This window comes from Mus caroli, unplaced genomic scaffold (genome assembly GCF_978045245.1).
Source record: "Mus caroli unplaced genomic scaffold, Mus_caroli_1 scaffold_14, whole genome shotgun sequence".
Taxonomy (NCBI): domain Eukaryota; kingdom Metazoa; phylum Chordata; class Mammalia; order Rodentia; family Muridae; genus Mus; species Mus caroli.
Genome location: NW_028227269.1, coordinates 115,805,707 through 115,949,885, shown reverse-complemented (window position 1 = coordinate 115,949,885; position 144,179 = coordinate 115,805,707). Strand labels below are relative to the sequence as shown.

Here is a 144,179-nt window from a genome sequence, read left to right as displayed (position 1 = left end):
GCCACATACGGTAATGCTTTGGTGCCCGTTGCTCACTGTTCTTGAGAACTCCAACAGCAGCCATTCTTTATCATCTGAGCGCAGAAGTCATCATGGTGAGTGTTCCAGGATTAAATCTTAGCTAATCTAAGCCATGCTTAGGATTCTCCTCCCACCTTTGAAGTACTGGGAATTGAGTTCAGGGCCTCATGATACTCAGGCAAATACTCTACCATTTAACCACACCCTCAGGACTTGATAAGTTATTCATGCTGGTGTTGAATTCATTTTGTAGCCCACACAGACCTCAAACTCATGATTTTCCTGCCTCAGCCTTCTGAGTATTAAAGACACAGGACGTATAGACAAATGGCATTTTGCATCCTAAGCCTGGGTTAAGAACAGCTAAGATTTAACCATTGAATAGTCATGATCTGATGACTTCTGTGCTCAGATGACAATGACTGCGCTGAAGTCCCCCAGACAGTGGATATTGGGCATCAGAGCACTGGTATATTTGGAGTATGGAAGAACTAAGTACTGACTCCTAAATTCAGTGGCTTGAGCAATGTCAATACGTTAGCTCCTTGCTCCAAGTCAGAGTGAGTGTGGTGTGGTGTGACCTGGTTCATCGTGTCTCAACATGGCTGGAGTCTCTGCTCAGAGGGCAAATTGAGATGGATGTCAGGCGTGGAGCTTAGCACAGGGTCTGAGGGCAAATTCTCTTCAGGTTCATCTAGGTTCTTGTCAGAAGCCAGACCTCGAAGCTGGACACCAAGTCCTGATTTTCTGGAAGTTTATTATGTAGAGCCACCTTGGATGCCTTCGGGATACACAGACTCTATTTAAGGATTTTTCGGGAAATCTCCAACCCAAATATGCCCAGCAATGAAAACACAACTCAATTAATATGAATACATGCTGTGCACCTAGATTGGGCAGATCTACCACTACACTCTCATCTTCACCATCTGTGAGACCCCATATAACTTGTGGTTTCTTCAGGCCATGTGCTTCTGCTCAGCTTTTCTTCTGCCTTCTCCTCTGTCTTCTGTTGTCCTCTCTCCTTTTCTCTCCCAAAACCTTCAACTCCACCTTCTTCTCTTTTCTCTGCCTAGTCACCAGCTCTAGCCTTTATTATATACATTAAGGTGGGAAGAAGGTTTACAGGAAATCACCTGAGTGCTGACTCATTCCTTGTTCACAACCCCTCACCGGAGAATGGAATTAACATCAAATGTAATTAGCCCCAGGGCTATCCTCAACAGAACTCTACTGTTCAGATATCTCTAACAGCCTCTTTTGGTCTCAGCCAGAAAGACCCTAGTATTTAGGATATATGTTCTTATGTTGCTCCAATCAAGGCTACCCTCCCTATGTCACAGTATTTATTCCAGACCTAGAGTGTGGGATGTAATGTTTTAAAAGACTTTATTTTTTGACAACTGACATAAAGGGATTCCAGCCAGTGAGGGTATGGAACATAACCCTGTAATCGCAGACCTCCATAAGGAGTGTAAACAGCACATGGTATGACTGTATGAGAGAATAATATTCACTCATTAAAAAGAAGAGAATCCTAATGCATACCACAATGTGAATGAAGTTAGATAATATGTAAATGAAATAAACCTAATTCCACTTTTACTAGTTACCAGTCATAGGCAAATCCATAGTAAGAGAAAGTAGAATAGGGGTTACCAGGTACAGTGAGGAAAGGGAAATAAAGATAGTTATCATTTCATTTCTGAAACATTTCTGTTTGGGATGATGAAAATATTCTGGGGACTGATTCTGGAGGCTGCTGCAGAGGAGTGTGAACATATCTATCAGTGGCATTAAATTACACACCTAAAATGGTTTGAATAGTAAACTTCATTTTGTGTGTGCGTATGTATGATACTTCTTATCACAATAACAAAAAATTAAATGTTGAAATAAAGGAGAGCTTAAGAAATCCCTAGGAAGGATTACAGCCTGAAAGAAGCAGTTTGGGAAGGAGATCATATGAGGGTGGGTGGGAGAAAGATAAGGACTGGGTGGAGGAGGGTCTGTCATATTTTGGTTCTTTCTGGTTCTGAAGCCAGGAGTGACCTGCCCTTTGTTATGTCATGACTCTTGCTCACACAGGCTGCCTGGAGAGCAAAGCTCATCTGTTTTCATTGGCATCTCAGGACCTCAAGGGCTGGTGGTACAGGTGTGAATTAAGTAGTTGATAGTTAATAAATGTCACAATGTTCAAATTCTGGGAAACAAAAGAAAGAAGGCAACACAGTGACTGAGCACTGCTTTCTTCTTTTTAAAGCAGAAAGGTGCACAGTAAGTCTACAAGTTGATGGCTGAGATCCTCAGGTTGATTACAATAATGCAGATGGTTGCCCATATGACTGTGGGCATTTTCCTTGGTAAGGGAATATACTTTCCACTTTAAGGTCTTGTGTTGTCTCCTCTCCCTGGAATGTCTGCCTTCTGTCTCAACACAGTCACACCCTCCACCTCCTCTACTCATTCAATGTAAAAGCTGCCCTTAGAGATGAGCGTGTTCCACTTACTCAGATATACTTGGAAAATCCCTGTGAAGGTTTAGCACTGCTTCCCCAGGCCTGGTTCACCTCCAATCATCCCATCTGCCTTCTTTCAAACATGCACATGTGACTTTCTTGCTAAAATGCAGATTTAAATTCAGTACAGTGGGGAGATCACATCTGCTTGGATGAGACAAACGGATGAGATAGAACCAAGTGGGTGTGAAACACTCACTAACATGTCTCTGCCTAAAACATAAACCACAAAGAACAGAGGGTAGGGTTAGGGTTACCGTTTCCTTTTGATGTTCTGTGTGCCTTTGTTATATCTAAAGAGACACTTGGAGGAGCCACATTTTGTAGTCTTTCTGCAGTATTAAGTTTCCTGGTTCTTTTTGTTGCTACTGTTCTTAGACAAGGCCTTACAATGTAGCTGGTGCTAGCCTAGTACTGGCTATGTAGACCAGGCTGACCTCCAACCCAGAGAAAGCCTCCTGCACCTGAAATGGTGAGGTTAAAGGTGTGTGCCACCATACCCATCCATTTTCTCAGCTCTTTGTTCTCATATCCGAGATACTCCCAGGTTTGCTGATGATTTAACCACAGCAAAACAATAGAGGTAACCATGTAAGGAAAAGGTGGGCATACAAATAGTTACTAATTCTAACTCAAATCCAAAATTCTGACCCCAGATTCTATCTTCAGTTTAAAGGGAAATGAAAAGAGTGAGCTCTCTATTTGAGACGAGGTCATGTGGTCTGAACCCATTACCTAGAGCATGGTTCTCTTGCCTGTAATCCTAGCACTTAGGAAACTGGAACAGGAAGATTGGTATGAAGTCAAAGCCACCCTCAACTACTTAGTAGGCTAGCCTGAGATACCATGTGAAACTGTACTGTCCACATTGACCATTTAACATGACGAACTTTATGGGGTTGTACAGTGACATTTCTCCATTTGTAAAGAACTCAGTCATGCCTAGTGTAGTAATGCACACCTGCAAACCCGGCACTGGTACCAGCCCAAGGCAGTGGAATCAGCAACTGAGAGCATGTGAGGTTGTCTCAGTTAAAGATTAAAAACTGAGGCTGGAGATAGCTAAATTGATAGAGTGCTTACCTAGCACTTATAATTAGGTTGGGAAACAAACCCAGCGCCTAGACTGATTCCCAGCACTGCATAAACCAGGCATGCACACCATGCCTGAGATACCAGGAAGATCGCTACATAGTAACATTGCAGCTAGCCTGGGGCCCGGGATACCTTGTCTATGAATTGAAACTATCAGCTGAACTTTCAGTTCTACCAAGCTCTGTATCTCCTGTGTGGAGGACTGGTGTGGGAAGAAGCAAAGGTCTCTCTCTACAGGCAGCCTACTAGGGATCTGGTGCAACGATGCTCTTCAGCACTAAGCCTCATCAGATGAGCCATAGTTTTCTGCTCGATCTTCTAGCAGCAGCACCTCAGCCACAGCTAGTTAGCACTTAGTCATTAACCACCACTGTGAGAGACTGCAGCTTACAGCTACTCTCCCACAGGCTAAACTGTCCAAGTTACTAGATGTCAAACCCATTCTGTGCTCTTCTGTGAGATTGCTCTAAGCAAACTGAAGTTACTGGGGCCCGGGAGGCACAATAAATTGACTCCTAGAGAAATACCTTCAAGACTCAGGCACCAGGGAATGTGTGATCTGAAATAACAGATAAAGAGGCGTACAAAATGCTATAAATCAAGGCAGTTTTTGCCTGGATAGAGTCTGCTTAAGGGTCTGCTCTTCTGCCTGCAGCTCTGTTCCTTTGCCTACGCCTGGAAGTGGCACCTTATGAGGGTACATAGTTCCAAGAGAAAGCAATCTTCTATGCTCTCTCGTGAGTGTCAAGAGCTGGTCCCTAGGGAAAGGAGAGTTTTATGGTTCTTCCAATGCCTTTTAAAAAAATACTTCCCAAGTGAATTATTGCAATCTGCATGAGGCACTCAAAATAACTACTCTTTCTAAACTCTAACCACCACTCAATCACTAAAGTAAAGGACTATGAAATACGGCCACTGTCGAGTGGCAGTTCTTTTCTTGAGGCCAGAAAAGGAGGAAATTCATATAACCATTAAGTTCTGTCACAGACACTATATTGGATGAAGTAAAGTTCTGGAGTTGGGCTGTGGTTGTGATTCAGTTGGCAGAGTTAGCCTAACATGTTTGAAGCTGAGGCTTCCATGCTGGTCCTACATAACTGGGCATGGTGGCACACACCTGTCTGTAATTCTGACACTCTGGAAGTTAAGGCGGAAGGATCATAACTTCAAGGCCATCCTGGGCTACACTGCAAGTTTGAAGCTAACCTGAGCAACATAAAACTGTATTAAATGAGGGATGTATGTTTGGCCTGCATCTTTTCTACCAGCAGACTGACATTTTAGTGGCATTACATGGTTGAGATTTATTATAGCTGAAGGTAGTACATCCACAATAAATGGTCTTGAAAACCTCAGTTATGCTCACTGAAGAAAGAATATGAATGATGACAATTTTCCCCGTTGTCTCCTAGGAAGACGTAAAATAGCACACTCAGACCCAGGAACAAGCTATATTAGTGGACGCTATATGGTTTGAGTATGGTCACGTGCTCCCAATGTCATCCTTAGGCTGGATTGCCACTGTGACAACACCTGAGGCCTTTAAGGGGAGATTGGCTGGGAGGGATTAATACCTTTCTCAGGGGACCAGGCTAAATCTCCGAGTAGTCAGTAAGTTGTCCTCTCACCTGTATGCAACCTGGAGAGAGAACTATACGCTCTTCTGGAGGAGTTCCCAAGCAGTTTAATTAAAAACCCACACATTATACTTTTTATGTTCCCAGGCTTGGTCCAAAGCCATTCCTGGAATAACCCCTGACCATTAGTTATCACACTGGTTTTCCGGATGGACACCTTCCTGTACAAGGTCCTGAACAGATGAAAACTTCAGCAGTCTGTCTCTCAATATTCTCTCCTCCTCTTCTTAAGTTATGCGTCGCTGGAGTCTCTGCTGCTAAGGAGCTGAGAGAAACTATTTAAGGGGAGTGAAGGTTTACTTGGGTTCCAGGTTTCAGTCCTTAATCTGATGCTTCAGGCCTGAAACAAGAAAGGGAGGGTGTGGTGGAACAAAGATGCTCCCTCCCTGTACCCAGGAAGCAGGAGGAAAGACAGGAAGGGGCTGGAAAAGGTAAATCTTTCCTATTCTCACAAGGTGTAGATAGTTATTATCTACATTATTGGCCCCTTTCGCTTTGGTCTGGTTAGCTTTGGAGACAAAGCTTCAGTATGTGGTTCAGACTGGCCTGGAAGTCATGGTCCTTGTGCCTTACCTTACCAAGTGCGAGGATTACAGGCATGAGCCAGCACGCATGCCAGTCATTGAGAGTCCTTTAAAAATGAACATCTCCTGAGCTTATTTTCTTCATATAAGAAGTTTACATCAGATGTCCACTTCATTAGAATGGATCACATAGTCGGCCACTCTCAGTGGCTGCCTCATGTCCACATTATGACTTGAGTGCATTCATTTCTTATGTACAAACAAACCTACCATATATCATCACCCTAGTTAACTACAACTCATCTAATAGTAATTAAGGGTAATGGGGCCTAACACTATGCTAGGTTGACAGGTAAGACCCAAAAAGGGGAGGGGGGCACCAAATCTGCTAAGTACAACAGAAGTGCTAAACTCAGGAAGTAAAAGAAGATATCTAATACAACCTCAGGATAGGCTCAGGACTTTGGCTAACAGAGCATCTCGGGAGGTAAAGACCAAAGGTCACGGTGACTGAGCAGAAGTTTTCCTTGGAAGTGGAAAGAGGAAGGAATAACAGTTAACACAGTGCCTGGATTGGGTCAGGAACTATTGTACTATTCTCTCCTCCCCTTCCCTCTTCTCCCCCTCCCCCTCCCTCTTCCTTTCCCTCTCTCGCCTTTCTCTCCCCCTCCCTCTCCTTCTCCCCTTCCCTCTCCTTCTCCCCCTCCCTCCTGCCCTTTCTCCCACTCCATATGTATGTGTCTGTTCCTATGTCTGTACACACATGTGAATATTCATGTAGAGGCTGGAGGTTGATATCAGGTGTCTTCCAATTGCTTCCCACCTTATTTTTTGGGACAGAATCTCTCACAGACTCTGTGACTCATGAATTCAACTAGACTGGCTGGCTAGCAAGCCCTAGGGATCCTCCTATCCTGCCCTCCAGTGCTGGGATTACAAGTATATCACTATACCTTACATTTTTATAGAGTTCAAATCAAATCCTCATGTTTGTGCAAACACTTCGCCAACTGAGCCACCTCCCTGGCCTCAGGATTGGTTCATTACACATACCAACCGTATACTTTTGGAAACAACCCTTCTCTATAGGTACTGTTATAACCTGCTGTAAACAGGGAACCTGGCCACGTGGGAGTTAAGTAACGTGATGAGGTCACACTGCCAGCAGATGCAGCAAGACACGCAGGATTCCCAGGATTCTTTATGCTACCTTGTGGACCAAGCACCACCTTTTGCTTCTTTATCACAAGTACAGCCTCAGGGTTCCAAAGACTGAGTAATTACTGTGTCACTTAACAGTCACTAACTGGGATGGTAACAATTTTTAAAGTGTGAGATCATAAGATTGGATCAGTCACTGTTGTGTAGTGATGATGATAGGGATGTGAAATGCTGCAGTTGCTGTATAAACTGTTGGGCATTCTCTCAATAAGTTATACAAAAAAATAAAATAATAACTGGTGCCATTTAGGAGGCAGTAGAACCTTCTGAGGGAGGACATAGGTAGGTTACTGGAGACACACCTTTGAAGGCATACTGGGGACTAGCCCTTCCTCTTTCTTGGATTTCTGGTTGAGATTAAATGAGCAGCTTCCCATGCCAAACATTCCTGCCATGAGTAAAAATGCCTCAAGGGAGACTCAAAATCAAGGAGGCCATCTAGCCGTGCATGAAGGCCTTCAGAACCATGAGACTCCACAAAGTTTTCTTCTCTTGAAGTTGATTATCTTTGATGTTTACAGCATTGGACAGCTAAAGACCGTATATGTGAAATATCTAGAACTATTAAATTCATGGAGGCTAAAAATAGAATATTGGCTGCCAAGGTCTTGGAGGAGAGGGGATAAAACCTGTTTAATAGGTGTGGGGCTTCCTCAAAGGTTACCTTGCTGTTCTGGAGCTAGACAGTGGTGATGAGCACGCAGCTTTGTGGTTATACTGTTATTAATGTTGTGCTAGTTGTGTGTCAGCATGGCTTCTAAGAGTTTTAAAAGTGGGAAAAAAAAAGTTGAGTAATTTTCTTAAAGTGGGTTTAAAATCATATGGAGGAGAACCCATTCCAAGCACTGCAAGGTGTCTGATGTTACCATAATAAATTGTGCGTGCAGATGGATGAGGAGCAGAATAAATGGGAGAAGTTAAGACAGGGAAGGGAAGCCGGGCGTGGTGGCGTACTCCTTTAATCCCAGCACTCGGGAGGCAGAGGCAGGTGGATTTCTGAATTTGAGGCCAGTCTGGTCTACAAAGTGAGTTCTAGGATAGCCAGGGCTATAAAGAGAAACCCTGTCTCGAAAAAAAAAAAAAAAAAAAAAAAAAAAAAAAGGACGGGAAAGGGAATTCATCTCCATTATGAAGGCGTCGGGTCAGGTAGATGGAGACAACTTTAGAGGGACTGACTCAAGTAGGAGTCAGAGTCTGAGTAAGAGAAGGTGCCCTGACATCTCTTGGCGTTGGGAATGTTTCCTGTCATATGCACCTCTCTGGATTAGCCAATTCTTGTGTACATTAGTCAAGAGAAAGTGATGGCCAAAGCAGAATGAAGACCAAAGTTGCTAGTTACCACTCCAAACCCTAACCTGACACTGGAAATAGGAATACTTGTTTTAATAGAGATAACCATACACTTCCTAGAACGTGTATTTGCCATGAGTATCAAGCAGGCAGATGCGTGCAACATCTCCGAACCTTGGCACAAATTCAACGCTACACAATTGTTTGGTTGTTATTACATTGCTGGTCTCCAGCAAGTGTTCTTTGGCTCTACTCATTACATCAGATGTGACGAAACAGGAGCTGTCTTATCTGCACTGTTTACTCAGGCGCACTGTGTTTGTTAACTGGGGAAAAAAAAGTCATTGAAACTTGACCTCATGGGAACCCAAGTTATCTACTATGGCATCTGCATTTTACAAGTACTACATAAAATTTCCTTCCTGGTTGCTTTGATAACTGTGTGGGGAGGGGATGTTCTCAATTCAGTCTGTACTTGCCAACATATAATTTAGTGCCACTAATAAAGAGAGTCCCATCCATTAACACAACAAAATGAACTACTCTGCTTCTATCCATTTAAGTAAAAAGTTGTATGGTGCACTTTTCTAGCTCCATGCTACATGAGCATTGTTCTCTTCCCAGCAAATGGGTGATAAAAAGGACAAAGGCAGGGGGAAACCGGGTACTTCAGCATCTATAAGTGTCTGTTATGCTTTGGAACTTTCTGCACCAAGACTCACTAATCAGATCTCACACATCCTCATTATGTAAAATGTGTACCAGTAAGATGTGAAAATGAGCCCTCTTTCACTGTAACCAGGCCTAAGGAAAGAAAACTTAAATCCTGGGATTTCAAACTGTTTATTAATGACAGCAGTGTGATAAACAGTTCATTAATCCTATTTCTCAGGCTGTGAAATAAGCCAAGATTGCCATAGGCGAGTAATAATTTAAAGAGGCTTTTAAAATATTAATCTAAACTAGAGTTTTAGACGTTCAAAAAGGGTCAGAGGAGATGTATCTTGGGCTTCACTGGCCATAAACCCTTGATCACAATTACACACCTCTGTCATTTAAATGAGAAAGCAGCCCTGGGTGACATGTAAATGAATGGACCTAGTTCTGTCTCAATAAAACTTTATTTATAAATGCTACAATGTGGTTCGATCTCAAAACATTATTCTAAGTTAAGCAAGCTAGACACAAAAGATGTCTGACTCCATTCATATGAAGTATCCCACAGGTCTGGGAGGTGCGGAGTTCTGGTCTGTAAGGATTAGAAAGTTCTAAAAATTATGCTGGAGCCACACATCTGTGAATGTCCTCAATGCCACTGAAATGTGAGTCTAAAAATTGTTTTAAAAAATTAAAATTGTTAATTCTATGTGATGTATTTTTAAATACCGTTTTTCTTCCTTACTTGTAAGGACAGGCATCTTACTTGCCAGTCAAGGTTTGCTTCATGCTGTGGATTCTAGCCTTCCCCTTCCTCATCTGCCCTGGTTACTGTATACTGTCTATGCTCCACTGCATTCCTCTGTTAAACACATTGCTTTGTGTGCAGAGGAACAGAAATGAGTATTCATGGAGTTTGCAATGTTTCCAGGGTTCATCCTTGAGGAAGCCAACAATTTTAGTAAATATGGATTCAGGAGATAAATACAAGAGTCTGCTGTTCCGGTAGTGTGGCAGGATCCGGCAGCTATAGGTTTCCTTTCCCAATAGCTAATAGGACAGGTTTAGGGAAAGTTTGAGGATGTACCTACGGGCAATGCTATCAACAGGCTCGTTTCTTTCTGAGAGTGATTAGCTCGCTCACATACTGAGCCCATGGCTTTGACTCCTGTCTCCTCTCTAAACAAGTAATTAGGTCAATTGGCCTTGCCCTAACAAGGATCTCCTGACTGCAGTTGGTAAATGTTTAACCTTTCATAACAAACCTCATCTCTTGTCATTGAAACTGTGGAGGGCAGAAATCTTTATGTTTTAAAAGAAAACCATTTTTAAATGTTGTAAAAATATGCATGATTATCAGGAAATATCATTAAGTCAACTAACACAATCCATTAAGACTGCTTAATGATTAGAGTCCCTCATCTTCTTGAGTTTCCTCTCCCAAGAATAATGACCTGAGAATTGGTCCAGGCAAACAACTTACAGGGTTATGAATTCTATATCTTTAATACAGTGAAGCTCATTTTTCATTGATCTGAGAAAACAAAGCTATTGATTTCAAATAAACAAAAATAATCTGTTTTTTTCTTTTTTTTAAATTTTTAATATTTTATTACATATTTTCCTCAATTACATTTCCAATGCTATCCCAAAAGTCCCCCATAGCGCCCCCCACTTCCCTACCCACCCATTCCCATTCTTTTGGCCCTGGCATTCCCCTATATTGGGGCATATAAAGTTTGCAAGTCCAATGGGCCTCTCTTTCCAGTGATGGCCGACTAGGCCATCTTTCGATACATATGCAGCTAGAGACAAGAGCTCCGGGGTTCTGGTTAGTACATCATGTTGTTCCAACAATAGGGTTGCAGATCCCTTTAGCTCCTTGGGTACTTTCTCTAGCTTCTCCATTGGGAGCCCTGTGATACATCCAGTAGCTGACTGTGAGCATCCACTCCTGTGTTTGCTAGGCCCCGGCATCGTCTCACAAGAGACAGCTATATTTGGGTCCTTTCAGCAAAATCTTGCTAGTGTATGCAATGGTGTCAGCGTTTAGAAACTGATTATGGGATGGATCCCTGGATACGGCAGTCTCTAAATGGTCCATCCTTTCATCACAGCTACGAACTTTGTCTCTGTAACTCCTTCCCTGGGTGTTTTGTTCCCAATTGTTTTTTTCTTATTAATATTAATCCAACATTTTAAAAACACCAATGCAATTAAATATTGCTCTCTTAAAAGTCACAAATTGTATGGCTTAGAACATAGGCATAGAAATGGTATGGGTGTATGTGTTTGTGTGTGTATTTTTTTTCTTTTTTAATATTTTTTATTAGGTATTTTCCTCATTTACATTTCCAATGCTATCCCAAAAGCCCCCCATACCCCCCCACTCCCCTACCCACCCACTCCCACTTTTTGGCCCTGGCGTTCCCCTGTACTGGGGCATATTATTAAATATAACCTGTTCTGTCCACATAGTATTATATATATTTGTATATATGTATAGCATATATGTGTGTAAATAGATATGTATACACACACACACACACACACATATGCTTTCAAGACTCACTGTTTGTCACTGGACAACTAATTAGTAGGCTCTTCCCTGGGGAAGAGCACCCCCCCCATTTCCAGCGTGCCTCATTGCCTACAGTTCTTTGTGTAGGGTTGAGTCCTCCTGGCCTCTTCTTGCCCACTTTGGCATGTCCATTGGTGCTGTTCTTGTTCAGCTCACAATTGGGCAGTCGTATTAGTGAGATTTTTATAGGTGTGGCTTCTGACATTGACATCTGAGATTGACAGTCTTGCAGAAAATTATCTGATCCTCTGGCTCTTACGACCTCTCTGCCTCCTCTTCCTCGATGTTCCCTGAGCCTTAGGTGCAGAAGTGTTTTGTAGGTATGTTCACTGGTGCCATGCTTTAAAACTTTGCATGGTTGGTTGTTGTTTTCTATGGTGGTCTTCATCTGTTGCAAGGAGAAGTTTCCTTGATGAGAGGTCTGTGGGTATAAGGACAAATACTTATTGAGTGTTGTAAAGGATTATGACAGGGACTGTTGGAAGGGATTAGATATTGGAGATTCTCCTTCAGTAACCCTGACTTCACTTGAGTCACTGAGTATTGATTGAGTAGTTAGCTGGGTTTCCAGTACCAGGCATGGTTTCCTTCCTGCTGTGTAGGCCTTAAGTCCAAGTAGAGAGCTATTAGTTATAGCCAAGGTGTGTATGCCACTGCTGTACCCTTAGGGTGACTGTGCCATGCTGGTTGTTGGTGTGGTTCATAGGTATCAAAGCTGGCTAGGATTGTTGGTTGCTTCCTTCCTTTCAAAGTGCACATGGTGCCTTCCAGTACCATGAAAACGTGTCCTGAGGGAAAGCCTTTCAAGTCAGTTTAAACTGAGGGGTCTCTAGGCCATGTCTGGAATGCATGATGTCTTCAACAACGGACCTTACGTCTGACAGGCAACTAAGGGTGATGGGAAGTAGGCTGTATGTTTTGGAAGTCTCTTGGCTAGACCTGGCCAGCAGCTCAAAAGAGGGCTTCTAATGCCTGCTGTTGGGGTTTTTGTTAGGTAATTTTTGGCTCCTGGAGAAAAGACTGTCGCTTAGATGAGAAAAGTTCATTAATCACCCTCCTACACACACACACACACACACATACACGAGCGCGCGCTCGCACATGCACACACACACACAGGGTGCATATATTTTAGTTTTGTTTGTTTGCTTGTTTGTTTTTGCTTTTGGTAATTAGCTAAAATACTATGATTTCTTGTGGAGTTTTCTGAGTTTCTTATTTTACCCATTTCCCTCCTTCTTCTGTATTTGCATCCCTCCTCACTCCTTAAAGCACCCCCCATTAGGTCACTAATTTTTTTAAAATTGGGGATACGGAACCTGAAGAGGCCACCTCCTGTAGCCAGGCAGGAACCCCAGTGGAATGATAGAGACACTAACCCACCTACAAAACTTTGGACCCAAAATTTATCCTTTCTACAAGAAATGCAGGCATGGGGGTGATGAAGCAGAGAGTGAAGGAATGGCCAACCAAAAACTGGTCTAACTTGAGACCCATCCCATGGACAAGCATCAATCACTAACACTATTAATGATACTCTGTTATGCTTGCAGACAGGAGCATGTTGTCCTCTGAAAAGCTCCACCAAGCAGCTGACTCAGACAGATACAGACACCCACATCCAAACACTGGATGTAGCTTGGAGACTCTTTTTTTTTTTTTCCAATTTTTTATTAGGTATTTTCTTCATTTACATTTCAAATGCTATCCTGAAAGTCCCCTATTACCCCCACCCCCACCCTGCTTCCCTACTCACCCACTCCCACTTCTTGGCCCTGGTGTTCCCCTATATTGGGGGCATATAAAGTTTGCAAGACCAAGGGGCCTCTCTTCCCAATGATGGCCAACTGGGCCATCTTCTTTTACATATGCAGCTAGAGACATGAGCTCTAGGAGTACTAGTTAGTTCATATTGTTGTTCCACCTATAGGGTTGCAGACCCCTTCAGCTTCTTGGGTACTTTCTCTAGCTCCTCCATCCCATAATCAGCCACCAAACACAGACACTATTGCATACGCCAGCAAGATTTTGCTGAAAGGACCCTGATATAGATGTCTCTTGTGAGGCTATGCCAGTGCCTGGCAGACACAGAAGTGGATGCTCACAGTCAGCTATTGGATGGAAAACAGGGCCCCCAATGGAGGAACTTGGGGATTCTTACAGAAGAACAGGAGAAAGGTTTGCAGGCCCTGAAAGAGATAGGAACTCCACAGGAAAACAGAAAGACCAACAGAGTCAACTAACCTGGGCTCTCAGAGTCTGAACCACTAACCAAAGAACATACACAGGCTGGAACTAGGCCTCCCTGCACATATGTAGCAGATGTGCCCCTTGGTCTTCATGTGGGTCCCGAACAACTGGAACGGGGCTGTCCCAAAAGCTGTTGCTTGTATGTGAGATATGTTCTTCAAGCTGAGCTGCTTTGTCTGGCCTCAGGGGGAGAGGAAGTGCTTAGCCTCGAAGAGGTGGGGAATACCCACAGGGGGCCCCACCCACTCAGAGAAGAAGGGGATGGGGGAATGGAGGGATAAGAGAAGGATTGTGGAAGAGGGTGACTAGGAGGTGGGCAGTGAGAGCAGGATGTAAAGTGAGTAAGTAAAAAATTAAAATTCAATACAAAAAGATTTTCTTAATTTTTATGAAAAATCTTTTTATGACTATGTAAAGAAGACATTGATTTTTTTTAGAAATTTCCAAACAGCAGATACCAAAGAATTTCAACTATTTAATTTGACACCAAGATAGATTGCTTACATTTTTAATATCATTCTTAATCTTTTCTTTCAGTGATTGATCTTGCTACCAACAAAACAATGACTGAATTTACTGGATGTAGTAAGGCTAGATGTTCTCATAAAATAAAAAATGTTTGTGTTCAAAACTACACTTTCTTGAAGTAATTTTCACCTGCATGCATTAAAATGTTGTGCTTAGATGTTTGTTACGTTTAAAAGATTCAACTAAGTAGCGGCAGCATCTGACAGTCCAGTTTAGCTGTGAACCTACTGAGGCCTCCTTTCTGAGCAGGTGCTGAGGGGGAAGACAGAACCATAAAGGCTGGGAATTTATAGTCAGCAACATGATTAGGTTACAGCATTCACTCCTAAACACATGACGTATTTACAGACCACTTGAAAAATCACCACAGTGTGCAGACTGTTACCTGTTGACCTTTGAAAGTAGAAGCGAGTGAATTTTGCCCTCAGGACCCCTCTTTCATTTTGAAGTTTAATATAGTGTCATTGGTTCTCCAATATCCATGGTGCCAATTTCCTGCTGATGTCTTATATCTTAGGTTTCTTTTCCCCAGTTAGGAAAGTATAGAGATAAAATAGGTGAGGTAACTTTTGAGCACAGAGGGCCACGTAATTACATGGTGTTTCCAGCACAATCCACCATGTTCTGACACTGGGTATCAGGACAATGATAAGCAAGAGCAGGCTCATCAGGGAGTCTTGGTGAAGAACATGGGTGGGGGCAGAGCACAGGCAGGCATGGAGCTCAGCTAAGCTGTTGCCTTTGAGGAGTGAGGAGTAGAGAGTATTTATGTGGAGAGAGTTGTCTTCTCTGGTCATTTCTGTGAGGTCTTTGGAGATGCTCATTTTTCTCTTAAGAGGACAAGATGTCCCTTGCAGAGCAAAATGCTTTTCTGGGAAGCATTCACTGAAAAGGCTTTTTCTAACCCCAAAGACTAGGCATTGCAGTTCTGGATTATATATTTTTATAGTTTGTCATTTAAATCATTTTGCTCTGGTCACGTATGAGAACAAGGTGGGTACTTTTACAAGATTCGATGGGTTTACTCAGTTGCAATACTTGCCGCTGGCTTGCACACTTGACTTTCAGTGTCTGTTGATCGTGGTTGGCGGTGGTGGCAGGCAGTTGGTTCAGGTTTTACACAGGACAGAGCCATTTCATCCTGTGCTCTGGGCTGGGTTTGAACTTGTGGTGCTCTGCCTCAAGTAATGCTGAATTTCATACTGTAATGTGGCCTCACTTTCCACAACTCCACGGTGCATCACTGTGAAAGCCAAGGATGAGAGAACAAAGAATTCTGTGTTGCTCATCTTAGGTGTGAGATGTTAGGAGCCTCCAATGAGAGATTTAACAGGTCAGTACTGACAATCCTAGTATTGTCAGCATTAAAATAATTATACTAGTGGCACCAGAAATGCACTTGTCTATTTTGGGTTTTGAAATATTTGCCTGTGTGTTATGAGCTCTCTGGTGAATCTACCCAAATCTAAAGACAAGCTTCACTTCTGTCGCTATAATAACTGCTTGTATCTGTCATGAGGCTGTAACTATGCAACGTCTTTGCTGTGTCTGTGACTCACCTGCCTCTTGCTCATGGAGCAGCTGTGGACTTTCTACTCAAGGTTTCACTTTATGCTTGTACTGAAGTTTCAAATTTAGGATCATTTCCAATTATGGATTATCATGCTGTCTTTATGCTGTAGTTGTAAACAGTCATTGTCCCGGCAAACGAGATCGGCACTAATTGCCATCTTCACTTGCCAGGTATAGAGTTTGTGGATGGAGAATATTAAGAAATCAGTCCATGGCCTTGCTGTGTAAACTGAAATCAAGAATTAGTCAGTGTTTACCTATGTTGTAAGTTGCAATGGTAATTGTGTTTCTGGTAGGCAAGTAAGAAGAAATGTTCCATGGGGGGCTAAGGATGTAGCTTGTGGGAACTCCTCCCTCAGTAAACAAGATAGACAGTGATAGGGAAGATGCTGACTTCCACCTCTGCACACACATGCACACACACATGCACACACACATACATAGGCATCTGTACATACATGTTCACACACACATGCAAACATGCATGCACATATATGTATTACATACTATATACATGTACATGTGCAAAGTTCCCTAGTTTCAATTTATACATTTGCCTAATATTTTATATTTTCTCAATCACATTACATTTCCAGTCAAAATTTACAAGCTAACACAATTTAAGTAAATTCTTCCTATCTTATTAAAATATAACAATTTGAATTTATAGCCTTAGCAGGCATTCAAATGCCATTTATAAACTTAATTAATTACATTCCCTATTGCACGTCAACTTTAAATCACAAGTGTCAATCGGGAGCTTCCAATTAAAAATACAAAGCAATTAAGTACAGCAACATGTCAGATAGTCTCTTGCAGGTCATCTCATGGGCATGTGAAGCAAGTTTATGAGGATGACCAATTATCATTGTGATTTAAGCCCTAGTCCGCAGAGTCCCCCCACCCCCCAGTGTCAAACCAAACATTCTACACCACAATAATTGTACGAGGGCATGGGTCTGCAAAGCTGCTTGTTTAGTCAGAGTCAGCGTTGCTCCCTTCAGCGGTCCTTTCACGATTGCAGCTACAGATCTGGTCACTGGTTTAAACCGGGGAACTGAACTGAGGATCAGATATGGTAATGGAGGACTCAGGCATGCTTCCATCTGCCTCATGATGCTACACCTCCTGAAATAATACCTTAGGTGCATATAAGTCGTTTAGATCTGTGAAGTTACTTTCAGCTGTGGCCTGAGACTGACAGAGCTTTTCACAAACCATTTGGAATGCAGCTAATTGATGTCCATTCTGACTGATTCATGATTAGCAGTCCTTTCCATCTTTTATTCAATATGTCTCCTGGGTCACTGTTTGATTGTCATATTAACAGTCACACACTAAGGCACATGTAGCTTTTGTAGATATGTGAAAAACGTCCATAAATTAAGTGAAAGGTCTAGCCCAGAAAAATACTATTTCCATCTTCATTTTTTAATTCATTTTTATATTTCTTGCCAGTGCTAGGGATGAAACCCAGGACCTTGCACATGCTAGGCGGGCACTGTAGCACTGACGTCCACCTCTGCCTCCATGCTTGTTTATTAGAGCTATACATAGGCGAGGTGTGAGGACAGTAGGCTTGTCAGCCATCAATGCCAAAAGCCAGCCACTGCCCACTCTAATTAATCACCTCGTAACAATCTTTTCCATGCAAGCATGAAGTTTCAATAAATTTTGTAAACACGCAGCAGCGCACCTAATTAACCTCATTTTCGTCCTTGATTTCAGGAGGTGTAAGCTGTCTAGGTTAGAGTTTTCACAAAAATAATCATCCATAGATTAGCATAACAATATTTAATTTACATGCCCACAATGATAATTGAGGTTGTTTCCAGTTTTTATATTATAAGCACAATGGCGATGAACTTGTATTTGTTCGTGAGCGTGCTTTTTTATCCCAGTGGTTGGTTTCCGTAGAAATAGATCCCATCAGGAATGTTACACAATGAGCAGATGGACTTGGTTGTGGATATTAATAATTACTGCTTTTAATGCTTTATAAAAATGCTTATTTGGTCAAATCATGTCAATATTGTATTTCTTTGTTTGTTTGTATGTTCTTTAATTTGGGTAAATTAAAGACATTAAATGCTAGTAACATGGTGATTTGATTACTAGTGGCAATAAATTTCTGGCTAAACTTTTGTGTGATTTGCATCTATCTTATATGATTTATCAGTCTGAAGCCTTTGTTCATTTTCAACTAGGGCTTGATAATTGTCTTGAATATTCAAATTAATCTTTATGCATTTTATTAACCTTTTAGTATTTATGTTTCATGCAATCTATCTCCCTATTAAGGTTTATTGCTATATTTTGTGTTCTAAGCACTTTGTTTTCATTTTTATGGAAATGAATCCAGCAATATCTTGAACCACAATTTTCTGGCTTTTTTTTTTTTTAAAGCGTGTGTTGCATGAAGGTAAAGATCATGAATATTTTATTAAACAAAATCTGCAAGCTCTAAAACTTGCCCTGGTACCCACTGATTATTTTTAAATTCTATTTTCAAATATGCAACATGTTCATGCAGTGATTAAATACTCTGGAAACATCAGAACTTTCACTCTGTGAGATTTCCAGTGTATATTTTTAGGGTGCTAAAGTTCCAGTAGTTAGGTTACCCAAACAAACAAACAAACAAACAAACAAAAACAACCCCCACCCCCAACCTATACAGTTAACTTTAACCAGACAGCAGACAAGTTTAATGTGTCCAAAGAACCTGCATTAACTTCTATGATACACCAAAGAGAAAAACGTAGATCTCATAAATTATGTATTAATTCCAGAGCATATTTATTTACCTAATTTCTTTCTCTTTTGAGGTGGGGGGGCAACAATGAATTCTTTTTTATCATGATTAATTTGTTTTCTCATATATTATGTCCTGACCTCAGTTTCCCCTACTTGTTCTCCTCCTAGTACCCCCATTCTCCTCCCTTTCAAAAAGGGGAGGCCTCCCAGGGATATCAACCAAATATGACATATCAAGTTGCGATAAGATTAGGCACCTCCCTTCATGTTAAACCTGGACTAGGAAACCCAGTAGGAGGACAAGGACCCCAAAAGTGGGCACAAGAGTCAGAAACAGCATACTGGCTTGCTTCCTCTTTTAGGAGTTCCTCAAAAACATCAAGCTACACAACTATAACACATATGCAGAGGGCATAGGTTAGACCCATACAGATTCCCTCTTGTCAGTTTCAGTCTCAGTGGGCCCCTGTGAGTTCAGGTTTGTTGAGTCTGTGGGTTTTCTTGTGGTGTTCTTGACCCCTCTAGCTCCTTCAAGCCTTTCGCACCCTCTTCCACAGGATCCCCCAAGTCCTACCTAATATTTGGCTGTGGGTCTCTGCATCTGTTTCCACCAGTTGTTGGATGAGGCCTCTCTGATGACAACTCATTTGCCTAATTTCTTTATTAGCAAAGATATCATGATGTAAGCATTTACATAGAAAGTGTTATGATGGCTTTTCTTAGAGATAAAAGCCACAGAAAACATGTCAGGGGAGTTGGAGAAATGGCTCACCAATTAAGAGCACTTGCTGCTGCTACAGAGAACCCAGGTTCTAGACTTCTGGCACCCACAAGGCTGCTACAACTAACTGCCTATAACTTCGGCTCAATGGAAGCTAACACTCTCTTCTGGCCTCTGTTAGCACCAGGCTCATGTGACACATAAACATGAATGTAGACAAAAAATTCATACACATAAAAATAAAAATAAAATCTTTTCTATCTTTTTTTTCTAAGTAGCTATGAGGACCTGGGAATGTAGCTCAGCCAGTACACTCCTGGGAAGCACAGAGCCTCAGGCTCAATCTTCAGTACCACACAAACTGGCTTGGTGACACACCTGTAATACCAACACTCAGGAGATAGAGACACGAGGATCAGGAGACCAAAGTCACCTCAGCTACCTGTGTCCAAGGCCAAATCATGATATTTGAGACTCCATTAAAAATATAAGTAAAGGGAATAAATAAATACATTTAATATACATATATAATATAGATACGAGCAATACCAAAGAACTTTCTGGTTTTGTTTTTAATTGATTAAAAAACCACTATAAGCTACAATGTGTATTGGCAAGCTCTATTGACATGTTATTTACAAATATCTACATGAAAACCTTACACTAGTATGTATTAACGACTGTTATCAGACCTATCAGATTATAGATATTACAGACTGGATAATTACTCTTAAACATATTAAAAAGTAACATTTCTTTATAGAATTCTTGAAGCAAAAATAATTATAGTTTACAAAGGTCTAGATTTCCTTTAAAAAACACATTAAATATTAAATACACAACACTGGTGCCAAGTCAGTGCTTTGGAAGTAGGACATTCTTTTCAATGAGTATTCACTAAATTATTAAATTAGATTTACATTTGCAATGCATAATTTTTCTCTCCAAAGTAGCTTATAATTGTACCTTATGGACTTCTTTGAGTGTAGAAAGATGGAAAGAACATCACCCTTAACCATAAAATGAAGACTAAATGCTGAAAGGCTAGTGAGATGGTTCAGTGGGGGAGGACACTTCTCACCAAGCCTGACAACTTGAGTTTTATCCTGAGGATCTACGTGGTGGAAGGGTATAACTAACCTCAATAAGTTGTTCTCTGACTTCCGAATACATGGTACAGAGTACACACAAACACACACACAAATAAATAAAAACAAGTAAGTAAGTAAATAGTGTGATAATAAAGTAAAAGCTAGAAGACTCTCAACACTATGACTTTTCTTGTGGATGGGGAATGGCCCAGTAGGAGAGTGTTTGTTTTAGCTTGCATAGAGCCCTAGTTCTATCTCCCGCACAAGGGGGGAAAAATGACACTCTGCTTTTAAAATCATATCACCTAATGTGACAGCAAGAATAATTGCATGATTGCACAATATAGTTATGAGGGTTCACACTTTGTTACCAGTGCATGTTTAGAAACAATTGTAACAAGCTACATAAGTCCTTGTATAAAATATTAATTCAGCATTATTTACAACAGTATATGAAAATACTTCCTCCCCCCACCCCCCATCAGAAAGCTATGTAAAGGCAAGCAGTCGCTTACTTTCAAGGAAAAAGGAAACTCCAAGAGAGGTGCAAGTCCTACCTCCAGAAGGCACTGCCTCTAGCAAGCAGTATAAGAAGAGCTAAGCTAGGGGTAGGAGCTCACACCTGCCATTACAGCTGTGAGTTGCTGTAAGGCAGGGTAAGACAGAATTCAAAGTCAGCCACAGCTAAGTAGCAATAGTGTCTCAAAATATCTATACAAAAAAGAATTTACAGAAAACTTGGGAATTGACTAAGCATAAGAGTATATAAAATTGGCAGCTCAAGACAAAGGACTCAAGAGAAGCAAAATGCTTGTGAAAAGTCAGTGCTTTTACAGAACAACACAGTTCTTCTTTCCAACGAGTATTCACTAATTTATTAAGTGGGCTTTGCACTTTCAATGCATAATTTTTTCCATTCAAGATATCTTCTTAATCATAGCACACCTAACTCTTCTTCATGGGGCTGTTACAGGAGTCTGGAGGCCCATTAGAGAAGGCTATTCTCTGGCCTTAGTGGAGACCTAACAACCCAAGCTACACAAAACACAAAAAGAGCTAATCCTGAAGTGCAGGAGGTAACCCAGCAGTGCTGGTTAATCACCTGTCTAAGGGAGTACCCCTCAGGAAGACAGGCTAACCCTAAGCCATGCTAGAGAGGTAGAATAACTATCCCATTAATGGTCTGATGTACTTTCCCTTCCTAGAATTCTCACATCCAGTGCAGTTGCTATCAACCACCATGAGGTTCTACTGGGTTCACTCAGCGTTCTGAATCTTGACTTTTCCAACACATGGCTGAACTCCATGCCTAACTTAAATGGCACAGATCTTTTGCTATCTCTTAAGCGCCTACCTATGAATCTATGATAAACTTTTCCCTAAAATGTATCCTTGGTGGTCCATGAAGTCCATTCTTTCAATTCTAGCGGCAAAAGCATGAAAATCATTGTTTTGAGGCAACTTTGGTGGCTGTTTGGTTTCTGGGACACTAACTTGCTGAGAAAAATACCACAGAGACCCCAGTATTTCTTCATGGTCCTTCACGTGACTCTCACCAGAAAGAAGAATACAGTTGCAAATGTGTTCTTCATTCACAGTGCAAGCAGACAGTACAAGGGCCATCATCACTGCAGGATAAAAAGCCCTGCTCCTATTCTCCTCTCCAAAGCAGCAAGAGCCGAAGTTGAGGGGTTCAGAAAGCCCCAGGCCAAATAAATACAAAATACAGACACAAATAAATCAAGGCCTGTGAGGATGAGGTGGATTGGGGTCTGAGGACCCGAGGTCAATCTCTGGGACCAATGTGCTGAAAGGAGAGAAGTGACTTCCGTGTTGCCCTCTGATCTATACACACACACACACACACACACACACACACACTCAAACATATGCTCACGCAAGTAAAAGAAAGGAAACAAAATGCACATATCTAGACACATCATGTTCATACAGCTAAAAACCAGGATAAAGAAACAAATTTGGGTGAAAAAAATGTATTCTAAGTAGGAGGCAAAAGAGGAATTGCAGCAAAATTATTAGAAACTATGCAAGCCAAAGTACAGAAGAGTATTTCCTTAAAGTGCTGAAATGCAAACCTGTGCACCTAGATTCCATACAGGGAAATTCCTTTAAAAGCAGAGGTGGTAGAAATGCTTGCACATCAAGAAGATAACTGCACGGTCTATAGGAGTCAAGATGTGGACTGGCCTAAACATCCATCAGCAGATGAATGAATAAAAATATATGATTATGCAAAAACAATGGAATTTTACTTGGCTAGAAAGGACAATCTTTAGGAAAGATTTCATCCTTGGGCTAGAGTGGAAGATCATTATGTTTAGCTACATAGGGCAGACCCAGACAAATATCATGTTTTTTCCCATATTTGGAATCCAGATCATATGTACATGACATGACAGTGGAAGGAGACTGTAAGGGAGGGGGGTCTCATGGGAAGAAAGCGGGGAGGAGCAAGAGAGAGCAATGGGGAGATAAGACACCGTATTTTCCTCCCGCCGAGTCTAACCTGCAATAGATACATACGTGTGACATGAAGGCCAAAGGGGGCTGGCAGAGAGGTAAGGACCAGAATGAGCACTGAAGAGTAGTGAGCGGGATGAATATGATAGAGTATATATGTATGAGCATATTGTAATAAAGTTTATTATAATAAAGTTTATTTTTTTAGGATGCAAACTAAAAAAGTGATTTAAAAATCGAAGAAAGAAAAGAATAAACCTGAGAGACACATCATGATCTCTCAGGACAACTTCTAACACTAGGTGGATGTAGTATTTTCTTCACATACACAACAACTGGGTGTCCAATAGTTTAGTTCCATTCTGACATCATCTACCTGGACATGGTGTCAGATACCATGGTTAAGGCCAAGATCTGCACTCAGCCACACCTGAGACCCCTTTGGACAGTGGCCATATATATGTTGGGCCCCTACAATCTCGTCACTGGGTTTGCTCTTTGCTGGAATGGCTCTGAGAACTCAGGAGATGACATTAAGTACGCCTACTAGTTTATAAAGCATTCTGCTCAGAAGTGGCAGGATGGCGGGAGTGGGCAGGGTAAAGGATGTGATATGTAGGCGGAGCTTCCCATCCTTTCTAGTGCTGTCAATGCACACCACAGCTTTACCAATCTGAAGCTCAACAAATCTTACTCGGAAGGAATTTGTTTCTAGTTCTTTGACTCTCCTGCCTCTGCTTTCAAGCACAGCGATTACAGGGATGGACCACTCAGGACCTCAATCACACAAGGCCAGCACAGTGTGCTGTAGGGCTACACCCCCAGCCCTCTTAATGTGCTTCACTGAACTTTATCTCTGGCTCCTCTTCAGGAACCTTTCTTGGTTGTTAGTAGTTAGAGCTGGAAGTTTCTACCTTGTCACTAGGTGGACTCCACCTAGGTCACCTTACTAATATACAAAAGGGCTCATTGTTAATAACAAAAGCCTATTGTCACTCAAGAAAACCCAAAGGTTTTAAGAACCTTGTGCTAAGAACTAGGGGTAGATAGAAATCAAAATAAACTTCTTTTTTTTTTTTTTTTTTTTGGTTTTTTGAGACAGGGTTTCTCTGTATAGCCCTGGCTGTCCTGGAACTCACTCTGTGTACCAGGCTGGACTCGAACTCAGAAATCCGCCTGCCTCTGCCTCCTGAGTGCTGGGATTAAAGGCGTGCGCCACCATACCCAACCAGCAAAATAACCTTCTTATACCACAGAAACATGCTTAAATTTTGTACTATATTTATTTATTTGTGGAGTGTCAAAGCCAGAGCACAACTTTCAGGAGCAGGTGGATCCTAGGGATCTAGTTCAGGTTGTCAGGCTTAGCAGCAAGTATTTACCAGCTAAGCCCTCTCATCAGCCCGAGATAAATATGGTTTTAGAGCATATGTTTTCTATCAGAAGATATATTTAATAGAAATGTTATTAAAATACTTACATCAGAAGGAAGAAAACCAGTAAAAATATAAGTCTCATAAAGAAATAAAGGACATAACATGAAAATAAACATATTTTTCTTTTTTTAATTTAAAATAATATTTATGTATTTCGGTGTTTTGCCTGCATGCCTGGTATCCCTAGAATTGGAATTCTAAACAGCTGTGAGCTGTCATGTAGACACTAACCTGGGTCCTTTGGAAGAGCAGCTAGTGCTCTTAACCACTGAGCCATCCCCCCAGTCTCATGCCTTGTTTTTAAACATGCCTCACTAGGTAGCCCAAGCTGGCCTCAGACTCAGGACCCTCCTTCCTCAGTGTCCTGAGTGTTGAGATTCAAGTGCATAGCCTCACACCTGAGGTCTTTCCTCTTACTGTTACTCACACTGAAAGACAAGTGCCTCACACAAAAACAGTGTTAAAAGTGCATGGACTGACAACACGTGTAAAGCTAAAATGTGATCGTATCATGGATGATGGGAGGGATAGATCTGAGCTCAGTATTGCAGAGCACTAATATTACACAGGATGTATGTAACATGAAGGTACACTGTATTAAAGACATGCACTAAAACTGAAGCAGGGCATGGGGGCTGCTTTTGTCAAAAGCCAGTGCTCCAATCAGCTTGGAGGGAGCTTTGTACTGCTTCCACTTCCCATCTACCTCCAGCGTGCTATGTTACTCTCCTCTCTGGGTCTTGTGGATTCCTGGAGCAACAGGTGCAATAATCTCTTGATACAAGAGCCCAAACTTCCTTCTTGGCAGTAGCAACAACTTTCGAATCACAGACAAAGCCCCATCTGACCAGTACAGACAGGATGTCTGCCATCTGTTTTTTTTTTTTTTTTTTTTTTTTTTTTTTTATTTTGACCAACATTAGTTTGACCAAGACTGATAACTATGTAAGATGCTTGTCCCACATTTCCTCCCCTTTCAGATATAATCTGAGAATTTCTGTTAGCACCCCAAAGACAGGGCTATGAACACACCAGTCCCCTTTGCTTCTGACCATAGTTATGCTGATAGAAATCTGCTTTTCAATTATTATTTTTTCCCTTTGGTTTTTTTAGAAGCACTCTGGCCTTGGACTCCAGTATCATAAGCCTAGGGCAAGTATTTTAAAAAGTAGCAAGCAATAAATAAAACACGTGGAACTAAAAATTCTTAGTTTTCTAAACATAAAAGGGAACCAACAGAAACCATGAGGTTAGTCCATTTTAATTAATCATAACACTACTTACTTACTTTGTGTATTTACTCAGGTTTTTTGAGTCAGGGTCTCACTATTAACCCAACCTTGCCTTTAACTCACTATACACCTGCCTCAATCTCCTGGGTGCTAGGATTACAAATAAATGTTAACAGTCCAAATAGTCTAAATTATTAAATAATTAAATAGTCTAAATGATGAGAAAGTCTAAATATACCACAAGGAAACTAAATATACAGTAGTGAGACTTAGGTACATTGAAAAATCCCTAGGGGATCAGAAGATACACTTCAGAGAGAGGGATAGCAGGGCAGCAGCAACTGATGGGGGTCAGTCCAGCTGTGAATGTGGTAGGCACCCTGGGGGCGGGGAGGTGGTCTGTGAGAAATAAAAGCAGAAAAGGAAGCCTAGCAGTCTCTCTTCTTAGCTTCCAGGGTGCTACGAGATAAGCAGCTCCTCTGTCTGTACCCTTCCTCCTCAATACCTCTGCCTTGTCACAGGCCTAAACGCAATAAGCTGGTAGTGGACTACAACTTCTGAGAATGAGAACAAAGGCTCTCTCCTGCTTCAACCTGCTTCTGTCAAGTATTTATCACTGTAAGGAAAAGCTCGGCTAACACAGAGAATAGGCACCAAGGGAGGAGGTACACTGTTTTGACTACTCATGGCCTCATGCATGGTCCAGAAGCCTTTCAAGACTGATTTAGGGAAGGATTTGGGAAAATTCGGGAGAAGCAAGTTAACAGGAGTCCTAAAATTCCGTAAGGATAAAAATCCTGGAGAGACCTCAGAATATCAGAACATTAGTCAGAATTTGGACAGTAAAGATCGCTTATGAGGTTTCAGTTGACATAAGGACTTTGCCAGGAGATTGGCTAGAAGACAAACATACTATCTTCTGGCAAAGAATGTATATGTGTTTTGCTCCTGTCACATGAAAGTGATAGCCTAGTTCTCGTTGTAAAATTACTTTCAAGAGGGTTTAACATTTAGGATGGTGTACAGGTACTGTTGGCTCCTTTTAACTAGGTTTACAGAGAGAATCATTGTATTTTCTGGCTATGAGAAATGTGTTATGTTTTCAATAATTATTTGGAGCAGGCAACACCCAGCTATCTGGATATGTAAATGTGCCTTCCTCACCAGCTTTTAAAATAAAGCAAGCTGCCTTCGAAGATATCCTTCCACAGTCTACTTGTAGAGTAAGGAATGGAAATGCAGTTTTGCATTAATAAAGAGCTGGCAGCAGGAGATAGTTTGGGGTGGAACTTAGAGCAGACAGAGGCGCAGATGTCAGTGAAGGAGGCTGAAGGGAGGACTGAGCTGGAAGCAGGCAGTAGAAAACCACATGGAGAGATGGAATGGCAGAGAAGTCAGGAAACATCTATAGTAGTTAGCTGAGAGACTGCCTTGGCAAAAGGCCAACTGCTTTGAATCATATAGATGTTTCCGTGGTGTCTTAGTCAACAGCACAAGAGATTCAAGAAAGCCCTGCAATAGAGAATTAACAGCAAAAAGCAGACCATAAATGGAAAACTTGAAAAACTTGCAGCGTAAGCAGCAAAGTCCTTGGAATGTTTGTTTCGGGTGAGAGCAAAGCCTTTGAAAGAGGCCAACTATTCTGTACTGAGATAACAATAATGTCTTTAGCTCATCTCTGGAGTCATTAAGATGCCAGTCATCAGAGTAAAAAAAAAAGTAAATGACTTAGGAAAACTTTTGCCTGGCACCTTGCTTATGATGGTTTGAATAAAAATGGTCCCCATAGGTCCATTGGGAGTGGCACTATTACTAGGTGTTGCCTTGTTAGAGTAGACAAGGCCTTGTTGGAGAAAGTGTGTCACTGGGGGTGGGCATTGAGGCTCAAGCTAGGCCTGGTGGCTCTCGGTCTCTTCCTGCTGCCTGCCAATCCAGATGTAGAACTCTTCAGCACCAAGTCTGCCTGTGTGTCACCATGTTTCCCACCATGATAATAATGGACTAAACCTCTGAACTGTAAACCAGCCTCAATTAAATGTTTCCTCATAAGAGTTGCCATGGTCATGGTGTCTTTTCACAGCAATAGAAACCCTAACTAAACCCTGCTGATACAGAGTTGTTTACGGAGTTATTTTGCCAGGATTACACCATGTTCAGCCTCTCAGATATCAAAATCACATTCAAAAGAGGGTAACAGAAGACCTTGGTGTCATCCGTATGATTCTGGGTTTGCCTGCACAATAAATGTAAAAGTTAGGAGGCTTCCACCCACACTTCAAAAGAAATCCTGGGAAAAGAGGCAATGTGTAGCATGGGCAAGAGTCCCTGCAGACAGCCCCTGAATGTATAATGCTGAGAGTGAAGCTGAAGATGCAGTGAAGAGCCTTACAAAGTACAGATTTCAGGAACATGGACTATCTGCCAAGGAAAGCCGTAGGCATGTTCAAGACTGCCCAAGACTATGTGAGCTTCAAGTGACCAGGGCTCACACTGCAGGGCTTCCCAAGCCCTTGGAAATTCTCATCATACCTCTATGTGCTCTGGATACTAGACATGGAGACACAAGATTAAATGCCTTCCATGATGGGTTTTAGTCTTGCTTTCTTCTCATCCTTTCTTGCTCTTTCTCCTGTTGTTCCTTTTGGAACAGAAATGTTTACTCTGAGCCATTGTGGCTTGAAGAACATGGTTTCTTTTATGATAAGAAGCTTGGGACCACAGAAGAGATGTAGTCCAGTGGCAGAGACTTGGCTAACATGCATGAGGTCCTGGTTTCTAAACCTAGTAGCAGGAGAGAGAGAGAGAGAGAGAGAGAGAGAGAGAGAGAGAGAGAGAGAGAGAGAGAGAGAGAGAGAGAGAGAGAGATTGGCTAAAAGTTTGGCTTGAAGCACAGAGGAGACTTTAGACTTGAACTTTTGTGCAATAATTCCAGCAATATTGAAACTGTTAAGATTTTGAGGGAAAAAGCTGGGCGTAGTGAACACGCCTTTAATCCCAGCACTCGGGAGGCAGTGGCAGGCGGATTTCTGAGTTTGAGGCCAGCCTGGTCTACAAAGTGAGTTCCAGGACAGCCAGGGCTATACAGAGAAACCCTGTCTCAGAAAAAAAATTTTTTGAGGGAAAAATTCCTGCATTTTCAGCTATATTTGGAATATCATTTCAAGTAGGATAATGACACCCATATTGTAATTATTTTTAGATTATCACTAAGGAGATGCATTTGAGTATCAAGTTGGCAAATTGTAGATTGTGATGGGCAGTCTTGATTGTCAATCTTGAGAGATTCCTAGAACATTAAAAAAAAAAAAAAAGAGTGCTGGTTGTATCATTTGGGCATTTCCAGACCAGCAGAAGGAAAGAGAGTCTCCCTAAATATGGGCAACACCTTCCAGTAGAATGTGAGCCCAGACAGAACAAAATGAGAAAAAAGGAAAAGTCTCTTAGCATAAAAAATTCTGTCTCTGTTGCCTCGCTGCCACTGGGTAAGTTTGTACCCTAACTTGCTACTGTTGCTATGACATTCTGTACCACCCCATGCCCACAGCATTGGAGGAAGCTGTAAAGACTCAGATACTGGGGGCTGGGTTGCCAGCAGATGGCCTTTGGGGAACTGATTGGCTCTTCAGGATCTTGACTTAATAAATGAGTTGATCCTGTGATGAATTAATAATGTAGTGGCATTGTTGGAGGTGAAGGTAGAACACTGGGCCTTGCTGGAGAAAACAGATTCCTGGGAACACATCCTTGGGAGGCTATATTGTGTCCTAGCCTCTTCCTGTATCCCTTTCTCTGTGTTCAACCAAGTCGTAACAAATGATGGGAGTATGGATATTTTAAGAAGTCTGTTTGGAGGTACCTGTTTTGAACTATATCTGGTAAAACAGATTAAACCAAGTCGAAGCTGACTTAGAAGAAGTGCAGTAGTGTGTTAGTGGGAATAACGTATGTAAAAACCATCAAGTAATACCCAACTGTACAAATGTCAGCGTGCTGGTTTGTTTTTGTCGACTTGACACAAACCTAGACATATCTGAATAAGAAGCATAAATCTTAATAGAGATCATATCCCCATGAGGTTGTCCTGTAGACAAGTGTGTGGAGTCCTTTCACGATTAATGGTTGATGTGGTAGAGTCCAGGGCCACCCCCTGAAAAGGTGGTCTTGGATGACATAAGAAAGCAGGCTGAGCAACTGATAAGTCAGCCAGTCAGAAGCATTCCTCCACGATCTCTGATTCAGTTTCTGCCTCCTGATTTCATTTCTGATTGATTTCCCTCAATATGGAGTGTTTTCTGAGATTTATTTGATAAAATAAACCGTTTCTTCTCAAGTTCCTTATGGTCCTGGTATTTTATTACAGCAATAGAAACCCCAAATAAGACAGTGTATTAGTCAGGGTTCTCTAGAGTCACAGAACTTATGGATAGTCTCTATATAGTAAGGTAATTGGTTATGATGACTTATAGTCTGTAGTCCAACTCCCCAACAACGGTCAACTATGAATGGGAAGTCCAAGGATCTAGTAGGTGCTCAGTCCCACAAAGCTAGTAGATTGCTGGCAACTAAATGCAAGCTGGTGATGAAGAGCTTTCATCTTCCAATGCTCTTATGCAGTCTACAGCAGAAGGTGTGGCCCAGATTAAAGGTGTGTACCACCACTCCTGGATCTGGGACCTGCTTTGTCCAAGCCTGACCTTGAACTCAGAGATCTCCTAGCCTTAGTCTCTTGGGATTCATAGCCACTATGCCTCAAGATCTCCATGCCAAGATCCAGGTCAGAAACTTGTGTCTCCCAGCCTCAAGATCTGGATCACAGGTGAGCCTTCTAATTCTGGATTGTAATTCATTCCAGATATAGTCAAGTTGACAACCAGGAATAGCCATTACAGTCAGTATTGTGTGTATATCAGTATTGAGGTGACAGAAGGGGTCAAACCCAAATGATTAAACTTTTATACGGCCCTAAAGGTTTCAGATTCCATCCCCTCAAAATGTAGATACAATTTGAGCTAGGACATGTGAATTTTGGGTTCTTTAAAAGTTGATTTTAAAATCAAAATGAAAATAAAATAAAATTAGAAGAGAGAAAGTTCAATGTGGAAGAAATTGCAGTAAAATAGTCAGGAAATTATATGATCTTGAACCAGTACAGCTCAGGTTCAATATATTCACAATATATAATTGACAAGGGTTGGTACTTAATTGTAAGTGAGACATAAGGGACAAGAGACTTTTTAATGATGCCTTGCCTTCTGAACAGTTGCCAAAACCAAAGCATAGGGAGCATCTTTGTGGCATGCTGAGATTCCTAAACATAGCAACATCTGAAAGGAGTTGGTACTAGCCATACACTTTCTAGAGTCAAAAGGATTGGGAATTAGAACCTACAGGTAGAACTGCAAAAAAAAAAATTGTGAAATTTATCTGAAATAGAGCTTTGATGATGTCTTGAGTTTCTTTGGAGAGGCAGGTGCCTGGATATTGAACCCAGAACCTTCTAAATGTTAAGCATAGACTCTACCATTGAACCTCTCAGCCCCTACAATGCTGTTAAACAAACAAACAAACAAACAAACAACAAACAAACAAACCACCATCTAGAGACCTCTGGATGACCTGCAAAGCTTTACCGATCATATGTGTGTATGGACCCCCCCCCAAAAAAAAAAGAAAGAAAAGGAAGATAATTCTGTATAATATACCTCACAAATTTTACACATACCCCTACTTATTATTGAAACCTCTCTCTCTCTCCCTCTTCCTGTCCCTCTCATTCGTCAACCCTGGGGATGCAATCCTGTTATACAAGCTATGTAGGAAACTGAGGCAGGATGCTTGCCCAGGCAACTCAATGGATTTTTTTTTTCTTAAAATGAAAAAGCAAAAAGGGGACTGGGGAGATAAATCAGTAGTAAAGTGTTTGCCCAGCTGGTGCATGCTTTTACTATGTTCAGTCACCACTAGACCAACAACATTAAGCAAAAACTCTTCAAAAGATCAGTTACTGTTCTCACAGACACCTCATCACATGTTCAAAGTTATCAAGCTCTTCAAAAGCTGTATTGGCAAATTTATCAGGGACAGTGTTTTCAGGTTCTCTGCATCAACTGTTTTGAATTTTAATCAATAAGATTTTGCTTATCCCCAAGACACATACACTAAATGGTTTCAGTGGCCCTCCAGTGCCTTGAAGATGACCTTTAGTTTTCAATAAAGGAAGGCTTCAGGCAGGGGAATGAAGTATGTCCAACTAAGTAGCTTGGGTCAAGGTGCAATCTGGCTGAACATTTCTTGGTTCTGGTTCTGGAAGCTAGCTAACAACAGTCCTTATTGTGTGAAGAGATCAATCTGGCTCATATATGATGACTTCTCCAGGTGGACTTTACCATCACAGGCAACTCTACTCCTTTGAGGACTGGGTCTGCTGTAGCTTTCTGTTGTTTGGGAGTTTGTTTTGGTTCCTTATAATATGTCTACCAATTAATCTTGTTGTTTCTGGAACCCAAGAGGACTTCAATTCTAAGTGAGTGGCTAGAAACCTTTAAACATTTGGTGGGGGTGTGAGGGGCTTCTGAAATAGGTCATTTGTGAAAACAACTATCTGCCTAAAGGAGATAGATATAAAGTAAAGGCAGAAATGCCAGGCTCCAATCCTGCCTTTAGTTTTTTTGGTTTTTTTTTTACAGGCCCATGGGAGTCATTGCATTCTAACACCAATAACTTCCAAGTTCATGTCATAGTCAAATTGAATTCTCAAAATATAAACAAGTGACAAGGCACGATGAAGTAGTCCATCCCAATAGCTGTCAACTGCTTTGTATGCTGTCTTGCATCTGGCATACAACTGTTTTGAATATGACTTATTTCTTATATGAAGAAGCAAGAGCTTGACAATGTTTGTTTATCACTCAAAGTCTCTGTTCTTCTTAGGAGGATTTTTGGCCTTCTGTTCATTTAGTCACTCTTACTGACAGCCCCAATTAACCAGTAGGTAGGGGAAAGGTTTAGAGCCTTAAGAGATAGGCATTGTTGGAAGATTATTTAAAGTACTCTGGTTTCTACTCAAGATAATTTTAAATTATTAATCAGACAATCACCCTGGTTTCTCAGATGCCTGTAATTATGTCCCTAAAACTTTTATTGCGCACATGTCTCTCTGGAGTCAAATGTATAAGAAATTCTTTGATACCCTCAAGATATAAGTGGGTGTCCCACAATTTGATTCTGGCACTAATACTCCTTTAAGTTAGCACTGGATTCCACAATATAATGGCTCAATCCCACAGGTCAAGTCCAAATATCAGTACCCATACTATCTTTCCAAATGACTGGCTGTTTCCAAATGTAAACTGTGGCTCCAAGTGTGCCCTCCTCAGGTTTACACATTGTTAGAATGTTTCACACAAATATGTGTCACTTACATTTACAGGTTCACAGTAAGTTATGCAAATGAGCCCCCAGATGAAGAAGTACATAAGACAAGTCAGGAAGGGTAGTGGGTACATGATCTTCTGTCCTGGGAATTAAGAGTGTGCCAATCTCCCAGGTAGATAGAGTCACCAATCCAGGAACTCGATGTAGCGGTTAGTTTTGCTACACAGCTTTGTGCCCCGATGGGTCATATACACACACCCGCCCAGGAGCCATGTAGATCTGTGAATGAAACACATACACACACACACCAGTTAATTTTTGACATGCCATGACTAGCTCAAAGGCCGGGCAATACTAATTCACCCCTCCCCATCCTCCCATCCCTCATTCCCCGATCCTGCCATCCCCCTGCTAGCACACATTTCCCTCCTGTAATCCTGGCTTAATGCCCTCTAGTTCTGTATTTTGTCTTTGTTGCCCTGATTCCTTCTGGGTGGCTCCCTAGTCTTTGCTGCCCAAGACGCTTCTGGGCAGCCCTTCCAGGGACTACATTCCTTCTCACCTCCATTTTGGATCATTTTCCTTCTGCAGCTCTAAATCTGATCCATCTCCCTCGGAAATATGGCGATTCTTCTCTCCTTCCTCTCTCCCCACTCCTAGCATGTGCAAATCTCAAGGTCCTGCCTTAATTTACCTGCCCAGCCATTGACTGTTGGCTCTTTATTGACTGATCAAAAACCAACTGGGGACAAGGACCTTCAGCCTTGGACAAGCAGATTCCCTATTTGGGGGCCTGATTAATTCAAAGCATTAGAACCAATTACTAACAACTCCAGATCTCAAGGAACTAGAGTTTTTCATGGAGCTCAATATATGGCTTTTTGTTTTCATTGCCAGCTCCCAAGTGGTATGTTTCATGTCTGTACTGGCTGGTTTTGTGTCAACTTGACACAGTTGGAGTTATCACAGAGAAAGGAGCTTCAGTTGAGGAAATGCCTCCATGAGATCCAACTGTAAGGCATTTTCTCAATTAGTGATCAAGGGGGAAAGACCCCTTGTGGGTGGGACCATCTCTGGGCTGGTAGTCTTGGTTCTATAAGAGAGCAGGCTGAGCAAGTCAGAAGCAAGTCAGTAAAGAACATCCCTCCATGGCCTCTGTATCAGCCCCTGCCCCCTGACCTGCTTGAGTTCCAGTCCTGACTTCTTTCAGTGATGAACAGCAATGTGGAAATGTAAGCTGAATAAACCCTTTCCTCCCCAACTGCTTCTTGGTCATGATGTTTGTGCAGGAATAAAAACCCTAAGACAATGTCTTTTCATATGCCACGTCATCTATATACCTTCTTTGGTGAAGTGGTTTTTCAGATGTTTGGATTGTTTGGGGTAGTTGTTGTTTGGCTCATTTTGTTTTTATTTGGTTTGGTTTGTTTTTTTTTCTTTTTTCTTTTTTCTTTTTTTTTTTTTTTTTCTGTAGTGCTGGATATTGAACCTGAGAGCTTACACATGTTAGGCAAGTGCTCTACCACCAAGTTCTAACTTTCAATTCTCCCCTTTTCTTTAACCCAGGTACCCATTGTTTTGTTATTGAGTTTTCATTTAGTTGGGTTTTTTGGTGTTATTGTGTTGACATATATATGTTTAAATGTATATGGATGCACATGAGTGTGTCCATGCAAAGGCCCAGGTTGGTTTGGTATGGTATATCTTACTGGATTATTCTCCATTTTACATACTAAGGCAGGGTCTCATGCTGAACCTGGTGCTTACCACGTGACTAGTCTGTCCAACCTGTTTTCTCTGGAGATTCTCTATCTCCACTGGAATTTTGGGCAAGCCATTAAGGCTACTGGATTTTATGTGGGTGCTGGAGATTCAAATTCAAGTCTTCACAGTACAGCAAAGACTTTACCCACTGAGCTACAGAATGGGTCAGGAATCTCTTCTTCAGTCTGAGTACTGAGTGGTACAGAGTACTGAGGACCATGGCAGAACAGTCCTGTAAACTCAGAGGTGAGAACGTATAGGCAGCTTCCATGGGGCTTGTAACACATGTAATAGAGAAAGGGGGAGGACCTTGAAGAAAAAGTCATAAATTCAGGCAAAAGTGCAAACATTTATTTAAAATTTAAAAAGGAATCACAAAGCATTATACAAGGAATGATGCTAAAAGATAATACCAATATTCCTAAGTCAAGGAATACAGCATTTGAATTAAGCACCTGCTATGTCTCTGCTCACATTTTGTCTGCATGCCTTCACAGCCTTTTCATAAAATTTGAATACACTATTATTACAGAAAGAATAGGGATATAATTCAAGATTCCTACTCATGTGCTTGATCAACTTTTAAAATTATTATTGGTGATTTGGTTGTATAAAACATTGAATCTACCCACAGATTGGAATGCTTCCTGCAGGGGTGAGGGAGACAGCATAGTTGGTAAAGTGCTGGCCTTGCAAGCATGGGCCCGGAGTTTGACCTTTAGAATCCATGTAAAAAGCTGAGCATAGTGTGAGCTTCTGTAATCCCAGTGTTGTGGAGATGAAGTCAAGTGAGTGCCATAGAGGCACGCCCATATGAGAATGTGCACATGCACACTCACATGCAAAATGCTACTCAAGAGTGCTGCTTGGATTCTGATTTGCAAAGTAATCCTATGTTGTGTCACTGCTATCAAAAAGACTGTGTGACGTGTCTGCAGCTGTGCACTTTGCATTATCAGATACAGTCTTTGCACTGGGTGTTTATGACATCCAAACCTTTTGCTGACAGCTGTTCACAGATGAGGCTCTCTGTTACTTTACCTTTGTTTCTTCTCTATCACCTCCGTGTTCATGGTACAGGTATCGTATCCACGCCATCCATCAGCCTCTTATCCTGCACCTACTTTTCAAGACTCCAGGTGAGTTCACTAGTTCATATAAGGGATCATTCCTACGGGAAGGCTACTTAACTACACAGGGAAGTGAATGTCAACCTTAGAGATATATAGCATTAAATACACACTGCATTTGTCCGAGCTCAACTTCCTTATATCTGGTCCCCTAAAAAATTGCTCACAACTACTCCTACAATACCCAGTACTAAGAGGAGTTGGGGAACAAATGTTTGAAAGGAAAGATAATAGTAACCAATGATACTTTAAGTGATTTATGTAAGTATATACCATTAGTATTTGGGACAATTAGTTGAAAGGAAAGATAATAGTAACCAATGATACTTTAAGTGATTTATGTAAGTATATACCATTAGTATTTGGGACAATTAGTAATAGGTGTGGAGTAATAACAGTTGCTGGGTGGGCAAGACAAATGGCAGGATTACACGTGACTCATGTCTATGGTGTTCACAATTCTATAGTGGAAGAAAAATAAAGAAGTCAAGGAGAATAAGGAACCATGTAGAATTTCTTACCAAAGAAAATGATCCTGTAGTTTAAATGGTGGTGGTGGTGTAGAATCTACAGATACCCCTTGATTTAGTATAAATTTTCATCTAAACAAAGCTACTGTAACCTGAAAATATCCTAAGCTTCTAGCCTCCACACAATTTTATCTAGGCTTAGAATGTTTTCAGTGTTGGGGATCTAGGAGTTATCTCACACACCACATGAATACCAATCTCAGACAGGGATAGTTCACTGAGCATATTCCCCAGGATGGACTGATCAGGGCCACAGTTCAGACTTGGGAGCTGAATCATGACATTGAGTCAAGATCTTATAGGGAACACTATAATCTGCAAACACCTGAGCCAAAACCTACATACATCTAAGCCAAATTATTCCACCAATCAGGATTTAGAGATAGGTGATTTCCTTAGGAAAATGTCTTTTTGTACACTTAATCCTGCTTTTATTGGTTGGGTATGGCAGGGTATTTGCCTTGTCTAATATTCATCTCTTAACTTCTCTACCAGGATGGGACTTGTCTAACATTCATGTCTTATCTTGCCAACCAGGATATCAGTTACCCATGTTCATGTCTTTTTCTGCCAAGTAGGATGTTAGTTCCCAGAGAAGTCTTGGGAACTTAAACTTTACTGGACTCTCTATTCAAAATGGACGTCTTATTCCAAATAGTTTCTTATATTGGTGCAGGTGTCTCTCTTATGTTAGGGTCTATCCTCAGGGTAGTTTATAAAGGCAAATACCATAAAAGCTCATACACAGATGTAGGGAGTGCTGCTGGGCAGTTGGTTCATGTCCAAGTTTATTGTGTTTAACTATACAAAGCAGTTCTACTGACTTCTAATGTGGTTGGTTTCCAAGCACAGAACATCCTAGAAACATTGACAGCAATATATGAGAAAGTTATGGCATTAGTAACAGCCCCAAATGGCAGGCTACAGGGAATAGTTACCTAGGCCTTAACATTTCATCTAGGCCTTAACATTCAGCCTCTGGGACTTACTGATCAATAAGCTGACCCTATCTAGCTCTTTCTGAATTCTTCTTGGCTGGTTCAACTCAACTATTCTAGTTGAAACTCTTCCCCAAGCTCACAGATTCAATCTGACTTCTCTCTCAGCCTGATTGACTTGCTCTGTTGGCCTCAAACTAACTTTATCAATCAGTCCTAATCCTTCTTATTCTCTGGCTCATTCTGTCTTTATCTGTTTCTAGCCTGTTCTGTCTTCAACTTGTCTCTATAAAACTCTCACAGTAAAACTGTCTCTACCCCCACTCCCACATCACCAGCCTGTTTTTGCAATGCTCTCTTAAGTAGCTTCCCTTTCTCTCTTTTTGTGAGAGTTGAACATATCCTATTCTGTCAAATGTTGCCTGCTACTACTTTCTTTTTTTTTCCCATTCTTTTTTTTTTAATTAGGTATTTTCCTCATTTACATTTTCAATGCTATCCCAAAAGTCCCCCATACCCACCCCCCCAATCCCCTACCCACCCACTCCCCCTTTTTGGCCCTGGGGTTCCCCTGTATTGGGGCATATAAAATTTGCAAGTCCAATGGGCCTCTCTTTGCAGTGATGGCCGACTAGCCATCTTTTGTTACATATGCAGCTAGAGACAAGAGCTCCGGGGTACTGGTTAGTTCATATTGTTGTTCCACCTATAGGGTTGCAGTTCCCTTTAGCTCCTTGGGTAATTTCTCTAGCTCCTCCATTGGGGGCCGTGTGATCCATCCAATAGCTGACTGTGATCATCCACTTCTGTGTTTGCTAGGCCCCGGCATAGTCTCACAAGAGACAGCTATATCTGGGTCCTTCCAGCAAAATCTTGCTAGTGTATGCAATGGTGTCAGCATTTGGAAGCTAATTATGGGATGGATCCCTGCATATGGCAATCACTAGATGGTCCATCCTTTCCTCACAGCTCCAAATTTTGTCTCTGTAACTCCTTCCATGGGTGTTTTGTTCCCATTTCTAGGAAGGGGCAAAGTGTCCACACTTTGGTCTTCGTTCTTCTTGAATTTCATGGGTTTAGCAAATTGTATCTTATATCTTGGGTATCCTAAGTTTCTGGGCTAATATCCACTTATCAGTGAGTACATATTGTGTGAGTTCCTTTGTGATTGGGTTACCTCACTCAGGATGATGCCCTCCAGGTCCATCCATTTGGCTAGGAATTTCATAAATTCATTTTTTTAATAGCTGAGTAGTACTCCATTGTGTAAATGTACCATATTTTCTGTATCCATTCCTCTGTTGAGGGGCATCTGGGTTCTTTCCAGCTTCTGGCTATTATAAATAAGGCTGCTATGAACATAGTGGAGCATGTGTCCTTCTTACCGGTTGGGACATCTTCTGGATATATGCCCAGGAGAGGTATTGCGGGATCCTCTGGTAGTACTATGTCCAATATTCTGAGGAACCACCAGACTGATTTCCAGAGTGGTTGTACAAGCTTGCAATCCCACCAACAATGGAGGAGTGTTCCTCTTTCTCCACATCCTTGCCAGCATCTGCTGTCACCTGAATTTTTGATCTTAGCCATTCTGACTGGAGTGAAGTGGAATCTCAGGGTTGTTTTGATTTGCATTTCCCTGATGATTAAGGATGTTGAACATTTTTTCAGGTGCTTCTCAGCCATTCGGTATTCCTCAGGTGAGAATTCTTTGTTCAGCTCTGAGCTCCATTTTTTAATGGGGTTATTTGATTTTCTGGAGTCCACCTTCTTGAGTTCTTTATATATATTGGATATTAGTCCCCTATCCGATTTGGGATAGGTAAAGATCCTTTCCCAATCTGTTGGTGGCCTTTTTGTCTTATTGACGGTGTCTTTTGCCTTGCAGAAGCTTTGCAATTTTATGAGGTCCCATTTATCGATTCTCGATCTTACAGCACAAGCCATTGCTGTTCTATTCAGGAATTTTTCCCCTGTAACCATATCTTCGAGGCTTTAACCTACTTTCTCCTCTATAAGTTTCAGTGTCTCTGGTTTTACTATACTATATTGATCCTGCCAATCCATGAGCATGGGAGATCTTTCCATCTTCTGAGATCTTCTTTAATTTCTTTCTTCAGAGAGTTGAAGTTCTTATCATACAGATCTTTCACTTCCTTAGTTAGAGTCACGCCAATGTATTTTATATTATTTGTGACTATTGAGAAGGCTGTTGTTTCCCTAATTTCTTTCTCAGCCTGTTTATCCTTTGTGTAGAGAAAGGCCATTGACTTGTTTGAGTTAATTTTATATCCAGCTACTTCATTGAAGCTGTTTATCAGGCTTAGGAGTTCTCTGGTGGAATTTTTAGGGTCACTTATATATACTATCATATCATCTGCAAAAAGTGATATTTTGACTTCTTCCTTTCCAATTTGTATCCCCTTGATTTCCTTTTGTTGTCTAATTGCTCTGGCTAGGACTCTGCTACTACTTTCAAACACTGGTGCTTCCTTCTACAAACCAACTATACTTCACTGTTTGGGATTCAAGGTGTGTAACAAGTACTGAGCCACACCACAACTAGAGACAGGGTTTTTCAGTAAATAGCATAATCTAGGGGTTCACAATGTGATCAAACATCCTGAAACGGATACTAACTTTAAAATGTTCAGGTAAGGTATAGTTTTCCAAAGGTACATTAGGATATGTAGGATGTCTGAAGACCAGAGAACTAGGTTTGTTGAGCTTCTGCTTCTATCAAGTCACCTCATCAATCAAACTAGAGACACACCAGTTCCCTAGAAAAATGACATCACAGAAAAATGAGGTATCATTTTATGCTTTCTTTTAGTAGAACAAAGCCAAATTGTTTTCTCACCCTTAAAAAAAATTTTTTTAAGGGGCCCTATAAGATTTATACTTCCTAAAATACAGGAAGGGAACATTTGTTCATCTAGATACACAGATGAAGTGTGTAACGTATTCAAATTGCATTTCATATTCGATTTCCTCAAAGTGCAGTGAAGCTTATCAAGTCAGCGGAGTTCCAGAGAGCTGGTCTTCCCAGCTACCTTTGTTGATACTCATCTTTCATTCCCTTCACTTTTAATGATGTTATGGTTTACTTTACTTAAGACTGACTAGATTCCTTGCTTTATTTGACTTTTATTCATCAAGTCTTTTTTTTCCTTTTAAAAAAGAAAGGATGTATACATTGGATTGAGTAAATTCAACTGAATTAAGCAAACAATCAACCTGAAACAAAAAGATTGAAAAATACAGAATGTTGGTATTATTGATAAATACCAATCTCACAATATATTTATTAAATAGAAAGTTTAGCAATTTAATGATTGCATTTTCCTATTCTCATTGATAATCCTACTATTTCTGTCTAAACTAACCCATTTTCCTTTAAAAATGTTTTTGTTAGGGTATTTTATCACAACAGGAACCAAATTAAGACACCAACCATTTGTTTGTTGTAGGTGTCCCAAGTACCTTAACTGCATCTAATATCTTCAGGATATAGTGAGCATTGAACTATGAGAAGTATAAATGTACTAGCAACATTTGTATGTGTTGGTTAAGCAATGATATAGAAATTTGAAAACCATAAGGGAAACATCCAATTATTTATTTACAAATGTCTGCGTGTACGTATTCTTGCAAGGATAAGGATTGAACTCAGGTTCCCATGAATGTCTGACAAGTGCTTTACATTTGGCCTGTATCTTCAGACTTCTTTTTCTTTGTATTTTGAGATAGGCTCTCACTAGTGAGACTAAGGTAGGCCTTGAACTTGTGATCCTCCTGTTTTAGCCTCAATAGTGGTTGGAATTCCTTGCCTGTGCCACCAGGCCTCACTTCAGATTTCTTTAACAGTATGCAAAACTAGAATAACAACTAAATATGTCTCAAAATATGGTGGCTAATATTTCATGTGGAGGATATGGGCACAGTCTGTGTGCTGGTTAGTTTTATGTCAACCTAACACAAAGTAGAATTATCTCAGAGAAGGGAGCTTCAATTTTAAAAATGTCTCCATTGATCAGGTTGTAGGAAAGCCTGTAGGGCATTGGCTTAATTAGTTATTGATGGAAGAGGGCCAAGCCCACTGCGGGTGGTGACATCCCTGGGCTAGTAGTCCTAATTCTATAAGAAAGCAGGCTGAATAAACCAGGGGGAGCAAGATAGTAAGCAGCACCCCTCCATGGCTTTTGTATCAGCTCCTGCCTCCAGGTTCCTGACCTGTTTGAGGTACTGTTCTGGCTTCACCTTTGATGATGAACAGTAATGTGAAAGTATAAGCCAAATAAATCCTTTCCTCCCCAAGTTGCTTTTGTCAAGGTGTATCATCACAACAATGATAACCCTAATAAGATAGTCTGGTTATATTATATGAAAATAATTTTACCTGTGAAAAGTCATCTTTGAATAGAGTTAATCTCAGGAACTATTCAGTCAGGTCAAAAGCCAAGCACCTAACTTAAAAACAGAAATTTGTTGGCTCAAATAATCAGAATGAAAGGGGGTTGCTGTAGGTTTAATCCAAATGCAATGTGATTCGCTTTTCTTAGCTCTATTTCTTTTTGTATGTTGGCTTCTCTCTATGTTTCAGGGATAGTGGCTAATGATGGCCACAGGCCACTACTTTTCTAGCATTGTCTAGCATTCCTTTTAAGGAAGAATTTGTCCATTAATTTTGCTTGGGGTGGGATATTCTTGAATTTCAAACAAGACTCCCAGTCACATTCCAATCTAATATCTACATTTGTTGGTGAGAAAAACAAACTATTCACTAAAGAAGGAAAAAAAAGGAAAAATTGCTGGTTGGGTGAAACATTGGCTCTGAGAGGAGCTGGAAAGTGAGTGATAACTCCCATAAAATACTGAAATGGTTGCACACTTAGAGTATAAAATGGGTCTATATTACAAAGAAATCATGAGTTAGGAGGGGAGGCTAGAAGCCAGCTAGAGAACCTGTTCTACAGAGACAGCAAGTCAAAACAAACCAAAGGGACTAATTAATTGCCTAATGAGTTAGGCAGCAAGGTGACCATATGGCCCACTCTCAGAGGTCAGCTGAGTCTCCAGGGCCCTCAAGCTTTCCAAGAAAACTGGGGTGGAACCAAGCTTCACAGCATTTGTGAGATTTTTGGAGTTCCACAGACTGTCCAAGGAGGTCCAGTACATTTAACAAGCCTGTGTAATTCTCTGGGTGCTGGCTAACTTAGAACTGTGGACTAGACATCCTCGGTGTGGATTAACCATATACCATACACAACAGCTGTATATCTAAAACTGTGGATTCCAACCTGTAGAGCTGTTAGAAATGTAATTTTTCAGGCCACACCCCAAGATTACTGGAGTAGAAATCCTGGATGTAGGGCTCAACAGCTGTGGCTCACAGACACCTTCAACTTCTGATGAAACCAAACCTCAAGAGCCACTGACTCAGAAGTAGACCAGAAATTAAGTTTATCAAGCTCATCTTGAAGTATCCTTGGTGCTGGTTCATATTACAGATTTATTGGAAGAAAGTGGAATCATCATTCTCAAAGTAGCCTTGGATAATAACCCACCAAATTCAGGAAGAATTATCATGCCTGTAGTTTTCTACTGGTTTTTAGTCACTTATTCCATAAATATATGGATTATATAATCATATAAAAGCAAACATTGTGGTGAGTTTTCCCCTTATCTACTTTATATAAGTAGGCCACAGTTCTTTCTAAATTAATTGCTATAATAAATTCTTATTTATATAATACAGTATAAAGTTGCCACAATGGTATTTCTTGAAAAATCACAGTTTGTAGACTAATATTGAAATGATCAATATCTTAGAAAATATTCATCAAATCTTGCATAAGAAGATGTACATTAAGTAATGAAGCTTTGATGTATCATTTGTAAGAAATGACAAACACCAATTATACTCCACGGCATAAATGTGATGGTGGTGGTGGTAGTGAGGAAGACTCCTGTTGTAGGTGCGGAAGAGCTAACAGTTACAGAGCACTCACACATGCCAGATGTTGTGTTAAGTTTGGTAAATACCAGTTCACAGGAGCATGAATATATTACTGTGATGTGGGTAGTTTGTTAGCTCATGCCCTTTCAAAGAGGAAACAGGGTGGGAAAAAGTAATTACAACTTGCCTAAATCAAAATATCAGCAAATAAGGAGCCAGGTCTCAAATTCAGCAGTTTGTTAATTCAGAGGAGATACTAGAGTAACTGACTAGCTACAATAATAAAAAAGCAAAAGTAAAATAATGTTTACAAGAAAATATAGGTGTAATGGATTTAGCAATGGTTTCTTAAATATGAGAAAACAACAGAGGGATTTAAGCAGACATTGAAAATAGTTTAAAACTTGTGTATTTCAAACGACTCCAACAATAAAATAACAGCTTACATGATAGAAAAACCTGTTTGCAAATTACTTATCTGGTAAGACATATGTCTACAACATATGAAGAACTATAATTGATCAATAATAAAAAGACAATTAGCTTGTAAGCTTAACTAGAATTGGTCAAAGGACCTACTGCATATATGTGGCAACTGCTGCTATCGACTTCATTGGATTTAGACTCATGTATAAAGCACAGTTCTGGGCATACCTGTGAAGGTATTTTCATAGTGATTTAACTAAGTCTCTCTGGCTCCTGTTGTCACACTAGACAACAATGTGACCAGCCACCTCAGGCTCTCATAGTTGCTCCCCTCCATTTGTGATGGCCTATATCCTTTCTTAAACCGGGAGCCAAGGTAAACCATTCATTCCTATGTTAGGGTTTCTACTGCTGCAATGAAAACACCATGACCAAATTAGCAACTTAGGGAGGAAAGGGTTTATTTGGCTTATGCTTCCATATCACTGTTCATCATCAAAGGAGGTCAGGGCAAGAATTCAAACAGGGCAAGAACCTGGAGGCAAGAACTGATGTAGAGACCATGGCAGAGTACTGCTTACTGGCTTGCTCAGCATGTTTTCTTATTGAGCCCAGAACTATCGTGGGCTGGGCCCTCCCACATCAATCACTAAGAAAATACCCTACAGGTGGATATTATGGAGGCATTTTCTTAATTGAGGCTTCTTCCTCTCTGGTGATTTTAGTTTGTGTTAAATTGACATAAAACCATTTAGCACATCTCCTTAAGTTACTTTTGTCCTGGCAGTATCAGGGGGCCGTCTTAATAGAGGTGAATGGGTCATCAAGGTTCTTCCCTCAGAAGTGGATTAAGGTCACTGTTGAAAGAGTAGATTTGTTATAGCAGTGCTGTCTGGTTATAGGAGTCTGGTCCTTCTTGCCCTCTTGCTGTCTGCCACGGAATGATGAAGCAAGGAGCCCTGAGAGAACACATTGGTGTTGGACTTCTCACTCTCCTAAACTATGAGAAATGTATTTCTTCTCTTATAAATTACTCAACCTCAGATAGTCTGTTATGTAAATTCAAATAGGTTGGGACAGAGGCAAACAGAACTTGGAAATTTAAAAAAAAAAAGCATTATAAAATGATCCTTCAACTTCTTTGTCTGAAAAAAATGTCAGTTACCTTGGAATGTTCACAAGGTGAAAAACACATAAGAGTCTGAACTGTATATAACTTAGAGCAACATGTGTACACCATAAATAATTTGAATATACACAGGAACTGTGGTATAAACATTAGTGATGTTTACAGGGTGAGGAGACAGAAAGTGCCAGGCAGTTGTAGAGTAGGCACCCAAAACCAAAGTTCTGAGTCATGTCCTTGAAGAGATGCTGGACATGTCCTTAGTTCCATTGGCAGTTTTGTTCTTGTTATATGTCAGAAATTCCAGAAGAAAATTCTGGTTCCTGGTTCAATTTCTTGTTATTTTTCTTCCTTTGAGTGAGCACCCCAGTCTAGATGCTATATCAATATGAGACCAAACATCCAGTCTAGGCAGCCATTCATTTTGGTGACTAACTTTTGAATTTAAACTCTAAACTGTCATGATAGAAGTGGCTTTTAACCTATTAGTCTTTTCTTTGGATCCATGTACTAATTACTGTTTTAATTTATTGCCTGTTGTCTGTTATTGCTCTTCACTTAGATCAGTGGTTCTCAACTTCCTAATGTTTCGACCTTTTAATAAAGTTCTTTATGCTCTGGTGACCACGAATCATAAAATTCTTTTCTTTTTTTTAATTTTTAATATTTTTTATTACGTATTTTCCTCAATTACATTTCCAATGCTATTCCGAAATCCCCTATACCACCTCCACCGCCCCTGCTCCCCTCCCCACCCACTCCCACTTCTTGGCCCTGGCGTTCCACTGTACTGGGGCATATAAAATTTGCAAGACCAAGGGCCTCTCCTCCCAGTGATGGCTGACTAGGCCATCTTTTGGTACATATGCAGCTAGAGACAAGAGCTCCGGGGTACTGGTTAGTTCATAATGTTGTTCCACCTATAGGGTTGCAGATCCCTTTAGCTCCTTGGGTACTTTCTCTAGCTCCTCCATTGGGAGCCCTGTGATCCATCCAATAGCTGACTGTGAGCATCCACTTCTGTGTTTGTTAGGCCCCGGCATAGTTTCACAAGAGACAGCTATATCTGGGTCCTTTCAGCAAAATCTTGCTAGTGTATGCAATGGTGTCAGCGTTTGGAAGCTGATTATGGGATGGATCCCTGGATATGGCAGTCTCTAGATGGTCCATCCTTTTGTCACAGCTCCAAACTTTGTCTCTGTAACTCCTTCCATGGGTGTTTTGTTCCCAATTCTAAGAAGGGGCACAGTGTCCACACTTTGGTCTTCATTTTTCTTGAGTTTCATGTGTTTAGCAAATTGTATCTTATATCTTGGGTATCCTAAGGTTTGGGCTAATATCCACTTATCAGTGAGTACATATTGTGTGAGTTCCTTTGTGATTGTGTTACCTCACTCAGGATGATGCCCTCCAGGTCCATCCATTTGGCTAGGAATTTCATAAATTCATTCTTTTATAAAATTCTTTTCTTAGTACTCCATAAGTATAATTTTGCTGTTATAAATTGTAATGTAAACATCTGATATGTAGGATATCTGATATGTAACTACTGTGAACAGGTCATTCAATTCCCCACCCCAACAGGTTGTGACCCATAGGATGAGAAACACTGACTTGGATAGTCCATGCAACCCTGACTCCATCTATCTAGGTCCCTTTGCTCATCTTCCAAGTCCTGAAAGTCAACAAAAGTGAAGACCCTAAAGTTGTATATGGTCTCAACATTTTTTTTTTTTGTGGGAGGTACGTTACAGGGATTAGGAAGTTTGCAGACCATTGAAGATGAACCATCTTTCTCAGGGTCCACTTTGGACCACACCTACCACTTCTCTGATAACACTAGAAAGGTAAGCATCACACTGCCCTTCTCCCGCCCCACCCCCTACCCCAACCCCAGACAGGGTTTCTCTGTGTAGCCCTGGCTGTCCCGGAACTCACTTTGTAGACCAGGCTGGCCTCAAATTCAGAAACCCGACTGTCTCTGCCTCCCAAGTGCTGGGATTAAAGGCGTGCGCCACCACACCTGACTTCACACTGCCCTTCTTTAGGATTCAAAGTACTATATGAAAAGGAGGAAATATTGGGGCCTATTGAGGGAAATCTACTTCTTCCTGGTCAAAAGAATGGAATCTGAGGTTTACTTTTGGCCTTTTGTGGAGACATGACATTCTAACTTGCTCCAAAATGAGAATAACATATCCTCTTGTCTTTTCCCTTAAGAGTTAATTCAGCTGAGCCTGACATTCACCTGGACAGGAGACCGCCCATTAGGAAAACTGATTCAACTGAGGACATACTTACAGAGGAAATTTTTCCCTTTAATGAAATAATGAAGACTTTCCCAAATCTTCTCCCCTGTGCATGGTTACAGAGTTCTGCCCCCTCCCCTCACTACTAAGCCGCCTGCTTTAAAAAATATGACTCATCTATCTATCTATCTATCTATCTATCTATCTATCTATCTATCTATCTATTTCTTTATCTCTATCATCTATATCTATATACCTCACTTCTCTTTTTTATTCCTATCTCCTTTGCTTTTGCTCAAAGCCTAAGCATGCTTTACCTGACCCTCTAGGTTTTCATATTCTTTCTCTGAAGCCCCACTTCTCTTCTGCCAGGTAGCTGCTTGCCAAACTCCATTGTTATACATGCCCACTTTTCTGGGCTCTTAACTGAATAAGCATGGATTTTCTCTTCTTCATCTCCCTAACTTCCCACATGCCCACAGTTTGAGAAGTGTTCTATGAGGTATATGAGAGAAAACACTGCAGTTTTAAAATCTCTTTTGAAGTAATATAATATTATCAGAAAAAAATCTTAAGTTATTTTTTAAGCTAATATAGAGAACAGGGAACTGTGACAGCGTAATGGGCTCAGAAACAACCTATATGATTTTGTATACTTTTTGCATCCATCTACATCTACATCATGCCATCCTACATACTCTCCAGGCAGCTGTTACTTTTTTATGTCCAGTCTCTCCCTGTCACTCAATGAAGCTCATATCCCTTTTTCCTGGAAGACTTTCCATCTTCTCTTCATAAGAAGGCTCTTCCTCTTTTCCCCAAGATTCCCCACTAACCAGAACGCAATGCATAACTGGATGCTCTCTTAACCAGAATGTGATGCATGGTTGGATGCTAGAATGTGATGAATGACTGGATGTCTCTTAACTTGCTGACTTCTCAGCTCCTTCCCTACATTTCTTCCAGTTACCTCTCAGTCTCATTGTTAGGGCAAGACCTTCTCATCATCTGGGTTTTGGTTTGCAAATTAAACCATAAAATAGCATTCTATTTTAAAATTAAAAACCCTTCTCTTTTCAGTGTTCTTCCTTATTTATGTGTTCTTCAACTTTTGGGAAATACCAGATTATCTGATGATTATAGTAACTCAGTTCTCCTCCTGGGATCATTACAACCATTGCAGACATTCTTCATAAGATGTAAAATCCACCCTTCTACTTGTTACCCCTCTGACTTTGAAAATGAAATCCATCAAGTCCTGTCACCCTTGTCATCCTATGCACCACACTCAGCCCCCTCTTCCTTCTCAGGCCTTCAACTCAACAGCTTTCAGCTTCTGCCCTTGGCAGTGTTTTCTCTCTTTTCTCATATACCTCATAGAACACTTCTCAACTTATGGGCATATGGGGTTTTCCCCCATTTATTTACTCCCCTCTCCCCAATTCTCTGGTGAATATCAACTGGCTGAGTTGTAATTCAACCCACTTCTAACATGATTTACCTTGAAATAGTTTTGTACTGCTCACATTGAGGTCTCAGTTCCATAACATTGCACCATAAGATGCTGATCACAAGCAGTGGTTGTCACTAGTGCCTCTAACAAGTTGGCCATAAGTCTTGGCTTTGTTTTATCTAACTTGCTAGGATGCATTATGGTCCTTGGGACACTACTTGTACTACCTGGTTTATCACAGGCAGTATTACAAAGGAAGGATAGAGATGATCCTTTGTAGAGAAAGAAGATGGACAAAGTGAGGTATTTAGGGTGGAGTTTGGTGTCTTCCTGTTCTTTTTGAGATGTTACTCTCTCACACCTTCAGATACGGAGCAAAGAGTCTTTATGACTCCATCTTGTTTTTGCTGCATGCTATGGTGTTGAACCTAGAGCTTCAGTCATGCTAGGTAGGCCCTCAACTGCTGAGCATTGTCTAGAGGTTTTATGGAGCTCTCAGACCCTGGGCTCCTTTTCCTAGTCTGGTAGGAAGGGCTGGCTGACAATCCAACTCTCTAATCCTGTAATCACTTAGTCTTTCTGGTGACTAGCTTCATTCTGAAGCAGGGCCTTAAATCACCTCATTAGCATAATCTCCAAACAAAGTCATTATAAACAACAAAGGACATTCATTTCACTCAGGAAATGTCAAAGATTTTAAGAGTTCTATGACAGAACAAGACAAAGACTAATACGTTTCATATTGTATCACACTCCTCCACTCAAATTCTCCCCTAGTGGTTCACCTTCCTCTCAGTAGCTCTAATAGCTGCACCAAGGCTTTCACAGCCTCCTCTACCCACCTGACTGCCTTCATTACTATTTTCCCGTCCTATCCAGCCATGCTAACTCGCTTCCTTTTCCCACCTCTATTGAGACTTGTTGTCACTTCAGGACCTTTGTACTTGCTTTCTTTTTTTTTTTTTTTTTTTGATTTTTAATATTTTTATTGCATATTTTCCTCAATTACATTTCCAATGCTATCCCTAAAGTCCCCCATAGCGCCCCCCACTTCCCTACCCACCCATTCCCATTCTTTTGGCCCTGGCATTCCCCTATATTGGGGCATATAAAGTTTGCAAGTCCAATGGGCCTCTCTTTCCAATGATGGCCGACTAGGCCATCTTTCGATACATATGCAGCTAGAGACAAGAGCTCCGGGGTTCTGGTTAGTACATCATGTTGTTCCAACAATAGGGTTGCAGATCCCTTTAGCTCCTTGGGTACTTTCTCTAGCTTCTCCATTGGGAGCCCTGTGATACATCCAATAGCTGACTGTGAACATCCACTCCTGTGTTTGCTAGGCCCCGGCATCGTCTCACAAGAGACAGCTATATTTGGGTCCTTTCAGCAAAATCTTGCTAGTGTATTGAATGGTGTCAGCGTTTAGAAGCTGATTATGGGACGGATCCCTGGATACAGCAGTCTCTAAATGGTCCATCATTTCATCACAGCTACAAACTTTGTCTCTGTAACTCCTTCCCTGGGTGTTTTGTTCCCAATTCTAAGAAGGTGCACAGTGTCCACACTTTGGTCTTCATTCTTCTTGAGTTTCATGCGTTTATCAAATTGTATCTTATATCTTGGGTATCCTAAGTTTTGGGCTAATATCCACTTATCAATGAATACATATTGTATGAGTTCTTTTGTGATTGTGTTACTTCACTCAAGATGATGCCCTCCAGGTCCATCCATTTGGCTAGGAATTTCATAAATTCATTCTTTTTAATAGCTGAGTAGTACTCCATTGTGTAAATGTACCATAATTTCTGTATCCATTCCTCTGTTGAGGGACATCTGGGTTCTTTCCAGCTTCTGGCTATTATAAATAAGGCTGCTATGAACATAGTGGAGCATGTGTCCTTTTTACCGGTTGGGACATCTTCTGGATATATGCCCAGGAGAGGTATTGCTGGATCCTCCGGTAGTACTATGTCCAATTTTCTGAGGAACCGCCAGACTGATTTCCAGAGTGGTTGTACAAGCTTGCAATCCCACCAACAATGGAGGAGTGTTCCTCTTTCTCCACATCCTCGCCAGCATCTGCTGTCACCTGAATTTTTGATCTTAGCCATTCTGACTGGTGTGAGGTGGAATCTCAGGGTTGTTTTGATTTGCATTTCCCTGATGATTAAGGATGTTGAACATTTTTTCAGGTGTTTCTCTGCCATTCGGTATTCCTCAGGTGAGAATTCTTTGTACTTGCTTTCTGTATGCCTGGAACATCTTTCTCACAGTCACACATTTCATCCCCTTTGATCAACTCTCACCTCAACACTGCCTTCCTGGTTTCCTGCTACTCCCATTTTATTGGGCCCTACCTCATCTATGTCCCAGATTAATTTTATTTTTACATACTCTCTGTCTTAGTTATTGTTCCTTTGTTGTGAAGAGACAGCATGACCAAAGCAACTTATCAAAGGAAGCATTTAATTGGGGGCTTGCTTACAGTTTCAGAAGGCTAGTCCACAGCCATAGGGCAGGCAGACATGACACTGGAGGAGTAACTGAGAGCTTACATTTGATCTGCAAGGAGGTGGAAGTGGGGATGGGGTGGGTGGATTGAGCCTGGCATAGGCATCTGACACCTCAAATTCCAACTCAAAAAAAATACCTCCTCCAACAAGGATATACTTCTTCCCTTAAGGCCATACCTCCCAATCCTTCCTATAAAGTCCACTAAGTGAAAAGCAAACATTCAAGTACATGAGCATATGGGGCCATTCTCATTCAAGCTATCATACTGTCCATTGCCATGGAACTTTATCACTTTGATTTCATGCCTTTACTACATACCTCTCTAAGGATACCTGCTTCAAGAGGACAGAATGTTCAGTGATGAAATGCAGACTAGGCATTTATTATTATAATTATTACTTTGAGATTTATATATTTATAATTACATGTAAGCAATACATTTTATAATTTATATACTATATAAAAACAATATATTATAATATCATATAATAAATAAATATATAGTTATGTATAATATATAAATATATACATAAAATGTATATAGAAATAATTAAAATTTATAATTATTATTTGAGTCTTGCTATGTTTACAGACATATGCCACCATATCCAGCCATAAATAAGTATACTTTTGAATGAAACCAAAGCATGAGACATCTGCTGAGGGAAAGAAAAAGTGTGAGGGTGTTGAGGGGTTTCATTGCTCAGTGCAAGAGAATTTTAGGATAGGACTTAAGGATTTAGTGGCTCCAGCAGGTTAAGCTCAGCCACCCCATCACAATAAACCAGGTTAAAGAGACACTGGTAAAAAGCAGGGAAAGGAGATTCAGTCAATGATTTGGGAAAAGGAACAAACAGATGAGTCCAGTGACCCCCACATTGTCTTTGGGGTACTGACAGAAACTTTGGGGTAGGTAGAGGAAGAAGTGGGAAGAGATATGCAAAATTAAGCATCATAGTCAACATGTGATCCCACCAATTGATGTCTCAGCTTTGGTTTTTCCAGGTCCCAAGAAACTCTTGTTTGAGAAGCCAACGTAATCCTCAGGAGTTATTAATTCTTCCCCATGTTGCAGCCATGCGATTGTGAATATTAGCTTTCATACTGGGAGTCAAGGGACTGTCCTGATAGTCAACATCAGGGAGCTAGCTGTATCAGTTCCTTTTCTGGTTGAGGGTCACACAAGCCAGCAAAAAAAAAAAAAAACAAACAAAAAACAAAAAACAAAAACCAAAAACAAACAAACAAACAAAAAACCAAAAGAAACAAACACCTTAGGGGTTTTGTTTGTCTCACAGTTGGAGATAAAGTCCTGTCAAGGAAGACACCTTGGTGAGAGCAAGTCTAGCTGTGGCAATGGGAACCTGAGGCAGCTTCTCACTCTGTGTGTGTGTGTGTGTGTGTGTGTGTGTGTGTGTGGGTGGGTGGGTGGGTGGGTGTATGAGAGGAGAGAGAGAGAGAGAGAGAGAGAGAGAGAGAGAGAGAGAGAGAGAGGCCTATGCTCACATTTCCCCTTTCCATTCAGTCCTGGACTCCAGCCTCATGTTTCCTGAGGTTTATTCCTCTGCAGTTAAGTCTTTTTGGAAGCACCCTCACAGACACCAAAGGTGTGTCTCCTGGTGATTCCAAATCCCTTCAGGATGACAATCAAAATTAACCATCATGGCATCTTCAGGGACCTGGAACAGGACATTGTAAACAACTGACAAGATGCTCCCATGATTATCTTTGTGCAGTGAGCCCTGGAGAAGATGAGATAGGTCAGGTATTACGAATTTCTAGACACTTTTTGAATGACAACACAGGCAGGATACAGTGAACAGATGAAGTACAGTGCCAGCCAGGGTACCTCATCAAATATTCTCTACAGCCGCCATGATGAAACAAAATAGTCAGCTTTGGAATAATACCAGGTGCTGTGAGACTTTAAGCCCATTCCCCACTACCCTCAAATGTGCATTTCCAGCATTTTCTTTCATCTAAACTTGTGCTCGCAGTATCCTGTCTGCAACAGTCATCTCTTCTACAGCTCTGCAACTGTCCACATACTCAGCATCCTTCAATTCCAGATTCAAACTACTTCTCCATGACAAAGGTTTCCTTCACAATGAAGGGCATTATCTTTTGTCATGAACTCCCAGCACTTACCAACTATGGCTTCATTTAATAATCTGTTACAGCTATCAATTCTTGCATTGAACACTTTAGGAGTTTGGGGCCTTATAACTTTCTTGTGAAGGTACTGATTCTTATTTTCTCTCCTGTTCCCCAGGAAAAGCTTTGTCTTTGGAGCCTGCATATCACTTGATATAGAACTTGACATAAAGTATTTAGACCCTATTTAGTATTTAGTTAATAGAATTAATTTTAGTGATGAATAGGGCTTCATGTAGCTCAAGCTGACCATGATCTCAGGATACAGCTAAGGTTGACCTTGAACTTCTGATCATTCCACCTCTACTTCCAGAGTGCTTGGATTATGGTCTGCTTGGTTTTATGCAGGTCTGCAATCAAACCCAGAGCTTCATGCATACTAGAGAAACATTCTAGGATTTGACATATATTCCTAGCCATATTAATTGATTTTAAGAGAAAATTCATTTTATTAGAGTTCCTTCTGATGTTAAAGAGCAGAGGTAGACTCTTCCCAGGAAGGAATCTTAGAATAATCAAGGGCCATTGCATCAACATTACATCTTTTATAAATGACTTTGCTTTATTTGCTGCTGATATCCCTGTCTGACACATAGTGCCTAGTTCTGTTATCTTCCAATCTCTCAACATGAGAGTGCTGTGGTAATATTTCTTCTCACAACAAGAGCATTGTATTCTCTCCTTCTTCCCTGGGGAACTGATGCTGCTGGGCTCTCTGTTAAACAGATCTGAATTCTTCAGCAGGGGCAGGAAACCTTTTAAGGATAAGAGAATAGCCCTAGAACCAGATGCTCCAGTTTGAATCTGAGCTCTGCCCAGTTGCTGGAATGATGAGTCTGGGCAAATTACTGAACTTTTTTCATCAATTTCTTCAGCCAAAACTGGGAATTCCACTGTGCGTCTCGGGGGTTGTTGGAGGGACTAAACACATCCCACTCTGTGACACTGCTAGTAAAGCATCTGGTGCCTGATGAAGCCCTTGTTCCTTGCAGGCTGTTAATTCTGTGTGACTAGACATTTCCAAATTTACTGTCTGATGTTCTTTCTGATGCCACCTCCCAGTCTACTTTTATCACTGAGCCACAGAGCTGAAGCTAGCCTGCTTGCCTTTTCACCTCAAGGGACAGACTGTAGTCTCAATGCTGCCACTTAGCTTATGTGTTATTTTAGGCAAACCTTTCAGCCTCTTTGGGGTGCTGTAAAATCAAGGAGTAAACATCTGCCCAAGTGCTTTGTAAACAGTATGCTTGGTTCACCCTGAGCAAGGAACTGTGGCTGAGAACAGGAGACAAGTTTAATTGGTTCCATTTTGAAAATCTTACCCTTTAGATAATGCACTTTAGAAAATGGGTAACTAACTCTTTGTGGTTGGATTTACCATGTTATCTCATTTTGTTTGGTTGGTTTGTTTTTCTCCTAAGTATGCATGTGACAGAGAGTCTTTCTGAGCCAGTGAGACACTTCTTTCTCTCATCTGTAAATTGGGTTGGTCTATTGAACGGGGAACCTCATAAAGTCATACAGTCTTCATGATTTAAAGTTTGTTTCTCAGTTGGCAGAAAGGAGTTCTGTAGGGAATGGTAATGCAATTAGGATGCTAAGTGCTAGGGGAGAAGCACCCAGATCAGGAAGCCTTCCTGGCAGATTCAGAGAAAGGCTCTAGAAGCAGGTTAACATGGATCTCGATTGTGTAGCTCCTGAGCCCAAGTCCCTGACTTTTCTCTGACACACAGATGACCTTTGTCACCTGATTCCTGGAAAGTAATGATCAGAAATATTTGTCTTTGATTCTAATTCTACATTTGGCAAGAGTAAAGGGAGAACAAGATGCTGATGTTGGCTGGCTCGACGGTGGTGATTGCTCATCTGTTTAAGCTAGAGCTAGCCATGCAGTGAATCTCCTGAATATTCAAGTTTGGTGACATTTCATGAACTTCTTGGCTTACACATTAAACTGGAGGATGAGGAACACTGTTGTTCATTATCTTCATGATGACAGAAGAAAACTATGAACATCACTTAAAAAAATACCTTTCTTATGACTACTCAGATCTTACTCAGTTTGTTTATAATTAATCAATTACACAACTCTTACTTATTGCTTATTTGTGTATGTAATTTAATTTCCCTCTAAAAATATGTTGAATTGCAATCATTGCCTCAGTCTTACCCTTAAACTGAGACTCAGCAAGTGTAAGAGGTTTGCCCAAATTTACCCAACTAGTCAAAGACTAAGGACAGGAACCTAGGTAGGTCTAGCTTCATTTCCTCTCTCCATTACCTTCATGCTGTCTTGTAGATATCAGAAACTCATTTGAAAATCAGTGTAGTTTGTGGTAACTTGATGCCAACTGACTCACTCTCTTGATGAGTTTACTGCAATGCTAACCAAAGCTTAAATTTCCAGAACTGGGGAAAAGCAAAACAAAAAACTTCTCAGTTTTGATCTTATTTTTTATTCATAACTTGTGTCTTTAAGAGCAGGATTCCACTTTCATTTTATTTACTTTTCTTTTTTTTTTTTTTTTTAAAGATTTATTTATTTATTTATTTATTTATTTATTATATGTAAGTACACTGTAGCTGTCTTCAGACACTCCAGAAGAGGGAGTCAGATCTCATTATGGATGGTTGTGAGCCACCATGTGGTTGCTGGGATTTGAACTCTGGACCTTCGGAAGAGCAGTCGGGTGCTCTTACCCACTAAGCCATCTCACCAGCCCCCTTATTTACTTTTCTTTCCTTTAAGTCCTTGAGGAGTAGAACATGCAGCTCCTGCGCTCGGTGGTGGTGGAGGCCACTGTGCCTGTGGCACATGAGCTACCTTGCCCCACATTACTCTGGTTTCGCCAGATTTGCCAACACGAGTCCCTATGCTGTTTTTACTTTGTACGTATAAAAATGCCTCATGCTCAAACAGAATTTACTTTCATCTTGGGCATAAACACTTTCAATTTCAGAAGAGCTGTGTGTTCTTCTTTGGCTCAGGAGACCCTGCTAATAGCTAGCAAAAAGGCCTTGACTCTCAACTTGCCTTTTGATAGCGCTTCTCCCAACAGATCTGTCTTCGGGGAGGTAGGATCAGTCAAGCACTGTTGGCTCTGTGCCTTGACTACCTGGTCTTCCTTCTTCCTGGAATCCAGAGAATCCCTTGGCAAGCAATCTCTTTGCTTTTCCTTCTTAAAAAGTATGCCCCGATTTCAGTAAGTTGAATCTCTACTAAATTTAGATCTGCTCCTGCACTCAGAAATATAAAGGGGCACTCTCCAGTCCTGCATGTTTCATTTCTAATACTCCACAATTTTTTTTTTTTAAACTTTGTTTATCCTCTGACCAATAGTCTCCTTCCAGGAAGTACTTTATTATACAGTGACAAATACAGTCCCTGACAACGTTCATGTATTGATCTTAATTCTAGCTTCTGCAACTGCATAAAACAAAACAAAACAACAACAACAACCCAACCCCTCTGTAATACTCCTAAAAGTGCTTCAACCTCCATGCTTCCAACTATACCTTCCATACTGCTGCTGTCTTGGCCTATCTTTTCTCTTAGACGATGACATCCTCTAAAAGTACTCAGATTTGGCTTGATTGACAGAGAGGCAAAGCCATCTCAGTGTTACACTTGTTTGTGGAAGTCTTTACATGGACTCTGATAAAAACTTTTCATTGTTATATTTGTTGTGAACCTCACAGCTTGTCCAATCATGTTGGACCTTCATTTTGCTTTCTTTCTCCAACTTTCTATACTGAGAAATGCTTTTCATTTTCTTACGGTGATGATGTTCACAACCACCTGATCTGTCAGGTAATGACTACAACTTTGGAACACTTAGCAAGAATGCTTTGTGGCATCTTTGAGACACATGCTCTCGGAAAACAGCACATCTACAGCTAGTCTTGCCAACAGTGTCACCATGCCTGTATTTGTTGATTGACTTTTCTTCCTCTACCTTCATCCAGAGAAAAGGAAAACTCTGGTGATCATCAACTCTGACGATCTTGGTGATGCTGACATTTATTTCTAGGACTCCTCTCAATACTTCTGCCTTTTGTTCTCCTTGTTTCTTTTCAGTATCTCCTGTCTTATTAGGTACGCATCACCTCCACTCCTAACAGATGCAGGCAACACCAACCATGCCAAACACTGTCCTGAACGAGCCACTGGGAAGTTTGTGCTGCAGATCCCAGCCTTGAGGCTTTCCCTGCCCCATTGACTATCTCAAAGAGCCAGCTCTGATGCCTGCTCCTTTTGTTGGACAAGTTCCTCACTCAGCTTAGGTGGAAAAATGTTCATACTGTAAATCTCTGATCCTTTTGGAGCTAAGGAGAGTCATTCTCCAATTGTTAAATTTAAATTGAATTGCTCTGTGCTATAGTAAAGTGCTTTAAAAAAAATTACATGCATATAGATCTTGAAACCCTAAAAGGCTACTTGAACACCCCCCCCCAAGCCATTATTTGCTCATTGGCCTACTTTAATTGATCATTATATATTTAGAACTAGAAGAAAGGGGAAATTAAGAATTATCCTAAATGATAATATAATCACTGAATCAGAAGGAAAGAACTTCAAATTAATTATTAAGTGCCTATTTGGAGAGAAGTTCATTTAATCTTAATAACTTTATATTATAGGAATTATCATGTACTTTTACATATAGATGAGGAAACCCAGGGATATTAAGTAACTAGTCAGGGAGCTACTACAGGAGGCCTTGCTTGCTGATTCCAAATCCATCCTCTTGTGCATCCTACGTGACCTCCCTCACTTTGCAAGGGCTAAAACCAAGAGGCCTGAACACCATGGTTGATGTTCTAACAAATCTCATTTCTTATGGACCCACCAGAATTTGGCAATTAAGTCCTGGCTTGATAAGTCAGAAAACAACCCAGAGCAATTTAAAAGGAATGCTATGGCCCAAGGACACAGCTCAATGGTAGAACCTGTGCTTAGAACACAAGGCTCTGGATTTATTCCCTCAAGCAGTAGAAGAAATAAAAGAATACATGGGTCTCACCCTTCCTCTCTTCTTTAAACCCTGCACTTAATTTTGAGTTTATTTGTACATGACCTGCAAATTTGATCCCTGTCTCCTCCCATATGTAGGCTAAGGAGTTGGCTGTGCTCCGTAGCTAACTGCTTTTGTTGTTAGAGAAAACTGAAGCCTGAAACTCACATTGAAAGATCAAAATTTGGGACATTAGCTGAAATTCCTAGATAATCTACTTTCAACTCAATCTATTTTGCTATCTTAAGGGTTATAGTGTGAACTTTTCTTTCCTTTTTTAAGTTTTGTGACTCTTTTTTAAAAATTTTTATGTATTTTATGCATGAGTACACCATTACTCTCTTCAGACACACCAGAAGAGGGCATCAGGTCCCATTATAGATGGTTGTGAGCCACCATGTGGCTGCTGGAAATTGAACTCAGGACCTCAGGAAGAGCAGTCGGTGCTCTTAACCACTGAGCCATCTCTCCAGCCCTGGTGTGAACTTTTCAAATGTTCAAGAAAGATTTAAGATAGTTTGGGATAACAAAATCGCAAATCTTGGGTTTTAAATTAACATGTAACTTACCAAGGTCAAAACTTTATCCTCATACCTTCTAATTCAACTTTCAAATGTTTGTTTTTTTTTAAAGTTTTACATTTGTTTCTTTCTTTACTTACTTATTATTATGTTATTTATTTCATGTGCATGGAGTTGGCGGTACACACACGCCATGGTGCACATGTGGAGTTGAGAAGACAGTTTGCAGGAGTCAATTCTCTCCTTCTACCACTTGGGTGCTAGGGCTCAAACTCAGGGCATCAGTCTTCCTGGCAGGCACCTTTACCTGAGAGTCACCTTGTTTGTTCAGAAAATGTCTCTCTCTTTATCCCAAGCTGATCTGCAGCAAGATATTCTTGATCAATCTCCTGCAATTTTCAAATATTGTTGCTTAATTTTCAATTCTCCCAGTATGAGAATAGAAAATTGCTCTTACATGGTCACTGGTTACCATGGTTTTTAAAAACTTTTATTATTATTTTGTTATGTATGTAGATATTTTGCTTGCATGTATGTCTGTGTTCTATGTGTGTATGCATAGTGCCCATGGAGACCTGAAGAGAGTGATGGATTCCATAGAACTGGAATTATAGGTGGTTATGAGCCACCACATGGTGCTGGGAGTTGAACCCCAGCCTCCTAGAAAAGCAGCCAGAGCTCTTAGCCACAGAACCATCTCTTTCTTTCTTTCTTTCTTTCTTTCTTTCTTTCTTTCTTTCTCTCTCTCTCTCTCTCTCTCTCTCTCTCTCTCTCTCTCTCTCTCTCTCTCTCTCTCTCTTTCTTTCTTTCTTTTTTTTCGAGACAGGGTTTCTCTGTATAGCCCTGGCTGTCCTGGAACTCACTTTGTAGACCAGGCTGACCTCGAACTCAGAAATTCACCTGCCTCTGCCTCCTGAGTGCTGGGTTTAAAGGCATGCACCACCACCACCTGGCTTTTTTTTTTTTTTTTTTTTTGTTCTTTCTTAATTCCAAAACAAACATAAATCTTTTCTATATAACTGTATAATTCTATAAAGGAAGTCAGTAAGTTCTATTAGACCATATCCTTTTTGTTATTTTGTCTTTTTTTTCAGAGCTGAGGACTGAACCCAGGGCCTTGCGCTTGCTAGTCAAGTGCTCTACTACTGAGCTAAATCCCCAACCCCAAGCATATCCTTAAATGTAATTAATTCTTTCAAGAATTTTAAATGCCTAAAATGACGATTCACATCCATACATGTAGGTTATGCACTACAGTTGCTAACAATTGTTGGAGCTAAGAAGAGTTGCTCTCTCTGAGACAAGTGACACATAGCTTCCATCCCCTTTTAAAATAATAAGACAATACAAACACATTTCTTTATTTGCTCTGGCTGCTAGGAAACTTGGAGTCAAAATTAAAGCTCAGATAAAATATATGTTGACACTACTGTTGTACAAATTTTTTCTTTTATATTGGATCTAATTTTATATTCCAATCCCTATGTTACTATCGCATGACATATTACAGGTCCTTTGTGAGGAAGAAAAATGTTATGAATAAAAATAAATAAGGAAACATAACCAGAATGTTATTATTACTAGGTGCCCTTGGGATAGTTCAGAGAATCCATAACCTTCCTTTAAAAAAAAAAATCAATGCCTACAGCTGTTGGGGTGGATAACTGTTTATAATGTCTGGGTATTAATACTGTTCCCTTGGGGACACATGCCTTCGGCTCTCCCTTCAACCAGTGTTTTAATTTATGCCACCCCAGGGTGCATGCCTATAATCCCATCACTCCAAAGGCTGAGGCAGGAGGGTGGCCAGTTTGAGGCCATCTCAGGCTACATAGGAAAACAAACAAACAAAACAAAATAAAATAAAAAATCTTAAAAAAAAAAAACTCAAGTGGGTACTGTATATTGATCATGTACTAAATCTTGAAACATTGCTGACTCATTCATTAAATACATAGTGACCACTTATCATGGGCCAAAGTAAAAAAAAACTCCTGTCCTTATGTATTAGCTACTCATTTGGACTGGTATTATCCAATGAAAAATAGAGTTCAAATCTAATCATACAGAATATACAACAAAAGAAAATACAATGGGGAACTACATTAATTCTACAAATGATATGAAAGGCATCATGCTATACATATACATTCAGCTTCTAGGGAGAGAGAGAGACAGAGAGAGAAAGAGGGAGGGAGAGGGAGAGGGAGAGGGAGAGGGAGAGGGGGAGGGGGAGGGAGAGGGAGAGGGAGAGGGAGAGGGAGAGGGAGAGGGAGAGGGAGAGGGAGAGGGAGAGGGAGAGGGAGAGGGAGAGGGAGAGGGAGAGGGAGAGGGAGAGGGAGAGGGAGAGGGAGAGGGAGAGGGAGAGGGAGAGGGAGGGAGAGAAAGAAGGAGGTGGACAACTAGCTTGTGTTGGGAAAAGCACATGGCCACAAAGCAAAGGTGCCTGGGTCTTCACCAGCAGCAGTACTCTACCTGTGCCAGCTCCAATACTCGGGCAGGCTGGAAATAATCAATATTGGTGAAACTGTAGAGACACGAGTACTGTCATATGTAACTATGGAATAAAATAGGTCCTTTTTGGTAATCTTATTATAGCTATTAAAAGTATAAATATCCAATCTTAGTGAAAGCAATCCACTGCTGAAATCATCCCACTAAAACAGAAGTGTTAGTATAAAATCATCTTTGCTGGTACTGGAACAAGTATGTTTATTATGAATTATTTATAGTCGGGAACAGTAGTCCTAATGATAACGGTATTTTTATTTGTATATTGAATAAAATATATTCTAGTATCAAGAAACGTATTGCATTAAAATGATAATTTTAATTCATAATTTTTCTGTTAGATAAATATAATGTACTAAGGCATTAAAAAGGCCAGTTTGTACATATATGACTGGATGTGTACTTGTATATATAATTGTATATTAAAATCCCATACTCAAGAACAAATATACATATAATCTACAGAGTCAAAATGACAAAGGATACATCAACAGTTAACACTGAGGAGAAACTGGATGGAATGGAGAGGCTTCTGTTGTACACATTTCTGTGTTTGGTTTGTTAAAACTACTTGCTTTAATAACAGTAATAACAAGTGAGTTTTATTTGATAATGCCATAACAATGGGGTTATTAGCATGCTGGTGTGCTTGCCTTGAATGAATACATTTCAAGTCTGATCTTCAGCACTACAAAGCACAATAAAAAATAAAAATGATAACTAGCTAACTTCTTCCTTTGTCATCCCTCCCCCAACCTTTTCTTCCTGGTTGCGAGGACAGGATCTAGGCCTCATACTAAGGTTTGAGCTACACTTCCAGCCACATAGTTAACAAGGAGAGTTTACCAAACACTATTCTAGGAGAGTTTAATCTCACCTAATTCCTAAAATAACTATACAATGCTAATGTTCATATTTTTGTCTTTACTATTCAACACAAAGAATGGAGGCTCAGAGAGGTCAATATCACCTGCCCAAGACTGTACATTTACTGGTAACAGACTAGAAAGTAAATTCAAATAGTCCGCTTCCAGTGACATATTCTTCTAGTAAAAATCCAATAAAAAAAAAATCCCATTTCCAGTCAAAAATATACCAAGCATAAGCAGTTGGTGTTTTGGAGAGTTACTATTTTAAATGCAGATTTGTTATTGTTTTGAGTCCAGGTCTCTCTTTGTTGCACAGACAAGAGATTACCATACTTACTGCAAAGCCAGGTTTATGATGAATTTTTTGATTATCAACCTTATATAGTCTTAAGAAAATGATTTTGTTTATATTTCAACTTTTACAATGACTAAACATCTTTTATTTGCTGGCTACATTATAGTCCTCTGAATGCATAAACCAATATTATGCCCCAGTACTTTCCAAGAACCATTCATTTCATCCTAATTTGAATTAACAACAAATAACTGGCTGACATCAAAAACTTGATGTGCTAAAAAGCGTGAAATGTAATGGGTTTTGTTTGCTTTTTCTTTTTTTTTTTTTCAAGTTTTTTGTTTGTTTGTTTTTGAGGCATGTTACTGCTATATATAGTCTAGAACGTATGTCCTGGAGCTCATTGGTGAACCTCCTGCCTCTGCCTAAAAATCATGAACTATACTTGTACATTAGTTTTCCATGAAGGAACTGAGCATACGGGAAGAAAGACCAAGCTATTAATTCTAGCTGTTCATACACAGGCTGCCTGGGTCCTTATCTGTATTTGTTACTTGGTCATTTACATTTGATAATGCCACTTACAAACACTATAACTTTTAAAAGGCCCACACGTTCAGTCAACTTTTATCCATTTTCTTGCAAATGCTCTATATTCAAGTCAATTACTTTGAACTCTTTCTTGCTGCAGACCCTCTGGGTCCCTTGTCTGCGTGGAACGGGTCTCTGGGTGCAGACAGGCAAGGAGTTGGCGAGTGACAGACAGACCAACACGCTAGATTGTGTAGAATCTGAATGTAATTTGTCAAATTGAGCATCAAACTTTTTATATAGAAGAAAATAGGGAAGTTAGGTGACACATTGGCAAGGTACAAATGAGGTTACCGGATGCTTAATGGCTCTTACACAAAACAGAGGAATCTAAACACAAAGACTGGCAGGAACTGGGCAATAAAACAACTGAAACAAAGTCAGCCCTATCTAAGTTCAGCTATAGACTTAGAAGCCAGGTGTGAGGTCTTTACATTCCTAGGGCAAGGGCTTTCACACCCAAGTTATGGTTCTAATTAGGGAGTTCCGTTCTAGCTAACCATCTCATGAATGCAATACTCTAAAATCACAGCCCGATCTACTTCCTAAACCATTGTAAATTCCTGTATATGGGACAACTTGGCTTTTATTCTAAGTGATAGTGTAATACCAGAGGCAATTCTGAATGTCACTGAATAGGCAACATTGTTACTGAATTCCAAGCCCATGGTCAGCTCAAGGACTTTCTAGGATGTTGGAACACTGGCGAAGGTTTAGCTATGTCAGAATTCAATCTTAAAAGGCACTTATAATAAGATAATACTAAAAGAGAGCATGTGAATCCATGCACCAGACTAACGCAGGAATAGGGTATGAGTATATGAGTTAATGAGGCCACCAAAGCTCCAGGAGGTGAGTTTCCATGAAACTCTTTGCCTCGTGAGAGCTTCCAGGCCTCTTGGCCTGCCAAGCAGACTTCACTGGGGTGTACGTGGCACTTTCTGCTTTCTAAAAATGGCTATTACTGGGTGTGATGGTTTGTATATCCTTGGACCAGGGAGTGGCACCATCTGAAGGTGTGGCCTTGTTGGAATAGGTGTGACCTGGTTGGAATGGGTGTGTCACTGTAGGTGTGGGTATAAGATCCTCACCCTAGTTGCCTGGAAGTCAGTCTTCCACTAGCAGCCTTTGGATGAAGACATAGAATTCTCAGCTCTTCCTGTGCCATGCCTGCCTGGATACTGCCATGCTCCCACCTTGATGATAATGGACTGAACTTCTAAACCTGTAAGCCAGCCCAAATTAAATGTTTTTTATAAGACTTGCCTTGGTCATGGTGTCTGTTCACAGCAGTAAAACCCTAGCTAAGACACTGGGTAAGAAATTTACATTTAAATATAGTTTTGAACACTTTCCAGACCTTTATTATGGTACCACGCATTGTCTCTTATGGACTAATGAGGCCACTTGTAAATACATCCTTCGAGGTGGTGTCTGATTCCTGTTCAACTACTCTCATTCAGTGTACTTTGTGGAAAGGTGGATAGTAAACATGGGACTGTTTTAGGCTTGATGATTCTCGAAGCCTTTTAGGTTAGAGAGAAACTGAAGGTGACTCAGAGAAGAAACCTTTCCCATTCATGTCATATCTGGGCCCAAGTTCCTCCTCCTAAACTATTCAATCAAGCCACCTGTAGAGCTGCTTCAATCTCCTGGCCTGACCATTCTCAGCATTATGCAGATTCAAAGTCCTGCCTGGCCTTTGGCCTCCACTCCTGGAGGCTGATATTCCAGGAGTTAAACATAGTATTCAAGCTGGGGAGGTCACTCAGTGACAGACTGCTTGCCTAGCATTCATGAAACCCTGGGTTTGATTAGCAGCACCACATAACCCAGGTGTGGTGCTGCATGAATGCAATCCCAGCTCAACTGTGCCTAGAAGAAGAGCAAGTAGATATACAGTCAAGAACAGGTAGGTTAGTGGATAGAAAATTACTGACAAAGCTACCACTGAGGGGTGATATCAAGGACAGGTGATAAGGAATTTGGTTAGATACCAAGGGTGGGAGGCTGTCACTAAACTGACCCATCAGGTTTACTTCCTAAAACTGGACTAAGCAAGCAGAGCTAAAAGGCTAAGTTAGAAATAAGATTTAGAGGATGGCTCAAGTTTGGTCAAAGGAGAGTCTTTGTTAGGGATTGTTATTTCTATAGCAGAACTGGTTTTCATCAGATTTTAAGGAAAGTGCCCTACTATATTGGTTGGCTGGCCTGGCCTGGAACTCATTATATAGACTAGGCTATCCTCAAACTCACAAGATCCACTTGCTTCTGCCTCCCAAGTGCTGGAATTGAAGGAATGAGCCACCATGCTCAGCTAATATAAAATTCTTAAAATAACTGTTATTAAAACAAGCAAAATGATTTAAAGAAATATTAAGCAAACCACAGTATAATAGTACATAGGTTAAATTAGGATGGTACTACGGGAGTGGCTGTCCTCTTGGCAATATCTCATTTAGTTAAGCCTTCTGTTACATGGATAATAATATGATAAGAGTTCCTAAGAAGCAGTTCATTTGTCACCAGGTCTCAAGACTCAGCCAGTGTTTTAATCAGCTCTGGCTGCTATAACACAACCCAGAGCTTATCAACAACAGTTTATTTTAACCGTTTTAGAAGGAGCCTGATATAAAGACATAGAGTGTCAAGTTCTGGAGAGGGTCTTGTGGTCATTGTACTTCACGAGGATTGGGGGGCAGCAAAATAAAGGATAGAAGTTCTAAGATTGCTAAGTTTTATTCATGAGTGACACACTCGTGGCCTCACCTAACCACAATGCCCCAAAGACTCTGACTCCAAAAACCAAGGGACAGAGTCCCAGTATCAGAGTTTAGGTCTTGGGGATGCAAACATTCAGCTAGGAACTTGCAGCTCTTGGTCCTCAGAAAAGTTAGGGTTGTCCCTGTTTCCTGGATACCAGTACTTACCAACAGGGAGCAGAACCTTTAGGACATTTTGTAAATCTAAATAAGCGGCCATTACTTCTCAAAGGCAAGTTGTCTAAAGAGAACCACAAGGAACTCTCCAATTCATACCTGGTCTTCAGTCACTAAGGCGAACTGGATGGGGGCAGTGCTTGAGGTGAGACTGTGTATCTATAATATAGCAAGCACTTCTGAGCTTTCTAAGATCTAGTGAATTGGGATGTAGCTCATAAAATGGAATAGGCAACATTGTAATTTACTCCAGTTTCTTTGTTTTACTGCTACAGCTTTGTCATCACCCTAAATACTTGAGCAAGGAAACACTAGTAAAATACAGAACCAGATTCCTCACTCACCCTTACAATATGTCAGACCTCAGGCACCAGATAAAAATAACCCAAAGCTGAATGTGGGGTCCATGTCAATAAATGTGGAACGCTTTAAGCCTAGTGTGTAATGGTGTCCTGTCCCAAGGTTCTTTTTAGGGACTTATTTCCAGCTTTAGTACACTTCATCAGTCGCGCGGATGGTCCGTCCCTGGTATCTTAACTTCATGTCTTTGGAGAGAAGCTTCAGGGGCCGGCTCAGGAGCATTTGACAAAGTGCTTTGCGTAGCTAGCTGTGAATTCCACTTGCCTAGAAGCTTACGCTAAAACCATGACCAGAGCTGACCCACATGCAGACAGGCTTTCCTTTGCCCGGACAACCTTGTGAGACCTCTAGGAGCGAGAAGCGCGCCAAGAACGCAGACTCTAAGGCGCACTCGTGGCCACCCTAGAAGACAAGTCACTAATCTGCACCAGCAGCCAGCCAGAGATACGACAAATGAAATGGAAGCTCCTGCTCGGTGGGAACACAGGCCTCGCGCTGGGACCGGAGGCCCTGGCGAGCTAGGTGAGCAAAGAAAGCAGGGCGAAGGGGATGTACCCCAAATCAGCTTCATTCAAACCCCGAGGACAGCAGACCCCGCCTCCCAACACCTCGGTCCGCTCAATCGCCGAGCGCTCCGGGTGTGAGCTCGCCCCGCGGGGAGCGGCTTTCAGCTGAGGGGGCGGTGGCAGAGGCGGTTCGGGCAGCCCCGCTCGGCCGATAGGCCCAGGCAAACAACACCCATTTCTCCCTCCCCGCCGCGCCGGGTTCAACTCCCACTCGGCCCCGGCCACGCCCTGCTGCCACCGCCCCCTCGGGCAGCTCTAGGCTCCGCAGCCAGGCCGCGTTCGGGGGCGGGAGGAAGGCGGTGCCTCAATCGGAATAGCTGTCAAAAACTACAAGGCCCGAAAGCCTTTGCGGGAGAGGCCCGCCCGCCTCCTTCCACGACTCACTGTGCGTCAGCGGCCTCATCCAATGAGAGCCGAGCCAGGGAAAAAGGGCGCCCGGGTCCGGATGCGCCTTAGGAAAAGCCATGCTCACGCCGAGGGGGCAGCTGGCAGTCCACTCAGACCTCGGGATCGCAGAGAGCTCACGCTTCCCCGCGCTCGCCCCGCTCCTCTCCCTTAAGCCTAGCTCCATGTCTTCCTTCCGCGGCCCCTCGCAGGATGCTGCGGCGCGTTTTTGAGTGGAGGGCGCCGGGAACTGAGTAGGGGGCGGGATATCCTGAGACAACAAGTTTGGCTGTATGGAGGGCCTGCCGGCAGCAAAGCGCAGCTAGCTCACCGAGAGGGCACGCTCCGCGGGCCGGGAAGGCAGAAGCCGAACAGCAGCGAGCACCAGCCGGGCAAAGGGGAGGAGAAAGGGCGGCCCCAGCGCCCCGGCCCCGGCAGGTCGGCGGCCAATCCGCTGGGGGAAGGGGTGGAGAGTCGGCGGCGCCGGCGGAGGCAGGCCGAGGGGGGTGGGGAGTCGCCGCGCTCGCGCCGCCCTGGCTCCGCCCCCCGGCCCGCGCCGCCGCCCTCGCCGCGCGCCGCCGCTGTCAATCAAGGGCGAGTCAGCCGGGCTCGGGCGGAGAGAGGAGCTGCTACGCCACAGCCCAGCGGCGGCCATTCGCGGAAAAAGAGGCAGAGCCTGTGCCAGCTACAGCCTCCTCCGAGCCACCGCGGGCGGGCGGGACCGGCCTCTCCTCCCGCCTCGCCCCCACCCCCACCCACCTCTATCCCAGTGTCTCTGAGAGGGTTTGTCCTGTTAATGCGGGATGAGCGGTACGTATTCTCCACCCCCCTCGGTCTCCTTCACCGCCTCCCTTCGTCCCTCCCTCCCCAGACCCTGCTCGCTTCCCCCTCCCCCGGGGCCGCCGAGATGCTGGAAGGGGAGGAGGAGAGGGCGGGAGGGAACCAGGGGGAGGGAAGGAGGGCTGTGTTTTGTCTTAATGTCTGAGCTAGAACAACCTCCTTCTGGGTGTTGCTCTGGAGCCTATGGGTCGGGTTTCAAACCACGTTTCGTGAGAGCCCCCTCCTCCCTACCCTCCTTCTCCCCCACCCCCTGCCGGTGTGCACGGATCGCGGGTTTACGGAGATTAATGTTCAGGAGGAGGGAGGGGGAAGAAGGGAGGAGAACGAATAATAATAATCCTAATAACCTGTTGTCGTGTGTGTTGGTGGTGGTGGGGGGTTGTTGCAGATCAGAAGAAGGAGGAGGAGGAGGAGGCGGCAGCGGCGATGGCTACAGAAGGAGGGAAAACCTCTGAGCCAGAGAATAACAATAAAAAACCCAAAACCTCAGGCTCCCAGGTAAAAGCAAACGTTAAAAGAAAATTCAACACAAAGCTTTAGGGAAGAGAGGGAGTTATGCTATTTAAGTACCCAGAAGTAAAGAACAGAATAAAAATGTTTATCCATTCAAAGCATCTTTCTGAGTGAGGAACTTAAATCGTAAATTCATGAAGATTTCCCATCGTTGAGGCTATAACGATGTTTATATTACATCAGGAATTCAGACTGTTAGAAAAAGGTGTCTATTTTCCCAAGGGTATTTTGAGTTTAGTAGAATAACACTTTAAGAAAGTTTACCAGAAAATTCCTTTTAATTTAAACTTTATGTAATAGGACTTGCCTTTTTATTCATATAGCTTCTATCACCTGCTTTTGTTCATATTTCCTTTTTAATTCTGCTGCCTATTGAGTGTGTTCTGATACTTAGAGCTCTCAAAATAAATAACCCCCTCCCGACTGCTGTCTTCCACTAAATCCGCCCACTTTTTTCCCCTCCCTCTCCTTTCCCCTCCCATTTTGGGTAGGACTCTCAGCCCTCTCCTCTGGCTTTACTGGCAGCTACTTGCAGCAAAATAGGGACTCCTGGTGAAAATCAAGCAACTGGACAACAGCAGATTATTATAGATCCAAGCCAAGGATTGGTGCAACTTCAGAATCAGCCACAGCAGCTAGAACTGGTGACAACGCAGCTTGCTGGAAACGCTTGGCAACTTGTTGCCTCCACTCCTCCTGCTTCAAAAGAAAATAACGTTTCTCAGCCAGCTTCTAGTTCATCTAGTTCTTCCGGCAGTAATAACGGGAGTTCCTCTCCTACAAAAACTAAATCAGGTAATCCTTCCACCCCTAATCAATTTCAAGTCATACAAGTACAAAACCCAAGCGGTAGTGTACAGTACCAAGTGATCCCCCAACTTCAGACGGTGGAAGGCCAGCAAATTCAAATCAACCCAACTAGTAGTTCATCTCTACAGGATTTGCAGGGTCAAATTCAGCTCATTTCTGCAGGTAATAATCAAGCTATCCTCACGGCTGCTAACAGGACAGCTTCTGGGAATATCCTTGCTCAAAACCTGGCAAATCAGACAGTTCCAGTACAAATTAGACCTGGTGTTTCAATACCATTGCAATTGCAGACCCTTCCTGGTACTCAGGCTCAAGTTGTAACAACCCTACCAATTAACATTGGAGGAGTGACTTTAGCTTTGCCAGTAATAAATAACGTGACTGCTGGAGGAGGGACTGGACAAGTCGGCCAGCCTACTACTACTACTGACAGTGGGACTTCCAATGGGAATCAGTTAGTTTCTACGCCCACCACCAGCACTGCTCCCGCCAGTACTATGCCTGAATCGCCCTCCTCCTCTACTACCTGCACAACCACTGCATCAACATCTCTGACGAGCAGTGACACATTAGTGAGCTCAGCAGATACGGGCCAGTATGCAAGCACATCAGCCAGTAGTTCTGAACGCACCGTTGAAGAACCACAGACACCTGCTGCTACTGAGTCTGAAGCCCAGAGCTCCAGCCAGCTTCAGTCCAACGGGATACAGAATGCACAGGACCAGTCAAATTCCCTTCAACAAGTACAGATTGTAGGCCAGCCTATCCTGCAGCAAATCCAGATCCAGCAGCCTCAGCAGCAGATTATTCAAGCTATCCCACCACAGTCATTTCAACTCCAGTCAGGGCAGACAATTCAGACCATCCAGCAGCAGCCATTGCAGAATGTTCAACTTCAAGCAGTAAACCCGACTCAGGTGCTTATCAGGGCTCCAACTTTAACACCTTCAGGGCAAATCAGCTGGCAAACTGTCCAGGTCCAGAATATTCAAAGTCTTTCAAATTTGCAAGTTCAGAATGCTGGGTTATCCCAGCAGTTAACCATCACCCCAGTGTCTTCAAGTGGTGGCACAACTCTTGCTCAGATTGCTCCTGTGGCTGTTGCTGGTGCCCCAATAACTTTGAATACTGCCCAGCTTGCATCAGTGCCTAACCTTCAGACAGTGAGCGTTGCCAACCTGGGTGCTGCGGGTGTTCAAGTTCAGGGAGTTCCAGTAACAATCACTAGTGTTGCAGGTAAGCTACGTCTTTTTAACCCATTATTAGGAGGGATTAGTAACAGTTATTGCTCAGGGCTGTCTTTTAGGTTTGATACGCCTCTGATGTATATATACTGGAAAAGGATAAAAAAACTGGACTATTACACCAGCAACCAGATGTAGTTATCATTGTGACCTCTTTATTTCTGTAGCTTTTAACACTCAGTTTTGTGTGTTGAGCTGGGTAAATAATTAAATTATTTCATAAAGCATCATTTTCTGATTAGAACCATAATTATAGAGAGCATATTTGAGTACACTTGAACCGTTTGGGAAAATGAACTCATCATCTCTTCCTGATAGAAAATTGGTTTAACTTGCATTGGTATATGGTTGTGAGTTTGTAGTATGCTAATTCTCCGTAATAAGGCTTTTTAATTGGGCCTTCTTACATTTTTGCGTTTTGTCTTTAAGGTATTTTTGCTTTAATGTACAGTAGTTTTGAACCAAATACTGTTGTAGTTAAGATAGAAATTTAACTTGCAAATTGTTTCATTAAGTTTTTATGCCTGTTTTTTTGCTACAGTCAGGATTGTGACTTTAATGGTCTTTGGTATATAAAATTTCAGGAAATGTCTTTTTGTCCTTCCATTATCTGAACGTGTCTAGTGTGAAGTTGGTGAAAAGCAATTAAAAATGTAGGTAGTAAAATGTCATTAACTTGAACTAATTGTGGCCATGTTGTTTTAAACCAGCTATAAAAGCAATTGGCTATTTCTTATCAATATAATTAGATAACTTCTAAAGTACTTAAAAAAAAAACCTAGTTCAATTAAGTAGTATAATCTTTTGGGGGAGTGGTTTTATTTTACCAATATTTAGACTTCATTGGTTCTGACTTAGTGAAAACTGGCTAAGATTTTAGTGCCTTTGATCTTTTCACTTTTTATTAACTAAAAATTTCTACTTTGGTAATTTGAGTATGCTTGTCCTTTTTGAATGACCTATCTTGAAATAAGATGCAGAAAAATTAAGATAAGGTTCTTCACAGTTAATAATTCAAGCCGATTCGTGCTTGTAAAATTACGTTATCTAAAGATAGCTTGTCCATTCAGGAGAACCCAAATACCTCTAGACCAGCACTACCCAATAGAACGTTGTGTGATGTTTGAGATGTGGCATCTCTGTCCTATCCGGTATTATCCACTAGTTATGGAGTGATTAAGCATATAAGGCATGGTGAAAATGGCCTGAGGAATTGAATTTTGAGTTTTATTTAAGCAGTTATATTTAGCTAGTGGCTCTTACGTTGACAGTGTATATCACCAGTAGACTGGGTGTGATTTTTCCCCTAATACTTTTAGAACCCAAGTGTGTACGTGATGGTTCTGCTTCCAGTCCTTAATACTAAACATTAATGCTAACTAGAAATTTCAGAACAGTGTCTGGTTTTGGTGGTTTGAATAATACTTTGCATTGTCAAAGCAGAAATTATTTACATTTCATCTTGCTTGCTAAATGTTACTAAATTGTGGTTCATCGCTTTGAGTAATTTGTAATTTAGGTTAGAAATGGTCAGTTCTTCTGCTCTCTAAATATTTTGCAGTCCAGAGGTTTTCTCTTCCTAACTGAAGATAATTCAATATTCTGACCTCTCCCCCCCTAAACTGGAATGTTGCATTATAAATAATGTAAGATGAAATTTCTAGGAGTAAAATTTGGGGACAGAGGTAGAATAGTAAAATAATTTGCTCTTTAGATTTTTCCAAGTCATTCTTACACTACATAAAGTTTGGGAATCAAGGGTCTAATCAACAGTGAATCAGAAGGCGGAATGTGGAAGCCAGTGGGTGCTAAGCCCGTTCATATGTGCCCCAGAGCAAGTTTTACTGGCACATAGGCCAGTCCCCTTACTAACCATTTCCCAGTGACTATTCCAAACACTCCCACTAGATATGTTATTCTTATATTTTCATGGGCACATTTTTTTTTACTGAAGAGTTCACATAGTTGAAGAGATCTGCTTAAGTGTATGAGGAAAACTTTACATATGAAGAATTTCCTCCCCACTGAAATCCAACCATGTAAAATTTTGTTGGTACTTTAGGTGCCTATGTCATCACCTTAGACATTCGTCATTTTTTTGTTTTGGGAACATTCAAAATTCTGTTTGCTACTTAATTACTGTCAACCACAGCTATCCCACTGCGTCATAGTTGAGTATTAGACATTACTCCTTCTTTCCTTCTTCCCTCATTCTGGTAACCAGTGTTTCAGTCTCTGCTTTCACTTTTCCTTTTCAGACAGGGTTTCTTTCACATGGTCCAGGTTGGCCTTCACAGTCACTAGGTAGCTGAGCTAGGGGTTGAACTCCTTCTGAATCCTAATTCTAACTCCCCAGTGCTGTACCACCATGCCTGATTTATAGGGTACTAGGGATCAAACTCAGGATTTTATATGTTGCTGAGCTGCATCCCTAGCCCCCTTTTTTTCTTTTCTTATTTTTTTAAACAACGTTTTAGCTTCTACATACAAGTGAAAATAGGCTCATGAAAAATACCAGCGCTTAGAAAACTTGTTAATTACCTTTGACAGAATAATGGCTAGCTCATGAACAAGACTTAACATTTTTTTATGGTCCAGGCTCATTTTACCTTTTCAGGAAGTGGAGGAGGTCTGCATGATACAGACAGTAGAGGAAGAGTCATGCAAGGCAGTCAGCTAGATGAACCCAGATTTTGAAGCTGGAGGCTTCCTATTTTTATGAAATGACATCCTTTTTTCCTTGGTAATATATTCAGTAAAGTATCTCTCTTTGCTCTGGTCTCACCTGAAAATCCTGATTTCTAGACTCAGCATCTGTCATCTAATTAGTTGGGCGTGTAGTCATAATTAAATACTTGTACCCTCTTCTTATTGGGAAGAAGAATTTGATGGATAACAACAGTGTCTATTGACCTTTATTTCAGCCAGATGTGGAGGTTTGTGCCTTTAATCCTAGTGGGGAGTGGCAGAGGTAGGCAGGGCTCTTGAGTTCTGTTTTAACTAAGTAAGAATGAAATTTCTGCCAGTATTCTTTCAGTGCCCTCTGGTCTCTAGGAATTACATCTTTTTATAAGTGAGAGTTATAGGGACTCTTGGTTTCTATCTCAGTAATTAACGCGGAGGGGTCCACACTATCATGCCATAGCCCTTCTGCTTGGTTAAGTGACTGTTTGTCAGTTTCAGTTAAAACTAAATTTTTATGCTAGTTTTCCCATGAAGGAGGTTGACACTTGATAAGATGTTGCTGGCTATTCGAGAACTTGTCTCTTACATAATTCCTTTACTTTTTATAGGGAATTAAAGTCTAAAACCTGGATATATAGTTTGAAGCCAGGAATGGAAGTGCCAGTTCTTAATGACTGTTTAAAAATGGGAACCAGAGAACATAAAGCTTACATTTAATTTATAAGTCCAAATGTAACTTAGAGGGAATCAACTTTTTTAACATCCGCCTTTTCTTCTGAATTACTCAAAGTAGAAAATTGGCTTGACATTTAACCCAGATAGTGTTTTTCTTTGTTGTATATATTGTATTGGTTTGGATTTCCCTTTTTAAGTATCTGAAAACCATACTTGTATATGGGATCCTCACACATGTACTTGGTTATTTCCTTTTCAGATGAGTCAGTTATTTTTGTTACCTTTTCAATAAAATCTTCTAATACTGGGTCAATAGATTGGACTTCATTATAGGGGACTTAAGTTTATGTTCTTAACTACCAACTTGACTTTATCCTTCAGAAACTTTTTTTCATAGAAGACAAAAAGTACCATATAAAGCCACATTAATTTTTAAAGGACATCTGTGCTGGCTTGCTTTATGTACACCTGACATAGGTTAGTCATCTGAGAGGAGGGAACCTCAATTGAGAAAAATGCTGCCCAGCATGCCTTTAATCCTATCACTGGGGAGGCAGAGGCAGGTGGATTTCTGAGTTTGAGGCCAGCCTGGTCTACAGAGTGAGTTCCAGGACAGCCAGGGCTGTATAGAGAAACCATGTCAGAGAGAAAGAGAGAGAGAGAAACCATGTGTGTGTGTGTGTGTGTGTGTGTGTGAGAGAGAGAGAGAGAGAGAGAGAGAGAGAGAGAGAGAGAGAGAGAGAGAGATCCATAAAATTGGGCTGTACTCAGGCCTATAGGGCATTTTCTTGGTCATCACTGTAGTAAAGCTCAGCCCATTGTGGGTGGGGCCATCCCTGGTTTGGTGGTCCTGGTTCCATAAGAAAGCAGGCTGAGCAAGCCATGGGGAGCAAGGCAGTAAGCAGCACTCTTCCATGGCCTCTGCATCAGTTCCTACCTTTCAAGTTTGAGTTTCTGCCTTGGCTCTCCTCAGTGGATTGTTACTCAAAATATAAGCTAAATAAACTTTTTCCAGCCCAAGTTGGTTTTGGTCTGGTATTACATCACAGCAATACTAACCCTAACTAAGACAATATCTTTTATGTGGGATTGAAGGGCAAAGGAAGAACACTTATCTTCTTTTCAAATTGTTTGTTTGTTTTGCCTTTTTAAATGACAGGGTCTCCCTAACAATGTTAGTATGAGGCTGGCTTCATATTCACATTAAGCCCAGGTGGGCTTGTGATCCAGCTTTCAGGAATACTAAGGTTCAAGTGTTTTGGCTGGTTATTAGTTTCTAATTTAGAGAGTATAAAAGTAATACTTAAGGAATATGGGGACAAGCATTAAGACAGAGTGAAGAGAAAATGAAAAAGGAAGTATGATTGGAAAGGAAGCTAGGGAAGATGCCATGGGTAGATCTTGCAGAAATAGCAGTTTTACCAACTGATAGCTTTTTAGTTGGAAAAGACCTCGGAGATTATAGTTGTGACCTTTTCATATTGCTATGAAAGTTTGCTTTACTGTTTTTAGTAAAGACAGAGATATGGGTCAGGCTCTCCAATGCTGCACTGAGTACCTGGGGATGACTCATAAAGCACTGACATAGACATGTATGCTTTTCTGATCTGTGATGCACATAATGTGTGCTGCTGAGGGAATGAGCAAACATTATCAAAGGAACGTGTACATGGTGAGATGAAAGTTTAATGAAATTGGAATTACTAAGGCAATTTAAGATATACTTGAAGCTGAGCATGGTGGTGCATGCCTTTAATCCCAGCACTCAGGAGGCAGAGGGAGGTGGATGGATCTTTGTGAGTTCGAGGCCAACCTCATCTACAAAGCAAGTTACACAGTGAAACCCTATCTCAAAAAACCAAATACATGTATTTATATGTATACACATATACACAAACACACACACTCACACTCAGGCCTTTCTCTCCTACCCTCACTCCTTAGCCCTGAACAAACAAGCTCAGAAGGGTTGAATAACATCATCATCTTGACTTCCACTCAGGTTAGGGCTGTTTTTCCACCTTATTTCTAGCTTATCCAAATCTTTTATTAGCAGGTGAGAAAATAAAACTGAACTTAGGACTTAGAGAATTAGAATTGTCATATGTGTCTTCTCACAGATAGACTGTTCCTGTCTCACCTGGATATCCAGTGTTAGCATATTAATTATAATACTGTTGTAAAATACAGCTCTCTAGGTCTGTTGTTACTGAACTTAATGGTAGGACCTAGATGGTATTATTTTTCTCATCTTGAAAGACTAAGTTTAAGTGGATAGGGTGTCTTGGGCCAATAGTCTCAGCATTCAAGAGAGGCTTGGGCAGGAGAGTTGCCATGAATTCGAGGCCAGTCTAGCCTACATAATTAACTTCACCCACCACAACTTGGAGCACACAGAGACACTATCTCAAAAAATAAAAAAAATAAATAAAAGGCCTGTATCTAATGATATTAGTAAATTCTGTGTATGATCCTTGGACCAGGGACATTTACTTACTTATTTTTGAAACAATAGCTAGAAATGAATTTAAAGAAGAAAAAAAAAAAAGACAAAAGGATCTTGCTAAGTAGCCCTGACTGGCCTTAAACTCACTAGAAAGTCCAGGCTGACATCATTCTTTTACCAAGCTTCCTTGGACTAGAATGGTATGGTTGTGCACATCATATATGGACATTTTTAAAAAGTGTTGCCTGTGGAGGAAGAAAACCAGCATTTACTGTACCTCATATGTATTAGGTACTGAGTTTGTGTTTATAATATTAGGCACACAGTACCATTTTTTGGGTGGGTGTTGTGACTGTCCTACTAACTGTCTCACTGAGCTTTAATTTCTTTAGGAACGAATATCTTCTGCCAGTCAGTAGGAGAGTGACAATTTCATGTCATGTTTGATTCTGGGACTACTACATAACAGACAAAAGTCTGCAAGGATAAGGCCACTGAAGAAGGGTGTCTTGTCTCTGTCCTCAGTTTTCCTTAGCCTTAGCAATTGTAGAAGGTGTTTTTAAAATCTGATATTAGATTTTTTGTTTTAGTGTTTTTTGCTTTGCTAGTGTTCTTTTTTAAGTTATTTATTTTATTCACATTACATCCCAATCACAGCCCCCACCCCAGCATTATTCTTAAAGTGTCATGGTTTGTTTTCATTCCCAATCCTGTGCCTCTCACAGAGGTCTCAAGTGTCCATCTTAGTTTACAGTTTGAGCTTATTGAAGAGGTGTCAGGTAGCCACATGGAGTGTGTCAGTGACGTTCCTTTGCTTTATTTTATGTGTCTGCAGATAGGGTCAAGCAACCCAGTTGCTGTGCTGCAACTGGCTATGGAGTGTAAGTTGGTATTAAACTTTTTTATTTTATTTTTTTTGGTTTTTCGAGACAGTGTTTCTCTGTGTAGCCCTGGCTGTCCTGGAACTCACTCTGTAGACCAGGCTGGCCTCCAACTCAGAAATTCGCCTGCCTCTGCCTCCCGAGTGCTGGGATTAAAGGCGTACACCACCATGCCCGGCTCTCCAATTGCCCTTTAAGTGCTGAGCAGAAGGAATGGCCTTATTTTCTGCATTCACAAATGAGAAAAGGCTGGGAGATGGTGCCAGTATGATAGGAGGTAGAACTGAGATTCAGAGTGCTTTTAATAGGCTGGAATCATGGCTGGCGAGATGGGTAAAGCAGATAGGATACTCCACTTAAAGTAGGGGGAATTATGTACTCACAGGATGGAAAGCCTGACTTTGGCAGCAGGACTAGTGCAAATGGAACTTACTGGCTTAATGTGGGTTGAGATTAAAGCTTTGTTTGTATTCCTTGTGTTTGATCGCTCCCGCACTGCTGTGTGTGGTCCTGGGTGGCACATTTCCATCGAGTTAGTAATAAGCTGGTGATCATGGCAAGGGTTTCTGGGGTGAAGAGTAGAAAATACTTAATACTAGCAATAATCAGAGTGAGGCTTTTTACTGTTAAATAGAAACAAGAGGAGATATGATACTGTCTTCAGTCTGTAAAGTGGAAATAGTTCTGTTCTGACCCTGGGAAACAGAGTATGTTTGTGTTACATATTTACAGAGGTGAGGAGGGGCAGAAATGAGACCGAGCTGTACACTAATGGGATGATTTGTTTCTTAGGGGTTATCTTTTATCATTAAAGGCTGAATTACCCATCTGTTAGAGATTGTAGACTAAACTGCTCATGCCATATAGAAATTTTGGATCTAATTCTAAAGCCTAAGAGCATGGATAGATATTTGAATTTCTGGTCCTATATTGGGCAAGTCTGTTTAGCCTATGGCCAGAACACACAGTAACTCTTAAACTTACATGGCCATATTACCAGGAATGGAGGATGGTTAGGGTGACATTACACTTATTATTATAGAAGTAATCTATGGTTAACTCTATTATGCAGTGAGTGTATTAGTTTAGTTCACAGGTATGTCTCTGCTATCTGTTTCATTCAGAATTCCTAGTATTAGTTTCCTGTTACTTGCTCTTTAGTTTGATGAATGGGAAAGCATTAATATCTTTATATACATTTTTAGGGTCCAACACTGAATTTGTAGTTAAGATTCTTTTAAGTCTTTAACTATGTTATTAGATGTTACCACTTCACTGTGAACAGTGTGATTGCTCTTTCTTAAGTGAATTAGAACAGGTGGAAATGCAGGATACTAATTGAGCCCTAACTCCTTGAAGGCACTCCCGGCTTTAAGTTTGGAGTATACAGACCCAGAATGTGTGGGGGTCTTTGTTTTGTTTGTTGTTTTATGAGCTCAAAATAGCTACTAGGGTAGTATTTTTAAATATTCAGACCAAAGGACATTTTGAGTAAGGAAAAAGAATGGTAATTCAAATATGTTCTTTTCCCCCAGGGATGGTAATAAGCTTGATAGAGGGATATGGGCTACAGAAGTGTGTTTATTTTTGGTTACTGCAGATATAGGTAACAAGACTAGGAATTAAAACTTAGATTTTGCTCGAATGCTACCCTCCATTCATGGTCCCATTAGCTGTTACTAGGCAAACATGTCCCTTCTTTACTTCCAAGTGTTACACAGATGAGACCAGATAACATGTTTAGGAAGGACTTTTATATTATAATTAAAACTATTTGTGCAAGGGAGTATCATGGTAAAATTTCTATGGAGTACCATTCACTAGAAGAATGTAAAATAGTCAAGTGGGGAAACACTACTTTGGTTGTCAGTATTTTTATTTTTATAAGTAATTTCACTTACATCTTAAGTGAGATTTGTAAAACAGAGATCAGAAAGCTTTGGTAAAGTACAACTAAGGATAATGGGATAGGTATGTCTACAAGCATACCAGAAGCATTACTTTCTTGTAGTAAGAAGTAAATGCCTGCTCTTTTCTTAACTTTACCCTGGAAATATTCACCTTTCTTGAAAGGATGCTTGTGTTAGGGACATATAGCTAAGTACATGATACACTTGTATGGATCTGCAACTGCCTGAAAAAGTTTGTACTTTTAAGTACTGAGTTTTGAAGTGTAGAAAGTAGCATTAGAGTTCAGGGACTGGTGACTTTGGGGAAGTGATGTATGTAGGTAAAGCACTCTGCTAGAGATAGGACTTTAAACAGGTCTTAATGATTGGACTGCAAAGTGGACTTTGAGTCTATGGGAGTGGAGAGGTGAAGAGGGTATCTTGAGTCAAGCTGCTGAACTTGGAAAAGCTTACTGGGACTGAAAATTGAAAAAGCATAAAGCCCTCACAGGGAGGTTTATAGCTAACACACAAGCAAGGTAATCTCTTTTGTATACTCTATAGAAGAATAGGCCTGCTATAGAATAGCTTCAGGGTACACACAGCAGCCTGCCCCACTTCACTTCAGAAGTTGTCAAGATATTAGTGTTTCAAATTATATTTATTGGAGTATTTCTCTAGTAGGAAACCTGTAGCACATTCCTATATAATCCCAGAGTTTAGGTAGGAGGCTGAGCTAGGATAACAAGTACCAGTACTAAGTTGTCACAAATAAGAAAGTATAGCAGAGAAGTCAGTAGCCCAGTTAAAAGGATGCTGTCAGAGTAACTTAGTCATGAAGTGGCTGTGATGAGGAAGTAAATGGTTATTTGAAAAATATTATTGATAAGAAAGAAATGGCAAGAATTAGATAAAAACCTCAGGTGTTCTTTCTTTCTCCTTTTGTGTGTCTGCATTGTAATGGGCACTGAGAAACTGAAGCTGAGGGTGAGGGGACTGCTTTCTCTCCCTGCTCCCCCCCACCCCCCAAGGATATTTACTTTGTTGTAGGAGACCTTGTAAGAACTAGGTTTTCATACTTAAAATCTTTTCAAATTAAAATGCCTTAATAATCAAAGACATTTGATACTTTAGTTAGCAGAATATCTTCTTATGGTCACTTCCATCTTAGACCAATTAGAATATATTTTTTATGTTTTACATTTAGATTACAAGTACATTATATATGATTTTATATATACACATATGTGTAATTATACTACCACATAGTACTTGCTTTTAAAAGCAATGAATGAAGGCTCTGGAAACCCATAAGAAAGAAGAATCAGTCCCACTTACATTATTTTTGGGTAGGAATGAAGAGAAGTACAAGGTCAGGAGGAGGAAGAAAAGCATTTTTAGTTGTACATCGACATGTAGTTTGGAATTTCAATTAAGTGTGTGTGTGTGTGTGTACATATACACGCACGCATGCACATGTGTTGGCTTCAGCTGGGTTTCACTACATATATAACCCTAGAACTTATGTGGATTAGTTAGGCTGGCTTGAAATCGGGGATCCTCCTGCCTCTGCCTCTTGAGTTGCTGGCATTAAAGGCATGCACCAGCACACCTGGCTTCAAGTAGTAATTTTTACGTGTAACATGTATACATAGATCAGGGAATAATAATATATTTAGGATAGAGTTATGAATTTCATGTAGGCTGTAGTTCTGTCTTATATATACATACATACAAGTATGTGTAATATACCTTCTACCTCCAGTAACCATTGTTTTTAGTGTCTGTTATCTTGATACTGAACTAAGAGAAAGTACACAGGTGGAGAGAACTTTGATTTCTTAGGAGAATGGGGTCCTTAGAACAGAAGGAATGAGAATACATGATCATAATAGAGAATAGTACTTAATAAAGGGGATATATGTACATCTATATGTACATCTATACATGTGTGCACAAACATATTGTATACATACTCACATATATGATTTATCTGTTTTGGTAATTTCCAGATGGTGGGGGTTTCAGGAGAAATGGAAAACATATTCTGTCCCTCTGAAATTATATAGATTCTTTGTAATGTAGCCAGTCAAAGAGGTTCAGTGTGTTTTTTATAAATTCTGAGTCCAGTCACCAGCTTTTTGTTTACAGAAGCAGAGCTGCTTATGCACAGGTGTATAGGAGCTACATAGCTTTTGCTGTGATACGTGACTGCCTGTACTTGGTGTGGGGCTGGAGGGGTGCCCTCTATTCAGGTTTGGATAAGGAGGTCTACTCCAGGGAATTGAAGAAGAGAAAAGAGGGAAGATTTAGATGAGTATAATTCTTAAGTACTAACTGGATTGATTTAGGAGTCCCACATCAAGTGATTTATAAGTCTGATGGGCTTTCCCAGCTATCTTAGTTTGTATGTGAGCCATTTGAGATTTAAACAGTTGGCATTCTATAAATAATGACAGTATGTTTGTGATTTTATTTTTACAAAGTTAAAGCATTCTGTATTACTTCTAGAAATTCTCTCATTTGTCTTCATTAGAATGTTACTGTGTGTCTTGATTTTTAACAATAAGGCAGGTAAATGGTTTTAGTAAGCCCTTGGTAAACTTAGTCATCTTGTGTACTCCTCACTGGTGGACCATACCAGTCAGCAGATAGATACATCAATGCTGTGCAGCTTAATGTTTTCCTTATGAACTCCCTATTATGAATGTCTCTAATGGGGAAGGAAATCTCTGTTTTCTTTCAGGAATAAAAGTATTAAGAGGGTACCCTCTAGCTGGTTTATATTTTGTCTGACATTTACTGCGTGTTTCTAGTGCAGTGCCTGACACAATAACTCATTTAATCTTTAGAGCACAGTGGAAGGTAAATATTGATGCCATTCCTCCTCTCAGGTGTAAAAGCTAAAGTCTAGAGTGGAATAACTTGTTCAAGGCCACACAGTAAATAACTGACCCAGAATCTCTGTGGCTCTAGAAATCTTTTCTTACCACTGACTGATTTTCTATGTGTTGGCTGTATACTTCAGTGTTTGATTCCTGTGGTTATTTGCAGATTTAACTCATTGACTCTCATATGTTTAAGGACTCGTGTTAACCCATTTCAGCCCTTTAGAGAAAGCAGAGATGGGGCCTTCACTTTCTAGAACTAAGAAAGCAAAGCTGTCAAAGATGTAGTCTTCATGGTTGAGACTATACAGATAGAAAGTTAGAAAAGTCCTTACAGGACTGCTACATAAACAAGCTTGTGCACTGCAGCTAAGCAGCAGCATTTCACATATGCCACTGTAATTGAGATACTGTAATTTATTAGTGAGATATGGATCCCTGGGTCTTTAGCAGAGTGTTCTTTTTGCCTCTCCTATGTGGTTAAATGCATATACCAAATAGGAAATTAGAGTACAAAATACATTTTATGAATTTGAAGTCTTATTTTGATTGGAAATTTAAGGCTAGTAAAAATATGTTTTGGCTACACGCACACACGCACACGCATACAGAAACTTTGAGTAAATTTTAAGAATTTTAAGTAGTAGGTTGTCTCTGCCTTTAAACAGTGTGTGCCTATAGGAATGGGATCTTGATGCCAGCAGCAGGCACTGCCTCTCCTGTTCCTTCTGTTCTTTCTGCTCTTCCTCCCCTCTCCCAACCCCTTTTTTAGCCTGGCCTCAAACTCCTGACCTTCCTCTTTGCACTTCTCAAAGCAGGGCTTGAGGTTCAGGTGTACGTTACCACCTATGTGACTGCTTGGTGTGGTTTGGTTTTGGGAGGAGGTTCTTTCATCTAAGTTAATACTATATGTGATTTCTAAATTTAAATAGCAGTGATATTTCACTCATTGTTAAAATACTGTAATTCAAAGTATAAATGTATACCAGGTTGAACTTAATTTTAGGAGGTCAAGAGGAAAACTCAGGGAAATGGTCATTCACTAATACTGCTAGTTTTAAAATTGATTCCTTTCTGAACTTAAACTGTGAATGAAGCCTATCAGTATTTCAAGAAATCGCAAGAATTTTTGGTTCTTTTGGCAAATCTTGCAAGTCTCTAGAGAGAACATATCTTGGCTTGAGTCATTACTGTGGACTTCCAGAATGTTTTAGGCAATGGTTTCTTTGCTAGCATCCTTGTAAATACACACATATCCAGCCAAAGGAGCAGTGCGCATGTGAGTGAGAGCCCTAAACCCTGGACACTTAGGTTGCCATCTGACCCTTATCTCACAACCTCCAATGCCTTTGGCATGAGACACATCAAAGATTTCTGTTCAGTGACAGCTGATCTTTTTATTTTGATTTCCTTAGTTTTGGATAGGGTCTCATTATGTATCTTTGAACTTGCTATAGGCCCAGGATAGCCTTGAACTTGTAATCTCCTACCACAGCCTCCGTGGTGCTAACAGGTGTACATGACCTCGACAAGCACTAGTATTCAAACCAGGGACTATGCTTGCATAGATCTGAGCTCTCCAATTTACAAGCAGCAAATCCCTGTGACAGTAACTACTGCCAGCAACGGTAACCTTGCAGAGAGGTCACTTATCCAGCAAGCTTTGTAGCCTTTACAGAAGCCATTTCCGGGCTTCAAGGAGTTTAAGGTAGTTCTTGCTGCCTGTTTTCAGTAGCTGTCTTGCACTCTGCTTTATTTCCTTAGCTCATGACTAGGTCTACTAAAGAACCTGCCGAGTGGTTGTTGCAAAATATAGAAATTTAGAAACACAAGTCTTAGGTGGATCTTGGTTCTTATTTTAAAAGGAGAAAGCTTTTTACTTCCTATTCTAGCAGGTGAAGACTGTCATGGCTGATTTGTAGTCAGATGTTCTCAGAAGAGCACGGTGCTGTCTTCATTTTCTAGAACTTCATAATTTTCTTTTAGAGGTAGGTAAAGCAAGGAGAGTTACTGTGGCTTTACAACTGCTCACACAAACAAGAGTGTAATACTGGATTCTGAATATACCTTGGCAAGAAAATGCATCTTGAAATGCGTTATATTAAAGTCAATGGGTGCATGAATAGAATGGCTCCCTGTGAAACTACTCTTCAAAAATAAAATTGTGATAAAATACAGAGATTTTAGCTTAAAACTTTATAATTATGCTTTTTGCTTATTCCTAATTGAAAGATGAAATAACTTATATTAGTCATGTACAACATGAAGTTTTGAAGTATTTGTATATCGTGGTATGGTTAAATATAGCTAATTTGAAAATACATTTTACCTCAATTACGTTTGTGGCAAGGATGCTTAACACCCACTCTGAACAATAGTTCTAAATATTATATTTGCTTTAATTTTGTAGATTAATCCAGATTTATAGGAACACATTTTAAAACTATGTATTTAACAATTATTACTGAAAAATAAATTTTTATATGTATCCAATGTTATGTGAGGTCTAGCACGTTAGTGTTATAGAAACTCTAAGTAAAAAACAACAACAACAAAAAAAACCTTAGTATCCAACTCCTAGTAGAGATTTGTGTTTAATGAGCTATCAAGCATCTCATGTTGTTTCATTAGGTTATTCACACTTGTTGCTGTAAGATCATTGAGCGGTCTTTGTTGTTCAGGAATGAATAATCTTATTTCTATGTACTCTGTAGATTAGGTTCAGCTGAGGGGATGTTGTGGTGTTACAGAAAATAGCAGTGAATAACACCTAAACTGTCCCATTCTGCTAGTGACATGTGGGGGTTTCTACTGTGTACCTTGAATCCCCTTATAAACAACTGTAAAATGAAGGTTTCGCCTGCATAACAGGCAGTTTTTCTGAAGAGTCAATGAATAGTATATGTGAAAATGTTCTGTAAGTGCCAGAGCACTGAATAGATGTCTTGTTACTATGTTTGCATTTAGTCTTCTGAATTTATGTGTATATATTTAGCATTTTCCCTCTTATTCCTTGTTATGTGGCAACTTACATCTGTAACTGCAGTGAAAATATATAGTAACATTAAGAATATATTTTTGTTACTTGCCTTAAATAGTATTTTAAGCATGTCTTTTATGTTTGCTGATGCTTTGCTATCTGAGGCCCTACTGCCTCTCCTGTAGTTACCCAGTTTGAAGTGATGATAGTTATCCTGCCAGTGAGATTTCCAGTACAAATAAATCTGGACCTTGATCCCTCTTTTTTCATTTTTCCTTGTGTATAAATATTTGTGTGTGTATACGGAGGCCTGAGCTTCAACCTCAGTTAATTCTCATGAGCCTTCTACCTGTTTAGAGATTCATTTATCTTTATTTTATATGTATGAGTGTTTTGCTTATGTGCATGTGTATGTACTTTGTGTGTTCCTGCTTCCTGCAGGGGCCAAAAAAGGATACTAAGATACTCTGTAATAAGTTATAGTGATTGTGAGCTGCTGTGTGGGTACTGGGAACTAAACCCAGGTCTTCTGCAAGATCAAGAGTTCTTAAGGGCAAAGCCATTTCTGCAGCCCCAGTATATTTGATTTTGTTTCATTTGTGTGTGCATCTGTGCAATGGTTGTCTGCATATGTGCAGGTGTGTGTAGATGCCAGAAGAGGATGGTGGGTGTCCTGCTTGTGTCACTCTGATCAATTCATTGAGACCTTACTGCTGTTGGTTGCCTTGTGATGTTTGTATTCTGGTGTTAATTCTGCTTCCTCAAGAGGGGCTGTCCTGAGGAGGAGTAGATCACCTACTCAGCTGATTTCATGTGAACTTTCTCCTCATTTTAACTGGTCAGTAAAGACTAGAGCTGGTGGTTGGGCAATGGAAGGGAAAGGTGGGGCTGGGGAAAGAGTAGGGAAATGTGGTCCGGGTTGGGGAAGGAGAAGATGACAGAGAAAGAGGAGGTAGAAGATGGAACAGAAACACATGACCTGGAGAAGCTGCAAGTAACAAGATATCTCATAGCTGGGAAATAGAGTAATGTAGTAGTAAATCTGCCCAATTGAGGTGTGCAGGTTTTAAATATTGTAACTGAGTTACCACAACACAGTGCCTCACTAAAGCTGAGCCTATGCTGGTATTCAATAAACCCCAGTGTTCTCTAGCTGCATATGTATCAAAAGATGGCCCAATCGGCCATCACTGGAAAGAGAGGCCCATTGGACTTGCAAACTTTATATGCCCCAGTACAGGGGAACGCCAGGGCCAAAAAGTGGGAGTGGGTGGGTAGGGGAGTGGTGGGGAGGCTATGGGGAACTTTTGGGATAGCATTGGAAATGTAAATGAGGAAAATACCTAATAAAAAATAAAAAAAATAGAAAATAAAATAAAATATAATAAACCCCAGTGTTCCTACGCCATTCCCACCACATACACTTCTAGTGTTACAGGCACTCCTGGCCATACCCTGTTTTTTACATGGGTGCTGGAATCCAAGCTCACATTCTTGTACTTACATAGCTTGTTTTCTTCCTAAGGTATCTGCAGCCCGTTTCACCTTATTTATTGAGATAAGGTCTCAAAATGATGCTTTGCTCTTTGAAGCCTTACTGGCCCTGACAGGGCTGCCACTTGCAACAGCTAGCTAGGCACTTGGGGCTCACTAACTCAGATAGGCTGGCCAGCCAGTGAACCCTAGAATTTCTTTTCTCTATCTCCCCAGTGCTGGGATTGCAAGCAGATGCCACTGTGCCTAGCATTTTATGCCTAGCATGGGTGCCAAGGATGGAATGCAAGTTCTCATGCTGGACAGCAAACACTTTACCATCTGAGTAGTTTCTTTTTATGATGCTCCTGTCATTCAAGCCGCGCACGTTAAACCAGATGGCTAGGAGCAGCACGCATGTCCTAGAGCCCTGTGAATTAGTTAAACTAGCCTACTCTAATCTTGTTTACCATGTCCTACATACTCCTTCCTGCAGACACCACACTAACAGCTTTTTCCCTCAGTTCTTTCCCCTCTACTTCCTGATATTCACCCATTGCTTCCCCATGTGTCTCCTCCTAAATCTGTGGCATGGTTTGGCTCCTCCTCTTGTAAACTGTAAGTAACAAACTCTTTAGTGGATATTTTCTACCAAAACATTATTTTGAATCACTGGAATATTGTTTATATGTATATTTTTTTTAAAGTTAGTCTTAGCCAAAACATTTTACTGCTAAGTAATAGTATTAAGGAGAGTTGTTTTGTTTTTGGTTTTGTTTTTGTTTTTGTTTTTTAAGGCATCTGAACTGAGTCAGATTGGTGCTGAGGTACGATTATGCATGCATCCATGCGTGCAGGTGAATATTTACATATATGCAGCCATGATGTTTTGCCAAAATTGGTTGCATGAGTCCAACCAACCATAGAGAACATCATGTTTGCAGGAGTATATGTAGGAGAAGAAGGTCTTTAACTTCCACAGAGAATAGGAACGGGTAACCAGTATTACCTCCAGTGTGTTCCCACCTCCCAAGAATTTCCAGAACTCAGAGCAGTGCTACCAGCTGTGGAATAAGTGTTAAGTAATAAGCTTGTAGGAGACATTTCAGATCCAAAGTCTAACATGTAACCTTGTTTCACCTATTGTTGTTTATTTTAAAAGTAACAACAACAAAGTTAAAGCCCATATTGGATATGTTTTATCCAAATCACCGGGCAAAGTCAAGATAATGCAGCTTTAAGTCCTTCTGGGTTAAAGATACACTTTTTGTTAGGAAAAAAAAAAATTATAGACAAGTGTTGCGGCTTTTCTTTTCAAGAAAATAAGGTCTTAAAAATTTTTATGTCTCTTCCTATGTCTGGTGGTAGTGATTTGGTTGTCAAGGAATTGGTCTAATATATAGAATAATTTCTAGAAAAAACTAAGCTTAAATTTTAATATGCTTATTTAAATTTTATTTCATACATTTTATTTAATAGCATAACCCAGTATGTCTCTTTAACTACCTATAATAATATCCTTCATTATATTTTTTTAAATTTTGTTTTCAGGAGTAGATTTGCAAACTTAGAAACTTGTAACAACCATAAGCCAGTGTAAAACTTTCTGTGTGTGTGTGGGGGGGGGGGGAATAGCACAAGCACACAACATGGTGTGCATGAGGTCAGAGGACATTGGGGGCATTGTTCCTTTCCTCTTTATTGAGGCTGAGTCTGGTGTTTTGTACTGCTACAGTACATATTCCAGATTAACTGCACTATAGTGTAATTACCAGGAAATTTCTGTTGTTTTCACCTCCCATCTTGTCTTGGAATGCTAGGTTTATTTATGCACACCACCACATCTTGCTTTTTTTTTTTTTTTTTTTGGTTTTTCGAGGCAGGGTTTCTCTGTGTAGCCTTGGCTGTCCTGGAACTCACTTTGTAGACCAGGCTGGCCTCGAACTCAGAAATTCGCCTGCCTCTGCCTCCCGAGTGCTGGGATTAAAGGTGTGCGCCACCACGCCCGGCTTACACATCTTGCTTTTTATATGGGTTCTGGGGACTGAACTTGGGTCATTGGGCTTGCACAGCAAGCAGTTTTTACCTGCTGAGCCACTTCCACAGTTCCATTTGCATTTTTGATAAATTAGTGTCAAATAATCATAAACAGAGATAGGTAGAAGAAAAGTTGGTGTGGGAGGTCAGTGAACTATAATGAAAAATTAAGTCTCTTGACTCAGTTGGTAAAGTGCTTGTCTGGCAAACATGAGAACTAAGTTCAGATCTCTGTCACCCATGTGACATGATTATTCGCATGGACATGGCCATTCTTCTGTAACTCTAGCACTGGGGAATGAAGACAAAACTGGGCAGTCTTGCCAGTCAGCAAGCTCCAGGTTCAGTGAGAGATCCTGTATCAATAGTTAAGGTGGAGAGTGGTTAAAAAGACACCTGACGTGGACCTTTGTATGCACACACATGTGCACAACACACCCAGGCACGCACACACATTTAACACACACCCAAAGTGATTAGGGAGTAGAGTGTGCTATATGTTTTGCTCTTTGCTTTTTTCTTGGGTTGGGGCACCCAGAATATTAAAAGATAAATGTATGCAAGAGTGGTGATAGGGCTTTATGCATTTTATATTGTTGGATCTTTATGTAAACAGGGATTTATGGTTGGCTTTCTACATTTCAAAGAATAAATGAAGATAATGAGGCCTAAGAAATGGTTTTCATGTAGACACGTAAGCTTGCTCATATCCTTGAATAGGTGAAAAATTGTAATTATGTTGAAAGGTAGGATTAGGTTAAACTGATGTGTTCTGCATTTGATGCTTAAATAGGTTTTAACTTAGTGAGAAAGGCCATTAAATCTTTTCCAGTAAAATCTTGCTTGTCCCGTATCTCGGCCTGTTCTTCTAGAATTGTATATTGCTTTCTCGGGTTACTTGAAATTTCCGTAATGAGAAAAGTTCCCTCCTTCCTTCCCTCTCTCTCTCTCTTGCTCCCTCTTTTTCTTCCTTCCTTCCTTTCTCTTTGAATTAGAATTGTTTTAACAAAACATTAAGTAAACAATCTAGAAAAATTTGTACATTTAGCATTGATCTGATGAACTGGGAAATCTATAGCTGAAGCCAGACTGCATTCACTTCATTGATTTTTCTTTTTCTTTAATTGGATTGGATAAAATGCTTAGCAAGGTTTTTTGTTGTTGTTTTTTATCATTTTAACAGCACAACCTTGAATCATGGAATGATAGTCTGGGTATGTTTGTTTTGTTAGGGGTAAACTCAGTGCTTTTTGAATCTCCTACTTCACATGTCTGTAATGTGAGAGGCCCTCTTACTGAGGCTATAGCTCAGTGGGTAAATGTCTGCAGGAGGATCTGAGTGCTACCCCCAGAACTCATGTTAAAGACAGAAGTGATGGCATCCAATCATAAGCCCAGCATGGGGAGGCAGAAGAGGAGGGTCCCTGGGACTTGATAACCAGCTGGCCTAGCTTTCCTGATTAGCCCCAGGCACAGGAAAGAACTGGTCTTCAGAGAGGCTCCTAAAGATGAACACCTGAGGTTGGCTTCTGGCCTGCACATGCACACAAATAAACATGCATACAGACACACAACAATAAAAAAACCTTTCATTAATGTGTATTTGGTCAGGTGGTGGTGGTACACGCCTTTAATCCTAGCACTTGGGAGGCAGAGGCAGGTGGATTTCGGAGTTCGAGGCCAGCCTGGTCTACAAGTGAGTTCCAAGACACCCAGGACTATACAGAGAAACCCTGTCTCAAAAAAACAAAACCAACCAAACAAACAAACAAAAAACCCCCAAAAATGTATATCTGATTTTATTCTGAATATGGGTTTTGTAACTGCTAATAAAAAAAGAAAAAAAGGTTACATTACATAATTACATTTTTCTTGTGCTTCTGTGGGTCTTTTTTGTACTGAAACATATATATTTACATGGAATTGCTATACAAGCGGTTTTAAAGTCCTTTATAATTAAAAGTACAACAATTTGTATATAACATCAATCTGGTAACATCATCTGTTTTAGATACATGTAACATTCAATGCAGTGCTGATGAAATATTAAGTAATTTGTATGCATTTAGTACAGATGTAATCCCCACTCATTCCTATTCTCCTGGGTTTCCCTCCCCCTTCTCCCCTCTCTTGTTACTTCTCCTTTCATATAATGTGTTGTTGCCCTCTTCTCTCCCTAGTCTATCCTCCTCTGCCACCTCATGGTCCACTTTCTAGTTTTCTGGCTTCTCCCCATACTTAATCCCATTTAAGAGGGGGTGGGGGAGGGAGAGGGAAAGAGAGAGACAGTATATATATATATATATACATATATATATATATATATATTCTACATTAGAAACTAGGATCCACATGAAAAGAACATGCAGTATCTCTCTGAGACTGAGATACCTTACTTAATGATTTTCCAGTTACAGTTATTTCCCTGTAAATATAGTAGTTTATTTTTCTTTATTTCTGAATAAAATTCTAATGTGTATATCTACCATATTTTCATTGCTCATTTATTTTTTGGTAAAGTGAGCTGCAGTAAGCATGTATGTACAAGTATCTCTGTAGCATGACATAGAAGGTTTTACTTGGCTATGTACAGAGTAGTAGTATATCTGAGTTGTGTGGTAAATCTATTTTTTTTATTTTGGAGAAGTCTTCATACTGATTTTTAAGCTCACTGTGCTGACCAGCATTTGCTGTTTCTTGTCTCCTAGATGATAACCATTCAGCTGGGGTGATACGGAACCTGAGAGTAGTTTTAATCCGTATTTCTCTTATGACTAAGATTTGAACACTTTAAAAAAATATCGCACATTTGTACTTCTTTTGAGATGGCTCTCTTAAATGAAACTAAATGTGCTTTAAAAGCCATTTTCTGAATTTATAGTACAGGATAAGCAGCAGCTCTAATACAAGCTCCAAGGGTTCCAAAATCAGACTTTTTTTTTTTTTTTTTTTTTTTAACAGGCGTTAGGGTTGGTACTAGGGATTGAACCAAAACAAATTAACTTTTTCCGTGTTGACTTGACTTCTTAAATGAGAAAGAATTAAATTTCACTCCTGATGTTACAGTGGGTCAATTAGAATGCAGGCAGGCATGTTGGAAATGAGTTACCTTCTTAAGACTGTTTGGGTCTAGGTACCTCCTGCCCCTCATTAGAATATATGTAAATATTTAAAAATCCAGATGAAATCAAAAGCACTTTTAGACCCAAGAACTTCAGAAAAGAAATCCCCAATCTGAATTTACTTCATCTAGAATTACCGCTTGCCACATCTCTTTCCATTCAGAATCTTCAAGGGTCAGGATGCCAAACTGCCTCTGGGTCATGACAAGATCATGCCTAAGCTACAGAGGCACCCTGAGGTTTTTTTTTAGAGGCAATAAAGTAGAAAATAAAAATAATCATCTCTCCAGTATGGTTAAAGGGAAAGGGACGTGATTGTAATCTGCCATAGGCTCTTCTACTTAAATCATCCATTTCAAGAATTCAGGTGAGTGTGCGTATGTGGAAATAGTCCTGAGTTGTCTCCATATTGAGCAATCAGAGAACTGAATTGTTGGTTTAAAAAGTAATACAGGGGCTGGAGAGATGGCTCAGTGTTTAAGAGCACTCACTGAAAGCTCTTGCAGAGGACCTTGATTTGATTCCTAGTACCTACATGGTAACATGGTGGCTGTATTAGTTAGGGTTTTACTGCTGTGAACAGACACCACGACCAAGGCAAATCTTATAAAAAACAACATTTAATTGGGGCTGGCTTGCAGGTTCAGAGGTTCAGTCCATTACCATCAAGGTGGGAGCATGGCAGCATCTAGACAGGCATGGCACAGGCAGAGCTGAGAGTTCTACACCTTCATCCAAAGGCTGCTAGTAGAAGACTGACTTCCCAGGCAACTAGGGTGAGGGTCTTATACCCACACCCACAGTGACACACCTGTTCCAACCAGGTCACACCTATTCCAACAAGGTCACACCTCCAAATGGTGCCACTCCCTGGTCCAAGAGTATACAAACCATGACAGTGGCTTAAAACCATTTGTATCTTCAGTTCCCTCTTCTGGCCTCCGCAGACACTACATGTACCTTGACATAAATGCATATTAAACATCCATACAAATAAAATATGAAGTTTATTCACAAATGATTCTTTTGTCCATGTTTATTATGCTAAAGGATTTTTTTTTTTTTTTTTTTTTTTTTTGGAGACAGAGTTTCTCTGTATAGCCCTGGCTGTCCTGGAACTCACTCTGTAGACCAGGCTGGTCTCGAACTCAGAAATCCACCTGCCTCTGTCTCTGCCTCCGAAGTGCTGGGACTAAAGGCGTGCGCCACCACTGTCCAGAATATGCTAAGGGATTTTTAACATTCATACTTTGAGCTCACCAGGAAAGTGAATGAAGCTGTTTCTTTGCCTGTGTTTTGACCCTTCCAGCATAAGCCAGATGTTGTTTGTGGCCAAGAAAAAAAAAATACTAGGTATCAGGTACTCTTTTCAAAAATGCTCATACTTTCCCATCCTAAATAGAAGTGAAAGGAGAGTGGCTACAGTTGAGCTCCCTGCAAATGAAAATGGGTCGAGGTTGCATGATGGAGGGTGCTGGGTGGTATTTATGGCAAGGATGATCCATCTCTTAGTTTTACACCTGAAAGTAGAAAGCAAGTGTTTTCCTGGTTGTTCAGTTTGCTGTTTAGAGATGCATCTTAAAATAGCCATCACTGTGAAGTTAGACTATGCTCCATGACAGACTAACCCTAACCCTCTCTTGGCCCTAAACTGTGCATCTATTTTAAGAGATGACCCTAAGAACTGACAGAGCATACTGTACTAGTTCTGTATTTTCAGGGCTGGGAAGATCAGCTATAACATCTATGGAGTTAAGACTGTCATGATGTTTTAGGAATTCTTACACTGATCTATATGAGCTGCCTGCTTCCTTTGTTGTGACAGATTTCATTAAAATAAATATTAATGTGTGTGTCTGGAGAGATATACATAAATAGCCCAAAACTATGTTTTCTCTTATATTTTGAGCACAGAACAACAACAAAATCCCAAGCGTTAGTTGATGATTACTGTAATAAAATGGATAGCCTGTGCTCATATTCTCTGTGATTATAGTAGAATTCTCTTCTTGTTTTACCCCTTTGATGGTCAGTGTCCCTGGTTGCTGTGTTTCACCTTTTACTGACTCTCAGACACATGCTTTGTAGTTATTCTTATATTCTCATTAAAAACAAGCATAGTTAAGTTAAATTCAGAGACAATGAAGGTATAAACTTTTGCCTTCTATAAATCTTATGTTCTAGTATGTAGGAATAATCTATAATACTGGACACTAAAGTGAGATGAATGAATGGTGGTGATTCTGAATTAAGAGTAGGGTGTAGTCAATGAGATTAAGGACAGAAATAAAAATTACATGAAGCTTGAACTGATGTTTAAATTAAGGTAGGCCCTGATGAACATGAATCAACAGATACAAAGGACAGGAAGCTGAGTATGTATGTGTATGTATATGTATGTATATGTATGTAGAAATGTTAGAAAATGACGTTGGAAGTGTGGGTAGAAATGTGGATTTAGAATGACAGTGTCAGTATAAGGACAAACAACAACTCATGGAAGGGATGTGGAAATGTGTATCCTTTCTGAGAGGCAAGAGAAGGTGAATTAATTTAGAAAGTGTTTTTATCATCAAGCCCACATGGGAGAAACCAGTATCTGGACCATAAAGTTAGCATAAGTATCAGTAAAAAGAAATCTAAGCTTGTAGCCAATAAAATGTTAATAATTTGCAAGAGCCCAGACATGTGGGGCTGGCAAGGTAAAGGCTCTTGTCACTAAGCCTGACTATCTGAGTTTGATGCTGACAGTATGTGCACACACATAATTAAATGTAAAAACAAACAAACAAAGAACCCCGCAAGAAATGACATTCAGAAAAAAAGAATAGAATGAGCTTGAATTCTGGTCCTCCTAAAGTCTATGGAGTAGTACAGTATTCCATTGGAATTGCTCAGTTCACATCAGAGATGGGATGTGAGAAAGGAACAGACTCAACATTCTGGATTTGGAAGTGAGCTTCATAGAGATAGATTGAAATGGCGGTAGAGTGTGAAGGTGAAGGTGATGAGAACACAGTTGGAAGTGCTGAAGGATGAGACCCTAAGTGAGGGCTGTATTCCATTTCTGAGGGTCAGGAGAAACCTGAGCCATGAAAATATGGGAGCTTCTCTGGCAGAAGGGAAGGACAACGATATACCCACTAAGTTAGCCAGTATTGATCATTGAGAGGATTCAGAGAAGAGTAAGGAGTATCTATCGTTCATTGATTTTGTGTACAGATCATGTTTAAGACCTAATGGCTATACTCTTTACTATCCCAAGCTAAATGTGGTTTGTTAAAGTAAAACTTAAAAGAATAACTCATATTGTGGCTGATGCACTGTAGCATTTCTAGTGCTAATAATGAATGTCTTTAGATGTAGCTGTATTGGACAGCACTGGTGCAGTGCTTGTTCATTTATTTTTAAATGAATGCCTGGTCTTTCTTGACTTGGGTCCTGGAAGCCTGAGTTAGGGGCAGCAAGTGAATGAAGAAAGGACAGATACTCAGACACATGTACAGAAAAGCTCTACTTGGAGTGGCACCTGCTAAGTACCCCTGCAACCTGGAACCTCGGCATATTTATTAAACACAGCACAGGGGCATGAGCTGGCTAGTCTCAGTAGAAAGTCTCTATGGGCCAGCAGTCTCAGGCTGTAAACATTCTGGAGAAAGAAGCTGAAGTTAGTTTTTTTGATATACTGATCAATCTTCAGCAGCTCATACTTAGATCCCAGAGGAAAGCTTTGCCTTTAGGAGCCTGACCCATATGTGAATGACTTCACCAAAGCCAGTGGGTCTGAGTCCTTTGAGTCCTGATGACATGCCTGTGTCAGTAACAGTACACATTCACTCAGGATTTTCTCTGCTTTTGCCATATGTGCATGTATTTTGAGATGTATATGTGTGTTTGTGCACATGTGTGTATACATGTACATGTGTGCATATTTGTATAAGCCAGAAGAAAACCTCAGATGTCCTCCTTAGGAAGGATGTTCACCTCTTTTGAGACAAGAGTCTCACAGGCCTACAGTCCACCCATTAGGTAAGCCAGAGGAATCCTCACTAGTACTGGGATTGCAAGCATGTACTACCATGCCTGGGAGTCTATACCTGGGTTCTACAATTGAACCCTAGGGATTGAAACAGTAAAGTTCTACCTCATTGTTTGTGCCATCCTGTGAGCTCTATGGTTCATTTTTACTACCACAAAAACTTGGGCAGGACAGTTTTACTCCATAAATCTTAAGAATGCTAAGCCAAACCTTCAGCTGGTGAAATAGGGTGATAGAATACACTTAAGAAAAGTTTCAAAACAGAAAGAAGGTGATGCCTTGGGACTGACACAAAAAGGCTTTGGAGTGATTGTTTTTATTCATTTAGTAAATAACTGTTGAGCTTGTTAGGTGCCAGGTGCTGTGGCACCTTATAGAACCTAATGTAAAAGATCTATATAGAATACATACGTTCAGTGAGAGACATTGGGGGCTTGAAATTCTAGTTATTTATCCTAGTTATAGAGGATATCTATATAACTAGTGTGATAATGCATTTAAATACAAGAACCTCCTCCTGTGAGGACCTAAGAGTCTCCCTCTGAGGATGTAATCCTTGAAATTTGTGAAGAAGCTTCCCTGGAGGAGGTGATGCAGAATAGCTCAAGATTCATGGCTAGAAACTGGCCAGATTGATAGAGAGAAGACATTCATGGTCAAAGGACTGATTCATATAATAGCATGATGTGATCAGGGAATTAAAGGTAGCTTTCTGCTGACCAGAACTCCTTATATAAGCATGGCAGCAAGGACCAGGCCATGAAAATTCTCCCCTTAACAAGACAAGGTTAAACATCCCGAAAGTACTTTTTCTGTGCAACTTATGTGGAATATTTGTTGCCACATTTACATATTAGATGGCTCCGTATGGGTAGCAGGTGACAGGAGGCTGTACTTGTTTAAAGAGGTTGAAATAAGTAGAAATAATTAGAAGGATGAAAAAATGAGTGTGTCTGTTTTCACTAAGTGCTCTCTCTCTCTCTCTCTCTCTCTCTCTCTCTCTCTTGCTCTCTCTTTGTCTCTCTCTCTCTCCCTGTCTGTCTGTCTGTCTCTCTCCCCCTCCCTCCCTCCTTCTCTCCCTCTGTGTGTGTGTGTGTGTGTGTGTGTGTACACATTCGTGTGGATGCCAGAGGTGTTAGTGTTGGGCATTTTTCTCAATTGCTCTTTATCTTATTTTTTGAGACACTGTTTGACTGAACTCAAAGTTTACTGGCTGGCCAATGAGTACCAGCGGTCTTGCTTCCCCTACTGATCACATGTGTTAGAGGTACAGACGTAAGCAGCTGACTTTTTACGAAGGTGCGTTCCTTCCTAGTTTAGGGATATTCCAAGGAGGACTGTCTTTGGACACCTGACTTGAAAGGCAAGTAATACTGTGCATATAGATCTCTTATGTCTCCAGACCTGAAATAATATCCCTAATTCTCAAGGAAAAAAACGTGCCCATCTTAAAAAAAAAAAAGCACAGCTCTGGATTCAGGCTAATTTAGGTTTATATCTCAGGGTAGTGAATTTGAGAAGTCTAGATAACTGTCTATGTTTTAGAAGAGAACAATCAATGGCTAAGTATAAAATAACTTTCATTCTCCCAATTTAGTCAGTTCATTAAGCATAAGTGAATTATATGGCAGCTTTTTTTCTGGATTGGATAAGGGTGATATACCTTAACAATGTCTCCCTTCCCTAATCCAGAATACACTTAAGCTGATTAAGACTCATCTGTTTATCCTCCAACCCTAAAGGAAATTGTAGTGGTTTGTTGATCTGGAAATTGGCTATATCAGCCAGGCTGACCTTGAATTTATGATCCTCCTACCTCACCTTCACTACCACTGGAATTACAGGTGTGTACCATCGTGCTAGGATCTTGGATATTTTTAACTCTACACTTTGTAAAATTTTAATCCCTACCAGCATTCTGCATTGGGGTTAGGCTTTTATTCTCTTCATTGTTTCACATTGTAAATCACTTTCTTGTGTGCAGTGTAGGTATATTGTATACATTGTTTTATTGTGCACATTGTGAGAAATTTGAGTTTATTATCCTTACAGGTAAATGTTTTACATCAGATTCTGTTTATTTTGCTAGAAGCATTAAACATCAAATATATGCAGGTACTCAGAAGATACTTTTGAGTGAATAACTCTTACTTGTATACTGCATTCTTGTGTTCATTAGCTTTCCATTACTATAAAAATGCCTGAAATAATGAAATTACTAACAACAACAACAACAACAGCCCACTAAAATAAGTCATAGTTGTAGAGGTTTCATCCCCTTTCCTTCAGGAGTGGAGAGAATACAGCACATCTCCACTGAACATGTTATACAAAGCCATTTACCCCAGGGACATAGACAGAAAAGCCAAGATCCATAATCTCCTTTCAAGGACACTGCCCTGCCCCATTAAAAGTTCCAGCTAGGGTCCCACTTAAAGTTCCAATCATTTCCCAGCAGTACCAAGCTGGGACCTAGCCCTTAGCTGGATCTTCAAGGGCCACATTTTAGAGGCAACTATAGCTTTTCTCATGCAGAGATGTAAAAATCAGAATGTCTGTTATTAACATCTGTATTATATGAATTTTATGGTTTCACGTTTATTGCAGTTGACATTTCTCTGGAGTTTTTATTGTATTCTAGACATTGTTCTATATATCCTAAATAAATATGCTTCTTCCCAGATCTCAAAGAAGAAACCATACAGGGAATGATAACTCTCAGAGAGGAGTGCTTGCCCCAAAGACTGTTGCCTCTAGAAGTACTGTTACACTGTGTTTACTTAGTATCTCATTATTGGTTTTCAAATTGTATATGACCCACAGTTTGTAAATAGTCCTGAAAGTCATTTGTTATTCATTCACTTAAATACAGAAATGGCTTGCCTATTCCTTAATTTTTTCAAGCTGTAGTTTACCTTCAGGGAAACCTTACTCAATGCAAGGTTGTTTTGTAGTTAAGAAACATGATATCCTTTCAGCAAAATCTTGCTAGTGAATGCAATGGTGTCAGCGTTTGGATGCTGATCATGGGATGGATCTCTGGATATAGCAGTCTCTAGATGGTCCATCCTTTCATCACAGCTCCAAACTTTGTCTCTGTAACTCCTTCCATGGGTGTTCTGTTCCCAATTCTAAGGAGGGGCATAGTGTCCACACTTCAGTCTTCATTCTTCTTGAGTTTCATGTGTTTAGCAAACTGTATCTTATATCTTGGGTATCCTAAGTTTTGGGCTAATATCCACTTATCAGTGAGTACATATTGTGTGAGTTCCTTTGTGATTGTGTTACCTCACTCAGGATGATGCCCTCCAGGTCCGTTCATTTGGCTATGAATTTCATAAGTTCATTCTTTTTAATAGCTGAGTAGTACTCCATTGTGTAAATGTACCACATTTTCTGTATCCATTCCTGTGTTGAGGGGCATCTGGGTTCTTTCCAGCTTCTGGCTATTATAAATAAGGCTGCTATGAACATAGTGGAGCATGTGTCCTTCTTACCGGTTGGGACATCTTCTGGATATATGCCCAGGAGAGGTATTGCTGGATCCTCCGGTAGTACTATGTCCAATTTTCTAAGGAACCACCAGACTGATTTCCAGAGTGGTTGTACAAGCTTGCAATCCCACCAACAATGTAGGAGTGTTCTTCTTTCTCCACATCCTCGCCAGCATCTGCTGTCACCTGAATTTTTGATCTTAGCCATTCTGACTGGTGTGAGGTGGAATCTCAGGGTTGTTTTGATTTGCATTTCCCTGATGATTAAGGATGTTGAACATTTTTTCAGGTGCTTCCCTGCCGTTCGGTATTCCTCAGGTGAGAATTCTTTGTTCAATTGCATTCACTAGCAAGATTTTGCTGAAAGGACCCAGATATAGCTGTCTCTTGTGAGACTATTCCGGGGCCTGGCAAACACAGAAGTGGATGCTCACAGTCAGCTAGTGAATGGATCACAGGGCCCCCAATGGAAGAGCTGGAGAAAGTACCTAAGGAGCTGAAGAGATCCGCAACCCTGTGGGTGGAACAACATTATGAACTAACCAGTACCCCAGAGCTCTTGACTCTAGCTGCATATGTATCAAAAGATGGCCTAGTCTGCCATCACTGGAAAGAGAAGCCCATTGGACATGCAAACTTTATATGCCTCAGAACAGGGGAATGCCAGGGCCAAAAAAATGGGAAAGGGTGGGTAGGGAAGTAGGGGGGAGGGTATGGGGGACTTTTGGGATAGCATTGGAAATGTAATTGAGGAAAAGATGTAATAAAAAAAATAGTTTTATATGTAAAAAAAAAAAAAAAAAGAAAAAAAGAAACATGATATCCAGACCTCGTGTTGGGCTTGGATCTGAAATGTGCTCTAAGAGGACTCATGTATTGAAGGATTGGTTCTCAACTTGGATCATCAAGTTGCTAATAACTTAATTTGTGGGATCATCCATTGATGAGCTCATACTGAATGAGCTGTTAGGAGGTGGGGCCTGGCTGGGAAATTAGAATAATAAGGCATGCTTTTGACAGGTAAGTCTTTCTGAGTAATTAGTTCAGTGGCACACATGAAGGCAAGAAGCCAGCTTGCTGTAAGTTCTCTTCACCATGAAGGTCTTGGGGATTGAATTCAAGTTGTCAGGCCTGTTAGAAAGCACCTTTACTCCTGAGCTATCTCAACAGTCTTTTTTTTTTTTTTTTTTTTGGTTTTTCGAGACAGGGTTTCTCTGTGTAGTCCTGGCTGTCCTGGCACTCACTTTGTAGACCAGGCTGGCCTCGAACTCAGAAATCCGCCTGCCTCTGCCTCCCGAGTGCTGGGATCAAAGGCGTGCGCCACCATGCCCGGCTAACAGTCTTTGACAGATATCTATTATTCCTGTTCTCTTCCTATGCCTTGATCTCATATCTGACATTAGTGAATGGCTTTATTCTGCCACGTCTGTTATGTAATGACATTCAGCATTACTACAGGCCCAGAAACATGGACAAGTGAACTTGAACTGAAACTCCAAACCTCTGAGCCAGAGTAAACTGTTCCTCTGAAGTTGTGATCTCAGGGGTTCACCACTGTGACACAAGGGATTCAGGGCTTACCACTGGGACACAAGAGACTGACAAACCCCAGATGCCATTTTGTTTGCTTTACTACTCCTGTACCACAGGGTTTGTCTAAGTCTTTGAAATGCTTTAATCCAGTCACTTATAACTAACTGATATGGAATCACACAGTGTACCATATTTAACTTCTCAGTTGTTCACTTTAACCCATGGTTAATTGTAGTACTATAATTGAGAGCATAAACATTGAAGTTGTAGTGAATAGTGTAAGACTGAGATATTGGGTTAGGAGAATGTGTCAAAGTTCTAAAGAAAAGGAAACAAGAGTCACTCAAGGAAAAAGGATATCACTGAATGTAGGGATGAGAGCAGAGTGGAGGAGGAACTCAAGAGAAGATGCCATTGGGCAAGTGTATACTGTGGTGAAGTGTTGACTCCATGGTGAACTCTGTGAAGTGCTCATTGACTTTAGGGGTGAGCTAGACATACAGTAGGGATGTTGCAAGGATCAAAACTGATGAAAGACAATAGGGCCTGGGTGTCCTAATGTCCAAGTAATTGGGTGGAGGATGTAGACAAATTGAAGAAGTATTCTCAAGGGGGCCAGTGGACCAACATAAGGAATTTGTATGGTAAGGTGAAGATGGCCTCTGAAGTTGGCTTTTTCATATCTGCTTTGTGAACTTAGATATTTTTCATGCCATTTAAAAACTTTAATTTTCAAATCTTAACATGGTTACAGCAATAATAAGTATTAGAATGTTAGTTTATAAAACATGTGGTAAATTTCTTACCTCATAATAGGTATTAAATAATAGTTTCTGTGTGGGGGATGGAAAAGATGAAGGGGAGTCAGGAAAGACTCTAGATTTCTTATTTGGACAGTTAAAAGAGCTAGATTAATTTGTCTGGGTTTTAGACAGATTGCCTCTGAGGAATCTATTTGGGAATGCTTCCTGGCATAAAACAGTGACAAAGTGACACTCCTAGGAGATGTCTGAGTGGAAGAGATAGAATTGGAAAGCACTCACTTACGCATGGCTGTATGAGAGCAGATGAGATCACCCTCACAAGTGATCAAGTTGAGAATCCAGCATCCTAGAGAGCAGCATTGTATTGTGGAGGGGAGGAGAAAACCAGCTTAGAAAGGATGGTGAGGTGAGGTGAGGTGAGGTGAGGTGAGAGAATGCAGTGAGATCTGTAAAACACAGGAGAACTCGGGAGGAGTAACCAGGGGTTAGGGTAAGATTAAGTTGAAGGCTATCTTTAGGTTTACTAACAAATGAGTTTTCAGTTACTTCTGTCATGATATTTAGCAGTGATGGGAGACATACCTAACTCTAATAGTGTAAAAAGCAAACAACTGATGAAGAATAAAGAAAACAGATAAATCTGTAAGAATGTGGGTGTAAATGCTGGCTAAAAATGAAAGAGAGGGGAGACATTTCTGATAGAGTTGGAAGCCCAGAAAGCACAGCATCAGGGGCGGCGGGATGATGAGTAGCCACACAGGCAGCAGAGTAGCCTTGTAATGTGTTGACTTGGAAGAAAGTCTCCTGACCAGAAATGAAGTCCATGTGGTGCAATACTTCACATACACATGACTGCAACCAGCCATTGACGGTGAGCATGGAAATTCTGTGTTCAGAATAGCACCCTTTGAACATTTTTGGTTGTATTCTACTCCCCCCTGCCCCCACATGTCTGTACAGACTGACAAGACACAGATTAGCAAGATTATAATAATGATCCTAATAATAAAAAAGGTAAATGCAACAGTTATTATTTAGCAGTACCTTCTCATTTGTAAAGATTTTATTTTTAATTATCTTGGGGGCCAAGGGTTGCACACCTGAGTGTGTTGCCTTCAGAGGCAAGAACAGAACATTGGGATCCTACGAAGCTGTAGTACTGACACGGGTGCTTAGAACTGAACTCTAGTTACAGAAACAGCACATACTTAACCACTGAACCATCTCTTTGGCCTACAGTAAACTCCATGGTTGTTGGATGCCATAGGTTTTGTGGGGAAAGGTAGCCTGAGTTGAGGTTGCTGACTTGCACCTGTATTCTTAGTACTCAGATGAGAGGTTGAGGCAGATGGATCATAATCTTCTGAGATTAATTCAAGAAATCAAGAAGTGGGAGAAGCCAAAATAGTGCATTGTACTTATGAATGTGAATATAAGGCAGTAGGACTATCATTGAACAAAATGGGGCATATTTAAGCTTTATTTAAATACTATAAATAATTAGCCACCTGATTCAGTGGCTATGTGTTGGTGTGGTGAGGGCCCAGGGCTCACTTGGTAAGATTACTTGCTGCTCAGGCTTTAGGACATGAGTTCAGATTCTCAGAAACCACATAAAATTCTGGCATGGCTACGTACATACCAATAACCCCAGGGAGATGAGAGCAAGCAACACAAGCATTGCTAAGACTTGCTGACCACCAGCTACCTTATCTCCACTTTCAGCGAGAGATATAGTCTCCAGAGAATAAGGAAGAATGATAGAGCAGGACACTCAGTGTCTTCCTCTGGCTTCCACATGAGTGCTGTCTGTGTGCACATACCAAATGCAAAACAAATGGGATGAAATAGAAAAAAAAATCGGACAAAACTAGGAAATGATTAAAACAGAGGAACTATTTCAGACGTAGGATTAAGAATGGCATTTCTGAATAGAGGTGATTTGAACTGAAACTGGAACATCACTAACGAGTCAACCATTCAAAGATCTAGAAGCAAAGGCAACCCTGCTCAATCTGGAGAGTCTGTGCAGCAGCCCTCTAAGAAGGAACACTAATTTGTTTTGGAACAGAAGAATAAGGAACAGACTGAGCCAGGGAAAGACTGAAACAAGATAAGGTCTGAGATGTTGGCTCATCGGGGCCTTACATGTCCTGCTGTAGGGTTGGTAGCTTACTGGTAGTAGAAATGATGGCAGCATATTGAACTTGAGTTGCTCAGGGAATCATATCCAGATGAAGAATGTTACCATACTTAACTATAAGTCCAACTATGCCTTGCTTTATATTATTCATCAAAATAGTCAAGTTGTATATACTTTGAACAAACAGAAATATTCACAATATGGAGGCTTGTGGAGTTTGTGAATGATATGACAAAGGACTCCAAGGATTCTGGGACCTATACACAATTCTTAAAATAATGAACTTCGTGTTAGATATCATTGTAACCTGTAACCTGAAAGGTGTGACCTATTGTGTGAATGGTAGCTGGACATTTGTGGTTAGAATATCTCATGACTTCAGGGGATGTAAAGAATGCTTTCCATATTGAACTGTTTGCACTTCCTTGGGTACCATGTTGTAAGGATTTTGTACATCGTCTGTTCAGATAGAACTCTGTTCCCAGACCTGTTTGTTTCATTGTATGTCACTGTGAGTGAGTAATTTGCCAAGCCAAGGTCATACTTAAAGGACTTTTACGGAACATTTCAAACTTGTAAATATGCAGGGTACATTAAGGCATAGTAATTATATTTTGTGTTTACAATATAAGATTTTACCTATGAAAAACCAACTGGATGATTAGAAGTGTGTCCTCTCCTTTTTGAGGGGTGGAGGCCAGCAGTGGAGATTGAATGTTAGCCTTTGTGCATTGGGAAGCAAGCCCTTTATTACTGAGCTTCTGCTCTAGCACCAGAAATAGTGTGTGTGCAGACAGACAGGGGAGACACACACTATAATGCTGGCTGGCCTGGAAATTGCTATGCAGACCTGGCTGGCCTCCAGTTTCAAAGAGCTCTGCCTCCCTAATGCTGAGATTAAAGGTATGCACTACAGTACTTGGCAGAAATGATTTTTGAAGTTGATAAGAGGCATGAATTTTAGAGAGGCCAGGGTGAGTGCTTTGCAGTAAGACCAGAGTCTCCAAGTGTTCAGTGATGAGTGCACAGCTGGGACCTCACTTGGGTCACTGCACTTACCATAGGTGCTGAGTCAAAGGTGAACACACTGAACTTTCTGAAACCCTTCCTAACAAAATACATATTTTCCATTCAAACTACTTCTTCTTCAGGTTCAATCCTAAGATTTAAACAACCCACAAATAAAGTATTTGGGCAATGGGTGTAGTATATCTCTTCAGCTAAAATTTTTGTGTGTTGTTTTTGTTTTTGAGACAAGGATACATAAACTATAGAGCCTTGGCTTTCCTGGAACTCACTGTGTAGATCAGGCTAGCCTTGAATTCAAAGAGATCTACCTATCTCTGCCTCCTGGGGGCTGGGGTGAAAGGTGTGTGCTACCACACCCACTAACTTCTGAGGTTTTTTTTTTTTTTAAGAATAAAATATTACTTTTTACATAGGTTGTATTAGATAGTAGAGGTAAACTAGTGATGATTTAAATTCATTGGCGGATGTTGTGTATAGGTACTATGCAGAGCTATGCCATTTTGTGTAAGGGACTTGAGCTTCTGTAGATTATAGCATATGATAATAGATAGAAAGGGGAGTGACCAAGCCAGCTCAGTCAATCAACAGGGTCTCAAGGGTGGGAGCAAGGATTGAAAAGAAAAGGACAATTATACATTATAACATGACTCCAGCCAGTTCTGAAACTGAAGCGGGTTTATTTTTCTATAGCCTCCTTTTATACCATTCTAAGAACGTGCAAAGAATACAGTCAGTTCTAGGTCAAGGAACAAGGTAATAAACAAAAAGTCAAGGAACAAACAAGGCAATGAGCCAAGTCCCATGATCACTGGTTCTAGGGGCTTATCAGGATGTTCTAAGATAAAAGGAATGCCACACATTCCTCCACTAAGTTTGCTTGAGCTTTGTATTAACCCAATGTAAATATTCTTATCTGAGCCTACTCCCCTGTCCCAGCCTGAAGTCAAATTCTTCCGGAGCTTGCTTCTTTACTAGCCCAAAGTTAAATTCTTGCCTGAGCCTACTTCTATGTCCTGGCCCAGTATCAAAATCTTGCCAAGTTTCTAGAAGTGGCCCCAAAAGCTCTCCACAGGGAAGTCCTGGAATCAACTCCTTGTGGATTCTTAAGTATGGCTGTATTTGTGTTTTAACCATGGGTGCTCCCAAGGGGTCGAGGGGCTCACAGTAGAAGTTGAGATTAATTTGGATACAGCAGTAGAGTCAGGAATTGTTAGTTGATAATAGAATTTCTTCTGTTCTGTTCTTTCCTTTTCTTTCTTTCTTTCCTTTTTTTTTTAAAGATTTATTTATTATTATATCTAAGTACACTGTAGCTGTCTTCAGACACACCAGAAGAGGGCATCAGATCTCATTACACATGGTTGTGAGCCACCATGTGGTTGCTGGGATTTGAACTCAGGACCTTTGGAAGAGCAATCAATGCTCTTAACCGCTGAGCCATCTCTCCAGCCCCATAATAGTATTTCTTACTTGATGATGTTTACTGTTTTCTCGGATGTTTAAAGTGCTGCAAATACAGTTGTAAAGTAAGCACTTTTATTTCACCCTCATTTGTGTTTCCTGACATGCTATATCCTGGTAGTACCACTCAACTCAGTAAGGGAGACAGTGGCTAATGTGGTGAACAGTTCTGTGGCATGAGCTGTAGTAAGGGGTTTGTAAGTATTAACTTACCCTTATGAAGGATCTCTGCGGTAGCATGCTCTTGTAAATTCATGTTTTCTTTCCAGCCTATGCACATGATGGCTCAGACCTGGAGGCAGAGTACTTCAGGATAAAGTCAGCTCATATAAACAGTTTTGTCACATTCCTTCCTAGTTTTCCTAGTAATGAAAGGAAGCTAAGCTCGTTTATACCTGAGACATAGTCTAGGGAATAAAACAGCAGAAACATAAGAAAAAAATAGTTTAAAAATTCTGTTTACAGTATTGACTATGTATACATACATAATACATATATGCATACATTTTATATACATAAATATATATGCATATATAGATATATAGATAGATAGATAGATAGATAGATAGATAGATAGATAGATAGATAGATAGATAGTTGATTTTGCATTTAAACACACTTAGGATGCGAATGATGGGAGTATCTGCCTGTAACCCTAGTACTTAGGATGTTGAAGTGAAAGACCCACAACGTGAGGACTCCCTCACGTTCTGACTCAGGAGAGGCAACACCCCAAAATCACCCACAAGAAACGATCTTGCTGCAACTGCAAGAGGATTTTTATTCGAGAGCGTTCTCGGGCCCATGGTCATACACCACGCAGGGGTAGAGGACCATGGCGCGCTGAGTAGCTGAGTAAGGGGGTATTTAAAGGAAGAAACCACAATTCATGGAGGTGGGGAGGGTGTTGTTGGAAAATACCAAAAATACCAGTTAAGAATCACAAGGAAGTATAAAGTCACAAGTGTCAGGTTATCTCTCAAGACAGTTTCTAAGAGCCCCTAACAATCTAAGAGCCCCTAAAGATAGCACATTTGCATTGCAGGTTCCAGTAATGGTCAGGGTGCCATTCTTTGAATTGAACCCAGGAAGAGGGTAGGTGGAGGAATGTCGCTATCAAGGTATGATTAGCATACCTTGGAGCAATGAGTCACAAAGGTCACATTCCCAAGCCTCATCCTAAAGGCCTAGAATTTTGTTACTTCTTCAGAGGCAGGAGGATTGTGAGTTTGAGGCCAGCTGAGTTATATAGTGAGCTAGACCAGCCTTTGCTACATAGCAAGATCCTGTTTCAAAAATATAAAGTGAGGAAACATTCAATTCTATTTGCATGCTAAAAAGTAAAACAAAATTTGTCATTATCAAAGACATGTTTGCTTTATTGTTTCTGAGAAATACCTGTAATATTTAATCCTTCTAGTTATTTTTTATTCCTGTATTTTCTTCTTTGATTTGGTTTTTTGAGACTGAGTTTCTCTGTGTGGCCCTGGCTGTCCTATAACTTGATCTGTAGACTAGGATGGCCTTGAACTCACCGATCCACCTGCCTCTGCTTACTATCTCTTGAGATTAAAGATATGCACCACCACCACCTTTATTCCTGAATTTTCTTGCCATATGAACTATGTGTTGACTGGAAATTGTAATAAATAGTAATGATTATATATATGTATATGTATATATATTTTCATATCCACCCAGGCATCAGTATTTTAGAAATCTCAAGAGTTCTCACAGGATTTCAATCAGGTGCTTATGTTTACGTAGAATCCCAGCAGCTGGGTAAATATCGTATCATTAAGCCCTTTGCTTTTTATGTATTGTTAAAAACAAAAAAGAAAGAAGTTACGTTTTAAAGCTTTAAAATGTCCATATGTATTATTTTAGAAAAAGAAAACATTACAATGCTTTGTTTTTCTGTCTTTTTTTGTAGGTCAACAGCAAGGACAGGATGGAGTGAAAGTCCAACAAGCTACTATAGCTCCTGTAACGGTGGCAGTTGGAGGGATTGCTAATGCGACAATAGGTGCTGTTAGTCCTGACCAACTCACACAAGTGCATTTGCAGCAAGGCCAGCAGACCTCTGATGCAGAGGTGCAACCTGGCAAGAGGCTCCGGAGAGTTGCCTGCTCCTGTCCTAACTGTAGGGAAGGAGAAGGAAGGTAACTGCTGTTCTCACCCTGGCTATCTGGAATTAAAGCGGTCCTGACCACTTCCTCTAACTAAGCACTGGAGCCTCCTGAGCTTTCTCTCTCAGAAACTGGAATGCAGTGTTACACAGGAGATTAAGTTGGGCTGTTTGAGGCTCAGTCCTCTGCTTGTGTGTTGTATAGTTTTTTTAATAAATGAATTTCCCCATTCACTTACTAGGTAAAAGCTTTAAACATCTCTTGATTTCAGACTGATTCCCGAGCCATGCCGTTTACCCCTTTGTAATACAGTGCAGTAGTTTGGAATACACTCACAGTCACACAGGTGTCACCAGTCTGTTTTAAGCTACTTTGTCATCTTCGAAAATGCCTGGCCACCAGACTCCTCAGCTCTACTTAACTGATGTCTGTATTTATAGGTTTTCCTATACTAGACGTCTCATATAAATGAAATCATACAGTATTTGAATTTTTGTGGTGGCCCTTAATCAATGCTTCATTTCTTCTGTGTATGTGTGTGTGTGTGTCTCTGTGTGTGTGTGTGGAGAGAGAAGAGAGAGACAGACAGACAGACAGACAGACAGAGTGTACTTGTTTATCCCATCACTGGTTATACAGCTGAACTCTTTCCTTATTGACCATTTTGAGTAATGCCACTGTTTGCATGCATATACTTGTTTATGCAGACATGGGTGCGTGGGAGTGTGTCTGTGTGTATGTGCATGTGTGCGTGCAGATACAGAGTTGCGAGGTTGTCTGGTAACTATTTAACCATTTAAGAAATTGCTACACTGTGTTTGTACTATTCTGTGTTCCCATCAGCACTTTATGAAGGTTCCAGTTTCTCCATAGACTGCTAGTCCATGTTATTACCTGATTGCTTATGGTTTTTAAGTCAGTTAATAATAACTCTGAAAGTGCTAGCACAGTGTGGTTTATTTTTTTAAATTTTCATAGTGATGAGTGATGCTAATCATCTTTTTGTGTGGTTCTTCATATGTTTGGGGTATAAGGTCTCACCAGTACATGGTTTGGAGATGCTGTTTTCTAGTATTTAGTATGGTCATACACTGTCAAGATTGTGATTGTGTCTTTCAAAGTACAACATCTTTTGAAGTGTAATTTTTTGTTTGTGTCTTCTCCTTGGTTGCATTTGCTTTTGAAGTCAGATTGAAGACTCCATTGCCAAATCTAATGAATGTTCGTAGTGGTTTTGTTTTTGAGTTTTACAGATTTTTTTCTGAAATTTAGATAGGACAATACATGGTTTCATTTTAAAATGTGGTATGAAGGAAATGGGGACCCGGCATCATTCACTGAAGTTTCTTTTCCCTGTTGAATGCTCTTGGCTCCCACTTCTCAAAATTGCTTTAAGTGTTTAGCAACACTGGTGGTTCTGTGTGAGTTTTAGCTTCAGCTTGTCAATTTCTACAGAGAAGCAAGATGGTATCCTGATGGGAATTAAGGTGAAACTGCAGGTCAGTTTGGGGGATAGTGACAATTTAAAAATATTGAGTCTTCAGATCTATACAAAAGAAACATTTTTCTGCTTAGATATTTGATGTTTTGTTTGATTAGTATTTTGTGAGTTTTTTTTTTAAAGAGTGTAAGCATAGTATTTAGAGTTAAAGGTATTCCTATGAAATCTTCTTGATGTTATTATAAATGAACCCCCTCTCCGCCCAATTTCAAGTGTACAGAATTACATTGGCTTTTGGGTATTGATCTTACATTGTAGAATATTGCTGAATTATTCCTTCTTGTAGTTTTCATAATGATTATTTAAGATTTTTACATCTACTGGGCTGGAAAGGTGCCTCAGCAATAATGAGCACTGGTTGCCAAGGGTCCTGGTTCAAGTCCCAGCACCTATGATGTTTTATACTTGTCTGTAACACTGTTCCCAGGGATCAAATGTCCTTTTCTGGCCTTAGATACTTGCACACATGTGGTTCGCAGACATGTGTGCAGGCAAAGCACTCACCCATAAATATAAGATTTCTATAAACCAAAAATATAAATTGGGAAAAAAAGACTGCATCTTCAACAAATGATGCTGGTCAGACTGGGTGGGCTGCGTGTAAAAGAATGAAAATAGGTCCTTACTCATCATATTACACAAAACTCAACTACAAATGTATCAAGAACCTTAACATAAGACCTACTGAATCTATCAGAGGAGAAATAAGAGTCTATAGCTCAGTGGTAGAGGAAAAAACTTTCTGAACAGAACATAGATAGTACAGGCACTAAGACCAACAATTAGTATGATGTGTGTGTATTCAAATGGAGCTATCATATACAGGGGTTATGGTTTTCCTAAAAGCTGTATCATGTCAAATAAAAAACCCAGTGTGCCCAGTTTCCTCAAATTAAAAAAAAAAAAAAAAAAAAAGTGGGACCTCTGAGTTGGAGAGATGGTATACTTCCAGAGGACTTGGGCTTAATTCTCAGCACCCACATGACAGTTTACAGCTGTCTGTAATTCTAGTTCCAGGGGTTTCAGTACCCTCTTCTGAACTTTACAGGCAGCCATCTTGCAGGAGGTATATAGACAAAACACACAAATAAGATAAAATAATTAAAGAAATAAATGGGGCCTCATGAAACTGCAAATCTGGGTTACAGAAGACACCCATCATTTGGACAATTAACCAACTACACGTCCAATAAAGGTTTAATATCTAGAATATATAAAGAAGTAAAATAAACAAACAAGCAAAAAACCAGAACATTAAGAAAAGAACCCAATTAAAAAGGAGGTACAGAACTATATAGAAATTTTTTAAAAGATGAAGCTCAAATGGCTAAAGTACTTTTTAAAGTGCTTTAGCTATCAAGAAAATTAAAACCACCCTAAGATTTCATCTTATCTTAATTAAAATGGCCAAGATAAATAAAACAAATGTCACAGTTCACACTGGTGAGGATGCAGGGAAGGAGGAACGCCTATTCTCGTTGCTGCTGGGAGTGAAAACCTGTACAGTCACTATGGAAAACAGTGTGGAGATTCCTCGGGAAGCTGTGAATTGAACCTCTTCAAGATTCAGCTGTACCACTTTTGAGCATATACCTGAAAGACTCTGCATCGGACTGCAGAGCCACCTGCTCATCTATGCTTACTGCTGCTTGATTTGTAATCACCAGAAGTTGGAAACAGTCCACGTGAATGGATAATGAAAACATGGTATATTTACACAGTGGAATATTATTGAGCTATTAAGAAAAACAAAAATTGTAGGTAAATGGATGGAGGTATAAAAAAGCAAAGCAAAACAACAACAAAACTATGTTGAGTAAGGTAACCCAAATCCCAAGACAAATATCATATGTTCTTTCTTATATGTGAATGTTAGCTTTTAAGCTTTCAAAATATATGCTACCATCTGAATAACTAGGGAAATTAAGTACCTAGTAAGGGACTGGGATTGGTGCGGGGAAGATCTTTGAAGGAAAGGGAGATAAAAATAAAGCTATGAGAGTTAAAGGGACAACTAAAATAGGATTAAATAGGGAAAAGATAGGAGACGAGGAGTGGAGAAGGAACAATGGAGAGCCAGAACTAGTAATAAAGGCCATTTGAAAAAAACCCAAGGAAACCTGCTACTGTAAAAGCTTCCTAAATATAAAAATATATGAAAGGAATGTTAATGGAGTCACTAAATAGTAAGACAGTGCCCCAAGAAGACATGCTGCTAAGTCAACCTTTGGTTCCAGGGTAGGTACATGCCAGCACTCACATACTCGCATCTTGTTGAATCCTTAACCAATGGGATCCCATCAACCTGCCAAACATTACAGACTATTGCCAAGGCTCTCCACATCTTATTTCTAAGGTACTATTTCTGAAAAGAATACTTATGTCATAAAGTACATAAAAGTCAAACTGGTACCTAATTAGAAGCTTCACTCCTACTAATTAGCATTCATGGTTCTGGAAGATATTCTGCATAATGCAAGAGAAAGTAACCCAGCTACAAACCCTGCAACCTGCTTGTAAGACATTCTGATACAATAGTGGCACAAATGTTATGGGAACAATTAACCACTTTTTAAATTTGGATTCAAGGACTTCTTCATGAGGTGATCCCTGTACCTGAAACTGATAAAGTGGCCGAGAACCAGAGACTAGGTCTTGGATCTAGAGGAAAACCTGCTTCCTCTGCTAAAGGAACATAGGAATGAAGTGACTCCTAATGACATACTGCTGTGCCCATAGGCCAGTGCCTCACTCAGTCCTCCTCAGAGTGGCATCTTGCAGATAGGAATGAACACAGATCCATTACTGGACATTGTGCAGACTGAACACTTGGTCCTAAGTGGGATGTCTTCATCAAACTTCAAGATTTGCACAGGTTCAAGTTAGATGGGGCCACAGCACTGAGAAGAGGGAGTGGACATGAGGTCCAATCCTTAACCAAGAAGCTATTTGTAATTGATACCCACTAACAATGAAAAAAATCAAGTTTTGTCTAATAAAGTGTCACTGAGTTTATCAACCATGGTCCAGGGCAGTCTCCATCCCCAAGAATAGTTGGACAAACAAACAAACAAACCCCTCTATGTCATGTGGGAGGGGAGCTTTTTATTTCATTTCGCCTTGTTTTGACATTTTTTGCCTTGTTGGTCTTTTGCCTGGTTGTTCTGACTTTAGTTTCTATGGTTTAGTTTTCTTTTGAAAAAGAAGCAACATAAAGTTGCTTGGATAGAGAGATGGAAAATTTCTGGGGGGGCATCAGAGGAATGGAAAGCATGATCAAAATATACTGCATGAAAAAAAGAATAAAATTTTCTATATTATAGTATTCAAAATATTTTAGAGATAGTTACAGTATATTATTATTATAGAGATACATTAATAGTGTCTAATATTTTGGTTTTACTTCTTATTCCACCTTGGAGAATATCTGATTTTTTTTTCAGGGTAGGGGAACAGATCATCTAGTTTCTCACTGTTCAAATACAACTTTAGAACCCTGGAATAAGTTGCGGAAGCTCCCTTCCATCGCCTTTCCCCGCCCCCCCCACCTCTCATTTTAATCATAAAGGGTTTTTAATGCCTAACACTTTATTGCATTTATTATAATAATTATGAGCTTAAAAAATCTGTATAGTTGTTACAAGTCAAAGGATTTTTGCATATGTATGGTAAAACCCTCCTGGTTATGGTGTATAATTCTCTTTATAAGTGACTGCATTTTGTCTGCTGCACCCTTTCTCCCCTCCTTTCCCCTCCCTCTCTCTGCCAGCCTCTCTTGTGTCTCTGTCTCTGGGGAATGCTGGCATCATAAGCATGTGTCACACACTGCTTAGTTTGTTGATGTTGAGGATTCTCTTCATAATGTGTTCATGAGGTGCTTGTCTCTACTTTTCTTGTATATTGGCCTTCAAGTGAATTGGGTAGTGTTCCCTGTAGTTTTCTTTTTTGAACAAGTCTTTGAAAAGCTTGAAAAGTTCACACACACACACACACACACTGAGCAGGAGGTGATTATAATAGTACAAACCTTTAACCCTAGCACTGGGTAGCAGAGTCAGTTGGTTCTCTTTTAGGCCAATCTGGTTTACTTAATGAATTCCAGGACAGTCAGTGCTTGTCTCAAAACAAGCAAAAACTTATATAGGGGGAAGGGGTTTCACGAGAAAAGCTATTTGACTCTGGGCTTTGTAGTTTTTTTTTTTTTTTTTTTCTGACAAGTTCTTTTTATTACAGATTTACTTTGACCATTCGTCTTTCTTGTTTGTTTTTCAAATTTTCTGTTTAAGATGTGTCAGCCTAAGTGGTTGGTGACACTTAATGTTCCTCTAAGAGCCCTGTTATTTTCATGAGATTGATAGTGATTTTTATTTATGAGGGGGGTAATTGAGTCTTTTTGTCTTGGTTAGTTTAGCTGAAGCTTTATCACTTTGTTGACTTCTTGGAACATATGTTTTTTCCCCCGATCTCAAAGCTCACTCTCCCTGTCTACCTGTGCTTCTTTCCACAGATTCACCAACCTGTGGTTTTGCCTTATTTTGAGTAACACTGTATCTTTCCCTCAGGTGCCTTTGCAACAGTGGTTTCCTTTTAAAAACAAGCCCTTCAGTTAAACTTCAGCTTTCTTACAGATGGTCAGTTTCTTTGAGATTGGAGTTCATTCTAGCTAGAATTGGTAGTGCTACCTGATGTAACAGCTGAGTGCTTGGAGGCAGGAACAATAGGCTCACATTTTCTTAACCTTGCCTCTTCCAGCTTGGTAGCTCTAATTTATGAACTGTGCATGAAGGTCAGGAAACACCTGGGCCATGTCATTTTCATCATGTCACAATTACTGCGGAGTTCAGTGAGTTGGGCACTGGGTGCCTTTTAGCCACACTCAACTGGAGCTCAGCCTCAGCAACAGGCAGTAGAATGAGAAGCACTGTGCCCTGCCCCTCTGGATGATAGCTAGCTGGGAGGATGGAGGGGAGGAAGCCCTCCCTGTTCATGGCTGTACTGTTCTGTAACTCTCCTTTGTCATGGAGGTGGAAAGGAAGAAAAGGAGTTAGTCTTAGATCTATAGACTCCATTGTTACATACTTTAGATTTCAGAGAGAATATTAGTTTTTGCTGTTATTGGTTTTTAGGACTGTGACCAGAGATTTTTGAATAGTGTATTGGGAGGTAGAATTATAATTTATCAGTTTTGCTGGAAGGGGTTCATGGAATTCCTTGTCACACTGACCTGCTCTACAAGTGAATCTTGGAACCTTTTTTTTTTTTTTTTCCAGACAGGGTTTCCCTGGCTGTTCTGGAACTCACTCTGTAGACCAGGCTGGCCTCAAACTCAGAAATTCGCCTGTCTCTGCCTCCCAAGTGCTAAGATTAAAGGCGTGTGCCATATATTTTAACTATCTTTTTGATATTTAGAGGATAATTCTCAAGAGGTTTGTTTTCTTTCCTACCTGTGGGTAGCATGTCTACAACTCCAACAATAGGGAGTCTGTGACAGGGAAATTGTGAATTTGAGGATAACTGCAACATTATAGCTGGTACAGGCAGTCTGAGCTATGTAGTAGACATAAATTCTGAAGCTTACCACATTTTCATATAAGTTTTTATATAGTACATGACCATATTTGATTTTTTTTTCTTAATGAAAAAATTTCTCATGTGTTTTTGTTCAGACATACTCAGAAAAGCATTTTCTAATCATGTAGATGGCCTGCCTGTGTTTTTGGCACAGATAGAAGCTGAGTTTAGGGTATAATGGTGTTGGTTTTGTTCTGTTAGGGGCAGCAGTGAACCAGGAAAGAAGAAGCAGCATGTTTGCCACATTGAAGGGTGTGGGAAAGTATATGGCAAGACCTCTCACCTCCGAGCACATCTCCGATGGCACACTGGAGAAAGGCCGTTCATATGCAACTGGATGTTTTGTGGCAAAAGATTCACAAGGAGCGATGAGCTTCAGAGACACAGAAGGACCCACACAGGTTAGTTGGTTTCTCTTGGGGAGAGAGATACTACTTCGTTTTCGAGTGCTTAGTGAAAGTTGCACTGTTGAAGGTCAAGATGTCTTGCTTTCTTTCTGACATACATTTATTTTACTTACTAAATTTTATCACCAGATTTATATGACCTGGAATTTTTTTTCCTTTTGCTCTTTAGGATGTTAAATCCATACCATGTTTTTCTAAAGTGTGTGTAGTATATGTATATATTTTTTCTAAAGAGTATATATTTATTATATATAATATATATATGAGAAGAGAATTAAATTATGATTGTATAGGTTTTTCCAGTGCAAGGGCATCTTGTCAGTTGGGAGCCAAAGAATACCACAAAGTCATACCACAAAACAAATATCACATAAGAGATTTACTGGGAAGAACAGAATAGCAGCTGCCTCTTAAACAGCAGAGGGCTGGGTGAAGGGGAGGGGTTTTATAGGGTTTGGAGCATGTGCAGTGAGCTGGTGGAAAAGTACAGCATGGCTGGTTGACTTTTTTTTGGGGGGGGGGGCTATATCACCAAGTCATGAGTAGAGATTTTCAAGCCTTAGGAGCTTCAGGTCAAGTCAGGGCAGGGAGTATTTCCCTACCCTTATCTTAATCCCTATAATGGTATTAGTGACTCTGTTTTGCCTTTTCAAACCCAGGGAATGTCAAGAATAATATAACAAATATCCACTTAACACTCAAATTATATTTTTGTTACTTTTAGTAAATCAACTCATTAAGGAAGTTAGGGCCAAAGTCAAAAGCCACCATCAGTTTATGATTTGGCTTCTAGTATATTTCTAAACCAGTGCATATTATCTGTGGGTATACATAGAAGTAGTGTTTTGTACAGGCCATAAGTATTGTATGATATCATCCACATACTTTTACTCAAGTCCACTATGCATGTGTGTTTATATTTTTAGAGATGTGCAGTATTCTGTCATGTGATTATCACACTGATCATTTTGCATACTGTTAGTTATTGGAGGGTTATTTGCTGTCACCAACTTTGCTTCTCTGAAGTACTGGACATGTTTAAGGGGCAAGAGTATTAATCACAGAGAATGTGTGTTTGGTAGTAGAGTCTCTAAAGTGGCTCCTTAACATTTCTGCCTCACTAGTGCTGATCAGAAGTTCTGTTCATGTGCTCTCACTGCTGTAGTACCAGGCTTCAGAAGTTTGTGTTTATCTAAAACTGTTTCTCTTTTTAAAGTTGGCATTTTGTGATGATCCCTGAAATTAAGCATCTTCTTATGTATGTTGTTTATTTTACTTCTTAGTCGTGGTACTTCTCATTTTTCTTCAGGAGTGTTTCTCAGTCATATAATTAAAAAAAATATTAAAGTCTAAGATATATTGAAGTTATTTGAAACTTTTTTAAACAGCTTTGAGTTTTTTGTTTTTGCCTCCAGTTCGGTCCTTTAGATTATGCAAAAGGGTGATTTTGTTCTTCTTCCTCTTCTTCTTTTTCCTTGTCTCGAATAATGAATTGAGGCTACAAATTGTTTCATATGAAAAGCCAGTTTTTGACTAGTTTATTCTTCTGACTAATTTATAATTACATTTATCTCAAACTGTCCTCTATGGTTGTACCTTAATTTCTGGGTCCCCTGTCATGAAGCTCTGTTCCATTTGACAATTCATGCACCAGTGCCATCCAGTTTTAGTTACTATAAAGCACATTCAGGCACTCATCTGCTTAGAGTGTGCCTGGTTCTTACTGAGTGAATTTTGAGTTTTAGGTAACTTATACAAGCTGTGGTGTATGTTGAAGACACAGGAGTCCTAGAACTGGCCTTTCTTATGAGCTGGTGTTTCTTGGAGTTGGTGTGCTTACAAACTTGAGTTGCAAATAGTCATGCCAGTGCTTGTTAAATTTGTTGAAAACAGCATCAAACAAAAATACTTTTTGAAATAAGTATTGATTAAGTTGAACATGTTTAGAAGCCTTGATCATTCATGACAAGAAGCATTCAGTCCAATATTTCACCACCACTCTCAATAAAACACATGGATGGACTGTGAGTATGTAAGGGAGTTATTGTTAATCCCTTTCAAAAGTAGTAAGCATCCGTTTGCTTTACTTAAAATGTAAAGTTTGCAATGGTCCATGCACAGAGTATACAAAACTTGAATACTACAAAAGGCTGGTAAAGAAGGTTCTCCCTCACCTCCTCCTCTGGTCTCAGGAGAAAGTCCCTGGGCTATGTTTTAACTTTTTTTTTCCTCTGAAGACTGTCACAGACACTGTGGGTAACATCTTTTTAGGTATACATCCTCAAATATTTTGCCTGAGAATTTGACAGTCAAAATAATTTCATGAATAATGCCTGCCTAGTGGCTCATTCCTTTATATCAGTGTTCATGTGGCAAGGCAAATAGATCTGTGTGAGTTATGCCAGCCTGATTTACTAGCAGGTTCCAGATCAACCTGGCACACAGAGTGAGACCCTATATCAAAAGACAAACAAATAAAAACTTTATGAATAAACCTTAATTCTGCACAAAATGACTCCCTTTTTGATCAATCCCCTTATTGATAATCTCTATATTCTAGTTTTTAGAGGCAATGCAGTCATTATTTTGTCAGTGATTCTCTCCTTTGTTTGTTTGTTTTGATGCTATAGTTTTGAGCCCCTTCTCCTTTTCTCCTTCACTATAATCAGTAGAAGGCAGTCAGGTATGATCCTGCTGCCATCTTAGACAATAAGGAATGACATTTACCTTTCCTACTAATTAGAAAATATTGCAGGAATAGAACCAAATGTTTATTGCACATAATAAGGATCTAGATGTACATATATCATACATTCTCACATCTATGACTATTTTACTGTGGACATGTTACTCATTTATAAGAATATTTCATTGACCTGTGGCATTGTGCCAAGGAATAGTCAATCCAGGGATGATTGCTGGTAAGTAATGTCACAGGGAGGTTTCATTTTCATCCACATCTATTATTTCTCACCAGTTAAGAAAAACCTAGAGATGCTTCTAAAATGTTCTTTACAGTAGACTTCAGAGTTTCACAATGTATATGACTTAGTCTTTTATCCTAGATACAATTTCATATAAAGCGGTATATAATTATAAGCTTAAGTGGAAATGAAAGTTGGTAATGAAATGCCAGTGGTTTTCATGTACAAAAGGAAAAGTATTAATTGACAAAATAGATAAAATGAGAAACTCTATAGATACATTAAATTTCCCCCCAGAATTATTATATAGCTGCTTCAGTTTGTAAAATAGCCAAAGCTATTTCCTGTTGGTTGACTAGCACCCAGAGTGAATCAGTGACTCTTCAACCTCTTGGTACTAGGGGTTACATTCAGAGCTGGGTAGTGTGCTTGTTTTCTTATCTAAATGATGGGAAGAAACAGTAGCAGACAATTGAAGAGTGAGCTCAAACTTAAGTAAGTATACAGTGCAGGTAAGTCTCACATTGTTCTCCCTGCTCTGTGTCCCAGAGTTGACCCTGTGTGTAATGCTTAGCAGGTGCAGAAATGAAAGTTGGTAACAAACAATAATAGATAGAAACTCCATGTATGTACCAGAGAAGTCAGAAAGGGGCCAGTGGTCTCCCACCAACATGCCATGGCACTGGTGGCAACATACACACCAAAACAGTTTTAGACAGGCAGATCTCTAGCCAGAGCTTCCAGAAAGTGGGGGCTATGTTTGCCATGCAATGTGGGTGTAATCACCAATATTTTTCTCTCATGTTGTTTAAACTGTGGCCCCAGATAGATACTACAAGAGGCCACAGAAACTAGGCTTTCTGGTTGATGGAATCAGAAAAAGATACACTTGTGAGTTAGAAAACATGGAGGAAACATTGAAACAAAGATAAAAGGTGATCACTAATTCTTTGCATAGCACAAAAGAAATGCTGGCTCATTCCTAGGCTTTGCATGCATAGGATCAACATAGAATGATACAAAACCTTATAAACCATTACCTAATTCCTACATGTGGGGCTAAGAAGCACATATTCTCTCTACCATGTGCACATGCATGCTGTGTGTGTGTGTGTGTGTGTGTGTGTGTGTAGACTGGATGAATGCACATAAGTTATAGCTGTATATATCCATGCAAACACATTCAGAAAACAAAGGAACGAACCAATCTCCTGAGACAGCCTCTCTTGCTGAACCACCAGCTCACCATTTAGGCTAGTGACTAGGATGGTTAGAGAACAGACAAGTTCCCAGGATACATTTGTCTCTACTCAACAAGGTTGGAGTTACAGCTTGCACAGTTAGAGCCAGTTTTCTGTTTTGTTTTTTGTTTTTAAATTCAAACTCGGATCCTGCTCTTGCTCACTGAGACATCTCCCAAGTCCTTGAACAATGCCTTTAAAAAGGAATTAATATTGAAACTTGGGGAGGGGGGAAGAATGAGGCTTTGAGTCTGAATGGACTTAAATGGAGTAATTATCTACTAACACTAAAACATTTTCTAGAACATTTTAAAGGACTCTGAATCTCTGCAGCATAACATCTAAACTGTCCAGAGTACAATAAGATGCTAAGATAACCCAAATTTAAGAATTTATCAGACTTTAAAGCAGCCATTAAAACCATGATCCGTAGACTGACTAGAGCCAAACATGGTTGAGATGACTAGAAAAGCAGACATTTATAATTAGAGAAACTAAAACGATAGACTATAACACAATAGAAAAGTACAGTATTCAAAGTTAGAAATGACTAAATATTTAGTAGCCTGATGAAGACTATAGCAGTTGAAAATGAGCAGTATAAATTATGAATTCTCATAGACAAAAGGAAAAGATTGAGACAGCAGAAAGTAAGTTGGATCTCAGGACTGCATGGGACAGAAATAAAGAACATAAAGTTTGTGTCATTGGAAGGAAGAGGAAAAAGTTGAGACAGAAAAACACTGAACATAAAATATCCCAGGTTTCCTATTAGATATTAAGTAGAGATCCAAAAGTTCAATACATCCTATATGGGTGCTAAAGGAAAGGCTTGCCCAGACATGTCTCATGATTAGTCTGCTGCAAACCAGAGATGATGAGAATCTTGAAGGACTCTGAAAGAAAATGATACATTTATGTGTAGAGGAAATGAAAGCTTGAATAATAGCAGATTCCCCCTAAAAATTATGGGGGATGACGAGTGAGGCTATGATCTGCATACTCAGGAATCTGAGAAGGAAGAATGAGTAAGAAAGCAGCCTGGGCTACCTCATAAATTTCAGAACAGCCTGAGCTACATGTTAAGCGTCATTGTTAAAAAGTGTGTTTTGTGTGGATGGTATACATACCTGTGTATGTGCAGATGCACATCCCTTTATATGTGTGTATAGTCAGAAGAGGACATCAAATATTGCCTTTATCACTCCGTGCCTTATTTCTTTGAGGCGAGGTCTCTCTCTGAACCTGAAGCTCACAGGGCTACACTGACTGCCAGCAATCCAAAGTGACCCTTCTGTCTCCATCTCCCTGTAGTGTTAGAGGTACAGGTGTGTGTAACAACCATGGATGTTGGGTCTGAAGATCCAGATTCAGATACTCGTGGCTACAGCCCACTGAGCCATCTCTATCTTTATAGACTTCTTTTAGGCAAAGTAAAACTAAGAATTTTTACTATCCAATTTGCACCAGAAGAAATACTTCATAGTATTATACTTTCATATCCAAAAGTTCTTCATAGTAAAACAATAAATATTACTTTAAAAAAAAAACTTGAAGGAAAGGAAGAACAAATAATAGCAAAAAATTGAATTAGGGCTTGATATAGTGGTGAACACTTTTAATTCCAGCATTAGGGAGGCAGATTCAGGCATATTTCCGTTAGTTCAAGGCTCATCCAGTGTACATAGTGAGATTCAGGCCAGCTAGAGCCAGAGAGACAGACAGACAGACAGAATATGAGAATGAATGTAATGTATATAGTATGTGTATATACATGCATATTCTGTATATAGAGAGGAAGGGAGAAAACAAAAGAATGAAAAATAGAGGGAGAAATTATAGCCCAGACTGGCCTTGAATTCAGTGTGTAGCTCATGCTGCTCTTTAGCTTGTATAAAGTTATCAACCCATTATTTCTGAGTTACCCATGGACCAAGAGAAAGTCTCAAGGAAATTAGAAAATAGCTTTTACTGAATGAAAAGTTTTATCATACAATATATTGTAGGCAAATTAAAAAAAAAAAACAGTAAGAGTAAATTTATCTTTTTCAGTCAGTAATCTAATATTTTTACCTTAAGAAACAAGAAAATGAAGAGATCCAAAATGAGAAATTAAGGAATAATAAATAAGGATCCAAAATGAGAAATTAAGGAATAATAAGGGGAAATAAATAGAACAATTCAGAAAGTCATTCAAACTCAGGCTGTGGCGGTGGGCTTGGTTTTTGTGCTGTCAGGGGTGGAACTCAAGGTTGCACACATGCTAGGTAAGTGTTCTACCCTGAGCTGATAGTACCCAGACCACTCAATCCAAAATCTGATTTGCTGGAAAGGTAAAACATCTAAATTCCCCAGTCACACTTACCAAGAAACTATATGCATACCACTAAAGACTATGTAGACCTTAAATGCATGATCCAAATGATGTTCAGAAAGGCACCAGAACCAATATGTGCTCAAGGAGAGGCAGATAGGACTTGGGATGGAGCCTAGTGAAAGAGCTTTGATGTAGCACACTGACGCCCTGAGTGTAGCTTCTCGGAAATACCACCAAAAATACACAACATGAAAAGTCCTGTTCATTAAAGAAATTGAATCTTGTTAAAAACTTCCAAGAAAGAACACCTTGGGCCTGGATCTAAGAAGTTTATTCTAGGCTTGAAAGCCTGAACATTTGAAAGTCATTCAGGCAATGTAATTTACCAAATTAATAATGAAAGAAGAAAATGACAGTAGCTTAAATAATACAGTAAGTATTTGGCAAGATTCTCTGTTCATTTTTATAAAAGTTCATAAAACAGAACTGGAAAAGAAAACACAAGTTTAGCAGCTTAAAAGAGCACAGTTATCCTTTAGCTCCTTTAGGTCAGAAGCCCTCCTGGGTTATGGTGTGCTTAGAGCTGCCCTCCTTAAAGCTCTGGGAAACAACCTACTTCTAAGCCCATTGCAGTCAGCGAGTTTCGCCTCGGTGTTATATTGGGTTCTTACTTCCCTGGCAAGTGTTTGGTCTTCCAAGGTGTCTGCTTTGTTTGTTTGTTTGCTTGGTTGGTTGGTTGTTTTTTTTGTTTTTTTTTTTCCTCTCCCATGTGTTCTAGGACACTCTCTCAAAACTTTGGTTGGTCCCTATCACACTTCTAATCTCTCCAACTCTAGATACAGATATGTCTCTTTGACAGTTGAGAATAATTCATCTGTATCAAATTCCATAACCTACTTAGTTACGGGTATGAAACCCCATTACCCTCTGACATATGTGTAACTTCCAGGAATTGGGACATGCAGTCCTTACAGGGCCATGTTGTCTGTGACATTAGCCAGTATCAACTGATTTGTTAATTAGATTCTTTATTCAGAAAAGGTAATCATGAATTTTGGCAGCCCAGGCTTTATGGAAGAGTTAAAATAATTTTAACAATAAAATTGTATGATCTGTAGTTAATATAATCATTCTTTACATCCTTGAAGTAAAGTTCACAATATTACCCAATATAGCAGAAAACACTTTGGTCATTGAGCTAAAAGGACTCTTTTTTTTTTTTTTTTGAAAGTCTACTTCAGTAACCAAATGGATGAGTAGACAGGCTGGGAAAATCCACACTGAACATGTCACCACTGTTTCCTGTGTGCCATTTGTCACAAAGTGGCTATAGGCTAGAATATCTGGATTACTTACTGGGGTGATAGATCTGAATGGTGGCCATTAATTTGAGAGTAAAATTTAAAGTCAGATATTGTCTTGCACAGAGAGTCTACAGAAACGTGTTCGGAAGTGAATGAGCTCATGAATGTTGTGATTAATAAGTATTTGCTAGACTGTCACTGTGTAGATTTATCTCTAGCTATGTATGTATAGAAGACTCCCATGTCTCAAGTCATCACCCCCGGTCTATAAATCAGACATGGTGGCTATGAAATAATGGTGGCCTGTGGTGTAACATAAAAAGCCCATGCTGTATGTTCTGTGATTTCCAGGCAAACTAATGAGTTTATGAGCCTTAGGTTAGTCAGTTATAAACTAAACATATAAAACAAGGTTTTCAGGGTTTCTCTAGCTTAAAGGTTGTACACTTGAAAGCTTTTTCTTTTATGATTAAAAAAGAAGGTAAATTACTTCAAGACTGTTTCTCAGATGTGTTTAATTTCCATACTCACTTAGAATCAGCATTCATAATATTCAGACTCCTTTATTGCTGTTTGTATTTTTAATGCCTCTCAGAATTATGTCCAATGCATTTGTATAGACTGTAAAAGAAAAATTTAGTATTGTAAATCCATTCAATGTAAAAGGGGGGAATATCTGATGTAGAAAATTTTGAAATTATAGATTTTCTCTTGGTTAAAAAAATTTTACTGAATGAATCTGCATATTATCTGAGTTTCACCAGAAAACCCCCATTTCACTGACATGACAGTTGTAGAAAGAAGGACTAAAGCTCATAGTGTTAGCATTTGTACACAGGATAGAACAGTCAACCAGGGCTTATGTGTTCTATCCCATTACTCCAGAAGAAAAGATTTTTTTTTCTTTTTACTTAATGACCAAACCCGTTCAGTCAGTCAACAGGTTCTCAAGGGCAGGAGTGGGGATTTAAAAGAAAAAAGGCAATTAGACAACATTGTAGTTCTGGGGCTGAGGCAGGCTTATTTTTTTTTTCCCCAATCCACTTTTATACATTTTAATTACATGCAGGTATTTAAGGCAGGCAGTACAATGAGGAACAAGCAAGGCAGTAAGCAAAGTCCTGTGATTACTCCCATGACAGTTGTTTCCTAGGGCTTGCCAGAATGACCAAGTCCACTTCCTTGTCCAAGCCCAAAATCAGATTCTTGCCTGAAGCCTACTTCTTTTGTTCCACCCTAAGATTAAGATTCCTACCTGAACTTACTTCCCTGTTCTAGCCTAAAATTAGATTCCTGCCTGAGCTTGCTTTCTTGTCATGGCCTAATGTCTGATTCCTGCCTGAATCCTATTTCCTTGTCCTTGGCCAATATCAGGTTCCTGCCAAGTGCCCCCCTCTCCACATCTCCTCCTTTTTTATTTCATAAACAAGACTGTGCCTATCTTCGGAGTTCTGATAAGAATGCCTTCCTTATACACGTTGTGGAATTAGCATTATCAATGTTTTAGGTTGGTAATGCTCTGTGCAGAACTTACCTGTTCTTGGCTGTCAGCCTGTTAAAATTAATAACTCTGTTTTGGGGTTCATCTTTAGTTTCAAGCCATGTTCTTTGGCCTCCAACATGTTGATGTTGTTAAAGGCAAGCTTTTAACACGATGGACAGGAATGAAAGTATTCCCAGGACAAGAAGGGCTAGCATGATCAAGCCATATATGCCATCCTTGAAGCTCGACCAAGATGGGAATACTGACCTCAGGCCATGAATAATTTTATCAGCAATATCTGCAGCATCAAAGCTCAGCAGAGCAGCATTCTTTAAATTTATAAACTCAGTATGCAAAGTTAAAACATCCAGAGAGGTATTGGAATTATGCCAAATACCCTGCAAGTATCTTTGAACTTTTCCCCAACTATAGTGACTGTAATTATAAACTTAGAAGTAACACAAAGCCATTGGTATTTGGCATGGCACTCAAGGTAGCTCCTTGCTTTTAGACTCTGAATCTGCTCTCCAGTAATTGAATAGTATCATAAAGAACATCAATCTGTTGTTCTAGATGACTATCTAAATCCTCTTGAATACTCAGAACATTAGTAACATTTTTTGCTAAATGCTTAACAAAAGTAGCTGTCTTAACTTCTTGTGTCAAAGCAATTGCAGAAGCAGTGGTGCCAGCTATTAATGTAATTAAAGCTGCTATACTGGCAATAATCCAGCCCACTACCCTCTTGCTTCTACTTAAAGCCTGACTCACTTCTTCCAGTACCTGCAAGCTTTTCTCAGAATACCAAGGTCCTGTAATACTCACAGACAATAAAACAAAAACTGATTGATAGACCACCATAATAGACAGACATGTCAGATTTCAACACGTTAATATAACTGGAAAGAGTACAATCAGTACAACTTACATTAAATGCTGTAGAAGATACAAAAATAACTTTTAACATGACCAATTAATAAACGATTAGGAGCCTTAATTAACACATGCACTAACACTTGTTTGAAATCCAGATCCTGTCCCAATTTTATCTATTGCTAACATATCTTCATAAAGAACTTCTGCTAACTTCCAAATATATCTCTGAAAATGTCAAGAACCAGCCTTCCAAATGAAGACTCTTATTTCCAATATTGGATTGATTTCTAGACCAGTCAGAAAAACTGGTCACATTAAAGGAAATAGAAAAGTCATTATAATTTCTCTGATTATTATTTTTTTTTTTTTGAGACAGGGTTTCTCTGTATAGTCCTGGCTGTCCTGGAACTCACTTTGTAGACCAGGCTGGCTTCAAACTCAGAAATTCACCTGCCTCTGCCTCCCAAGTGCTGGGATTAAAGGCATGTGCCACCACCGCCCGGCTTTGATTTAATTTTTTGAAGGCAGTGTCCACTCCATATTCTCCATGGTCTTTTTCCCACAAGGTCTAAAAGCTTGAAGTGAGGCAGCTTGTTCAGTCTGGGACATAGACAAGCAAAGGTGGGTCAGGACCATATGTTCAAAACAGCTTTTCAGTCACCATTGTCAGGACACTGAGCAAGCTCACAGATCAGCATCATTTTGTCCCAGCATCAGCATGTCTCACCAATCACTCTGGCAGCTAGCACACTCCTCTAGTATCCTGGGAAAAAAAAATCATAAACATGCCCTCTTCCCCATATTAAATATCTGATCAGGATCATGCCATGTGCAACTATGTGGATCCTTCCATTTCACCTAGGCCATAAATATGCCTGGTTGTAGGGTGCCATAGGCACTCAGAGAGTTCCTTGGCATCCAAATTTTAAAAATTATAAAAAAAGAATATGATTTAAATAAATTTGTGGTATATGGGAATATAACTCCCCCTTTTTTATTTTATGAAGATATTATTTTAAAGTTCCACAATATCCATTTCTCAATACCTTGTCCTTGAGGATTATAAGGAATCCCAGTAATATGGGTAATATTAAATTGTCAACAGAAAGCCTCAAATACATGCCTGCAATAACCAGTTCCATTATCTGTTTTAATCTGATTTGGATCACCCAGTATAGAAACACAACGTAGGCAATCACTAATTATGTTTTTAGTTGCTTCTCCTGTTAAAGCAGTTGCAACTAGAAAGTCTAAAAAGGTGTCAACAGTCACATGTACATATTTTAATTTTCCAAAATCAGAAATATGAGTAACATCCATTTGCCATAATTGATTATATATAAGCCCTCAAGAGTTAACACCTTTATATGATACAGGTAGAAATTGAGGACATTCAGGACAAGTCTTTACAATTTGACATACACATTTTATAGAAATACCAAGTTGTTGTATCAAGCTATTACTATTTTGATGATGTAAAGATTGAGATTGTTTGGCTAATTATTCCTGTGTAAGGCCTATAACCTTCCTGGTATACAACTCTGCTGTGGCATTGCCAGGCAATCCAGTATGAGCTTTTAAATGTCCTATAAAATAGAGAACTGTACATTCTCTTAAATTGAGTTGTATTTGCATAAATAATTGCAAAATTTGAGAATTAGCAGTATCTAAAAAAGGAATAGTTTCAAGTAGTTGTAAACCATGAGCTATATATTGGCTGTATCAGTATACACATTGAAAGCTTGATTTTTCAGCATTTCAAAAACAGTGGCTACAGCACCTAATTCAATTATTTGTGCTGATGGGGGGAAACTCAAAGGGAATGAACATGTGATCAAATTACATATGCTGCCTTTCCTTTATATGAGCCATCTGTAAATATAGTAAGTGCATTTTCTATGTGCCGCATGTGTAAATTTACAGGAAATACAAAAGCATGCATAGAGGCAAATTGTAACAACTTGTCTTTTAGATAATGTTTATCAATTTTCCCTGAAAAGTTTTCATATGCAATAAGTCAAATATCAGTATTTTGCAATAACCAGTTTAACTGCTGTTTGGAATAAGGAAAAATATTTCATCAGGTTCTTTCCCAAATTTTTTTTCCGTGATTCTACCTACAGTTCTGTATTAACATAGCAACAGCTTCATATTAAGGCGTTAAAACTTTCTTTGGAGACAAAGAAAAATGGATCCACATTAATGGTCCCTTTTGCAAAGAATGCTGTGGGCCTGTGAGTTGTAGGAATGGTGCAAGCAGCCAACAATTGATCATAATCTATATAATGTATCTGTTGTTGGCTAATAGCTTCCTCCACTTTCTGCAAAGCTACTCGTGCTTCATCAGTTAATTGTCAAGGGGAATTAGGATTTGCATCCCCCTTGAGGATATCAAATAGAGGTTTAATTTCTCCTGTAGTAAGCTTAAGATGAGTTCTCAGCCAATTAATATCTCCTAGCAACTTTTGAAAATCATTTAGAGTAAGTAAATTACCTTTTCTTATTTGAATTTTCTGTGCTACAATTTGTTTAGGGTGTAACTGATGTCCCAAATATTGAAAGGGTATTGTCTCTGAATTTTTTCTGGAGCAACAACTAGTCCCCAAGATTTTAAACCTTGTGTAAGAGCAATGGCCTGTAGTAAAACTACCCTCAGAAGGATCAGCTAATAAAATACCATCCATATAATGAATAATATACACAGAAGGATACAAGGCCCTAACCTCTTGTATTGAAGCAGCAACAAATTTTTGACATAAAGTAGGGCTATTAGCCATTCCTTAAGGCAGAACTTTACAATAATATGTCTTCATGGGTTCTTTAAAATTACAAATAGGGACACTAAATGCAAACCTTTAACAGCCATCAGGATGCAATGGAACAGTATAAAAACATAATAATTCTATATGCATTTCCTGAAATGGCAGCTGGAGTAGGCAAGCTAGGCTTTCTATGCCCCCACAAGTTCCATAGCCTCATAAACTCTTCACAAACCCTGTAACAATCTCCACCTGCCAGATTTTTTTTTTTTTTAATTACAAATGTGTGTGAGTTAGAATCCTGCCTGAGCCTATGATCAAACTACCAACTGCAGCCAATGAAACACTGGCAGTTTCACCACTGTCTTCAAGTTTCCCATGCAATACCAGAGCACAACCACAAGTTTGGAAAGCAAAACTCAGCCTCTAAACAATCTAGGCTCTCCAAAAACTCCAAGTGAATCATCCGGATACTACAAAGTTTGACTGTCAATTCCTGCACACGAACGCATGATGGTGCAGCCTCTAATACCTCACCAAAGAGACACTGCCTTAAATTCTATCTTTTATAAGTCTTGTTTCTAGGATAAGAATTACATAAAATATCACCCAATTTAGATGTATCTTTAGAGACTTGTTTCCCTATGTTGGCTCATGCCACAAGTTGTAGTTCTAAATTACTCCAACCAAGAGTTACCAGTTTTAAGCCATTTTTTTGTTACCAATGTTACAAATTTTTAATCATACCCAGTAATTTATAAGCAGTAATCTATAGCCATGACATGCAGAACATATTTATACTTTTAAAACCAGTCAGAAATAAAAATGAAGTGAGTCATATATTTACTTATAATTTTTCTAGCTGCAATTTCAAGAGAAGAACACCTTATTACCTGTTGGACCCAAATCACAGTCAAGAGATTTTTGTAGGAAAACCAGCCATTAGTTCCCTTATCATAGAACTTGAGAAGCTGCTGGCCCCTTGAGATCAGCTCTTGCAAACATTCAGCCCCTGGCAGGTCTTCTCCAGCTGTGCTAGACTCCTAACTACAGGTGTAGGGCTCCAGAGGCCAATTGAGACTTCTTTTTACTTATTTTTTCCTTTTTAATTTTTCTTTTCTTTTCTTTTCTTTTCTTTTCTTTTCTTTTCTTTTTCTTTTTCTTTTTGAAATGAGTTGAAACTAAATCAAAGGGTGAAAACCAGCAGATAAAGTTTTAGCTTTTTTCTTTTGAACATGAAACACGGAACACCATTCAAACAACGAAACAAACGAAAACACAGACATAACATAAAAGTCAGTTTTGATGGACATGGACAGATTGGTGCTCCAGGGACACATAATAGACAGAGAGGGAAGAGAATTAGATATCCTAAAAGGACCCACATATCTTACCTAAGAGACCCAGAACTAAGCATTCCTCCAGTAGGAGCCAGAAAAGGGGCAGGACATCTCCCAACCTCCTCCTGTCCCTAGGAGAGCTCTGAAAAAACTTACATGCATTTTCCTTCTCTTTAGCCGAAGCATCCCTGGATAGTCGGGGAGGACTGCTTTTCTCAAATCCAATCTCTCCCATGTCTAGGGTGTAAACTGTCTCTAGTCAGGGTCTAAACACTAAAGCATCTATGAGAATTACCTTTGCTTCTCTAGACTTTAGCATAACTGTAAACACATACACAAAACACATTTTACCATTACTTGTTCTCCTGTAAGGTTTATTCACCACTGGCCCAAATCTTATTTACTTTCCTTTGCACACACTTCCAATTCCCTCGGTGTCTTTCGCTGTACCCCACTTACTGGAACCCTGACTTTGAGGTGCCATCTGACCAAGCCAGCTCAATCAGTCAACAGGTTCTTCAGTGCAGGAGTGAGGATTAAAAAGGAAAAAAAAAAGACAATATTGTAACATGACTCCAGCCAGTTCTGAGGCTGAAGCAGTTTATTTTTTTCCCCAATCCACTTTTATACCATTTTAATTACATGCAAGTATTTAAGGCAGGCAGTACAATGAGTCTTAGCTTAAAAAAGTTTCTACAATATGTCATGCCTCTCAAGTTTAAAGGTGAGACCCAGCTATCAACTTTAAGTGGAGTCCACATGGCCTTACCCACTGCCCTTTGTTAGTTGGTATAGACTGTCAAGAGTTCTTTTGTTAGAAATCCTTTTATTGTATGAATGGGGAAACTGAGGCTCAGGGTTGTTACTTGACTTGTTCCAGTCTCCAACTCTCCCACTCCCAACCCCCACCCCCTTAGTTCATGGCAGAAATGAATAAGGTCTTTTATTCTCAGCCACGTGGTTTTTCTTCTACATTGTTTGCTTAATAGTTTTTTGCTGTTTGTTTTTGGTTTGTTTGTTTGTTTAACAGAAAGCTAGAGATAATTCAGTGGTAGAGGACTTGCCTACCATGAACAAGGCTCAGGATTTACCCCTTACCATCATAGAAATAAGAAGACAATATTATATACCTATTTAAACTAGGGATATCTGTATATATCATATTAATGCAGAATATATTTGGAAGATAAATTACTAAAAATTAAAATTTTATTTAATTAGAATGTATATAATTTTATTTACTTCTTATGTTCACAGGTGAAAAGAGATTTGAATGTCCAGAGTGTTCTAAAAGGTTTATGCGGAGTGATCACCTATCCAAGCATGTCAAAACTCACCAGAATAAGAAAGGAGGTGGGACAGCTCTTGCCATTGTTACCTCCGGAGAACTGGACTCATCTGTTACAGAGGTGCTTGGCTCTCCACGGATTGTCACGGTTGCTGCCATTTCCCAAGATTCGAATCCAGCAACTCCCAATGTTTCAACAAACATGGAAGAATTCTGAAATGTTATTTATAACAAAGACCTCTAGTGCTGCACTTAAGTTTACACACCTTTGAAAATCTGGAAATGGGCTGGTCAAGTGGACTACAGAGTAGGAAATCACGTTTGTATCCTTGGCATCTTTAAGTATTCCAGGGATTTTGGTTCAACACAGAAAGTGTTGGATTTTTTAAAAAATTGAAAAAGAAAACCAATATACTGGAAACAGAAAAGTATTTCTTCCATGGTATAAGTTGCTGTCGTTTTTTGGAAATACATCACATAACCTTTAAACAGAATCTTCCCTCCTTTAACATCCTGTGTTGTTGACATGTCTAAAGAGACAGACCACACTAATTTGTAGGCTGGGCCTTAATTGGACTTTCTCTGTTTGGAAGAACTTTGTTAAAATTTTAGTCAGTAATAATATACATACATTTCTTCTACTGTCTAGCACAGAAAACAGATTGTTACCTGACAATAGGGATAATACTGTTTCTTTAGCTTGGTTTTTGGAAAAAAAATCTATTCAAAATAGTTTTGGCCGTCTTTTCTAAATATCAAAAATTCTTCAAAAGTTGAATTAGGATATGTTGTTCCAAAATGGTAATCTGAGCCGTGTCTCAGATCTTTATTACACTACATTATAGTAGTGTGTGTGCAGACAATCAGTGAAACCCAATTATTTTCTCCATTTTGGAGACACAAGAGGACCTTAGAGCTAAATCTTAGGTTAAATTTTAGATTGAAACCTTAGGAAAATGCTGGGGGAAAATTTGTTAGGACAGAATTGATGATAGCCTCAGAAAGGCAAGACGAAGCAGTTTAACAATATTTTAAAGTCAGGGTTGACTGTGTGCCTAACCCTGTGTTCAATAGCAAAATTTCATTTTAAGTGTTCATATTGGAAATACTTGCATAGATTATAGATCTATGTAATTTCATATTCTGTAAATATGAGTTATGTTGACAATATGCAGGATTCTTTATGCTTTGGTAGCCAAAGAAAGAATTATCATAATTTTCAAGGCCAGCAGGAAATTATTTTTAATTACATTATAATCCTTTTTTCCTTTACTAAAAATTGGCAAATCCTACTTTATTTCTAGTACTGTGTTTGGCTAATTAGTAACATATATCACAGTGATATCTTTATGTTATACCAACAACAGAATTTTCCCTAAAGGTCTAGACAGCTTAACAAATGTATAATAGATATGATATTATGAAGCAAAATTATTTTTGGAAAACCAGAATACTTTTCAGTCAAATACTGACTGAAAATATATTTCATTGTTTGTGCAAGGGTCTTAGAGAGCAGTGTCTTATTAGGAAAGATGGCCAAAAGTTTCATATGGAAAGCAATTGGATTATTCTAATAGATTAAACATTAGTAAGACACTTCATGTTTTTAGAACGTATTTACACAGAATCATAACTATTGAAACAGACCATTTGGAAACTAAAGTTTTTACCTACTTCCTTTTTTAACCATCATTAGTTTGAATATAATAGGTATATGTTTTCTTGTGCATTCTTCATTATTTCAGGAAAAGTACTACTCATGAGAATTCTCTTCCCAAATCGTGATGTTTCATGTATTTTTGATGAAGGAGAAATACTGTAATGATCACTGTTTACACTATGTACACTTTAGGCCAGCCCTTTGTAGCGTTATATAAAACTGAAGGCCTTTTGTGCTTTCGGTTTGTATAAAAAAGCTTTGAGATTAAAGGAAAAAAATTTTTACACTGTGGTTATAAATTTCAAGTTTCTTAAAGCTTTTGTAGACTTGTAACAAAGTCTTTAAATTTTAGTTGGATTTTGTAAATTGTTTTGTATATTTTATTTAATGTACTCTTAACAGCTGATGGATCTGGCTTTAAAACATCAGAATCAGTTTGTTGTTTTGTCTGGTACGGAAGAGCATTTGGTAATGTTAATTTTAATTTTATTATCTAGGAGCTGAAACATCAAATATATTTTATCTATCATGCTACACAATCAGTGCTATAAATTTTTTTATGCAAAGAGACTTTCTTAATGTTTTAATCATGTTTTCTCCCAGTGATACTTTTTGTTGTTTGCACCAAGTTTGAGCGCTCTGCATCACTTGTCCCACAATCCAGTTTTATGCAACCCATGTACGCTCATCAGAAGTGCAAGTTGTCCTCATCAACAATGAGGTCTATTATACATGTATCAGACTGAATCTGGATAACCTTATAGCGTATAAAATATCCTGTCAGCAAGCACATTTCACCACTGAAATCAGACCTATTTTGGCAGTCTGTTCTGCATACCATTCTGAGTCCACCTTCCTTTCTGTCTGACAGCAGTTGTAGGTTTCACTGTCCTGTGTTTGATTCGGTGGGATGTAGCTGTGGTAGGGCACAGATACTCAGTACAGTCTTGTGAAGGGCATTTCACTGCTCACTCCCCTTGCCACCATTACGAAGCTTTTCTTTGTAAAATTATCAGTGCAAAGCTCTGTATTTACCATGGTAGAACTCCAGTGTTAGAATAGTTTTCTCTTACAGTATACTTCCTTTGGTTAGGTTTGTGTGTGTGTTGCTGATTACATTAGAAGTTGATGTTAAAAAGTCATTATTTATCACACTCATGAGAGCAGTAATACAAGTGTGTAATCTAGGAGAAAAACTTAATTTGTCAAACTTAGATAAGCATGATGTTTAGGTCCTATTTTTCAATTTTATAACTGTTTTATTGCAACAATATTTGTACTTAAGTCTCCATTTTAATGCCTTGTGGTGTTTTTTTATGCATGTCACTAAGTTGTCATCCCACATAAATTGATGTGCAGCATAGGGTATTAAATCTACATAATGATTTTAAAACAGATATAGTTGATGGTAAAATGTAAATGTTTTGCAAAAATTCCTTATAAAAAGTTTCGTAGTAACATTTCACTTGTAAATTTTTTGTAAAAAAGAAAATGGAAAAAAAAATATGAATCCAGAAAAAAAAAACCTGTTTTCCCATATTCTAGAATTTAGACAATTATTCTGCCAGCAAAGCCTCTGGGGCTGTAATTGACATTTTTACAGTGCTGATTTGTATAAAATTTGTTTTTTGTGGATTTGGAAATAAAATCATGTACAAGTTGTTGCCTGCAGTAACAATTGCAAGTAACCTATTAAAGTCCCCTTGGGTTGAACATGCCTCATTTAATTATGTATACTATAGAGCAGCAATAAAGTGTTTAAACTACCAACCTTCTCATCACGGTGAACACTGAAAATTTAAATACCTCTCACTAGAACATGTTTTGGCAACTCTTCTTAATCCCGGTTTTAAGATCTGATCAACAAACCTCTGAAAATACCGCCAAAGAACACCAGTTTAAATTGCATGTTAATTTGTGACCATTGCTATAGGCATTTGTGGAAATTAAATTTTGATTTAGAGACACTATTTAAATAATTTTAATCAATAAATGTTAGGAAATAGATGGTCTAAAAATGAAAAACAAAATTAAAATAATATTTAAGTTCAGAGCAATAATATTTAAGTTCACTTAGAAACAGTGTAGGCCACATAGTTGTGGAAAAGTCTGTAAGGAAGAATTGTCCTTCTGGGAGAGACTTGCATGTCTCACAAAAACCTTACTGCTAACGAGAATCCATTACAGTATGACTTGAATGGACATACTTCTAAGAGTGCAGAGACGGCAGAGCTGTAGGGGAGACCTGCCGGATGTTAGGCACAGAGGGAAGTGAGCTGCCCACAAGCTTCCAACTAATATTTAAACGTGGAGTAGGTAGGGTGGTATACTGTCTGGGCACATAGCTTGTATAGCACAGACTAAGGGCATGGTTACATCACTATACATACATAACAGTGATCAAAACAAGAGGCAGTAACATTTTTGCTCCTCTACCAAGTAACAACTTTGTCTAAAGCTTTCATGTCAAAAGTAAAGGTACCCATCATGACCAGGATTGCTTAACTATGCCTGATTCTTATTCCCCTGAGTTCTTATTCTTAAGCCCAAAGCTCATGTTGCTACCCCAAAGATAAACTTGGAGCAGGGAGTGGGAGGTGGCGACCTTACCTCTTTAACTATTCCTTTTACCAGTGAGCACCAATTACATTTCTCCTTTTTAATCCTTCTTAAAAACACGTATGTGTTTCAATTTCCTGAAAGATTAACATATGTACTTATCAGGATGACACTGCATGAAAAGATAATGAAATTTAAAACCTGAAACTTTCACTTTAAGTCCAGTAATGGTCTGGTTTCTAAGCTAGGGATTCAACCACATGAAAAAGACTGAAAAGTAAAGTAGGATCAGTCACAATCAGACTGCTGACATGAAACCATTTAGTGTGGAGCTAACGCAGTGGTTAGAGCCACTGTTGTAATAGCTGTAGTTGACAGTGTCTTGTTAAAGATGACCTTGAAGTCAGAAAACTCACATAAGATACAGCTTTTCTATATTTAAAGTTTAGGTGTAAGTTATAGGGGTACTGAGACTTCAGATGCCAGTAAGAAATGTGGAATTCTTTGATTCCTCTGATTGTTGTCTGTGCTGTGATGTGCATAATATGTAATTGTGTTGCAGGATTTTAAAGGCATTTTCTAAGATTTGCTGGTTGGCATAGCCTCGGGTTTTGCTTCTCTTAGTTGCAGGTTGCAGTGAAATTATTTATTTTCAGATACCTGAGCAAGATCTCAGGTGGAAGGAAGCAAGGAAAGAAGGGGGAAAGGAAAGAGCACAAAGGACTGTTGGTAATGCAGAATTATCTTTCCATGGTGATAGCACTTGGAAAAATGGAGCCGGTGTTCAGTTGCCTCCTGATTTAGTTGTTGCTGAACTATTAAATCTTACTGCATTGTGTCCTTATTTGCACAGTTGTGGTTGACATTGTAGTAAGTACACCCAGCACCTGGTAAGCAGGAGCATTCACAGTAGCTAACCCAGAAAGGGTTACTTTATTCATGAAACTGTGTCAGCTTAAGCTGGATGGCTTATAGACACAATAGGCATAAGCCCAAAGTCACAGTTCAGTGTCCCTTGACAACACATGTTCCCTTCACATAGTAGGAGGATGAGATGGCTTTCTGAGAGCCTTTTTTCTTGGAATACTAATACCATTTCAAGAGGATACCATTTTTATGATCTTACCACTTCTTAGAGGCCCCACCTCCTCTGCTGTGTTGGTAATTGGATTTCAACATGGGGATCTGGAGAGACAAACCATCAGACCCAGCAGGAGGCATTGAATAGTTCCCAAAGAGCTTAATGGAAATGCATGGAAGGCTCATCACATTGCAAAGCTGGCTCTCTACGAGAATTTCCCATCTCAAGCATGTTTTGGTCAAGCTCAGCTAGTTTGAGGTATGGTACCTCAGAATTACACAATAACACCCTCTCCCTCTGGAGTAGCAGGACTCACTGGGAACAAGACTGAAGATACTAAAGCACATCGAGATTGTGCCTCCTGGGAAGAGCTAAAGCAGGGCAAGTAAGGATGCCCAGGTTTCAAGACAGCTGAGAAAGCTCATCCGGTTGCAGTGATCAGACACCAGCAAGGGATGGGAGACACGAAGAGATAAACCTGCACAGGTGCCTCAAGCAACAGTTCATCTTTGCATCCTACCTTTCTAGGTAGTTGGCTTGATTTAAAATGTGTTATTTATTGTCCTGCTATGAAATGCAGTCTAATAAATATTTTATTTATAGTATTTTTGTGATGTGGAAGCTATAATAAAGTTATATTTTCTGCTGATAAAATTGTTTCTAGCTTGTATAATTTTATGCCGGAATTAAAGGTATGAGTAATTCGTGGTACTATGTAAATGGCATCATGATTTCTAATTATTTGATCACCTCACAAGTTCAAAAACCACTACTGAGGAAAATACCATAAAAGTAAACAAGCTAACAAAAGAAAAAAAATAACAATTCAATAACCAGGTTACACCTTTAGAGTAATCATATTATATCTTCACAGTAGCTTTTGCTTTGTGTATGTTTGGTGGAGTGTTATATCTCTAGTGATGCTTTGTAAGAATGAAGTTTATGCGTTACTGTATTCTTTCTAATTTCATGGACAGGAAAATATTGTTGAAACATCAAACTGATTTTGATGGTCATATATTAGTTTATCTAAAGAACCTGAGGTGGTGGTTGTGTTCGTTGTTCATGTTGTTTATTTGTCCTTGTTTTTCATAATGTAGATGGCAGTTGGTATTAAAAGGCTATGTAAATTGGTCCACAACTTCTGTAAGTAACTGGAAGTACTTTCCTTTTACATCCCACGTGTGAACAAAACGTATTTAAGAAAAAGTGAAAAAAACAAGCAAACCTACCAGATTTCTTGGAGTTAATCATTTTGCAGACTTGGGCATTTTTTTTTCTGTATTTTTAGGAAAAGAATTATCTTGCTGATAAAAGTAAATTTTAAATATTAATTAAACTTATTTGAATCTATGATCTTGGCAGTTCTTGAAAGCATTAACATTATGAGGTAAGAATCCTTTCCCCTTGAAAATAAATACAAATAAATACTTCTGCTTATATACTTTATTCTAATGGAATTTTGATTAGATTTGTTAGTTAAATGTTTATGTCTTTTAGGAAAAATAGAAAATGCCTTTATTCCAGCATTCAGAATAATCCCAAAGTATGATTTTCAGGAAACTCCAAACAACTCTACTCTGGTAATTTTTCTCTTTTAAGCTGGAGAATTGCCACAGACTGAAACTGAAATCCATGCAGCTTGTTTTAGAGGTCTGTGCTGTGCCTTTTAATTTTTCTTACCCAGTAGGTGAAGTGATGATTGCTTCTTTCTTAAGAGGCAGCAACAATTCAGCTTCTACATATCCAGATTAAATTTTTTTTACCTTATTCCAAGTTTAGTCTATTCCCCTTAAAAGATTATATATATATATATATATATATATATATATATATATATATATATATTAAAGTTCACTATATTTATGTTTTGAATATTTGGGGTACTTCTGAATTAATTTTAGAACTTAATCTTCAAGGAGATTGTGTCAAGAGTGGAAATCTTACAAGTGACCATTCCAGGGACACCCTTGTGAAAGGCTCCAGAGAGCTCAGTTGGCCTTGTTTGTCATGTAAATGTACACAGAGATGATGCCATCTGTGAACCAGACTGAGTCATCACCTGACACAATCTAAGTCTTTACCTTGGGTCTCCCAGCCCCAAGAACTGAGAGATTCATGTTGTTGATAAGCTGCTTAATTTGTGGAGTTTTTATTATGGCAACTCCAACAAAGACCAGGGTGACAATCAAGATACTTAATGAGGCCCAAAGCACAAAGTCCAGTTAGCAAAGGAGATGTACACAGTGACAGAGGAAAGTTCCCAGAGTAACAGCTCTTCCTTTGCTCCACCTCCTTGCTAAATCCTGGGTTGAAGTAGAAGAGTTGGGAACTAGAAGTGTCTATTACCTCCTGGGGTGTGGAATGTTCTTAATATTTCAATAACTAGTATGATCCCAAGTGGCACTAAGTTCTGCCTATTATGCCCTTGCTTTCAATATTTGAATGGAAAAAAAAAAAACCCAGTTCACCAAATATCCATTTAACTGCTAAAAGAATTTATGATAAACCCATGCTTTTAGGTAGTATTTTGCTTACACGTGAAAATATAGGCGGAAGTCATTTCACTTCAAAATCATTAGGGTTGACTAAAGATTTCCCTTAAAATTTGTATAGGATACAAATTGACTTGAGCAATTTAAAAAGGTAAATTAGAGAGCTGGTTAATGAATGCAACATTAATAGACTAACAAGATCAATTTCTTCCAAAAGTTTCCTTTGCTATTTATGGATGTAGGTCATGATCAATTATTTTATACACAGCCGAGAGCCTCATAGTTTATCCTGCAACTTGATGTTCTATTGCCTAAAAGTTTTCATTTATACTTATGGAAGAGCTTTGCTACACATTTCATCATTTCTTGCTCTCATACACTGAAGAACAAATAAAAGTGCTTCTTTATACCAGTGATAAAATTTCCATTCACGGTTTTGTCTGGGTACTAGATTTTTATCATTTTCTTTGCTTTGTTTTTGAGATAGGGTCTTCTGTAGTGTAGCCTGGTCTTGAACTTGATATATAGCTAAGGAAGATTTGGATGCCTGAGCCATTTGCCTCTACCTCCCTCCCAAATGCTTGGGCCTACAGACATGCATCACCACACCAGGTTTGAATGTCAGCTTACTTTTCCCTCCCCCACTGCCACTCCCTCTCACCCCACTTTTTAAGATTTTTGTGTAGCCTAGACTTGACCTTGAACTCCTAATCAATCCTCCTATCTTTTCAAGTGTTGAGATTACAGTTGTATGCCCCCATGCCTATTCTTGAGAGGTAGTTTTTAAGTTGCCATATTAGTTCATATCCCAATGTTTAGTAGATGAAGACTAATCACTCTCTCATAAGTGTAGACTGCACTTAATGACTTACTTCTAATACATGGAAGAAAGTGTACAGACCAGACACTTGGAGACTCAGTCATACAAAATCACTGTGGCCTCTCTCAGCTGTTTGATAGGTCACTTCCAGGGAGGCCTGATGCCATCACATAGCATCAGAGGCCCTGGGGGTGAGGAAGTAGCACCTCTGGATAGCAGCCTCCCAAGTGAACCCAGGGAGGATTGGCCACCCCAGTTCACTGTTAAGATGACTGTCACCTCAGAGACCCAGGCCAGGGATATCAGTCATAACTGCTTTGACCAATATCCAACAGCTCAGGTTCTTAGTCCAGAATGAGCTGCTGGATATCATTCAAAGCTCTATGTTTGGGGAGGGGAGTAATCTGTTCCACCACAATAGATAACTAATATGCCACAATTGCCCAATTACCAGTCAGTGTCATCTGAGCCATTGAGAACATTGATACTTAATACATCTGTTCACAGGATTCTTTACCAGGGTCTGCAATATTTCCTCTCACTAGCTATATCCAAGCAAACTCTACTGCAGACATATAGATGGAAGAGAAGAATGACAACAGACTTGCCTCCTGGAAGACCACAGATATAATATAGCAATTTGAGAGATACCAAAATATGGAGGTGGGGACAGCAGGGATGGTACATGCACTGCAGGACCCATGAACTATATTTACATTAAATTCTGTTCATGATCTTTCTATGCCCATCAACCTCATTTCTTCTGTTAAGACTGTCATCTTGTCCATCTCAGGACAAGCCTAGTGTTTACAGAGGTGACTGTGTTGATATTCACCGTGTCCCATAGCGGAAACAGTGCCTTAACTTCCACATTCCCCATCCATAGCAACTCTGAGTAGGTATCAAGCAGGATGTGAGGGCATTGCTCTTTGTATGAACAAGAAATTGTTTCTGGCGGTTGCTGAGGGATTCTATGTTGGTGGGATTTGGGACATTAATAAGAGTATATTTATCCTCAGAAAGTTGGAAATATTCCAGTGCCATATAATATTCTGTATCCTGTATTTATCATCAGAATATTAGAAATATCCATACTTAAGAAGAAAAGCAAGCAGTGCTTACTGGCTCATGAAGAAAGCGTCCCATGTACATAACCAGAGTGAATTTTAAAAAGGAAGTGGGGTACACAGCCAAAGGAAATAAAAGAAGAAAGGTTTGCCAGAAAAAACTACATAGGTGTTCTTCAATCCTGCTTCCCTAAACAACACATCATGTAGGATAGAACTTTGTAAACCGTTCTGCTCTAGCAAATGTAAAGATAGATGTTATCTATCAACTGCCACCGTGCCTTCACCATGACAAATCCTCCCTTACCCCTCACCCTTCCCAGCACCTGACTTGCAGTCCTTTTTCTTAGTCTGGCCTCCAGTCATGGTGTAACGGACAGAAATAGAAAGTTGATGTTTAATACCACCGCAAAGAGAACTCTGGAATAATTAACATTCCTTGTAATTTTGCTCTTCAACATTATTTGAATGGTTTATTCTTATTCCTTTCCTGGAGTTAGGTTTCCTCCAGAAATGCTGCTTTGGCCTCTGACATTTTGTTTTCTATTTTTATACATTACTTTTGCCCCTTTTCCCTTCAGAGACTCTGAGTCCCAACAGAACTTTGCTGATTTCACAAATTCCTTTCTTTCTGAGTATGTCTGAGGTGTCCCTTCCAGTTTAGCAGACACTTGTTTGTTAAGGTGGGGTCTCACTGGTTTGCCTAGAACTCACTATATAGACCAGGCTGGCATAAAACTCACCAACATCTGCCTGCCTCTGCCTCCCAAGGCACGTGCTGGATTAAAGGTGCGTGCCATGTCCATCCAATTGAGCAAATATTTGAGCAGTAATGTTGCTAGAGGATCCACGCTAGATGCTGAAGGTTATGAGAAAATAAACAAAAGACATGGTCATGGTGTCTATGTGTTAGGAGAATGGACAGGAAGTGAGATCAGAAGGCCTGATACAAAACTGTCAAAACTAACATATGGGAGGAAACTGACAGAGTATGGCTGGAAACTTATTGGTGGCCACTGACATTTCACAGTATCTGAAGGTGTCCTATGGTTCATTATTACACTAAAGTGCACACCCCTGGAGATTTCAGATGGTAATGAGATACATGACACATGCATAGGCCCCTGATGCCTAAGCTGCTAAACTCTCTCTGCTCCAGCGCCCTTCCTCCCTTAGAAGTCTATTACTTTCCGTCTTCTCTTAACTGCTTTATTACTATATATATTTTAATTAGCTTAGAAAACTACGGGATCTTTATGGTATGTGGTGATTTGAGTACATGGTCTCCAGTTGGTGGAACTGTTTGAGAAGGATTATAAAGTGTGGGCTTGGGAGAGGTATCACTGGAGGCAAGCTTTGAGATGTCTAAATACTTTTGCTATTCTCAGAGAGTCTGCCCTCTGTTTCTGGGTTGTGGATTGGATGTGAGTTCTCGGTTGCTGCTCTAGCACCAGGTCTGTACGCCTCCTGCAGTGTTCTCTGCAGTAGTAATGATGGACTCCAGTCCCTCTGGAACTGTAAGCCCCAAATAAACCTTTCCTTCTATATGCTCCTTGGTCATGGTATTTTGTCACAACAATAGAACAGTAACTGATATATGAATTTCATACACAGTTTTGGGCACTTTCCCCATCATCTCCTGCTCTCTCCCATCTCCCCATTCCTCAGCCCCATGTATGCCCTCCACCTCCAAAAGCCTCCTTTGTACTTTCAAATTCTATGTGTTCTGTTGCACACTCTACTTCTCTCTCTTAAGGCCTCTCTTTTTTTCTCTTGTGGGTCCCTCTCTAGGTTCTATACATACTCATGCCTGCATAAGTACAATATATAAAAAGTACAATCTAGATTCCTCATAAATGAGAGGAAACACAAAGCATTTGTCTATCTGGCCCTAGCTTATCTGACTTAATGTATTTTCCAGGTCCACCTATTCTCCTGAAGGTTTTATTTGTCTTTACTATTCAACAAAATTCTATTATATACACAATATATATATATATATATATATATATATATTCACATTTCTTTATGCATTCATGAATTTCCAGAGATGGACTCTGGTTCCATGTCTGTGCTAATATGAATACAGTAGCAGTGAAGTTGGACAAGCCAGTGTCTCTATATGGAGACTATCTTAGGGTTTCTGTTCCTGCACAAACATCATGACAAAGAAGCAAGTTGTGGAGGAAAGGATTTATTCAGCTTACATATCCACATTGCTGTTCATCACCAAAGGAAGTCAGGACAGGAACTCACACAGGGCAGGAAGCAGGAGCTGATGCAGAGGCCATGGAGGGATGTTTCTTACTGGCTTGCTTCCCCTGCCTTGCTCAGCTTGCTTTCTTATAGAAGCCAAGACTACCAACCCAGGGATGACACCACCCACAATGGGCCCTCCCCACTTGATCACTAATTGAGAAAATGCCTTACAGCTGGATCTCATGGAGGCATTTACTCAGCTGAGACTCCTTTCTCTGTGATAACTCCAGCTTGTGTTAAGTTGGCACACACAAAAAACACAAAACAAAAAAAAAAAGACATCCAATACAGAGACCTTCAGCAATATATGCCCAGGAGTAGTAAAGCTGGGTCATATGGTAGTAATATTTTTAATCTTTTGCAAAACCTCCACAGTGATTCCCATACTGGCTGCACACCCAGCAGTAAAGAAGGATGCTTCTCTTCACACACCCTTTCCAGGATCTGGCATGGGTGAAAACAGAATCTCAAAGCAATTTCAACTTGCATTTCCTTATAGCTAAGGATGTTGAGCACTCGTCAAACCATGTATTGGCCATTTCTGTTTATTCTTTTGTGAATTCTCTGTTTAGTTTCCTAGCCGACTTTTTAAAATTTGGTTGCTTGTTTTCTTTTCCTTCAGGTTTTGTTATTGTTTTTGAGTTCTTTGTTTGTAATTTTAGACACTAATCCTCTGTCAGACATACAGTTAGCAACAATTTCCTCCCATCTGAAGACTGTCATTGACTTGGTTAACTGTTTCCTTTGCTGTGAAAAAACTTTTAAATTCATGAGGTTGCTTTGTTGGGCCTTGTCTTGAACATCCTGTGGTCTGTTCAGCGACCTATCATCTTTAGGTTTGTGTCCTTCTTTTTCATCTAGCTACCAG

The 144,179-nt window shown here is 39.9% G+C and overlaps 1 protein-coding gene across 1 annotated transcript; it reads left to right on the top strand.

Annotated features, from left to right (window-relative positions):
• Positions 1–67,882: 67,882 nt before the first annotated feature.
• Positions 67,883–138,089, top strand: Sp4 (Sp4 transcription factor). The gene is made up of 6 exons (XM_021178994.2): positions 67,883–68,094; positions 68,513–68,622; positions 69,129–70,683; positions 108,164–108,392; positions 115,633–115,832; positions 131,340–138,089. Exons 1-6 carry the CDS (start codon positions 68,088–68,090, stop codon positions 131,585–131,587), a joined length of 2,349 nt encoding a protein of 782 aa, XP_021034653.1. The 5' UTR covers positions 67,883–68,087; the 3' UTR covers positions 131,588–138,089.
• The last annotated feature ends 6,090 nt before the right edge of the window (positions 138,090–144,179 follow it).

Coding starts and splice junctions, on each gene's coding strand:
- Sp4 (XM_021178994.2), top strand. Junction 68,623..69,128: donor CCAAAACCTCAGGCTCCCAG/GTAAAAGCAAAC, acceptor CATTTTGGGTAG/GACTCTCAGCCCTCTCCTCT. Junction 108,393..115,632: donor TGTAGGGAAGGAGAAGGAAG/GTAACTGCTGTT, acceptor TTGTTCTGTTAG/GGGCAGCAGTGAACCAGGAA.